We start from the raw sequence: 144,179 nt of genomic DNA on the forward strand, positions 1-144,179 counted from the left end.
TTGTAAATTTCGTTAAATTTGCTATATAAATAAGATGTTAAATAAATATTGAAGAATAAAGCGATTAGTCGAAATGTAGACCGCGGTATAGTAAATATACACTTAGTCGCTTGGCGATTGAATTCAGAATTAAAAGGATCTTCTTTGTTATATTCTAGAAGTTCCTCAACAATGAATGTCCTGAATAAAAATGCCTCCTAATTATTAGTAAAGTTAAAAAGAGAGGTTCATGGCATCGGTTCCTTTGCATTATATATACTTACCTTTTTATATTTCTACGCGTTTATTATGTTATATGTGTTTATATATATATATATATATATATATCTGGTTTGACTAAACCGTCATGAATGGAAATAAAAAGGTCGCGATGTTTCCTATCTATATAAAAAAAATGTTCGTGTGTATGTCCTTTATAGAATTGTGAACTACGCATTTGATCATCTGATGATCTTTAACGAAGTTGTTGTGCATGAACCAATGCAAGTTTCTAAGTTAGTGTGACCAATTTTAGACAGATGGCATCACAGTCATTCATATATTGCCGTAAATGTACATGCTGATTTTAATTGAAAACAGTGAACGAATAATGTCTTAGTTTCAAATATATTTTAGTTGGTGGTAACATACGCAGGTTACATACAGTTAATAATATAAACTTTGTTTAAAAAGTAAAATTAATAATTATTTTGTCGAGTCGTTTTGTGTTGATATTGTAACACGTGTAGAAATTTCTTTGATTAATAATTAATTACAAAATATGTTGTAATTAATTTTATAACAAGTAACATATATTACATATGATATTAAGTTATTTGCGTAAATTTTTATATTTAAATCACGATCACGATGTTACATAAATTTAAGTTTCACGGCGATAATTTAAAATAAAGTTTTAAGAAAGGCTTTAAACATCTAACCTGTGATTATTTTAACAGTTAAGAAAATTTTTTTTGCGTCTCACGTGCTAATATAAAGCCTTTGCCCGAAATTTCTCTACGAAATCGAAGAAGAGAATAGGAGATTCGTAAACGTACGAAAATAGTATATTGCCCAGCGGATGACCGCTGAAGCCTTCAGGTTCTGAAGTGCTTAGGGCGATATTCACACGGACAGACGTGCTAATGTCAATAGAAGACTTAGGTGCAAGTCGCTATTTCTATTGAAATCTATGTACATACATAAATCAGGAGGTTCATACAACAATTAAATGCAAAGGAGTTATGTATATTATTTTTACAATACAAAAACCTAAAATTTTGTATATACATCGAATGTTTCCTCTTCCTTACATGTATCACGTTCAATTTTATGCTTTCAAGTCGTAAAATGTTAACACTAGCTTCAACCGTATCACGTTCGTTTCCTATCGTTTCAACCGTATGGCAACGTATACCGTAGTGTGATGATATTTTATAAGTGTAAAAGCCTTAAACGACGGATGTACTTCATTTGTTAGCAAAAAGATTTATATATTTTTTATCGATTTTTTAATCATACTATATAAAGCAATCTTTATTTTTTTCCATTTGAGTACTACAGGCTAATAAATTCTGGTGGTGCAATTTATGCGGGGATAGATAGTATACATAAATATTATGTAACAATAAAAAACGTAACCTTAAGTTATTATTTCTGAAATCAATGATTTTAGCGCGAACCAAACATCAATGAAAACCAAATGAATATTTTCACCACTTTAATGTTCACATTAATAATCAAACATATATGTATAATAGTAAATTACAAGACTTTTCTAGATTTAGAATTATTCAGGTTTTATTTCTTTGTTATGTATAGAACAGCGAAATGACATATGTTACTTTTTATATGCGATATTTATAGGGATTTTTTAGCTTGAATCTATGGCGATGTATATGGTGGTAGATCGTGGTAAGAATTGGATCACATCACCATGCTTTATCACCCGGAGTCTTCAGATCTCTCCTTCTTGCAATACTATCAAAATACCCAAGCACTCATGTATGGTAGAAGGTATAGATATTCATTCGTTTTAGACAACAGTATGTAGTTTTAAAAACACTAATAACTTAGTTTTACAGTTTTATATAGCTTTACATTTATAATTTAAAATTTAAACGAATTGCTAAATGTGAAATTCGGGAAAGTCCCTTCTGATTATCATAATGATTTTTATATTTTCCTCAAGGCAAGTAAGAAGGTTCTCGTGACGAAAAACCGACAGGAAAAAAGTAAAAAAAAATCAGTTTCGTTTTTCCATCCAAAGTATAGAATTAATTAAAAAATATGTCACTACTACGCGAAACTTGTGAAAGTATCTACCCAATTTAGATATACATGGCGAAAATTTGCGGAAAAAAAATTGTTTTCCGTTTTCCATAGTAATTATAGAATTAAATAAAAAATTCGTCTCTAGCATTTAACGTCAATATAAACCCGAAAAGGAGTGTAGGGATTTTCTTTGATTATTATTATTATTTGTAAATATTATCTTGTGGTACACGAAAAAGAAGTAGTAATAATTACATTTAATTATTTTTTTGCTTTAGACAGTGAAAAGTTTGTCGGAGCGGTTGGTAAATGTAAATATCGGAACAATTAACCTATCGTCGCGTTGCTATCACTTGTCGATGTACGTATGTATGGGTGTAGTACTGAATGGGCTTCAGCGAAACCCGTACACAGGTGGCCTCACCGATAACGCGGACACCCGACACAACGCGGCTCCGTCCGTAAATCGAAGTGAAACAACTTGTTCTTGGCCGGGCCATTTTTTGCTGCGAGAGATTTGTTTGTCCACCGCCGAACGAGACTGTCTCGACGAAAACCCATAAACATGATCGGGCCGGGCCGACTGACGCCCTCTCCCCTCCACTTTTAAGGCGGAAGGCGGGGTAAGCGTCGAGAGGGGATCGAATGAGGTCAGCTATCTGTTATAGAAGGGCGTAGAGTCGTGTGTTGGATTGGTTTGTCGGAACGGGATACGCCTTTGAGGCGGAGCTAATTCGGCCCAGTCCTTCGTCGGAGGGGCGTAATGGGTCGGCCGCGCGCCAGTCTGTGTCCGGATTTGAGAGTGAGAAGGTGTCGTCCGTCCCGTAGGTGAGCGAGGCATGCGATGTGCGCCCGCGCATGGCCCGTAGAGCGCAGCGATGGCCCGGCCTCGCTCCAACTCTGTGATAAATCTTAAACATAATCACGTGTAAACAAACTCGTAGTCCATTAAGACTTCTAGAACACAGTGTTATTTGTGAAGCCGCCCATATGATCGTCCCAATGGCAGCATACGCACAATTCGGCTACACTTATCCGCCAGCTTCGCAGGTTTGTTGCCTTCACTTCCTCACCGATCACATAAACTATAAACGCACTCGTAGAACAACTAACAGACATTCAATTACAATAATTAAAATACTTCATGAACATCACTTCGAGACCAAATATAACCCCAACGCACTTATAAACACTAATCATAACACCCGTGTAAATTCAACTACTTAAAACTATAATATAATTCATTTATACTATTTTAAATCGTTTAAACTCATCGATCTTATAAAAAGTACATACAATACGATTACGTAACCTAAAAAAGATAGTTATTTTACATCAATAATTATATAAATTATAGGTTTAATTAAACTAAAAGTTACCTCATTACGTTGTCTAACATACAAGCCCGTCGCCGTGTACTTTATCTAAGAAAAAATGAATAAACACGCAAACTATTTTTTATATTAATTAAATATGATAATATACATTAAATTCAGATATCTTAGTCAGTTTTAATATAGTGAAATTACATAGTGCTATGTAATTATGTTAAATATGTCTATGTTAAAAATGCAGGCCTAAACGCCGCATCTACCGTTAATATGATAAATATATATTTAGATATATATTCATTAAATGATATATAATGCTTTACGGTATTATTTAATAATATATATAGATGATATAGTTTTTATTTAATATGTAACAAGAATTCTGTTACGAAGTAAAAGTTTTTTAAATTACTTTAACTACACTATATGGTATATAAATATATACTTCTCACTAAAGTTTATATTTGAAGTTATTAATTTAATTTAAATAATCAAAAATGATTGCCGTACATTTAATTATAATATAATTAATTTGAAGTTAATTAATTAATAGCGGTTTAATATGTGTAAATATATTCTGTAGAGTTTGAAAAAAGATTATGTTTATAATTAATTATATATAATACAATTATTTCAAATGTTATAAAATATATGTAAATATTTTAAATACAAGAAGTTAGTTAAGGATATATTAAGAAAGGTAATATATGCATAATACTTGTAACTTAAAAAATAATGGTCAAATAACTAATCAAAAATGAAGATTTGGTATCGAAAAATTTCACATAATACATTTTTTGTTTATTCATAATGAAATATGAAATATTAGATTTTATCGACAAGTTAAAACTTCAACAATAGTACACTGTGATAATTAATGTTAATATTAAATAAAAACTTTAAAATATTACAAGTTTTTTAGTAATTTGACGTTAAAAAATTAGTATGAAGTTATGAAATTTTAAATACAATATCATACTACATAGTGTTTTTGATAATAGAGATGAAATAATAAAAAGATTCATATAGGAAATTTAAGACAAAAATTGTATATTTAAAGTTATACACATGTGATTTTAAATAAAGAAAATACATTAAAGGAAGTAGAGAAAAAAATGTATACATAATTTTTAATTCAATCATATTAGAATTTTTAATATATGCAATTTGAATCACACATTGATTCTAATTAGAATCAAAATTTTACTTTTACAATAACTACAAAACAACGAATTTAAATTTCTTTTACAATTTAATATTAAGGTTTATACTTATGTTAATGCAGTATCTATAATTTCAACTGAAAAATGTAATGTAGGTTTAAATTTCATTTGAAAAGTGCAACTGTTGAGTTTCTTTACGGTTTTTCTCGGCTTTCCGAGTCGGTGGTAGCATACTACTTATAATGTTAAAATAATCGTTTCAAAAGTGCGTGTAAATGCGTACTTGAAAAAAGATACATTGAATTTGAAATATAAAAATAATGTATAAATCGGTTCTACTTTATAGAATTACTAATTCTTTAAATAAAAAATGTGTGTGACAAAAATACATAACTTTTTTTATTTTTAGCTGTAGCTATATATACATAACAGTATGTTCAGAAATCGAATCTGTAACGCGTAATAACGCAGTTTTTAAACTCAGTGAATTCAATGAGAAATACAAATAAATTTAACTATAGTTCTTAAATTTGAAATCTGTACATCAGTACCGTGGCAGCCAATATATGTGATAGATAATGGAATCAGGCGTTACCTTGCGGAAGTCCATCCTAAATAAGAAAAGGACCAATATTTAGCCACTTCCGCACATGCAGTGGTAGTCGTGCAACAAAGTGCACCGCCCGCCAGCCCGATAAATGCGTATGCGGCAAACAATGCTAATTACACAACTGTAAGGAAGTGGCTAAATATTGGTCCTATTCTTACAATATGTGTGATAGAGATAAAAATTAAAAAAAAAACACATCATCGAGTTAACGTAAACAAGTATTGAGATCTAGTCAATGTAACATCTAGAAAGATCGGTGGAGGTGAGAGAGAGAGAGAGATAAAAGTTCGAAATATCTCTATACCCTGGTGAAGAACTTATGCCTGACAAGGAAAAACATCAGCCCATTTCTGGAACGGGATACTTAAGAGTATAGAAAGAGAGTAGTATGGTTGGTTATGGCCAATGCATTGCAAAGAGATATATAACGTAGAAGATGATATAATTAAGTTTGCTGGATGCGGTGCAACAAGACTTGCAATGTAATGGTCAGAGATATCTATGGGGGGATATATCATAATATAACTATGGCAGGCGGGTAGGCGATTGCAGTGTAATATTGTGGTAAATAGAGGAAGCTGCTGTCTAATCTCTTGTAAACATATTTATGTGTAATGATCTAATATATAAAATTCTCGTGTCACGGTGTTCGAACTTGAACTTCTCCGAAACGGCTTGACCGATTTTTACCAAATTTTACATGCATATTCAGTATGTCTGAGAATCGGCTATTATCTATTTTCCATACCCCTAAGTGATAAGGTTGGTCCACCCCTAAATTTTATTTTTAATTTTTTAGACAATTTTTTTGGTTTTTATTTTATTATGAAACAGCATACAAAAATACATATAAAAACCTAAATTTTCACCCCTCTACGATCAACCCTTATCTTACATTTGTTAATTAAAAACTTTAATTTTTTTTTGCAAAACAACGTTTGCGGGATCAGCTAGTAATCCTATATAATTAACTGTGACTAATTTAAAATTGTATCACGAGAATTGAATCCGCGACCTGATGATCTTAGTCTTCTATCACTGAGCTAGCATTACCCACTTGCACAGTTACCGTCGGACCCGGTATTAGGTACGGTGAACGCGGTGATAAAGCGGTGTTCGAAGGTTCACTTTGATGATACTTTTTGGTGTAGAAACTTCACTGTTGTCTTGTGGTCAATAATATATTCCGCAAGTTTGAGGAGACATAGCAAAGATGGAGTTTATTGCAAGCCTTGTTTTAAGTTATTAAAAGGATCGACGGAAATGGCTTTTAGTGTTATTTTAGACTTGAATGCTTTCATATAAGAGAAATGTTATTTAAAGTAAATATATAGATTTAATACTTTTAAATATATTTTTAGTGAGCGCTTATAAATAAGCTATATCAAATAACTAGCATACAACAATATACGTTATAACAGTGTGATTATTTACGTGAAATATTTCTGGAGTTTTTTTACTTCTTTTCTCTTCTAAGTGGTGGTAGACAGACTATGGCAGCCGATCAAGTCAAGTTTCGCATCTGACTGCCGCTCTTAAGTTAGAATTCTAAACGCGTTTGGAAGTATAAACCGAGGTTCAGGTGGTCTTGCGTTAGTGATCTATCAGCTCAGCGGCCACTCAATAATATTGGGAGCCCCCTAGCTTACTTGAACGTGGTTTAGTATAGCACCTTCCGATATCCAATTCCTCAAGTCTCTTGAATCTATATTGCAATAAATCATGTAGAATCGATCGATTATATATTTAAATTAATAAATCATTAGTATTATATATCTGGGGTAACCATGCTATTTGATAATGAGAGACATTTTTCGAAAATTGAAATTTTTTTAAAAATCATATTTGATGAAATTATGTACACTAAAGTACATAATATATGTATTGATTGATATATATAATTGCACACGTATATGACAGCATTGCTAATAATAATTAAGATGCCGGTTAGTTAATTATGATCGGTGTTTTAGATTTCGCTGGTATGGTGGAATAATAATAATAATTATTCACACCAGTAATTTGTTTTGATTTCCCATTAGCTGGTATAAGTTGTATAAATATTGTGAACATTTTACAATCAATAGTAGCTAAAAATAGTTATTCAAAACCACACATGTTTCACGAGTTTCTCTCTGGTATATATTGGAATTATAAAAGAAATTATTGCATTGAATAGGTGGTAAAGGCTAGAGGTAAAGAATGAGACTAGCGTTAGTAAGTCGCGGATTCGATTCCCGTGACACGGTATTATGTTCACACTTGTGTATTAATTATATAGGATTGTCATTGATCAGAAAAAACTTTACATAGGATGAATAGCAGCGTCTGCGTATGATAAAACCACAATTCGATCGCCAGCAACCATATGTATCTTTGGATGCCTATGTCTAGGAGCGAGTGGTTTTCTTCACACATTATTAGTGGTCATTTTTTGTAAGATTTAAATTTGAAAATAAATCAATGTATAATAAAGAGAATATCTTGATCGCTTACTTGGATATATCAGTTGAAGAAGATTATGTTACTTCTAGCAAAAGTTTTTTATACATACATACCTTTTATGAATGTTTGGCTTCATTTATAATAATTATATATATATATATAATCCTTATCGCAAGGGTATATAGAATTACATAAAGAAAAATAAATTGTTTTCTATTTAATACTGGATGTACTCTTTACCGCCTACATAAGTTTCAAAAGCTATTAGCCTGTTTTTTTGACTTATTCCTGCCGCGGATCCTGGGCGGTAAGAACGTTACATATTTGGGCAAATAATTTTTTCAAATAAAATTTTTATTTTTCCTTCTCTTTCTATCTTAAACTCCTTTCGTGCTTTTCTTTAGTATTTCATCTGTGTCATATCATCTGCCGTTCATCGCCTTCCTTACCAAATCACCGGTAAATTTTAATATAACGATATTAAATAATTTTTATTTAATTTATTTACATTTATTTTTACTACTTTTTTAACAATTTTCTAACACCATATTTTCTTTCAAACAACATTTACTATCTGTTTGTCGGTTGCGGTGTAACCGAATTTTTTTTGCAGAATACGTATCCATATGATTAATTGATTAAGCTTTATTTATTGTTTTCATGTCTAAATGAGAAAAAACGATTATTTACTAAAATTAATTTACTGTATCAAGACTTAATTCTATCGTACGTACTTCATATGAGCGTTTGTTAGGAAAATTGAAATTGTTGCTATTTATTTAATTATTATCCTTCAATATGAATCTTGTTTTTGCTTTAACGTAAATGTAAAATCATATTTGTCGGAAAAAAAATGTGCTTGTCTTGCTTTGCACTTAGCGTCGGCGTTTAGACAAAATTAAACCAAAACATTTCGTGTTATTTTTTCGAGCTATGATAGCCTAGTGTTAAGAATTTAGACCTGCGATCATAGGTTGCGAGTTCGATTTCATCTCTGATTCCCATTATTTTGATATATAATACCATTAGCAGTGTTTTTATATATTTATTTATATAAAAGACATAAACACGTAGATAATTATATATGTACAAAGCTATATGTATAATTAAAATAAGAACCAATTGAGCAGTAATAACCATGCTATGGTCACGGGTTTGATTCTACAATCTTATATAATTCACACTTTATACGTTAATTATATAGGATTGTTACATCTTACAAAAAAGTTTCCACAGGATGGGCAGCTATGCAGCGATAGATATGTTTGGTTAAGGCCTATGTTTGGGCCTTGCACTGGTCTTCTTTAGGCTTTTAACTTGATGGACGTCATCGTGAGGACTCTTGACTCTAGCATCATGACTTACAACAGACCTCGGGCTAGATGACAGTGTCAAACATGCGGTGGTAGTGATATAATGTCACATGAACTCGTGCGTGTATTACACAAGACTCAAGATGCAATCGCAAGGTTCATTGACCTGGAGAATACGGCAACCAAGATATTGGCGTAAAACCAGAGGACGCCAATATGGAGTAAGGATGAGGAAGTGGTCACACGAACGGTAATGTTAAAATCTGGACATTTTTATGGCGTCGTAAATAATAATACAAGACACCAATTTAAGAGCCTATGATTAAGTAAATACATATAGAAGCGCGATAAAAAAAATTCTGAAATATTAAATGTAATTGTTAAATTTATTGTGAAAATAAAAAATGACATTACAAAAGTGAATGCTATAGATTATCGAAAAATAATTACATGAATAAATAAAGAAATGAATTGAATTGTTTATTGCAGTGGATATTGGAAGGGGGCGTATGGATTGAAATATATAATTTTTAAATGACCAAATACATATTATATATATTGTGTTAGCCTTAATAGTTTTCAATCCTATGCCGTCTAATATCAGAGACCTTTTATATACAGGAGAATAAATTATTCAGCGTCTTATGAAAAAAAATTCAATTTTCGTAATTTACAATTCACATATATTAATATTCACACTTTTTATTTGTTATCATTTTAATTTCAATTAGAATATTGAAGCATATGTAACAAAAATACGTAAATATCGTAACTTCTCATTGATATAGGTATATCATAAACGGTAGATGCGCCGTTTTTAGATCCCACTAGGTAGACCAACGACATAGACATTTCGCGCATCAATGTGTCAAGTTAGATACGCCGTTTACTATATTAAAGGTTACGGGCTTAATTGAATTTTAAAATACAAAAAATGAGACTCTATGTTTGGCACTAATCGGTGTAACATAACTCCTGAAGATGCCCCGTGGAGGGGTGAAACACGCGTTGAGTTGCGCTACCCGCATCAAGCAAACTTAATTATATCATCTATCCGCGTTATATATCTCTTTGCAATGCATTGGCGATATCCAACCATACTACTCTCTATCTAAACTCTTAGGTATCCAGTTCCAGAAATGGGCTGGTGTTTTTCCTTGTCAGGTATAAGTTCTTCACTACTAGAAATCAAGAAAATGTAAAATGAAAAGAGGATGAAAGAGTGGTAAAACAGAGCAAAAGGGAAAGAAAGCAGAATTGTTGTATAAAAGAACAGAATGAAAGATTATGTGAAGAATGAAAGAGAAGAGAATGAAAATAAAATAATTAAGTGAATAAATTAAATGCTAATAAAGTCCCTATCCCACCATAAATAGGGGGTACGAGAAAAAAAAAAGTTCTTTACTAGGGTATAGAGAGATTTCGTCGTTTTATTTCTCTCTCTCTTACCTCCACCGTAAACAAATTCTAAACAAATTTATTTCTAGATGTTACATTGATTTCTAGATCTTAATACTTGCTTACGTTAATTCGATGATGTGTTTTTTTTAATGTTTATCTCTATCAAATATATTGTAAGAAAGGGACCAATATTTAGCCGCTTCCTTACAGTTGTGTAATTCGCATTGTTTGCCGCATACGCATTGATCAGCGGGCTTGCGGGCGCTGCATTTTATTGCATGACTACCACTGCATGTGCGGAAGTGGCTAAATATTTGTCCTTTTCTTACTTAGGATGGACTTCCGCGAGGTAACGCTTGATTCCATTAAACAAAAAAGTATGTTTTTAGTTATTAATTAGTAATATATAACGACTCAGATATGACATCGAATAATATCTCTCAGTTTGGACGAAGTAATTTATCTTTTCGATCTTTATTTATACGTTCACAGTTCCTCGTTGAACTATGCACTAAATTCTACACGAACGAAATAAACCTACATACCTCAGTGGATTTGCGAGTTGAAGTGGTTTTGTTTACATGAAGCGCGTAGAACTAATCCAATAGCATATGCAACTCGCGATTCCTTCAGTACTTCCTCCAAGACATGAAAGATTTGGAGGAAGCTATAAGCGCAGGCTTCACTGCAACAGTCACTCCATCCAAAATACATCGGAACAAACCACGCGTGTGGATCGGTGATCAGACATAAATCCTTTAACAAAACGCTTTGTACAGCGAAGGCAATCCGAGGTAGGAACAGGATTCCACCTTCGATCATCGAGTAGTCCTCGCTTCCATCAAACTTACTGGCATTCACTATACTCATCACTCACAAATATACAGATTGGTACCTTAAAACCCGACGGGACAGACCGGCAGATGCTGAGCTCTTCTGGTTCTGAAGTGAATTACAAGGCGGACAAATGATATTGTTAAGGTTTTCGTATTCGCTGTATGAAGGTCGCTTTTAATAGGTTCTAATGAAAATCTATAGCGGAAACCTCTGGATGGTCTACAACTGAAACTATGATAAAATATTTGAAAAGAGAATCATGTAGGAAATTAAAATGGTCGAAATAAATATATTAATAACTTATTTTTTATAGCTGAATTTCTACATGAAAAAAAATGTTTTATGACGCCACATCGAAAACAATATATCCTCCACGGAGGTCACATTGTTGAATATAAAAAAAAATATTAAATTAAAAATGGAATACGGAAATAATTTAGTATTTTCGTCGAAACGAACCGAATTGACGATATCGAACGATTAAGATATAAAGATATATCTCTATCCGTCGCACAAGCGGGCCGCAACCATATCCGCCTAAGGGTAAGTACAAGTTCTAAGAAACCGGCGATAATTAGAGGTACAAGCTGTTAACTCAAGCGACAATTTTTTTTTCACGTATTGCGTGTTTCACTACATTATATCGCGACTAAATAATGTTTTACAAGAAACCTCACGGAGCTATAATAACAGTATTCCTACTAGAGGTGCATTACATACGTAAATGTTGTAAAAATGTTGTAGATTTATTATAACAACCGAGTTATTTATAATTGGATTCTTGTAAAAACAGACTTAGTTGTCTACACGATACCTCTATTATAAGATATCACGTGTTACGCTCTGGTGAACGTGTACAAACAATTTAACAACTTTGGGTTGTATCGAAGCACCAAGAAGTTCTGGACTCCATACGGCGATTAGCCAAGAGGATTATAACTTGCTTTGACCTTCAGAGCTTGGAGCATCAGCGAAAGCATATTATCGGTGTCTTATAAAAACTTTTTGAGAGTGTGCATCGAAATTACACCAAATAGTTCCCACATCTTTCTTCCATGGGACAATAAGGCACACGGATCGTCCGTATATGGTTGAAATTCCTTCTGCCCGTACTAAGCGTTTTGCTAATACTTTTATACGCCAAGGAGTGAAACAACCTACAGGCGTCATTATTTCCAGCTATAACTAAGAAGTCTCGGCTTCGAGTGCCGGTCTGGTGTTGAAATCACGGAGGAGTCAATAGCCTCCCTGTTAAGCGGAAAGTATACCAGGGAAGAATTCCTCTCTTATTGCAAAAGAATCACACAATATGCAATAGAAAGAAATAAAAGTTAGCCATAAACAACAAATAGAAACTAACAAGACAAGTTAAAAAAATAAAATAATATAAAACTGTGATATAGAATAGATAAAAATGTGATACAATAAAAATATAAATTAAGAAAATGTAAAATGAAAAGAGGATGAAAGAAAGGTAAACAGAGCAAAAGGGAAAGAAAGCAGAATTGTGACATAAAAGAATAGAATGAAAGAATATGTGAAGTATGAAAGTAGAGAATGAAAATAAAAAATAATTATGTGAATAAATAAAATTGCCCATAAAGTCCCTGTCCCACCAAAGGTAGGGTACGAGAGGCCCCCAATAGCGGGGGCCATAGTAAAAAAAAAACTAAGGAGTCTTCAAGACGGTAGTAAATAGGTTTATTTTAGGCAAGATCGCTTAATATTAGGCGAGACAGAGGTCAAATGCTTCGCTTATATAGAATAAAAATAAAAGAATTCTTCTGCAATGTCATTAAGTGGTTAGTGTATGAATTTGTGTCCCATATCCGTCTATATTTAGAGTGATTATAAATATTTAATTGGTAGAAATTAATGTATGTAGTTTTTAGGTAGGATAAATATTACAATTCTACCAAAACAATATCAAACATCGCAGAGTTTTAAATTCAATATAAAATAAGATTACTGTTTGTAATACAATAATTTGTTTTGTTAAAATTTATATTATTTAATCTTAAATCGTAACTGTGACATAAGTAAGATTTAATTATTATTAATAATCAATTAAGTAATGATCGGCCATCGTGGCGATGTTTGGAGGAGGTATAGGCCACCAGTGGACGCCCAGCATCTAAAAAGAAGAATCGTTGCTATAGAGGATCCGCTGATAGTAAATTTCTTAAATAAATAAAATACAGGATGATTGATTATACGAGTAATATCTTTAAATATGTGAATGTGCAGCTCATTTATCCTATCATCCTGTATAAAGTATTCACTATGAAATATATAACAATAATTTTTTTACTATGGCCTTATTGGTCATTGGTCAATTTAGTTGGGTGCCTATCCACTGGTCGAAGCTATCGGCCTCTCATTGGAAGATGTGCCACTGCCATTTAAGACGAGCAATTTTTAGACCTACGTCGGTGACTTTGTTTCTTCTGTGGATCTCGCCCTTCATATATGTATTAACATATATGAAGTGATATATTCTCGTGCTATCTCATATCTTTTAAAAAAGAATTTCGTTCCAAATTATTAAGTACATACAATGCAATTTAAACCATAATATAAATATATAAACAAACATAATATAAGTGTATAAACCATAGTCTTTGATCCCTGTTTAGTAATGTCTCTATTTTTATTTGTTTTTTCATTGTTTGACTATAAATCATTATATGTTCTCAGTGAGATAGTTATAAGGTAACAACTCTAACTAATTTTATATTTCTAAGCTTCTAAGTTTGTACTTTCTTACTGCCTTTTGTTACTGTCTATCTGCAATACAGTAAATAACAAACTAATTAAATAGCTCACTCAGACTTTAAGTTAAAAGTTAATAAGAAGATGCTTATATATATGTACTGCTATCATGTAAAGTTTTTTTAAATATATATATATGAAGTTCGATAATGGAAATTATTATTTCTATTGGCATGCGATCTTCATTTGCGAGACGCCTTGTTGGTCAGAATAGCCGTGAAATAAACCCCATGTTTTTATTATTTATTTTATTATAATATTTATATTTATTTTTTTATTTATTAACGCTCTTATATACACCATATACAGTAAATAGAGAAAAAAAGGAACATTTCATATAGTACAAGAGGGTTTTATCGCTCGAGGCATTCTCTACCAGACAACCTTTGGATGGAGATGAGAGACATGAAGGAGAGGGCAGTTTAAGGTGTACAAACAAATACATACATTACTATATATACATACATACAAAAATAATACTAATAATGATTTAATTTGAAAATAGAATTACAGATTGCTTCAATTAACATCAGTGTTTTCGAATATTTCTTGCAAAGGTTCTATATGGTAATACTATGTTAGTAGTATATGTGAACAAGGCAAGACAGGAGGCATGAGGCGGTTAGATTGTATTGAACTGTACCCTACAATTTTCCGACTAATTGAACGAAATCAATTGAGCATTCAATCCGAATGGAGGCGGTTAGAATTTTATAGCTTTTTGATATGCCAACGCCGTTTTAAATGAAACAAAGGCAAGCAAATTGCGACTGAACGGTAAACCTCTTTACTTTGCGTTGTTTATACGTTCCAAGTAATCTGGTTGCGGTTGTCAAGAAGTTAAAAACCGTGAATTACGATCAAAGTTCGCGAATTCGATTACTATCAGGCAAACACTGTTTGAATTATACAGGATGATCGGTTATTGATGTAAAATCTTTGTAAATACACTGTTAATTAATGTACAGATAACTACATATCATAATAAATTCTTGCTTACTATACATCTCTGCATAGTTTGTTCTGGAAAATTAATTGCGTATCGCATTTCCAAAGGAAAATTAATGTAGCATGTTTCAAAGATATATATATTTATAATATACTGAAATTTTTTAGTGCCAAAAGCTCATATTGAAGCTTTTACATCTGTAACTGATAATTTCGTAAAGATTAATAAAATAAAACATTATTGGCGACTCCTTTAATATGATCGACTATTAGTCGTATATACATATATATATATACATGTATATATAAGTAACAGCCCGAAACGAAGCTTGTCTAGTTTAAATATTATCTAGGGTGTCTTCTGTACTCTGGCCCCTCCTTTTGTGTGCTATTCCATGAAGCTGTCGTCAAAGCAATCGAAGAGCTTGAATGCTTTTTGTAGCCCTACCGAAACCGCTGTACCTCACCTTAGGTATGTTTGTAGTGAGACGGGGGAGGGGTATCGGCCGTTCCGTCAATCCACCGTCAACGCTCGCGGCGACGACACTCATGCTCCTGTCGCCTCCCGCCTCGCTGCACTTTACTAAGGCGCGGTACAGAAGTTTCGGTAGCGTTATTTAAAAGGATACTAACATTATAGCCTGAGCCGGTCTTTGTTACTAAATAAGAGATTTAGGCAAAGATATGTCATGAGTGAAATACAGATTAAATATTATCGGTAAGACATGGCAATTAAATTTAAGAAAAAAAAATTATATGAAATAGAAATCATTCGTCGTTCACTACCATATACGGATAGTAATTAATTCACTCGAAGCAACCCAAGCGAATACAAAAGGTATAAACTGTTTTACATTTACAATTACCGAAAGTGCCTTTTACGTTTGTACGCATTACTTCTTTATACTTGATTATTTTAATTGTGCTATTTGTTTTATCGTAATAAAAAACAAGTACTATATGATAATTTAATTGGTCGTTATAAATAGAGAAGTTGTCTTCAATACACTCTAGGATATGATTTCAATTATAAAGGAAGCCGGCATGTCTTTGAACAAAAACTCCTTAAGACGACACATGTAATACGAACAATTCTCCAATTTGCAATAGTCATAATAAATTAATTATGTCAATAAATGAAACGTGAGCAAGCTACCTATACAGATGTATATATTACCAATTTTTAAAACGATTATGTACAAAGCATTTGACCTGTCTCGCCTTATGTTAAGCGATGAAGTCTTTGATGAATTGAAGACTCAAACTTTTTCCATAACTCGGGTGTTCGCTCTATATATGTACACAATAACATGATATATATGTTATATATATATATATATGACCTCGGATTCGATTCCTCTGCCCTCAAACCAGTTTCCAGAAAGGCAACAGCGTCTTCTGTATACCACAATACCACACTGCGATCAACATGTCAAGTTTGGTGGTTATGATATATACATCCCTATATATATTTGGGATAGGCCTATGCCCTACAGTGGGCTTCTATGAGGCTGCAATGTCCACAAATGAATAAATAAACCAATCACACTGTTGTTCAATTCATTTTTTAAATGCGGCAGGCTAATAATTTCTGGCAGTACAGTTGCTGTTGGGATTAGAAAAAATTAAATTATAATTGATCCTTTAAATAAACCCTATCTGTTGATAATAGAAGACAAACATGGAATATATTTTAAAAATTTCATCACATGAAACTTAAAGGATTTTTGAATTATCTCCCATCGCTGTCCGAATCCAGGAACTACAATACAAGTGTATTAAGAATATTTTATTAAATTGATAATAAAAATATACCCGACTCAATTTTTAGGCTTTTAAAATCGTAGAAGTTAATATACACTAGTAAAAATTTTAGGATATTTAGGCATTTTAGATATGGCGTGGATAGGTTATTCACTAGGTTAAATAAGACATATAATCGTGGCGATTTTAGCGTATGTGTTGAATCGCCCATTTCAGCATTGGCGGAAAAGAAGAAGGTGTTTTTTTCTAGAATCTATTTCACTGTAAATAGTATAAAGTAGAAAATAATATGTGTAAATGGACGTATAGCAGCGATAGGTTATTCATTAGGTCAGACGACGTAGTTAAATTAGACATATAATCGTGGCGATTCTGGCGTATATGTTGAATCGCCCGTTTCAGCATTGGCGGAAAAGAAGAGGGGTTTTTTTTCTAGAATCTATTTCACTGTGAATAGTATAAAGTAGAAAATAATATGTGTAAATAGACGTAGAGCAGTGATAGGTTATTCATTAGGTCAGACGACGTAGTTAAATTAGACATATAATCGTGCCGATTTTAGGGTATATGTTGAATCGCCCGTTTCAGCATTGGCGGAAAAGAAGAAGGGTTTTTTTTTAGAATCTATTTCACTGTGAATAGTATAAAGTAGAAAATAATATGTGTAAATGGACGTATAGCAGCGAGACCATTCTGCGGTTCAATCTTCTCAATTATCCGACGTAAAGTGGGTCCCTTTATTTGAAAATCCGACGCGAGGTCACAGCGAAAGTTCATAAAAGCCTGCCCGGTGCGGTTTAATTGAGTCCTCGGACCTCATGATCCGCCCTCCAACCGTATCCAGCTAAATATTATTTACAAGGCAAACTCGAAGCCCGTCGTTTCGTGTACATTTTACCCCTTTTCAACTCGACTGAAATGTTTCGGTCGCATCTGACATAGGGGTACAGAAAATTTTCGGTTTTATAAAAAAATATGACTTCAGTATGCCTGAATTGATGAAGGGAATAAAAAGGGTACGCATATATTCAGCTGTGAACGTTCAGGAATGGAAATAAAATAATGAATCATTGTATATCTTTAAATGGTCACTGTAACTCTGCTTACTATTGAGGACTCATTTGATTTTGGAACAACGGCAGAAAAAATACGTTCATAAATAATAAAATATTATTTTTAAATTCAATACGTTGGCACTAATAACTTAATTATTGATGATATATCGATATTTTCATAATAAAAAAGTTTTAATTTAAACAATCACTATTTTGGTACTGAGACATTTATAAGTAAAAAAAGTTCCTAATCTAACGCTTTTCCGATATTATATAAATTTATATCCATTGAATTTAATTAATACGTAGTTTCTCATGCGTACTCTAATTCTCTTAATACTGTAAATATTGAATTGAAATTTTTATTATAAAATATGTAGAGTACAAAAAAAAACATTTCCGGTACCGAGACATCAGTTAATAAGACAAAGAAAATAAATTTTCGCTATCCAACGCTTAAGGGTATTAAATAAATTTCTTACAGCCGAACAAATAACGCAATGTATGTTACGTATTACTAAAACATCGACTCTCTCACGTTTCTAATTCATAGTTTTTACGACGTGATACGCGGACCGGTTGGTCTTGAGTGATTTTCTTATTTACTTCAATGCCCTATAAAATTTTATGATCTATTGTCGTTATAAATGTAATGTAAATAAACTCTCGGCTCGCGGAGGTGTCGGTGGTTTTTTGCGCTCGCAGCCCTGTGCGGTTGTTCCACCCCCCCCACTTCCCGCAACTTCCATCCGCTTCCCCCCGCTTCCCTCCGCTTCCAGCGATCGGTCGCGATGCAATTAATTTACAGCGATTATAGCGAATGCATTTACGGTCGTTATTAAACTTGTCGGCGATTTAAGATGGTACAAGTATTTCTAATTGCATAGTCGCGGCCAATTGCACTTTTGTTCGCTTAGTTTGCACCTTTATAGAGAGCTATTGGATTCGATTCGTCACCGATGGTATTCGATCGAAGCCCCCGTTCTCGCATTACGTATCCGTTCGACTTTACAGTCGGATATATCCGATGCGTCGCGTTAATAAACATCGGTACACGAGGCCCTGTGATATGTACATGGTAAGTGATTATTTCGTAGTACGAAGTGGCTAGGTGAATGTTGGAAGTGATAAATCATGCACTAGCAATGCATTGGGGATCTAACATTCGAATTATAGACGGAAACCGCCAGTTGCTAATTGAATCGTATCACTATTAATTGACATTGTGGCAGATAGTCAATTCCGTGACAAACCTGCGAATTGCATTTCAATGGAATAATTTAAACACTATACTTTTGTTACTCACAAAAGCGAAGGTGTGAATATAGCTCGAATAGTTTTTAATCGGTACGAAAGAGTTCGAAATGAGAGAAAGGTGACGAAATTAAATTAGTAACAAAACATTTACACAGATTTATTTCTTCTATTTGTATATGACAGGCCGATTTTTTCGTCTACTTGCGTGTAAAGTTTTAGATATGTTTAAAACGATTTTTATTAAGATATCATCAACACGATGTAATAAGAAGTCCCAAGGTCACGCCGAGGGCATTGGAGAGGGATATCCTCACTTTCGCTGCTAGATCGAATTAGAAATGAGGAGATCAGCAAAAAAACCAAGACCACCGGTAGAGCTTTATGTAACGGGGTATATAGCTCATGTATACGATAGCAGTTGGAGTCGAAAAGTTCCTGACTGAAGACCACAAACGACTACATAATAGTGGAACGACGACATAAAGTCACGGGACGTCGTTGGATTCAAGCAGCGAAGTACTTGACTACAGTGGGCGTCTATTTGCATAAAAATAAAGTGTACCATACATTAATTGATAGGAAACTGAATTATACAATCACTTCGTTAATACAATCATCCTGTATAAAAACAACGCTATATAAAAGATACAAAAATATTTTATAAAAGATAATAAAGATTAACTCTATACATTTATGTTATAAAATAATTCTAACTGACACCTCTCTATACAAACTGTATATGTCATTTGCAACGACGATCATACAATACGACCTAGTGTCAAATCTGGCATTTCTATTTGACACCCTTATCGGGCATTTTTTTTACTTACATACGTATAATATATTGTTTAATATCACGACAGTCATATTGGAAACAGGGTCGACAGGAAAGTGAATAAATTTTATTGATGCCTAATAATATTTGTATGTGTGTATGTGTGAGTGTCTCCTTTATCATTTAAAAGCTGAAACAGACTTTTTTGCCTACCAAGGAACAATAGCTTCGTGGAAACATGTAACGAAGCCAAGATATGTTTATTAAGCCACTATAATTGAACTAATCCAACTAACTTAACGTTATAAGTGCGATGTACATACTATATATATATAGCTGTAAGCTATAAACACTGCTTATGCATGTGTTATAAAATCTACATTCAATGTCGCCTTTGTAGAAATATTCTTCTGCTTCAGCCGATGGACGAATACTAAGGCATAGGTCTGACAGGTCCGGCGCTGTCCTTGTTCATCGACTTCCCGTTTTTTTTTATGGCCCCCGCTATTGGGAGCCTCTAGTACCCCCTATCTTGTGTGGGACAGGGACTATTGAACATTATTCAATTTTTTCACATATTTTTTTATTTTCATTATCGTCTTTCATACATCGTATGATCTTTCGTTCTTTTCATTCTTGCTACAATTCTTCTGTCTTTCCATTTCGCTCTGTAACGCCTTTTGTACATCCGTCATTACTCTTTTACATTTTTATTAGCTTTTATTTCTATCTATTGCTATACTTATTATTTTTCTACAGAGTAGAAGGAACTCTTCTTTGGTTTTTTCTTCTCTTATCAGGGAGGTTTTTGATTCCTCCCTGATTTTCACTTCGACTTCGACTTCCCGTTACCATAACTATGTCGTCGCTCCAACTCATAAATAGCTTTAAAGATAATAAGCTAAGCAATAAGCTAAAAGTAAATTTTGAATACGAACACAAACATTTACTTTCATCTATCTTGTTTTGTATTACATTATGAATGGTTAATTTATTGTTACGAATATTGTTATCGATTTCATCATAACAAACTTTTGCCGCAACTCGACACCGCTTGCGGTCACACGGGCCGGGGCAGAATGAGAAAGGACATCGCAGATACTTCAACTCGTTTGAGAATTAGATTTAGTAAAATCATTACAGTTTTGTTAATATATTCACCGTTATTATTCATAGATGTAAAATATTTATATTGGTGAATATATAGTTCGTTAACTGTCAATTAATTTATAGTATATTGACGGAGGTCGTGATTTCTATTCTTGCGATACAACCTTATATAGGCTGGGCCAAAAATTTTTGCAAATAGCAACACTTGAATTCTTCAAAATCGTGAGAGTAAAGGGCCAACGGCAAGACGGAGCACATCTCGACGATGTAATTTTTAAAAAATAAATTTTATTAAATGATAATTACGGTAAATAAATCATAAACAAAATAGCATTTGTACTTTTATTTCTACACATGTTTCAAAAGTGCAAAAATTTATGGCCCACCCTGTATTTAATTTACACTTTATGCTTTAATTATATATATAATTACCACTGCAAACAAGCAAGTTTCATAGGCGACAGCGTTTTTTGCGTACTATAACACTACTTTGCAATCGCTAGCCAAGCGTGGCGATTATCGTATATCGCCCTGTAAATATATTTGGAAGATGTCTATGACTTGCAGCGAGCGTCAATGGGCTGAAACGACCCGGTACAAAAATTAATGGTTTTTTAATAAATAAATAGCGTAAAAGAATGTATTCAAAATTATAATAAATGGAAACAAGTGCACTGCATACATCTTGGCCATCATGCAAGACGAAGGGGAGAGAAAATGCTTCCTCAGCTACTGCAGGAAGGTGGTGACAAATGCAATAGGTAAAAATAAAACACAGTAATAGATTCAAATAGACTTGAATATGAATAAAAACACTAAAACAAACTTATAAAAACAATAAAAAAACACTAAAATATAGAAATAAAATAGATAAAGTAGTACCAAAAATAGTGCAAGAAACAGAATAATACATGATGATAATTATAAAGAAAATACGTGTTAAATATTTGAACAATAAATGTAATGCTGCAAAATAAAATAGTAAGGAAACCTAGAATGTAGTGGTTGAGAATGGATGTATGGTTAATGGAATGAAAGAGAAAGACTGGGAAAATTGTAGAATGAAAGAAACAGTACGACAGATAAGATGATATATGAAAGAGAAGAATGATAATAATAAAAAATATGAATAAATTACTAGAAATAAAAAGTCCCTGTCCCACACGAGATAGGGGAACGAGAGGTCCACAACAGCGGAAACCATTAAAAAAAAAAAGTGCACTGCAAGTCATAGGTGTCTATTAAAGATCGTTACGTTGACCGTACTTACTCTGCTAGCATCGAAACCCCGCTATATCGTCAGATCCAACTGCCATCGGATGCACAAGCGATATGGTCTGACTATTCGTATTTGTTTACTGTCTGTTCCTTAAGACTGAACTGCCAGAATTCATTGTACAGTTTTATTCCAATGTAATACTCTAATTAATATTACATATTATAGATTGATATTAACACAGAGCTGTATGCTGTCAAATTCTAAATTGTACTTTTATTAGTAATTAAATATTCAATAACAAGTTTAGCTATAAATTTATTCGAAAAGTTTGTATGTATCTACTTAGAAGACTAAACATTTGTTTTTCTGCTTCTAGCAATCTTCAATTGTTTTTGAATGACACGATTTATTCGCAAAATGATTTTTCAGAAACTATTTTCAGTGTACTATACAAATGATTGGTTATATGTATATGTCATAAAATACCGCAGTGTCTAGAGATGTCTTTGACCAATGTGTGCTGCCAGATGACAATTAGATCTGAGACGCGGTATCTTTCGATTTGATTTTTAAGACTCTAGGTCAACCAGAGAGCAATGGAGAGGAATATGCTCGAAGTTTTGCTGCGAGGTTGAATGAGGAGATTCGCAAAGTGGCAATAGGCGAGTCACATCGCATTGGCAATCGATGGCTGACAAATTAACAAGTGGAGAGCACGATTCAGTTGATGCGGTATGGATAACTCCCTCACTAGGATAAAAGACTTAATTTTACTTGCGGAAATTCGCTAGATGTTGGTAGCACTATACGATCATTGTAGCGATCTTTGGGAAAGCTTATGCCTTTCAGTGTGTGTCTATCTCGATATAAATCGACACAAGAAACTAAGTCTCTGATCACATATTGACTTAGTCGTCAATATGCTGTAACACTTGTTTTAATAAAGCCCAACACAATATCATATCGTTCCAGTCGAAGAATGTCTACTGTTGTACATAAACCTCACCTATAACTCATTCTTCTTAGCTAATTTCTAACTATTAAAAGGAGTATTTGTGCAAAATTTCAAGTTTTTAAACCTTATAGTTTTAGAGATATCGTGATGAGTGAGCAAATAAATGTAAGTAGATATATAAAAAAATATTCCGAAATCTGTCTATATTTATCTCTCTCTGTGTTTGGCACTAATCGATGTAACATAACTCCTGTAGATGTCCCGTGGAGGGGTGAAACGCGTGTTGAGTGGTTTAACGGTGGCAGTTGTGTGATTCGCATTGTTTGCCGCATACGCATTTATCAGCGGGCTAGCGGGCGGTGTACTTTGTTGCACGACCACTGCATGTGCGGAAGTGGCTAAATATTGGTCCTTTTCTTACTTAGGATGGACTTCCGCAAGGTGACGCCTGATTCCATTAAATATCTATCTCTCTGTCTATCGTAAGGCTTTGTAAGTATTTTCAGAAAGGTTTTTTGAATGTCTGAAGGCGGCGTAACTCAGTAACTCTTCGAAAAGATATCTATCGTCGTAAATACGCAAGGTGGAATAAATGTTAGTTGTACACAGATAATTTCTGTCCACATCTCTAAAAGAATTATCGAGTAGCGTATATGTTAATTGTGTATTAGGTGTTTTAAGTCTGAGGTTAGTTGTGAGGATGGTAATTTTGGTTGCGATAGTTGGCTCGCATGCGTACCCCGCCCGCGGCCCGTGTTTCAAATTAAGTTCACGACTCCCGTTCGTCCAAAAAATCGAAGAGCGGCGTTTACTGACCAATCATTATAATGAGTGGTTATCGATGCATGCTCTTTCAAAGGACTAATATTTCGAACGCGATTATCGCCTAGCCCCTCCGGCAGTTCCGTGGTCTAACTCGGGCCTACCGTCCACACGATACGGCCGACTTATCTCCGTTGTTAGCATTTAAAATTTTTCGAAAATTCATATAATAACGTCTGATAGCGATCTAATTATTTTAATGTCCTCTTTAACATATGCCGTTGCGATCCAAATTGATGCCCGAGACGGGATAATGCCTTCGCTAATGTAATGGCCACTTTGTGATCGTACCGATATAAGTCGACACAGAAAACTTCGTCTCTTATCACATATTAACTCATTTGTCAATATAATAATATTTGATTTACCTATACGATACGACTACCATCATTGTTTCAATCTTACAATGCCCACTTCTGAACATAGAATCTATATAATTCTTAGCTGATTTATACTCAGTAAAATAAATATTCCTTTAAAAATTTAAGTCTCTAAATTCTACAGTTCCAGAGATATCATGATGAGTCAGTACCTACCTTAAAATATATTATGAATGTAAAGAAATAATTTCATAATTTTTTTCCCAGTAGAACACAATTTGAATTTAACAAATAATTTCATCCATATATCGAAGTTGTTTAATTAGTTCTAATTGTAAAATCAACAAAGAATGTCTAGGAACATAAATGTAAACAATGAATATATTTTAAATAATCATTTTTGCGTATTAGAGCGACTCACTGAATATACTTTTAATCCAAGTCAGCTGAAGTTGCACAGTAGTAGAGGACTAAGATATAGGTAGGCCCTGGATTCGATTCCCGGTGTACAATGTTATACACTATTGTTACTATTCACATACAAGTTTTCATAGCACGGACAGTAGCGTCCTCTGAGTACATAACACCACACTGCGATCGCCAATCCGCCATTGTTGGTCTTTTAAAGTTTAATTGGTAATGTTTTAAGAAATACTTGTAGCGCAAGTCCATTGCTTGCATCAATGGACATAATAATATGTAAAAGTTAAAATGAGGAGATCCGCAAAGTACCAGGGTCGAAGACATAGTTCAAAAAAATTCTCGTCCGAAATGGCAGTTAGCGGGGTTCATCGCTCGTGTAATCGAAGGCTGTTGGGGTCGAAAGGTTCTTGTGCGGCGAATACCCAGTAGACGCGGCATAGATAGGTTCCCTGCTTGATGGATCGACGACATAGATAGCCGCGGAAGTGGAGACGATCAGCGCGAGACCGATCATCTTGGCAAATTTTTGAAGGAGGCTTTGCAGCGGAATTCTACTGGCTGAAATAGAATATATAATAGAATATGATGATGAATTCGCTAAACATGTATTTCAATGTTATTATATATTTCAAATTAAATTTTCAATTGTTTCTCATCTTACTGCATAATAATTTTAGTACTGACACGACTCCATTGCTTTTGTAGTATATATATTTAAGTATATTTTTAGATGTGTACCGTATTACTTTCGTTCGGGATTGATGTCAGGGTAGCTAACGGGTGGATAGGTAGATATGACTAAAGTATACCCAACCGCCCGCGACCGTGGTCCGAATTTCATCAAATATTGACGTACGGTTGGAAACCCTCGGCCATTAGCCTTACCGTATCCATTGGACCTCCGGATTTACTAGACGCATACTAAATGAGACCCCGCCTTCCTCAATTACAGAGGGGAAATGACGACCACGCGATAGGTAAAAACTGTGCGGATTTCAATTGGACAATGACGCCGTGTGATATTTATTTTAATTTCTCTTTTTTACATTTATTTTCCTCATATCTGGAAATACGATATAGGAGTACCGGGAAGTAGTGTCGTTTCTTTCGACATATTTTACAGAAAAACCAATTGAATTTAACTGAAAATTTATATACTAGATAGGCAAAAGGTTGTTGACAACGAAGGTGAAATATATTGTTTATTATAAAAAAAAAATTATTAAAAATGTTGTCATGTGAATTTAACTGAAATAGCGACATTACTTTCCAATCTCCATAATATATAAATATATCTATTTTTCATCACGCGCTTTAAACAGATCATAGTGGGTATGTAGCATGGATTAACCCTTTCAGACCCTGCGTACACAAATGTACACATAAAATATAAAATTTTTTTTGGTATTTATTTCGCTACAAGTGCAATTGAGAACGCTTGTTTTCATATGTCCACACTATTAACTACAAAAATGTATACTATTAACGCCTTCTCTTAGCATTCTTTGTGACTTTTTCGACATGGTTTGATCAGTGGCTGACCGAAGTTGGAGCTAAGTGGGTAAGCTCGTCATCTTTATTTCTAAAAAGTAGGAAATTGTTAAATATACGCACTGCAAAAATATGAGTTGATGTGTTATATTCCCAAGGTCATAAGTAACATATAATTTGAGTTTATTATTCTATTTTTGTATCAATTATCACAATTTTTATATTTGTACACAAATGTACACATCAGGCGTAAACGATGTTTTTACGATTGCTGAAGTATTCTAGCTGTATTTGCAAAATCTATTTTGTATATGTTTGTAACTATATTATTATTGTGGTTGTTGTTGATGCTATATAAGATATATGTTATATGTTGAAATAAAATATTTTTTTTACATTTTCATAAAAAAAATCACCGATATATCACCGGACGCTTTGAAAGCCCTATTCGCTGGAACTCTTTCCGCAAAGATGCATTTTACAAAGTTCGACCAATATTTGATGCAGTTAGGAATCGATGTTTAGAGTTACCGCTTGAAAAAGAACTTTGTGTTGATGAGAAGAAATTGGATACGGAGCAGCTATTGTTCTTCATCTCACTAAGAGAATTGGAGAAAGCAAGGGCCACGAACTGTACTTTGACAACTACTTCTCGTCATATCATTTATTACAAATCATGAAACAAAAAGGCATTATGGCTGCATGCACAGCTCGTATAAATAGATTCTCCAACCCATCGCTACTAAGCGATAAAGAAATGAATAAAAAGCCTCGAGGATTTTCTAAAGAAGTAAGTAGTTTTGACGAAGATGTAACTGTGGTCAAGTGGCTGGATAATAAGATTACCCATATTGCTTCTAATTTTGTTGGTATTGGTGAAAAAGACTTAGTCAAAAGGTGGTGTAAGAAAGACAAGAAATTTATTGACGTTGAACGCCCCGAAGTGGTCAAGAAATACAATCACGCAATGGGGGGAGTTGACCTTTTAGATCAACGCATGAGCTACTACAGAACCTTCATAAAATCGAAAAAATGGACTCTTCGCATTATATTTCATGCTTCTGATTTAGCTGTAGTGCAGGCGTACCGAGAGTACCAAACTGACAATGCGTTGCTATACATACCAAATAATAAACAACTCACGTTGCTTCACTTTCGTCGTCACCTGGCTGAAAGTCTGGTGTTGAGGAATGAAATTGGTAAAAGAGGACGACCCAGTGGCAGTAGCTCAATACCGCAAATTATTCCAAGAAGACCAGGAGAGGTTTGCCCTGTAGCGGATATAGCAAGAGACGGTGTTGGGTATTTCCCTGCACACGATGAGGGACTTGAGACACGGTGCAAAATGGTTGGATGCAAGGGAAGAACCATTAAATGTATAAAATGCAAAGTTCACCTTTGCCTTACCAAAGATAAAAACTGTTTCTTAGCATTTCATACGTAAACTTATGAAACATGCTTTTTGAATGGGTCGAAGGACTTATATACCTATGTGCCAATTAGTTGCCTGTCACAAAGAAGAAATCTCTTTTGCTAATAATTATAAGAATTGTACTTAAGTTTTGTTAATTTTATATAATAATATATATAATTTTATAAATATTATAATAAAACATTGATAAACTAAACTTTTTATAATTCCAATGAAACCTCTTAAACAGTAGTCTGAGCATTACGTAGGACGGAAGTGCACATTTGTACACAAAAAGAAAAACTATTTTTTCTTATAAACCTGACAACCAGGATTTTTTTCATAATTTTTTCCTTAGCCTTTTTACTCTACTCTAGCTACAACTTTTTTTTTAGTTTCATTGGACGCAAAAAAAAATTCAGGTCTGAAAGGGTTAAGGTATGGCTTTGATACGTTTCTATTTGATGCGTCCATCGAAAAGTCTTCATCTGCTGCGATTCCACCCCTTTCTCTAACTTTACCCACTCCTCCTTTCAAAAACAATCTACTCTCTGGAACACGCTCCTCTTTCATATCAGGATGATCAGGAATAGTTGCGAAAACTGTTGCTTGAGAAGCTAACAGAATCAACTCGTTAACTGGCTTTTATTATTTATTATATTTATATAAATAGTATATATAGCTATTTAAATATATTTACTATTGAATATTTATCTTAGTGATTATTTTCTTTTATAATATATACTCGTTTCAATTGTTTTAATTTATCCCTGCACTGCCTAAACGTAACTGGTAAAGAATGCCTTTGGCAAAAGGTTTAAAGTTAGATTTTAACTTACTTAAGCTGCAGTATCTCAATAAGTCTTTCCATCTCTCTTTTAAGGTGACATGTCCGAAGTTAGCTTATTAAAGCTATAACAGATATTTAAAATTTAGAGTATGCTGCAAGATATCAAAGCCTCTGAGTAGGCTTTCATTTTTCGAATAACTTAACTGAATCATTTTTAAATTTAACAATACACGAATGATAAAAGAGTGCTTAATTTACAATATTACTATCATAAGTCGAAATATTTGACAATTAGACACATGGTATAAACAAAGCTTATCGTTTTATACGCAGTGAAATCGACTTACAACTCACACTCTGATTATGAGATATATATTTCTACACAACGTTTGTTTCCTACGTTTGAAAGCAAGTTTTATAATTCACACATGGACGATATGGCGAAATGTACACGCTACACCAAATTAACAATTTAAATATTATTCAGTTTACAATAAATACTTACTTCAATTAAATCGAATAACACGTTTGATTAATATACATAAGATCCAATAAACAACGCATTCTTTTTACACAGTTTACATTCATGAATATGCAACGTGCTTTTAAGGATACATGTAAAGATGCCTGCATAGAAACCTCCACGACCCTTGAAAGCCTTTTTATTTTTATTTATAGTCAAATAAGAGTCGAGTTAACTGAATAAACTCGTAAATAAATGACGCACGCGGCTTAATGGTTAATTTTATATTAGCTAAAAGGCAAACAACTAATTTAACTTAAAGGCTACACTAGGAATTCGATGTGGTTTTTAGTAACAAAATTGTTTTTAAGTGCTTTATCTATTGTTAATGGATATATACAAACAATTAGTTATTTACTGTACATATTAACATCATCCTCGTTTCAGCAACCTGATGTCCACGGCTGGGCGTAGACTGTAGAGCTTGCAATATGAGCGGTTGAAAGATGCCTATATCTAGCGTCTTCTGGACTTAGTTTCGTCCTACGCTGGGCTTACATATCTGTGTTCTCCATTTCAAAACTTTAAGGCTTCAGCAGGTAAAGAAGAAAGGTGAAATATATAACTTTATCTTTCGTCTTTTCATCTGATTGACGCCTGCATATACCTCCCCCAAACATCGGATATTACTTTATAAAGAATGATTGGAAATTGGTGTACATAATTTTTGCTGACATTCGCCCAAAGTCGTTTTAATAACAACATTTAAATTATTATTTACTATATGTATCAGCTAACATTCTACTGCCTCAAGGTAATTGACATGTCGCATTCCAATAGAAAAAATAAATTAGAATAACATATTTCAGATCGATCGCTTTATATAGGTTGAACTTCACCCTTTTTAAAATGTGTATAGCTTTAACCAATCAACCTGTATATGAAATTTAAAAACTCATATCTGTGTAACACTTGCGTTAGTGATGTAGTGAAAGATTTTTGTTCTACTTTTACAGCTATAGACAATCACCCTGTAGATTAGTGACTGAATTCTTTTTATAGCGACCAGTGATAGGTCAAACCGAGGTCCACTTGTGGGGTCCCCTGAACATAGTCACCATGGTTTCCCCGGGAGCCCTAAGCGCACTCTACGCGCTGCCACCTCGACCCTGTAGATTAGTGACTGAATTATTTTTATAGCGACAAGTGTTAGCTCAAGCCGAGGTCCACTTGTGGGGTCCCCTGAACATAGTCATCATGGTTTCCTCAGGAGCCCTAAGCGCACTCTACGCGCTGCCGCCTCGACCCTGTAGATTAGTAACTGAATTCTTTTTATAGCGACAAGTGACAGCTCAAGCCGAGGTCTCTTGTGGGGTCCCTTGATCATAGTCACCATGGTTTCCCCAGGAGCCCTAAGCGCACTCTACGCGCTGCCACCTCGACCCTGTAGATTAGTGACTGAATTCTTTTTATAGCGACGAGTGATAGCTCAAGCCGAGGTCCACTTGTGGGGTCCCCTGAACATAGTCACCATGGTTTCCCCGGGAGCCCCAAGCGCACTCTACGTGCTGCCACCTCGACCCTGTAGATTAGTGACTGAATTATTTTTATAGCGACGAGTGACAGCTCAAGCCGAGGTCCACTTGTGGGGTCCCTTGATCATAGTCACCATGGTTTCCCCGGGAGCCCTAAGCGCACTATACGCGCTGCCACCTCGACCCTGCAGATTGGTGACTGAATTTTTTTTATAGCGACGAGTGATAGCTCAAGCCGAGGTCCACTTGTGGGGTCCCTTGATCATAGTCACCATGGATTCCCCGAGAGTCTTAAGCGCACTTTGCACTTCGTACCCGAGGAATCTGCAAGTGCCATTTGAGCAGCAGTGGCAGAAAATTCTCTTTATAAGCAATATCAGTGACCCTTTCTCTGTATCGTATAAATAAACAAGTCCAAACATATTAATTCAGTGGAAATGTCTCCATGTTATGTTTACGCAAATCATCAATCGTTTCCCCTTTCTTTGCGAAACACTTTTCATTTGACAGATTGGACAAAATTACAGAAGGTAATTTTTTTTCCCTCCTCTGTTTAATTTGAGGGCATAGAGAGCGTAGGAGTACAGTGCGCTGCAAGTGTTTGCACTGTCGTACCGTGGACTCTCCCCAAGTAGTTTTTATTGGAGGTTGAGTTTACCCAAGCAGTCAAGCGCACTGGCCGGACCCTTTATACACACAGATACTATGATATTGCTTATATTTGATTTGATCAACCCTCAATATTGTATCTCTAGTTATTGCTGTACAAACTAGACTTGATTTAATTCTTTTCAATTGCTTGATTTGTGTGGAATTGTTAATTAATGATTAACAGATTAACGTAATTGTATTTTTATTATCTGTAGAGAAACCTCTTTCATAAATCAAAGAAAACTAGGTAAACATTACCACCATCAAATAAAAAACAAAATATTCCATATTCAAATAGGCAAGCACTTTTGAACAGTCAATCAACATAAAATGTCGGCATTGTTGTTCCTACAAGAAGCTACCACCGGCTCAAAAGGCAGTTCTGCAAAGAGCCGGAGAAATTCAACAGTTGCTCTTTACAAATATAGTTTTGTACTCGACAATAATTAGCTTCCTGAGTGAGCATCGACAACATTTAATTCCACACATTATTCTTGGATACAATAATATGCTTTTTACAATGATATATATTTACAAATATTGGTTTTAAATCTCTCCAGCGGGGTGTACGTTATGACATACACGATTTATATAACTTTTGAAGACGAAAACTAGGAGTATACAGCTTATGTTTATTCCTTGTATTAACAATAATTTTGCATGTTTTTGCGGACAAACATAACATTATATAGATTTTTCTTTAGTAAATGCATGGTGTGCTTAATGGAATAAATGCTATCGACTGATGTTTCTAATTAAATTTTAATTAGTTGATCTTTATTATTTTAATTAGTTGATATGTAACCGTTTTTTTATGTATATCAAAGAACAATGTGTCTTTGTGTTATATCATCATCTTCATCACCATTTTAGCTGTAAGATATCCATAAGTAGACCTCTTCCATAGATTTATAATAGGACCAGCTGGAAGCGGTCTGCGTTCAGCGACTCTGACGATGTTAGCAAGGTGTTTTGTTCGCCTTGAAGGTCCAAACGACCATCCGTACTTCGCACTCGTTTATTGACTGCCGCGTCAATATGTCTGGTCTAGATGGGTTACTTTTATTTGCGTAAAGTTACGAAAATATGGAGTAGGCTCCCATAGTCGACGAGTGCGTCGTATGGTTTGAAATCGAAGTACATTTTAATGCAGATATTAATTTCGACGTCAATACATAAGTAAAGAGATAATATACACTTTCGTATTTACAAACTCAATCTTATTAAATAGGATTGTGTAGATAGTGAGTAAAAATGGATACGTGTTGTTTGAAATAAATCGGTATATAATTACGTAAGTAGTACCGAGCTCGGCGCTAATTGGTACGTAATTGATGCCCTAACTAAAGAATCTCTATCCATGTTGTACACGGCAATTAGCTGTCGCGTGATATAAAAAAAAATAGTCACCGTGTCAGTGTGTAGGAATAAGGTGAAAATTAACAGGTGACCGTACAGTTCACCGCTTTCGTTCAACATACATTGCCGCGTGGCAGTGGAATTATTTTTTATAACGCAACAATTGAGATACATTCGTCGCGATGTATGTTTAACAGGCGATATTTCCATTTTAAATTCTCGCAATAGATTGTGGACTTTATACCAATGTGATAGGGTTGAGTATCCTTTGTTTCGATTGTTATAGGTGCATGTGCGAATAACATCGAAATCGCCTCTTTTAACACTTGAACATCGATGTACCGGGGGGCGTTGGGGGGTATAGGGGGAGGGGGAGTCGGAGGGCGTTATCGCCTGCGTTACTAATTACAGAGGAACACGCGCGCGACAGACAGAGTCGTTTGCCATCCGATGGCGGCATTCCCTTTGTAATTGTAGAACACGAGGTGCGAACGTCTGTTCGCTCCAATGCGCCGCTGACTCCGATTTCAGCTTGATTTTGCGCGTGTGAGGCGGCCCTTACCTTTGCAGCCCGACAATACTGTCAAAAGTTATTTGCCCTGTCGCAATTCTATTAAAAAAAATACATAAATAAAACCAAACATATTTTAGAGTCATCCAAAATTAATTTAACACCGCCATAATTACGTCGTTGTAATTTTTACTTCATGATACAAATATTATATTGATCGATTTATAAACACGCTCTTTTGTTTTTAATTATCCTCAAAAATATGTATAATTTTTATACATTGTTTAACCCTTTTCTTGATAATGTATCTGTAGAAGTACATCAGAATAAAAAAAAAATTAGTGGCGTCAATTTTGAACGCAAAGTAATCATTTGTATGTGAATGTTTAGGTAATTTCTTAATTTTCGAACGCTTGTTCAGTTTTTTTTGTTGGCATCCTTGGGTCTTAAAAGTCAAGTGGTATGAATATTAATGTAATATTAAAAAAAAATCTGCCAAGTTAAGGGTTAAAGGTAAATTTAATACGAGAATTGTCACCCGAATTACCGTAAATTCGACGGCTTTACTTTAATTCAAATCATTAGATATTGAGAAATAGTCAATTAAATTTAAATGTTCCAGTTAGCTTGCCTTGTACATTCATTGCTTATGTAACTATTCATATATTATGTTTACCAATGCATCAATGGAACGCACTCACCTTCAAAACGTCGATGCGAACATATTAAATGGAAATAACACGTTATCTACATCGAGTGGACGTAATCTGCCGGGATTATGACGTAGATGAATTGTAATATCAATACGTACCAACAGATAGTTGAAACCGTGTCGGTGTTGGTGTTAACGCAAACTTACATTCACAAGTGGTTACATTAGTCAAGCACCGGCGTGCAAACAATTCAGAACCCTAAGTACATATAAATAAGACATCTTTCTATTATCTCATACATCTCCGACACGTCAAATACCTGTTCAAAGCCGATGTTTTGTATGGAATAGCCGTAATAAAAAACTGGACAAATGAAATCGATTTTTTTTTATTTTAACACAGACTATAAAAGTTATCGACCAATGGTTTGAATTGACAGTGGAAATGCTACATGTCCTGGAGTTTAGACCATGGAGTACAACGTTGGTTCTGTTCGAAGTACATGCTGAGGTCTTTTTTTGGTATCGATGGTGACACCTTCTGGATGGACTCAAGATACACCCCTGGGGAAAGAACAGGGTTATGTTGAAATCCTACTAAAAACTCCTCGGTGGTCGTCTTCTAACTCGCAGCTAACCCTCAGTACTATTCCATGGAATATTCGAAAAAAGGTGTGCTTCCTCGGCATCCTCGCAACAATACGATACTTCTGCGACAACCTCAACGCTCGCGAATGCATTGCCCTTTTAGTTGCCTATTGATCAGTCTTGTTTGTATTGGACATGACGCCAACTTAGATCAGCTTGGCCAGACTAGATTTACCACGAGAACTCGGACCCCCAATTTTTTTTTTTTGGTTGCCTATTACAACAGGCAGGGTAAAGGAAACCTAGAATGTAGTGGTTGACGATGGATGTATGGCTAATGGAATGAAAGAGAAAGACTGGGAAAATTGTAGAATGAAAGAAACAGTACGACAGATAAGATGATACATGAAAGAGAAGAATGATAATAATAAAAAAATATGAATAAATTACTAGAATTAAAAAGTTCCTGTCCCACACGAGATAGGTTAACGAGAGGTCCCCAACAGCGGAGACCATAAAAAAAAGCAGGCAAGGTATACCTTACCCCTATTTTAGTGAACTCGGGTTAAAGGGTTGGTGTGATGTGCAATACTGTCTACTAGTAGGATCGGCCCTCTCCCTATATATATAGTTTATCCAACAGTGAAAGTCCTAAGGCTGTAGTGCTGGTTTACTTACGATTCGACCTCGTAGAGGAATCCTGAGTATAGCCTTCTCTATCGCTCGTTGAGTGATTGTAAGTTCGCCAATGAGGTGTTAAGTAAGTGACAACGTTTCTTTGCCGCAATTCATCACCGGTAACATAAGTTGGTCGTTCACCTTCTTTAATCGCTGAATGTTGGAAGAGGTATTCCTGAGGAACACTGGGATATAAACTTAAGACAAACTGACATCTTAAAGTTGAAAACTTGAACGTTTTATGTTTAAAACTCACCGCTTTCATGCCCCAAGGATTCGGTGTACAAACTTTATCTATAAATAATTATTCGTATTTGAAAATTTCTAACATCTCTTAATCGTCATTTATATTTTGAATTTCTTCTTTCTATATTTAATTGACTGTATAAACAAGCATTATATTTTCTTCTGTCAATAGATTGTGTATCTTTTTATAAGAATATACAATACGAAAAGAAATGAAAAACAAATGACGGTGTTATCGCTAAACGAGATTCCTTCCAGAATATTGAAGAACTTATTAAGGAAAAATTGCATTAGCGGTCAAGTAGATATATGTAGTTTTAAAAAGTCATTAAGTTTAATATGTATGCCTAAATCTGTCTTCAGCGGAACGGGAATAACAGGCGTTGATCCTTTGAAGTTTCTTCGGTCTGTTTAAAGAAAACAAGTTGGTGGACTTAAATGCTTTACCTTTAGTGGTTGAAGTGGGGTCGTGTGTGTTTAGTATTTTATGCTATTATTTCTAAGTCAACCTCGCTTCAATATTTGATCAAATCTTTTCCTCTCCACTGTCCCTTTATCTTTCACCGCTCACGCCGTGTTGGAGTAAATTCAATAATAACTATTTATGTACTTCAACTATATCAAAGGTACAGATCGAGTAGTATTATCTATATGTAATACTAGCATTTTTATTATATAATCTTTATTATACAATTACTAGCTGATCCCGCAAACGTTGATTTGCAAAAAAAATTAAAGTTTTTAATTAACAAATGTAAGATAAGGATTGATCGTAGAGGGGTAAAAATTTAGTTTTGTATGTATTTTTGTATGTTGTATCATAATAAAATAAAAACCAAAAAAATTGTCTAAAAAATTAAAAATTAAATTTAGGGGTGGACCACCCTTATCACTTAGGGGTATGGAAAATAGATAGTAGCCGATTCTCAGACATACTGAATACGCATGTAAAATTTGGTAAAAATCGGTCAAGCCGTTTCGGAGGAGTTCAAGTTCGAACACCGTGACACGAGAATTTTATATATTAGATACTTCATATTAAATTCTTTTATTGTCTTTATACCCGTCAAAACATTGTCTAGGATTCAATGTTTGACCACGAATAACTTTATTTATAATTTATTATCGACAAAACATTTGACCTCTGTCTTGTCTGTTAATAAATGTCGAGTTGCACGATGTTACATGCTTGCATTGTAACCTATTCGCTATTAAATTGACATTGTTATATATTTGTTTAATATCATTAATATCATCCACTGTCGTTAACAATAAACTCATGTTTACATTACAAGAAGTTTACAAGAAGATTGGAATTAATTAATACTAGAATCTAAGTTTCACTATAATGGTATCTTGCAATTTAAGGATTCCAACAACACACCCTGAATCTTCTTCATGGGCGACGACAGACTGCGCACATTATTCCTAGAATTCTGAAGAAAAGTTGTGCATATTGAAACAAAAGAAAACTAGACTTATAAATAGAAAAAAGGTTATGGATTGCAAAGTTCTAAAAAATTAATTAAGAATATATACTTTGGTTTAGGCATAGGGAAAAAGAATTAACGAGTGAGGTTTTTAGAAAAAAAGTAGTTACCAAGTAATAATAATAAAAATGTAAATAAATATAATGAGTCTGTGATAAAAAATAATCTGTGATAATTAATGTAAAAAACTGTGATCTAGGAATGTAGATGAAGGAAGGAGATGCGTGAAAGAAGATGCATGAAAGAAGATCTGCAAGTAAAGAATGACAAATCATATGAGGCTTCAAAAGAATTAATAAAAGATAATGTGTAGTCAAATATTGAAAAACCTACTTTACCCATAATTATAAAATCTTTGTCCCACACAACGCAGGTGAAAAGAGAAAGAAATAAAAATAAAACCCTTATCCAATAAAATTTTATAGTGTATATATCTTTAGTAGTGGTCGATTGGTTAAAAATAAACTTAATAAATTTACATGCACATGTTGTAATGTTAAAAAAAAAAAAAACTATATCTAACATGAAGAAATGTACAACCTTTAGAGATATTAAATGTATTCAAACATGGCAAGTATTTTACAAATACTGTATTTTTTTCACTGTACCGATATATTTATATTTCTTCAAATGCAAATGTATATCAATGAGACATTTTTCAACCAAGAATTTACACGCACAGATACACACAGTTTAATGTATAATTTGAAAATGTCATTTCAGCCCAAAAACTACCACTTTTAGACATAGGCCTTCCTCAAAGATATATTGGAGATATAGCATGATCACAATTCTTTGCAGGGCTTGTCAACCTCAGGTAAATAAACCTGCAAGCTTCTGTAACAATTATCATGTAAATTAATATATATTTTATAAAAAAAAAATAAAAACAATGAGATAGTTAATTACGTAAAATATGATGGATATGATTTCGTGTCGGCCTGTTTAAAATGAAGGCAATGTGACGATCTATTTTGGATAAATAGATCTTCACAGAAAATATTTAACATCGTAAATTGTCGTGATAAAATGCGGGAACTATTTGAATTGCATAATACGTCAACAGCGCATTAAACTGTGTCATCAATATCACTTTAATTCGTTTTGATGCGACACCGGGTCAAAACATTCGTAAATGTTTCAAAATGTTTTATTTCGTCTACTCTTCGATGTCCCTTTCAAAGTGGCGACGATGGTTTAATTGTCCACATTTGATGTTTGGATTTACGAATCAAAATATTTTTTTCTCTCCTTTATTAACTTCGTAAAAGTATTTTAATGGACGTTGACAAGTATGTAATGATCTAGAAAAGAGTTTGAACACAATTTCGATATCAAAAGTTTTTCGGCTTTGATCAAATGAATGGTTATTTCAACGCCTAATATACCTGATTTATATATACAGCGTGTTCTCTCGTTGACTCATTTATTACGATCGGGAAGTTGTAAAATCACTAATAATTTTCACTTGTTAAATATATTAAAAATCTTAACATTTTTAGACTTTCTATTTAATAGATTTATTTACCATTACATAGCGTCAATTCTTGTAGATATAAATATGTTATTTGTTAGTAAAGATATTCAAAGGCTATTATTTATTAAAATATATAATTAATTATTTTTTTCCATTGGAATGCAACTGATCGGTAACTTGGCAGTATATAAGTCTGCTGGGAAAGAAAAACAATAAGCGATTTTCTTCTTTCCTTACGATAGACGCCACTGCAAGGCATAGATCTGAAAAGGAAAGTTTCTTGAATGGAGACCTCTTGCAGTGGGCGACCTTCGACTGAAAACAAACAAAAGAAAATACCTTAGAATACGACAGATCAAGAACTTTTCTCTAAGATATATATTGAAGTTACGGCAACAGTGATTATGGATATATTGTTTTAACAATAAATAATTTCGAATGCGAGTGTCGATCGCGTGAAGAACCTAAAACGGCGCCGACGTCGCAATGCGTGCGCATATCGTAGATCCAAAGCGACGATAAGCTTTATGCTGAAATGATTTCACCTATAAATCAAATTTTATCACTCTTTCCACTTCGACGTGGGGTGGTTGGAGACAAAAGTTTTGACTATGCAAATATTGCATGCTACGGTTTGACGTTCCTCGGTACAATAACATTGTACATTCGTTATGAGCTTAATTTCAAATTTATCAATTGTTTATCGTGCCCGCGACACTTAAATAATGGTTTCATTTTCCGAAATATCTAAATGGCTTTTTATCATGAAGTTTTTTTCCTACTTTTGTTTTCGATAAGGAAAGCGTTAGTTTGATTGTGTTTCAGTCTTATAATTAGATATATGTATTGAATTAAAGCTATTTTTTGGGGAAATAATATAAAGGATGATTTACATTTTTTCTGTTTATATGCGACATGCTAATTAATTTTGACAGTACAAAATATAGACAGAAATTAATGAATTTTGAAAACGTTTTTTTATTACATATATTGATTTTATTTTCAGCTGATAGAAGCCCACTGCAAGGCCTATGTCTGACCCATAAATCGCCACTATGACCAGCGACTTCCAGCCACCTTAAATATGCCGTCGTTCCATCTAGTGGGTGGTGTACCCACACCACGTCTACCAGCTTGTGGTAGCAACTTGATAACCTCTATATATTATCATGAAATTATTAATTTCTTTACCTTTTTAATAATTGCCAGTTACATATATAACCAATAACCTGTATAAAGGTTTTAATTAGTTACTTGTCTTTACTCAGTTTGTCGTCTTGATTAAGTATGTTTGACTTATTTGACAGGAGCCCCAAATTTGTCCCGACGAGAATAGACAGCGAAGTTAGATAGATATTTTTAATTCAGTAAATTTAATAGTTGTTAGTTATCAAGCTATATCTATAATGGAATTTTGGTAGAATAAATATAATCGATGAAATTGAAATCGACAAACAATCAAATTAAGTAAGAAAAGGACCAATTTTCAGCCACTTCCTCACATGCAGTGGTAGTCGTGCAACAAAGTGCACCGCCCGCCAGTCCGCTGATAAATGCGTATGCAGCAAACAATGCGAATCACACAACCGGCACTGCCAAATTACTTAACACGTGTCAAACCAAGACTCTGTGTTTGGCACTAATCGGTGTAACATAACTCCTGAAGATGCCCCGTAGAGAGGTGAAACACGACTACCACTGCATGTGCGGAAGTGGCTAAATATTGGTCCTTTTCTTACTTAGGATGGACTTCCGCGAGGTAACGCCTAATTCCATTAAACAATCAAATGTAACGGAATATATATATAAAAGAGAACATGACATCGGTAAAGCGGACCCATAACTTGACGCACAATAAAATGTCGCAGACAATACATACGGGTAGAAAGGGGGAAAAAAAAATAGCATTAAATTCTCACGCCACGCCTCAGAGCTTTTGGTTTAAGATAAGCTTATAGTTCGCGTGATGTTACTCAAGCGTGTTCATTTTGGAACGCTAGTTGACCTTTAAGGGCTATGTTTCTTATAAATTCCCATGTCACGGTTGAATCTATACACAACTACAAAGTTAGTGAATCTCCAATTCGAAATTCAAAATTTGTCACGCCTCTGCGATGCAATAATATCTGCGAATTATTTCCTGATAAAATAAAACTAGATTTTTATTACCTGAAGAATTAGCATACGACGACACGGGAATTTATTGTAGTTGAAATAGCAGTAAGGCACACTCTTCCCGTACGTTACCAAGAACGCACTAACTATTAAATCGGTGCTCGGGTTGCCAGATAAGCAGCTCTTATGTTATCCAGGTATATTACTGGAGTTGTTCACACGCTCACATCCCGATTCCCTTCGCGAGATCTAACTTAACCTACACATAGGAGGCAGGCATTATCTAGCACAGGGATGAACAACCCGCGGCCCGTGGGCCGCATGTGGCCTTCGAGGCATGTAATTTTTTTAAAAAAAAAAGAAGCAAGGCTTAAAGGATAACAAAGTGTCTCATTAGTTTTGAATATCTTAAATAAAAACATATACCAGGTTTATAACATGTTTTGAACCTTGTACATATACTTTATTTTCTTCATGGCCCCTTGTTTTTGAAACTGCGGCCCTCCGAGCAAAAAAGGTTGCTCATCCCTGATCTAGCATATACCTATTACTGAGAAGGCTGTAACACCGAGTTGCGGTAACTCGTCGGTCGTCAACCAGCTATCTACCACTAACAGCCTATATAAAAATTAGTTTTTTAAGGATATTACAATATAAATTATTGATTAAATCACCCTGTATACTGTACCAGGGATGTTTATTAATGTATGTACTGCTCAAGTCTTTATATTTGAATATTCTTTGCTTGGTTGTACACAGTTGGAAATGAAAAAAATGCTGTCAGTTCTATCAATTTCGACTCCTTTTTAGCGTATTATGAAAATTTAACTCTATTTGTAAAAGATTGCTCTAATCTAGACAAGTTTAGAACTTCCGTAAGTTTATTTAAAGATGAAGGGTATCCAGTTGATATTGATCTTATTATACTTTCAATTCAGGCTCTTCTGGTTTTGTTATATTGTATAAATGATCACATGAAACCCATTTGAGTTTGTTGGGAACTCTCAGATCACTACGTGTTTTAACATTATAGCTTTTATTTTAAGGATGCCATTATAAAGGATCTAAGTTTGATTCTAGTTTCAATTATTTAATTTTCATGACATTCACAATTTGTTACCACAATACTCAGGAGCTAGTAATATGTATAAGATAAATAGTATTCTATATCGAACTTATAATGTTAAGTTAAATCTAAGTTAAGGCTATCGGAGTTTCGCTTGGAGTTGAAGCAGAAATGAGATCCGCAAAAGAACAAAGATCACCGACGTAGCTCAAAGAATAGCTTTTCTGAAGCGACAGCAATCAGAAAGCGGGGCATATCGCTAGTGCAGGTTCCAGGTCTCTTCTAGGAGGACTGACGATATAGTTAAGTAACTGGATGCAAGCAGCGCAGAACTAGTTCCAGAACTAGATCTCTGGCTGAAAAGAAGAATACTACTGAACACTTAGATCTAAATAGTTTTTACAAATGCCGCACACTTGAAAATTGTACTCAACACACCCGGGTAACAAGTAACCTGAACAGTAGACTGTAAATATAAAGAAAGCATTACGTTCGACCCTTACCAAAGAAGCATATTGTCAAGTCGCCTTATCGATGCATCGATGTATACGACGTCAGGAGAATAGCTCGCCTGGTACCCTTTGCCCATTGAAAAATATCCCCGTTGGGAATTGATCAGGAGGTACGAAAGACCTCAATAATTCACTCGATAGTTGATATTATACGGAGGGTGTACGAGTAAACATTTATTGAATCGTATTAAATATTACTTGTTGGTTTTTCTTTCCAGTGATTTAGTGATTAAGTTGCTAAATCACTCGATGTAAACGTTTTTCATTTCGGATATCTGTTAATTGTTTATAAATCGATCTTCTTCATTTTCCACTAACTTCATTTGACGTATAGATAGAGACAGAAGAATCTAATTTGATAGCCTACCTCTTAAAATTGTAAATTTCAAATTTTTCCAGATCTGTAAACTCAAAAACTAACTTAGTTTTCTTGATGATAACTTTCACAAATTTTCTTAAAATCTTAGGGTAATTCATTTCCTACTCGTTTTATAGTATATAGTAGTAATTAATACTAAATTTCGTTCTTGTTTATACTCCAATTTTTGAAAAGTTAGGGATATATCTTCTAATACAAAATTCTTCAATAAAGTTTCTTTGTGTTCCATAGTTAATTGTGTAAACAAAACTAATGTTATATATATAATCTTTACTAATATCAATCCTTCTATCCATGTGGATTTTACAAACTTGTCAAAAAGTTTCAGGGCTTAAACCATTGTGAATATTATTATAAGAACCTGTGTTTCCAGTGTTGATATACGCAAAATCGTTGACGGTAAAAGACAGGCCGGAAACATAACTTTAACTTTAATGCCTGTATTCTTTGAATCGACTCTGGTTCCACAATGGTGAAGCGCTGGGAATATACAACAGAGAAGACGGCTTGTAGTAACTCCTGCTGTGGAAACTGGTGTATAGATATGAGACTTAATTGCATGGTACATACCACTCTGTGGTCAAAAAGATAACTAACTCCAACTTATAAACTTTTTTAAGTAGTCTAGATTCAGTTTGAATGTATACAAGATAATCTTCCTTTAGGTAGGTGGTGTTAAGGCAAGTCCCCGGATCTCTTAAGCATTTACTAGAGCTCCGTTATGTTGTGCCGAATACCGTTGAAAAGTTTAGTTCATGAAACCGTTGTGTATTGCTGTCCTTTCTGGGCCCCCTTTTTTTGACCTCCGAATCTAAAGATCAGTCTTCGGGAGTTAATTGTACTTCTCCCGAATGTTATCAACGTCGCATTCTGTGAAATGAAGCAATGTGTACCCAATAATAAAAGATTGTAAATGAAATCCATACTGTTTGTAATGTCTGCACGAATATACCTTTTATGGAGTATTTTCTTTTGCCAGCTGTTGGTCGGCGGCAGCGGCAACGGCGGCGCAGCCACCTCCCCAGACGGGGGGTCCAGCTCGGCGCCCCCGCTGTCTCCTGGGGGGTCAGGGGTCGCGGGGGGTGCGCTGTCTCCTGGCGCCGGGAGCCACGCCAGCACGCCGGCTGCCTCGTGCTGCGATACACCGCGCCCCATCATCACCGACCCGGTGTCGGGGCAGACGGTCTGCTCCTGCCAGTATGACGGTGCCCGCCTCGCCCTCACATCCTACCCGCGCCTCTCAAGCGCCGCCGTCGGCGTATACGGCACGCCCTACCCCTCGTCAGACCAGAACCCTTACCCCAGCATCGGCGTCGACAGCTCCGCGTTCTACTCGCCGCTGGTATGTACCTCACGCTCACCTCTCTCCCACTCTTGGAAATTATTCATTAAATCATTTATTATTTCACTAATTCATCTTCAATGAGAATTACGATCAGTTATGAGGGTTTCAACACAAGTAGGATTATCATTTAAAAATCAATTACACTGTGTTGATATCTCAGGAACATTTCGAATTGACTACATTGTTAACACTTCAAGCTTTTACGTCGATAAATAATAACAATTCTCGTGTTTCCTGCGCCCAATAAATCCGTAGCGAAGTGTACTCGTTGTCACAGAGTTATGGATCGAATTGTTTTCAGCTTGCACTAAGTTTCTACGTTTCCGTTTCGAGCCAAAGCAGAACAAATGCGACTGCAAATTGGTACCGATAGGTCGCTTGGCGTGTCCGTGCGCGAGTTTAGCGCTCCCCGGCGCGGTCCGTCCGGACGTGTGTGCCAGAGGCGAACCGGTCCTTGCGCGCTCAGCCAGAAAACCTCCGACGCCTCGCGAGCCCGGCTCGCCTGTCACGAAACATTAATATTTAAACTCGGAATATGAATTCAAAAGTCGACCGCCATTATCACCGTAATTACGTTTCATCTCACTCACATCCTTCAGGCCTGAACACTGCCTTTTATAAGGCACCCCAACAGGCATTTTCTTTCGAGGCGTTTATCGAAATTCACTTAATGTAGCTGCTGTGGTTTGTACACAAATAGCAGCGGTTTAACACCTCGTCCGGCACAGAGGCGGACAAATGAGCGACCGAACCCTAATCCTTATAAGGGATCAAAGGAGAATCTCGAACCATCATACTGTATTAACGACATTTACCGCATATTCTTATTTTTTTTTTATAGTCACGCCTTTATTGCGCTACTGCAACAGGCCTTTATCAATTAATTATTATTGTTTATACGGATTTTATTATGATTTCATAATGGTATACCTGTACCTTAAGTAAAACATATTATAAATTAATTGTTTTACAAGTTAAAAAGTAATACAATGCAAGTGTTTGTTTGACAGTACAAAGACCAATAAATTATTTACTCTTACAGTATTTATCTAATGACACTTATATAATAATTTAAGTAACTATAAATATTTCTCTACCCTCTAGTAAAGGCAGTCATTTCGTAACAACATTACAGCTAAGTCATAGTTCAACCTCTGATCAGTCTTAATTAATTTTACGCCTAAGTGTTCTTCGCAATATATATTGTGACACTGTGCCGTTTTCACTTTCAAGACCCCTTTCTGACCTCCGAATATTAAACTAATAACTTTCAATAGCTATGAATACTTAGACAATAATATATATAACTTAAATTACTTAAATACATAATCGTATTTTCTATTAAGGATATCACTAAGTGAAGGCTTTCTAAATCAGGAAGTGTTTGAAATCGTTTCTATTAAATTGAGTATATCTGGTCTTTATGATATAAAAAGGTGTTTGTGTACTAATATATAAATAAAAAAATATTTAAAATCTAATTCATTTTGATCGTTTAAATGTCAAACATGCGGGGACATATCGAATCTTATAAGCCCGAGAAATCCCTTAAACGGATGAACCGTTTCTTTCGTGTGTATAATCTTCGGATTTAGACGTGTCGAATATTTTCACGTGTATTTATTGGATCACTTGTACGTTTTATTCTTGTTCCGTGTGTTCCGTTTATTATTTGTTCCGATGAATCAGCTTCGTTGCGTTCGGTGTCAGCGGTTGCATTAAAATTACGTTTATACTGATCTTTATCTGTCATTGTATGTAACGAGGTAGGTACCCACGGGTGAACTGTGATGTGTATGTTTAATAACAGGTGTTGTATGTTCGTATAAGAGCACATAGCACACATAGCACACGACGCATCGAGCCGGTTCCGTGCGAGCGACAATTTAGCGAACAATGACGAACCATAACCACAAATGCACTTCTGTCTCTGAATTCATAAGTCTTCACCGCTTGCCATTCGAAAATATACTTTGTATGTAAAAAATAAAGTTTACTTTTGAACAACATTCTGCGGGTTAAAAATATTCAACTGCCATTTTAGTAAGCGTTGCCTTACCCCGGTGGCGCCGTGTATTTGAACCTACAGTGCACACAGCGCCATCTATTATCAATTGTATGCTTTAATCAATATAAATGCACGTTTTATTATATTCAATTGCAAAATTTTCAATATCGTTTTGACGTTAATAACACCTTTTTTTTCTTAAACATCAAAGAGACAGTTTGGATGATTTATACGCGAATGTTTGCTTACATCGTTTTCAACTCGAATTTTAATAGCTTTTGACATTCGTTATTCGTTGTCGCCAGACAAATTGTTAGTTATTACACGGTGTTTGAAAAAATGTTGCAATGTTCGAGTGTATTGATTATATAAAATGAATTGATTCTAGCGAAAAGATACGTTGAACCAGCTGATCCGACAGTCGTTGAGCATTTTTTGTTGATTGATCGATTAGAATCTTAATGAACAAAAAAATCCAATACAATGTTCATGTAATGCTTTTACACACAATAGAAGTAACGATTTACTCCAATTTAGTAGTACACATAATTAGCCATGAGAAAAACATGTATTTTCAAGATTGATGCTACAAAGACTTATTGACAGCTCTCTCGATTAATAAGTCAAAAATATATCGACACCGCAATGGCATGTCGCAGTGGAAGATCTGTTTTTACTATGAGGAACTTCTACAAGGTTTTGTAAAACTTATAAAAATAGATAGATAGTTTTAGTGTGAGAAACAGAAATAGAGATTTCAGTTTGTACTGACTCATCACGATATCTCTAAAACCATACAGCATAGAGGCTTGAAATATAGAGACAATATTTATTTTATAAAGTAAATATCAGCTAAGAAAGTATTTTATAAAATTATACCCGCAAGGGGGCAGAGAAGGCTTTTGTAAAAATTGCATATTTTTATACTAGCTCATATAGATATAAAAATTGTCCTGAATATATTTTTATATAACAAATTACAAAGAATTGATTTAAAGAAATGACATTCATGAAGGCAGTGCGAAACGCGCGAAACAACGGCGGAAAGTTAGTTTAAGATATCATTTAAACATGTTGTGTGCAATAAGAAATACAGCGATTATGTGAATACATTTTTTATTACATGAATGTGAAAATAATGTGTATCTTACATTGTTATGTATTTGGTAAGAATATTTCAAGCAGGTTACTAATTAAAAAAATAAAAATATACTACACTGTTTTTAGAAAGTGAGCGGGAGTTGAAATTGAAAAAAAAAAAACTTTTAACGCCAAACTCAACGGGTAGAGTAACACTAGTTATATATATATTGATATAGCGAACATAATCTAGAATGTCCTCCAATTTAACAAAAAGAAATTACAAAATCGAACATCAAAGGATAGCGGCATCGGAACGTAATTTATACAAATTGGTCAAACATAACCTAATAATGAAACGTCAATTTTGACAGACTTAGTCACCTAATGTGTATTACATTAAGATAGAAGATGATAAGTAAGTTAATCTATATAAATGTTACAACGATTTTACTGTTTATGTAAAAGGCGTGTAAAAACATGATACGCTTAATTTTTTTTATCTTTTTAACAATTAAAATTTATATACGGCTAAGCGCAGTTTGATTCCATTGCGGTGTATTGGAGCGCGTGCGCTGGTACGGTGTAAAATCTTTCGGCGCGTCCATTGCGTGTTGAGGACGCATTTGTCGTTCGTTTATTGCGAACGGAAGTCTCTGAACTCTCGCCTGCTTAACAAGCAATGGATGGACTAACGGCCACGTCCGGAATTAAACTTCGCTAAAGCTCGGGGGAGTGTTTCAGTAAGTGATTTTGTTTGTTTGTCGCATTATCCCGATGTAATATTGTACGCTGTTTTATACTAGATTAATATATAAATATTATATTTGAGTAATTTCACAAATTATTAATCGAAAAATATTTTATAGATATTAATCTTGACAATGCAGAATTATAAGTCGATGGTTTTACACGCAATAAAGTGCTTTAGAGCTATACATAAATGCTTAATTGTTTCAGCGGTCTGGTTTGAAGCGACCAACATTTAACTTCTTTCGACTTTATTAAGATAATAATATCGTTATTTAATTACAAATTTACTAGCATTTTTGAACGTCGATTACTTTAACATTATTAGTAGTAAGCTAGAACCGATTCGAAATGCTGATCTGCTAGGAAGAGCCGGCCAGAAACTCAACAGTTGCTTCTTTTAAATGATTCTTCTTCTTAACTTCTTTTAAATAAATTTTTAATTCTTTTAAATTTAAGAATAAATGAGTCAACAAATCAAGTTTCACATATTTCGATCAACTAAAAAAACTAAAAACTGTTTAATGTTATAATAAGATTTATTTAATATTATACTAAAAGCTAAGAAAAAGCTCAAAGATATCTTAGACATAAAAGCTCAGTTTTTTAAAATTATAAACAGACGGTTATGTTACATATAAATATATATATTCTAACAAGTTTATATCACTTGTTCTATACGTGCAAAAAATTTTAATTTGTAAAAACCAATACTGTTTGTCTTGTATTTAAAACATACCGAAACTTACATTGGCAGGGTATGTTATTAAGTCTTTAAAATGTGTCACGAAAATTGTTTATCTAGGGACTTTTGAAGTCATTATAATAATTCCACCATCTAACAGATGTTATAATGTACACATAGCTACCCCAAGAAATATAAATTAGTAAGTAGTACCGCTAATGAGCTGTTTGAGAGTTATTCATTTTTATAGTTCACGTATAACTTTGAATTAATAGCACCGGAGTCCCGTAATAAACGACGGAGTTGGTTATAAAACTAAGTTACTCAAGCCATAGTTCTTGATGCATGAATATTAAAATCGTGAATTATAACGGGGTTGTGGAATTATTTTTGATTACCTATAAAGCCTCAATCATTAGATTATGAACGAACGGTGCTATTTGTACAGTAACTGGAATTTACTTTAAATAAATGACTATTTAATATGAATTAAGTATAGTGTGTTTAGGTGGACCATCGATATAAGGTTGCTGGAAGTGGCATATAGGCAGTTGACCTCTGTATACATATATATATAGTTTTATTTTTTAACATACACCTAAAGGCTTTTATGGAAAATACGTTAATTTCTCTGTTTTGAACAAAAAAAGCGTTTTCCTTTTTCTACAATTTTTTTCATTAATTCTCTAAATAAGAATCTTCCTCGTTTTAAAGAAAATATTAAAAAATATTAGTCGAATTAAAGACGCCGTGTTTTAGTTTTATTTATGTAAACAATAAATAAATAATTAAAAACATTCAGATTAAAATTTAAATTTCGAAACAGTCAAAATATATGCTATTTGTAATAGATAATACTGATATTGTTTTATTGTCGATATGAAAGTGCTTGTAAAAGTTTATTTGCATATAGAACACTTTGATTTTGAAATAGAAATAACATTGACAGCAAATACTAAATTTTAGTTTTTAATCACTCAAATTCACATATACAAATTTATTGATATATACAGGGTGATTAGTGACAGCTTTAAAAAGTGAACGTATAGCTTTCTCAGCTTTTAAACTTTTACACCTACTCCTTATCACCCTATATCATCACTATTATTTTTTTATTTGAATGCGACGGGCCAATAATTTTACGACACAAAGTAAATATATGTTATACGAATTTTTAGAACATTTTTTCTGACAATGTAATCATAACTTTATTAATTATACAGGGTGTATATATTAATTGATATCAAGTAAGATACAAATTTACCCATGTATAATAAATATTATTTAAACATCAAAAAGTATACATAATACGGTTTAAATCATTTCTAATGATATCTATTATTCGATCCGAACACGGTGAAAGATTCAAAGAAGGAAATCGGGCGTTGAAAGTGATAAAAGGCATCATTAAGAAACAAAATCATTGACGTCTCATTCCAAACGCCGGCGGGTACTAAGGTTGGCCGTTCCATTATCGCGACTAAATTAAAAGTTTCGATAAGAAATCAAGCCGAGCGCCCTCTACTATAAAAACGTAACAAAATGCCAATTTAAATATATCACTAATCTTGAGTTGAACGGGAGTAAGTTTAGAAAAAGTAGAGTAGAAATTCAATTAGAGGGAGTCTCGCGCACGAAAAATAAAAGTCGAGCGAAATCGAGCGAATTGAGAATAGCCATTAAGGTGTTAATGAGGGTCTTATTAAGCCGTCCGCTCCCGGTGGGTGGTCTGACTGTACAACTCCTCGTTTTGTACAGTCAACGCCGCGGTTCCAACTCGATCTAATTATCAATTTTATATCGGATATAACAATGCCGACGGTTACAGACAAGCGACGCTAATATAAAACGTAACAGCTACCTTTTATTTTTCTCATTCATAACTTGTAGCCGCGTTTATCGTTACGAAAATCTGTGTTCGTAACATGAACAACTTTGTTAAATAAATCAGGCTTTTTTTTAGTTATCATTATTTTTCATATAGTCACTTCTCCTGATGGTAATTGAACTGATTGAATAAATATAATTTAAATTTATATTTATACACAGTATAAATAGAACTATATTTTTACATTATACTACCAGGTACGGAACAGTTGATTTTGTCTAGAAAAGGTTTTATGTTTAAAAATTTTTGTCAATAAACACCATACTTTTTCGATAGCTAATTATTATTAAAATCATAATTGATTCTTGACGCTGCAGAATGTATCTTTGTCTATCTTCTTGAATTTAATAGGTATCTATCGTAATCAAACAATATATAATAAAAAACAAATACATACGAAAGAAATACATTTCTGATGTTTCAGTGTAATTCGTTTAAAGTCATACTCTTGGGTTTGAATACAATATACTGTAAATGATTTTGGTACCGTGATTTGAAATTGGTATGTTTAACAATGCATCGGAATTTCTTTAAATTCTATCAGATATTCATTTTAAAGTTAAATATTTTGCATGCATATGGACAATAAGTTTAACTAAAAACCCTGGTCGCTGGCTATCCTATGAACTCTAAGAATTTTTGAGTTTAACTTAAGTTATTAAGTGAATTAACAACCACTGGTACCTAAAGGTTCTGCAGGAAATCCACAAACTAGTAAACACAAGCAGGACATTTTTATTTATTTATATTCTTGTATGGAAACCTCTACACTGAAACGGCGACAACCTTTTACTACCATATTCAAATTTTTTTTTCTTAAAATAATATTTACTTATACAAATTGCTTAAATCTAGCTTATGATTATTTTATATGGATCTTAGTTTTAATATTATAATTATGAATGCGTACCATCTATTATAGGTACGAAAAGCTTGTTTAACTTTTTTTTTACACTTTTATATCTAATTAAATTTTTTAATTTGTTTACTTCTAATTGGCGCAGAACGTTAAACAAGTAAGACAGATGACTTAGTTAATGTTCTTTTGGAAATCAATGAGGGAGACATATGTTCAGCATTGGAAATTCTGCGACTGAGATGATGGGAAAGTTTTTAATAACTTTATTAAACATTCAATTAAAAAAATAATCAAATACTCTTTTCATTGCATAAAATCGAATAAATTATTCGAAATAAATTTAAAAAAATAGGTGTCCTTTTAAAAGCGTATACCTACAGTAACGTCACGATTTTGTTTCATATACATTAGTTAAATATACCTTTATACATATGTAATAGTTTTGTAGAAATTTAAGCCGTTATTTTATCATTATTTAAAAATATATTAAATTATTAATATATAATTAATAATGTAATTGAGCAAATTATTTTCAGGATATATTATCACTTTAATATAGTTTAATATTTAATACTTTATGTGTGAACTTAAATTTACTATAAGATGATTAATAAACATTACATGGGAGTATATTGTTAAACCGTATACAGATGCCCAAAAATGAGTCGACGTTTCAGTTTCAGACGCCCAATGCTATAGATCTCCCCCAAGAATATCTATGGGGGATATATCGTAACCATAATCGCCACGCTTAGCAGGCGTGTTGGCGATCAGAGTGTGGTATTATAAATACGCAGAGAACGCTGCTGTACATCCTCTGGAAACTTATATATGCACATATTGTGAATTATAAAGTAGCATCTCCGGAATCGAACCCGCGATCCAGCTAGACTACCACTGCTCAAGATTTTTAAGTATTGAACTTATATATAATGTAATTTTAGACGTATATTGTTTTGACTGTTAATATACATACTATGTTCATGTTTTGAATCAACAAATAATTAATATATATGATAATGGAATGACCAGGTTTAATCGACCTTGTTTTCATAGTAAGCATTAGTATTCGTCATAAAGGTGATGATTGCAAAAACTCAATATTCCATGGCTTCAATGTACGTAGATGATGTAGAGCAATGTAGAGCCTGGTACAGTGCTCATAAATGCATTGGAAGTATATGAAGACCTCCAAGTCCAATGGTTGAAACGCTGATGATGAAACCACATATTAAAATGTACTATCTATTACAATTATAATAAGCATGACACATGTATCATTTACAATTAGAAATGATTTAAAACAAAGTTCGGAGGGTGCCAGGTCGTGCACATCTGGTATACACCATTGTAAGTTATTTAGAGTGCCATCGTCGAACTGTACGAGATTGTGTTTAATTAATTTTATATTTTTACTCCTTATTACCCCCTTAGACGGTTGGGGTCGTGAGTGTATTTACTCTCCGCTGTATGAACCTTCTAATACCAGGCCGCCATCCGTCTTTCGCCAATTAATTAACCGGTTGCGACCTTGCTCTGAGTAATGATCAGGTTTATTTTATTTCCTTTCTAATTAGTTGCAACAGGGAAAAGGAGGGAAGAATTTTAAAATGGAAATCTAAGATCTAAAATGAACCTTAAGACGTCTGTATAAAGTATACAGTTGAACAAATAACACGCCAGTTGGTTACCTAATTTCTGTTAACCATTTAAACCGATGTGACACGTTCGGAAAGCTTAAGAGGTTTATTTAAATAAGGATCGGATACGTTCAGTTCGAGATTATGGCGCAGATAATGTTTACGTAGCGTAGTTTAATATTTTTAGTATTTGGTCGGCGTAAATAATGGCGCTTTCGTTGAAATGTTCGTTGCACTTTGTTTAAGTTATTTAACTGTAGCTTCGTGGACATTATTTGTTTGTCATCGACATACAATTCATTTTGAATTAATTGCATCATTGTCTTCGATATTATTCATTTATAATGTGTTTGCTCGTCACCGCCACATGTATATATATGACATATAATTATTTTTTGTTTTTATTTACTTATTACATATAACTTGATAAACGTACTTTATTTTTTACGAGAAAAATAGAGGGAAAATATGTTATTCAGCTAGGAATAAAATAAAGACTTGTGGTCGGGACCGCCGCCTTTATTGTTTGACAATCTTTCATATACATATATATATATATATACATATATATGTATATACATGTTTATATACTTCCAAGACGATATTATCTATATCGCTAGTCATACATTGGGCTTGCTGTGGTCTTCACTTTAAAACCTCAAGGTCCCAGTGCATAACTTTTCGGCGCGTGTCCAATATGCCGCTGCCACTTTAATATTCCAATCCACTGGACTATATTCCAACCTTGAAAACCATGTTTGAGTGTCATATATCAGCTAGTAATATTTATATATATATATATATATATAGCTGAACCCGCAAACGTTGTTTTGCAAAAAATAATGTTTTTAATTTACAATTAAAAATAAGGGTTAATCGTAGAGAGGTGAAAATTTAGGGTTGTATGTATTTTTATATGTCGTATCATAAAAAAATAAAAACAAAAAATTTCGTCAAAAAAATAAAAAAAAAATTTTAAGGTTGAACAACCCTTATCACTCAGGGGTATGAAAAATAGATAGTAGCCGATTCTCAGACCTACTGAATACGCATATAAAATTTGGTTAAAATAGGTCAAGCCGTTTCAGACGAGTTCAAGTTCGAACACCGTGACACGAGAATTTTATATATTAGATATTTATAATTTTTAGCAGACATAAAGGATTGAACCAAAAAAATTGCTACAATTATTAAATCTGCTCACGTATATTTAATTGATTAACTTGATTATTTTAACAGAAATGTACTAATATTATTACTCAATATTACATCGTAGCGGTAGAACTAAAATACAAAACACAAAAACAAGATACAAATAAAACCATTGCGTTAAGTTCGACTGCTTAAAGGCTGCTAGCTGCTTTTTGACATATTTAATATTAGCATAATGCTCAACTATATTTTATCGAGAAGCTATTTATATCCATCACGCAAAGGGCATCGAAACAATTCGTATACAATTATTCTTAACATTTCATTGGTATATTGTAATGATTAAATAACTTTTATATCACTTTATATCGAGTGAATTTTTTAATTACTTTAAGGGGTAAAAACTAAATACCTAGACAAATAAAAATATGACAGAGAATACCAAAATTAAAATAGAGAAAAAAAAATGTCAAAAAAGTTATATACGAAGTAGAGCAAAGAAATAAGAATAAAGAGATATTGTAAGATAGTGAGGTGATGTATGAAAGGAAGAAAAGAATGAATAGACGTATGAAATAAATTCTGATGTACGAAAGAGGAGCATTGACCAAAAGTAATAACTAAAGAAAAATATCAAATTAAGAAATAAACTCCCTTTCTCTTTCAAGATAGGGGTGACAGATCAGATCAGACAGATCTCTATCGATGGTAACCTCTAAAAAAACCTGCCTACCTGCATGTACTGTCGTATACATAATGTATTACAATGAACGTATAATCACGCTATATCACGTGTTGTATTAAAATATAAAACTTAATTTTCATTTACTTTTTTCACCGTATCAGGTGATGAATCCTATTGCATGGTAAACCTCCCATAGTGATCGCTATCATCTCCCGTGGTTTTATATATGTCGGAATACCAAGTAGAATGGCTTATCCGTCACGTCTACTAGGTTCTGGTCTCCATTTGGAAACCTTTTCACCATTTTAGTTTATAAATATTGTTAACAATACTGACAGAAACATGTTTAACTTACTTTTTCTATTGAACGTCGACAAGTCATTAAGTTTTAACTGAATGAAGTGAAGACTCATATATCTCATAAATTTAGATCTTAACTAAGTGTAAACAAGTTTCAAGTGTCAAATTAGCATATAGTAAACAAACTAAATTGTTACGTACCACATACCATTAAGAAAAGCAACGGAGTATATTATGTGACAAAATTAAATGGTTTTCTTGACCCAAAGACGCCTGGAATACGCTTAGACGCCAAAGGCGCGAAGATGTCTATGGGAGGATATACTATATTTACCATGCAGGTGAGTTGTAGATCGCAGTTTGGTTTTATGGTACGTAAAACATGTCTTTATGAGCAGTGGAAATCAAAAATTGAATCCTCAACTCTACCGCTCGGCTACCAGTGATTGAACATACAAAATTAAGTAACATGATATCATAATTAATAAAAAAAAAACTACATAGATATATCACAGTTTTAATGCAGTAAAAAATTGTAAGCAGTTTATAAGAGTGTCCATTTTTGCTAACAAGCGGTATATATATATACTAGCTGATCCCGCAAACGTTGTTTTGCAAAAAAAAAAAATAAAGTTTCTAATTAACAAATGTAAGATAAGGGTTGATCGTAGAGGGGTGAAAATTTAGGTTTGTATGTATTTTTGTATGCTGTATCATAATAAAATAAAAACCAAAAAAAAATTGTCTAAAAAATTAAAAATAAAATTTAGGGGTGGACCACCCTTATCACTTAGGGGTATGGAAAATAGATAGTAGCCGATTCTCAGACATACTGAATACGCATGTAAAATTTGGTAAAAATCGGTCAAGCCGTTTCGGAGGAGTTCAAGTTCGAACACCGTGACACGAGAATTTTATATATTAGATTGATCACCATGAATGATTTGCCCCTTAACATTTAATATTTTTTATATGTAATTAACTATATAAACCAACGAATTGACAATAACTTCGATGCGTTGATTCGCATCGCATCGCTTCGTATCGAGACGAAACGCTTCGACCGCGGGCCGGTGCTCCAGCTATGTATCAAACGTGGGTGGGCTTATCGTTAGGTACATCGATTTGACATAAATGCGTTATACTTAGATTATGTGACAACTGATAGATGTAAGGCACCGCCTCGACGTGATTGACAGTGTGTTTGCACAGCGATATGCTCACACTCCCGACCCGTTATCACCTGGTCGAGTCAGCGGTGCGGTTCTCTTTACGTTCAGACGCCTCCGGTTGGTTTTGTATTGTGGACAGCAAACATTCTATCGCTCTAATCGCTCCGCAAATACACTCCCGTCGGCTTTAATGAACGGGCAAACGCATTTCCCCGTTTCTCCCCTGTTATAAATTACACTCGAAGCCATAAATCACAACCACGGTTGGGATAAATGATTTTACTATTGTCCGAAACGACTGTCTGACCACCGATTGCGGTAGCCCTGGTCACCAGCGAGATGAAGCTGCGGTTGTGTCGGACGTCTATTCGCAATAAATCTCAATTAAGACACGCCGGTGCGATCATAAGTTGCTCACCAACGATTTGTACGTTCCACGTTTAGTTTTATAACACATGCTGTCCCGACATACTATGTACAACTGTCAGAAGTTGTTAAAATGTAACATACACAGCGATAAATTTATACACGCTGATTGGAAATTAGTGTAGCTTTGAAACTCATTTGCTCTCAATTAATCCAAAAATCAATTGAAATAATAAATAACATAACGATAATATAGTATGATAAATGTTTATAAAATTTACATTACGGTATACTAAAATTTATCAATATATACTATCCTTATTTTGGCCTTTTTTTTTTGATAGGACTCATAGATTTGACACAGATTGCGTTCTAGCCTAAGATCTCTTTTAAATTAGCAAATCCCGGGGGTTCCCGGATGAGCTTCAACTCGGGCTGTTACATGTTACTATTTACAGGATTAGGAGGCCGTTGAGTTCTTAGATCTCTTTGGTGAACGTTCCTCGAACGACCTCGGCCTGGTTTATCATTCAATAGTACCCATTTATCATTCTGACATAAGGGCACCTGATAGGGTGGAAGTATACTATCTGACCCAACAGATTTTGTACTGCCAGTGTTGGCTGCATTCGAATAAAAAAAAATGTAACATATTTCAGAGTGATTATTTAATTTGTAGTTTAAATATGGAATGAATAAATTGATACTGTGATCAGCAACCAATCGACGCAATTATTAAAGTATTTAAATTTGCATCGTCAATAAACAAACTGTCAAACGCGCAAAATTCAAAGTCAATTGTCATACGCCCTGTTTAAAAATTCTTCTGCCTAATTTACAAATTTACTTCATTAAAACCTTTAATATAGCGTGAGGAAACTTATAAAAAAGATGAATGTAATCGGTAAAGTTATTCTCAATTTATAGCTTGACAAAAGGAAGTATGAATTAATTTTTATATACAAGAAATTTCCACCAATGACTCATCACTATATCTCTGGAATTACAAGGCTTAGAGTTTTGAAATCAGGTAGCAATACTTCTGTTAAGAAAGAATTTTAAGACACCCTCACTCCTAGTATAGGTTTAGAGGGCGTTCATAAATAATGTATATTTTTAAATTGTAATTCTTATAAGTAAAATTGACCATGATTTAGTTAATTACAAACGAAAGTATGTATCATCGTCAACATATCAGCCTATAGATGCCCACTGTAGGGCGTAGTCCTTACCAAAAACCAAAAAGACCAGTGTTGCAATGCCCGCGTGCAGCGACATAAGGATGTTGTCTGAGTGGCCACAACGGCCATAAGTCGTATGAGCTATATACCTAGTGCTCACTTTTGACGAACAATTCTTCATGCTGGTGGTCTTGGTTCTTCTATGGATCGTCTTATTATATATAAGTGCTAAATCCTAACATATCTCTGCTGCAGCAATGTCGGGAAAAATAAAATTACTCCTTTTTCCACGTTATCCATGTCTCTTTACCATTTAATGGAATCAGGCGTTACCTCGCGGAAGTCCATCCTTAGTAAGAAAAGGACCAATATTTAGCCACTTCCGCACATGCAGTGGTAGTCGTGCAACAAAGTGCACCGCCCGCCAGCCTGATAAATGCGTATGCGGCAAACAATGCGAATCACACAACCGCCACAGCCAAATACTCAACACGTGTTTCACTCCACGGGGCATCTTCAGGAGTTATGTTACACCGATTAGTGCCAAACACAGAAGCACTTTATTGCACGACTACCACTGCATGTGCGGAATTGGCTAAATGTTGGTACTTTTCTTCTTTATCATTTAAAGTCACCATAGCCTTACGAGTATATGTATTATAAATACTCGCAAATTGTATCGGTTTGTATATCAAAGTACAATTCGTGTCTCGTCCGAACAGATTGTAACCGATAATATGTTAGTATGTTAACGCGAGACTATCTTAAACTGAAAATCAAGTTATTTGCAAATAGCTCTCTGAATCTCCACAACCAATCTTACACAGAGTAACCGGAAATAAGAAATTTTAACGACGTAACACTTTAGATTTATCGCTTCGACGTGGTAACTAAGCTAGTTCTTGATCCTTGCTAACTTAAAGTTAGTTATCTGATCTCTGGCCCTCATTCAATCGCATAGAATCTTTAAATGCAAATACGATCGAAGAAGGAGATTAATATAGGCTTTACCATCTTCATTACGTCAATTGATGGGCACCCACAACAAGGCAGGAAGAACAACTCTGCAGGAAGTCGATCTCAGGGGAAGGCTTTTCCCTGAGATCGACTTCCTGCAGAGCCTACCCGTGCCGCGTCTACCGGCTTGTCGCAATTTCAGAACCTTAAGAGTAATTCTTAAACCTACTTCGGTTACCACGGTTTTTTTGCGGATAAAATTTCTGATTAAATCTCTCAAAGCTCCAGACATAGCCCTATCTATGTCTTAGACCGGAGACTTGACACACACGACCGGAGACCGAAGACCGTGCCGGCGACATGTTTAAAATAAACAATCATACATTTACTTAGGCGATTTTCGCCCATTAATGAGCCAAAGGTGCCTATTCCGATCGTTATCGTCACCGGAAGTTACGAAAAAGAAACAAAAAAAAAACCCGTGATCCAGTCCGGCCGCCACGCATTAGCGGAGTAAAAAAACAAGGTGTCGATTAAACCCAAGATAGTTGTTATTTGAAAGCGTTATTATTAAATTCTAATTTGTATATCGGGTACTGAGCGACTTTTTTTTTTAAATTGTATATAATTAACATATGTTAAAAGCGAATTTATTACTGGCCGCGTTTTTGATGGTTAATAATCTGCATTAATACGTTGCTTATATTAACATAATACGCGCGTCATTTTGTTTATTTATTTTAGTATTTTATATTACATTGGTTAAACGCAAGACTGGTTATTTTGGAGATATATAGGCGGGAGTCTTAGGCCTTGCACTGAGAGCCATTCGGTTCATATGATGAAAAACGACACGTTGACGTATTTCTTTCTCCGTCATCATCTTCATTCAAACCTACGTTGTCCACTGCTGGGCATACGTCTCCCATACACTTTGTGGGTGGACATCCTAGTTTGGCTGTTGGGGTTGAATGGACCTCAAGTGGCGTCCACGAGCTGAAGGAAATAATCATGGTCGCGGGCAGTCGTATGATCTCGATCTTTAAGGAAAGCTTCTGCCTTGCAATAGGCATCTAAACACTACATTTTATACATCTATTAATTTACTTTACACATACATATATATATACTCTATATTATACATTATAAGAAATTACGTAGATTTTTATCTATATTTGTTTGCTGACTACATTTATGAAACAAAGTTTATTTCAAATCGCATTAACGGTAATAAATAGATTTTAAATAGTAATAAAAATTCTTAAACAGCAGTTGATTCAATAAAAAAATATAAATATTCAATGACAAATTAATGAACAAAGATAATATCCCATCGATTAAATATAAATGGAATTTCTATAAGCAACCCCACAAGAACACTGTAACACTAATTGCGGTGTATTTAAACCACCAATTAAGTAATAACATGTGTGTGTGTATATCGTATATAGTGTAGTTAATTGCTAGGTACACATCTTGACGGACGTCATTGTGTTGTGTTTAATAGATGACGAGTTATATTTTTTAAACGTTTGAAATTTCCACCTGGTTGAAGATAAACGAACGAATTTGAACTTTGTTTGTTGGAACGAAATGTACACGCGTTATTAAGAGGTCCGTGTTTTAAATTTTGATTTGTTATCATTTTTAAATTACGCCGGAGTGTTTATGAATACGTTATTAAGAACTTGTTGAAATTATTACGTTTTGAAAACTTCGCATAGTTTGTCTTGAAGATAATATTTTTTGTAATTCTTCTAAAGTAAAAATATATTTAAGATATATATATTGAAAAGTCCTGAAATAGTTAGACATAAACTTTTACCATAGAATTTCACAGAACCCGTTGGAAGTATCTGTGCAAATATTGTTTTACTATAGTAAATACATATTAAAACTAAATAGTTTATCATTATATATATCAATATACATAAAAATTAATGTCTATATGTCGTTTATGGGATCGTACACTATGCATGATCATGTGATGATCTATAGCAAATGGAGATTTCGAAGTTAGGTCAACCAATTTTCGACAGATGGCGCCGCTGTCATATAAATACATTTTATATATGTGAATTGAAAATATTTCTTTCCTTTAAATTTATTTTAGTTGGTGGTACGAACGCAACTAGTAGAAATATATATTTATACATGAATGTGTGTTTGTCTGTTTATCTGTACTTGATAGATTTAAAAACAAATCGCCGAGAAAATTACTAAATTATTAGGTACATCCTCGGGAAGGTTTATGAAAAATTGTTTTTTACTCATTTTATAATTTGAGGTATGTAAACTGTTTTTGTTTAGATTTTTAATTAAATGCAAAACACAGCAACGGTTGAACGGCTACACCTTGTATTAAGTAGATTTTAAGCAGATTAATTTTAAAAGGTTCCGTACAGCCTGTCTACGATGTCCACAATTATGGTAAATACGTCCAATTCTGGACATAGGGGTCTAGTAATTGACGTTGATGACTTTGCCATACCGTGAGCTCATTCAACGTAGATTGGATCTAAAGTAATAATTAAAAAGTTTAAAGTTAACTCGAAATAACTAATCAATGTTTGTCCATCATTTCAGTTCTTCCCTAGATCATGTACGACACTTGAAATTGTCATGTAATACGACAATAATTAGTATTTTTATTTAAATGAAAATCTTGTTAGGTCTAGTTATATCTGGTTAAATCGGTCAAAGAGAAGTAGAGTATGGTAGTAGTACTAGATTCTATAATCCAATCAAATCAAAATTCCAATTACGAATAAAATTAGGGATACAGAGATCGTCTATTCAAATCTGTAAAGTCTATCGGATTAAACTGTTCAAAAGATGACGAAAAAAAAAAAACACAGAAAGGCCATCAACAATGAACGCGTAAAAAAAAATCCACAAACGTTACGAAACGGCAGAATTTAACGCCGATTATAATATTATGACACTGACGATGCTCATTCGCAGGACCACCGCGTCGCGGCCCCGGCGGAATTAATGGCACGTCAAAAGCACAAAGCCAACGATGAAGACGTCAGCCGATGCACAGTGCATTGTAGTTGGAAAATGTAGCAGTGTCGCTTTGTAACGGACCGTTTTTTTTTTATATCTCTCTCCGCGAGTTATTGTAGCAACCCGGACAGATGTCAGGGGCAGGGAATCCGCGACAAAGGCGCCCCGGGGGTGCTTTATACCCCTGCTCCTCTCCACCCCCCCATTATCTCCGACACCTCCAACACTCGCGCCAGTATCAAAACACGTATAATTTATTCACTCCATTCACAATTGTAAAGTAATAGTTATTGCTCTAAATGGTTTTTAATGTTCACGTTTTATGAGTAATTTATACCGCGTGTCCTTTTCAGCTGCTATTTCCTACCCTACTTCGATAACTATTACTTGAACTTATATGCTCTCTATAAATTACAATTCGAATAAATAGCCATGTAGATTATGTTAATAGTAACAATTTTTTTGCTACAAAAGAGAGCTGTTCGATACTGTCCTACATAAAGGTTTAATTAGTAAAATATTATGACATTGTATAGTCAACATAAAACTTTGAAGTGCGATTGTGCAAATACGGATCCATATGTTCTTTGGAAATATCACACGTGATCAGGACTCAATTGTACGTTTGGTGGTGCAAGGTAAAGTCGAAGGCAAGACCATTGTTAAACAAATGATATAAATAAATAAACGTATAACAGTAGAACTATGGAGGGAAGGCGAAGGAAGTGAGGCGTTGTATCGAAGTAAAGTATAAAAAGGAATGAAAGACTGAGTAGCACGAAAGATGAGAGTGAAATTAAAAGTAAAAAAAGTATTGTAAAAAACAGAGGCATTAAAAATAGATGTACAGACATCATCAAAACTGTCACTGATAAATCATAACATGAGTCCACAAATGAGAAGTGGAAATTCAAGAAGTTCATTAAAATTAAACATAAATTTTTTTTTATAATAAAGCTTGGGAATGAATTGTTTTACTATTGTACGATATTATATCCATATTGTAAAAGTGATCACAAAAATCCTTATGAGTTTGTTGCACTCTCAAATCAAGTTGAGTTTAGGATCTTCGTGGCTTTAAGTTGTAAGATGACGTTATGGGGGAGTTCAATCTTACTCCAGTTTCTACCTAATAAGGCTTATTAGAAGTGATCACTGATATAGCCACCATACCAGCTGATATAGGTTCACTTTATAGCATCAGTAAATCAGCCGTTCAATTTTTATTTAATTTCGCAATTAAACTCCGAGCATAGCCTTTTCTATAGCACTCTAAGAGTGTGTCAAATAATGGCGTCATAAGCAACGTACACTGGTTAAAAACCCACGTCTTCATATATTGCTGTATTTTAATGATGTTTGTGTGTAAATGAATAAATATTATTATTTAGTTAATGAGTGCTTTCGATGCGGATAGGTGCGAAGTGGATGGGAGCTTTTAATTATTATAGCATCACGTCGAGAGTAGTTTTCGTCCGAGCGCCGCTCCGACCGCATCAATCACGGTGGCTCAATAATTGATCGCTCCACGCGGCCTCCCCCTGCCTAATTACCTCTCCCTCCCTATGCGCACGCCTCATTAAAGACCGTCTGTTGTTTGTTCTCCTAATTAAAGTCGAGCTTTATCAGGCCCGGGACCCCGTTTAATTGATATCATTGAAAGCGTTTACGATCATTGAATTACGGCCCGGATGGGTTACCGGCGGGCGCGGTCATTAAGCGACCGCACAGTGTCTACGGAGCCTCAGTCGAGTTGTTTAATCCCGGTTTATTGTTTATTTATTTATGGTCCCCGCTCGAGATAGGTCCCCGGATCAGGCCCCATCGGAACGCAATGTGTTCGGAACGATATATCTCTATCCATTACAAGTTTATTCATTTACAATATGAATTATTTATATTGGTCACTGGTGTAAAGTCGAAGAATATTATCAAAATAATCTAGAACCTGATTAAGCCTTCCTATAAGAGCTTCCTTCATCTTAAAGCTTTAAGAGTACAAAGCGCGAGGTGATTTAATATGTCATATAGGAAGAGTCGGATTTAATAGTAAACTGACAGCAATTTTTTATGCACTAACAAATATATAAATATCTTAACGAATCCACATATTAGCAAAGCACACACACACATTAACAACTTACAACTTTACAATATTACTTGAAAAAAGTTGTAATTTTTAAATGATTTTTGATGTACCTTTTAAATTGCATGATTTCTCTGAGATATGGGAGATTAAGTAATATTTATTTCTAGTGTAAAACTTATATAAAACGATATTTTTATTTCACTTATTATTACTTTTATATACACAAAGATTTTTTTATGAATAGTTAACATATTTCGGCTAAAATGATGAAACGTTTTATTTTCTCTACTATAGTGTCTAGGTATATATAGATTGCGTGAATAACTCTATTCAGTGTAAACGGAGCGTGTATTTTGTTTTTCACGATACCAGATAGGTATGCGCGTTAATTTTCGAACGCTCGACTTCGCGTGTCGACACCTTTTAGAAGTTCGAATTAGTCATGAAGCACGATCAGACGCGTTCGACATAATTCCGCACAGCAGAGAGTCTGTCGATAATAAATCGCAGCCTTCGCGGTCGCGAGTCGCGTGGAAAATAACCAATTCCACTTAAATCACAACCTAGCGCTCCTCTGATACCCGTGAAATTGCCGTAACGAAATAAATGTTAAATAAAACGTAAAATAAAATTATTGCGCCTCCACAAACAAATAATTGGAACGGGAGCGAACCTCCGCGGGGTCGCTGTTGCTCGTTTTATGGCTTATTTGGGGGAAAAGCTTTATTGAGTTTAGCCACGTTGTCACAATACGAGCGAATATGAATCTTATGGTTTAGAAATTATGTAACAAATTCCATAGTTGCATGGCGCTTTCGTCTCCGCTACGAGGCATGAAGCGACTTTTTCGTTTGTATACGCTCTTTATCCACTTAGAGTCGTTCTTTTTTCCAACTGGCTACAATTCACTTGCGGATTTGGCCGGTCGTGCTGAATATTGTTATTATTTTATAGCATGAATAAATTTCATGTTATTTTTCTTTGCCCCTTAGACGTAAAGTACAAACACGGAACACTCGAAACACGACGGAAACAATTCAATGAACGTATAAAAACTTTCTACATTAAAATTTAACTTATGGAACAATTTCACGTGACCAAAAAAAAATGGAGCAGATGTGATCTGAGGTAGACATTGCGAAGGTCACCAAACCTACTACCCCGCGGTGTTACAGCTGCCAAGATAACACTGCCAACCGTCCACCACCTTTCATACTAATTTATAATTCACGAGACACCTTTATTTAAAACAACATAAAGTCTACTTTCCACTGGCATTTGTCGTATCAGTGAAAACATCGCAAACTAAAGGTATGCGACACCTTTTTAGTGTTTATTCCGCCATCTATCTGTGACTTCGCGTTTTATAATTTAACCGTTCAAATAGAAAGCTATTAACTCACGCGGTTTTATTCAATTTATTATAAGTAAAAATAAAAATTCCAGTATAACTTAATTTAATAAAACCAAGAAATTTTAAGTATGATACAATATAAATAAACCTTTGATTCAACAACTATTTGAGTTGATTAAAAATTCTATATCTCATTTATATTATCAACTATAGCATTAAACATCTGTCTCGCCTGAAATTACCGATTACGAAATCTATGATACTACATGCTTACCTAGAATAAACCTATTTACTTGACTTGAAGACTCCCAAGTTATAGTTAGATGGAAACAACGATGTAGGTTGTTCTAAACCTTTTCTGTTCGTACTATAAAAGAATTCAAAACGCTTAGTGTTAGTTAAAGGTATTACAACAGTGTATGGATGTCGTGAATCCGTGCGTCTTGTTGTTCAACAGAAGAAAGAAGATTATGGAATTAATTTATTTAACTCCAACGCTAGATGCGAGCAGCTCAGGGCCGATCATTGTTGCTACCTTTGAGGGAGGCCTTCGACTTGCAGTGTGTATCTGTTGGTTGAAAAGAGGAAGAAGCGTTTTATTATCATACATAACCAACATATGTATCATACCTCTCAAACTCATCTCAGAAACCCAGCAAAATATTAAAGAAAAGTAAAGAAATATATATTTTTAATTAACACTGAAATAGACTGGAGGTAAACATGTAATTTACAAAATTATTTTAAGTCATTGTAAAATGATGAACTTAGTCGATCAAGTCAAGTTGTAAGTAAAAAAAAAATATTTCTTTTGAGATACAATTATAATATTCAATTGATATTGATATATATATATATATATTTTCAGCAGTGGATGTTATGTTTTTAATAATGATTATGACAAGATTAATGACTTAGGTCTATATTTATTTACTTTTATATACAACTAGCTGATCCCGCAAACGTTGTTTTGCAAAAAAAAAAAATGATATTTTAATTTACAAATAAAAAATAAGGGTTGATCGTAGAGGAGTGAAAATTTATGGTTGTATGTATTCTTGTATGCTGTATCATAAAAAAATAAAAACAAAAAAATTCGTTAAAAAAATAAAAAAAAATTTTTAAGTGTGAACAACCTTTATCACTTAGGGGTATAGAAAATAGATAGTAGCCGATTCTCAGACCTACTGAATACGCATATTAAATTTGGTAAAAATCAGTAAAGCCGTTTCAGAGGAGTTCAAGTTCGAAAACCGTGACACGAGAATTTTATATATTACTCGCAGATATTAAAAAGAAGTACATAGATATTTTTGATTATATTTAACTGTATGCCTGTAAAGATTCGAGCGGTTCACTTGCACCGCGTGCCTTAAACGGACGTTGTGAAGTACGGTGAGTCGTTCAAACTTGCGTTAGTGTCATAAATATTTATACATTGCACTTGGCTTGCAACACCATCATTACCCGTATGGTTTATGAAGCAGAAAATGGTGTAGCTGAACACGATCCCGAAGGCGGTACGGGAGCCAGTAGGGGTTGATGGAGAGTCAATTTGGCGCCTCGAGCGGTGCCGGGGCGCCAAGCTAGCGGACGTGCAACTTTATGAAGCGTCAAATAAGTTATAGTCAGTTTAATGCAATGAAATAAACGCGGCGTATTCGCGGCGTATTCGCTCCTGGCTTTTTTTTTTCGTCCTTCCTGCGCTTTCGTTTCGAGGGTCCGTAGTAGCTCCTTGTTTATGAATCTGACGGCGCGTGTGAATAACGTTAATAGTGGAGGATAAAAGGGGGAGGGCCCTCTGCTACTGTTTATATTTATTTTGGGGTCGACGTAATGAGTCTATCTGGCGCGTTGACTCGCGAACTCTGCGGAGAATTGATTAAAATGTTGTTAGATCCAGTCTCGCGGAAGGTGGGGAGTGAATTGGGCCGGTAAATATTTTTAAGGGTTAACAAATTCGCTTTATCGCATAGTTAAATCTGTATTAATGTTATAAAAGTTGCGTCGTGGCCCACGCTAATAGGTCTTAAAAACAAACAAAGGAGAACTCTTAACGGCTTCGTTGTTGGAGTAGTTAAAACCGAAAAAAAAAATAAAGAATAATTCCGGACTAATTAGTGAAACCGAAATCGGCTATAAACTCTTTTTATTGATGGCGCTTCGTGAGTCCGTAAAATGAAGAATTACAATTTTATGTAAAGGTTTTTATGGGCTCGGCCGGTCATCCGACGATAAGCCCGTAGACTATTCCAAAGAAGACATCCGTTTGTGCAAATAAACGCATCTTTTTTTTTTGTCTGACGGATCTTACAATAATATATACATATATGTATATATACTATTAACTTATTTCTTCTCACTTTTACTCAATTAATTTTGTCGTGATAGTAGTAGAAAGAAGTAGAAGTATCTTTTTATTTCGTTCTTTAACGAATAAAGTGTGAATTATAAAAAATTAGTCGGGCTACCATTGCTGAAACAATTGATTATTGTCAAATGATTCATATATAAAAACCAGATATACATTCGTTAATAAGAAAGAAATAAGCCGAATCGGTGAAGCTATTTTCGAGTTTGAACTTGAACAACATATTTAGCTTTTTAATTATATTTATGAAAACTTTAAAACAGTGAATATTAACTTATTCGCTGTCTATGTAAAATTTATCCGAAAATCAATGGTTCTCTAAATGATAAATAACTTACCGATTTTGTAGTTAGAAAAACCGGTATAAAAGTCTAGATTACTACGTATTAAAATGATTTATTGTTTACCATGTGTCTATAGTATATTTTAGCGTAATATACGGGGTGATTAAAACAAATAATTATATGATTTTTATTACGTTACGGTAAAGTGACTTGAATAGTGTTGGATTTAAAACATTTCTAACAGCTAAAACTTATTGATTGTGTTTAAGCAGAGTTTGTATAGCGGCAATCAGTATAGTCATTAGAGTGCGGATGCCACGTGTCGACACCCCAGCTGAGGGGTCGCGTCCATCGTTCATGGTTAGAGGTCGACCATCTCCGGACCTCGGCGGGAAATGTGCAATTTTTATCGCTGCCACACAAAAGAGTTGTGCGAGAGAATTTGTCACTGGATTCGGTAGGGCGAGCCGCTTAGATGGATACTAACGAATCCGCAACCGTATTTGGACGTTTCATTTTTCAACGTACGCCGGCTGATTTATTTTCATCAATACAGGGGGAGGTAATTCAAAATGACCAACAGACATGTGGTACTGTAAAATAACCAATTATTTTACGAAATACATTTCATAGTATTAATATGAATAGTTTTAAAATTATGTATGTGATATTATGCTATTAGCTGATTTAGGCTTTATGCAGATTCATCGATATTTACAGGAAAATCTAAAAAAATTACGCCGTCTGATTTATTTTCATCAATACATGGGGAGGTAATTCAAAATGACCAACGCACATGTGTCTGTAAAATGACCAATTATTTTACGAAACACATTTTATCGTATTAATATAAATAGTTTTATAATTATGTATGTGACATTATGCTGTTAGCTGATTTAGGCTTTATGCAGTTTTATCGATATTGAAAGAAAAGTTCGCGAGTAAAAAAAATACGTTGGGTGATCGAATTTCAGTTACATCAGAGACGTAAGAAGAGGTACTATACCCTTTATATATAGTGTAGTGAATAAGGACCACTCGGAGGTTGTGCTGAAAGCCTTCACTTACACGTGGCTTTGGTGAAAGCAGCCGCCAGTGTCGTGAATATTAGTATAATGCGAGTTCGACATAGTGTCCTACGGGTGTTTGATATGTGGTTTAAAATGATAGTGTAACTTATACTCCTTTGGAGGTGTAATAAGCGTTTCAATAATACATTTCTTTTCAGCCCGAGAATATAACCCAAGTCTGTTTAAAATCACTGTGAACAAGCACTTAGTCTGCGTGCTTCATCTTTGATCAAAAAATTGCTTTTCAACAAGCGAATTTGTGGTCAAACGCGGAATATGAAAACGAGTAAAAAAATACGTTACGGCTGACTAATATATATTTCATCATATTGTGATTTTATTATTATATTTTATGATTATTATAAATATTCACCTAAAAGTCCTAGTAAATTTTTTAATTATAATTTAAGTTAAATTCGTTAAGTTCAGTAATAAAAGTGTAATAGATATACAGTTTTATTGGGCTAAATTAAAAACAATATTTAAATGATGTTACTCGAAGAATTGCTTATACGAAGTGGCAGTAGGTATGGCACATCGCTCGTGCAAACGGTAGTCGCGGGGTCAGGTCCCGTACTAGGACCGAAGCCATATATAAGGTTGTTGGATGTGTGCAGGTCAGAACTGGTATGGTGTGATCTTTTGGGGGAGGCCTAGGCCCTGCAGTGGGTATCTATCTCCTGAAAAAGAAGATATTTCTGTATTTTAAAATAGAAATAAACTTATTTTAGTCTTTCGTGTGCTAGAAGAGCACATAGCAGTGCATTCGGAACCTTCATAGCATAATTTGTACGATGGATCTATAATCATCGTTTCAACTATAAGTTACTCACTAGTAGACTAGATATAGGCTTTTCCTATAAATATCGAATAGGACTAGTTGGAAGCGTTGCATATAAATTTCTCTGACATAAAAAAGGTTTCTTTCCACCTTGATAAAAAAACGTATAGATAACATACGTTTATTCAACAGTGAAACTTTTAATAGAACTATAATTGATTGTCAACTTATTACTTATTTTTGACTCTACATTACTTCGTAAAATGTTATTGTTGTGAAGAAGAAACAGAAATAAACTACACGAGAACAAATATATTAATTAAGTTTATCAATACAGATGCATACGCATTCGCTACACTTTCCCTAACTGAATACACGATAAACGTAAACCATGACACCGAATAATGGTATGTCATTTTTATAACGTTTAAAGTCATATTTAAAACAATTTACGAACGCTTACGTAATAGCCCTCCCATAAAAATAAGTATACAAAAGTTTCGGAAACGCAAACGAAGTAACGCGCACGGAACCGAAGAGAAATCACCTCAACAATAGGCCCGTCGACTATTCTATTCACTTAAAAACCGAGAGGGGGACAAATAAGCCCGCCACCTATACAGTTATCGCATTACGTAACATACATCGCTCCGTATGTATCATAATGCATTTCATTTTATTATCGAGCGAGTAAGGGTCGTCGAAGTCATTTACACTTTTAATTTAGTTGCTCCTAATGTATGCGAATAACTTAGTAAAGAGGGTCGACAGCCCTCTTGCACTCGCTAGCTTACAGTTAAACAACTATTACATTGGGGCCCTGTAGGCTTTAATAGTTCTCCCCTCTGTATCCATACATTATGCAAATGCTCCAGTGATATGTCAGCCAGTACACTTGGGACTTTTATTGTTGCCCGCGTGTTTATGCCCTTTTATTAAGTCGGCTTTAATTAAATTTAAGCCGCTGTATTTGTTGGGCCGATTGACTGAGTGGTTTAATACGTTGTGATTTATATCATCTCGCACTTGTGTTTTGTGAATGTAATCCTTTTGTTTAAGTAACTCCGGGCGTCTTTATCTTAGGCGCTTTTGCGTTTAGCAATAAATACATCTTGATTTAATTTAATATAGAAAGTTAAATATTTATAAACAATAAGTATACTTAGAAACTGTTCACTGACCTGTTAACTAAACAAGCTCATTAAAAATTTATTGAAGTGACGCACACGAGATACATTTGAGATAAGACAGAATTTTAAACTCGTCTTGTCGACCTATCTCAGGAAGTGACTAGCTTTTGTTCGCACACTACAGTCACCGTCTTATGTGTGTGAGTGGTGAGACGGTCCACAGTACGACAGACAAGACGCACACGGGATATTTCAGAACAGATAGTTTGACATTGAATAACACAAGCTAAATAAAACTTGTGCACACGCTATGCTACCGCCTGAGGTATATGGCGGAGACGAGTATTGTATTGACGCACATGAGATATTAAAAACAGACGGCTTTACTTTTGTACACTTTTCCGCTCACATGCCTCAATGAGACTAACACCTGTGCGTACATTAAAGTCACTACCTGAGATATATGGCGTTGAGACGAGAAGGATGAGATTGACGCACACGAGATATTAAAGAACAGACGGCTTGACTTTGGTACACTCACCGTTCTGTCGCTGACATACCTCAAAGCGACTAGCACTTGTTGATGACGCACTTGAGATATTGAGGTAGTGACGTCTTAATACAATATTTATAGCCTAAATATTAAACGTAAGTTGGTATATTAGTACTCTAAAACTTTTCGACCAATTTGGCAATATATTTTTTTCTTATTTACGTTAAACCACCAGGAATATGGAGGAGGGAAAAGATGGAAGAACTAAAAGGAAAATAGTAAAAGAAATACTATTATATTATTATCTCATAAACAAACAGAGTGAATTAAAACACATCTCCATAGCTGTCAAATTGGACGTCAATCAAAAGAGTGACGTGTTAAGATTATATTATTCTTTGTTATGTCTTCAAGTTGATTGTAGTAATAAGAAAGTTCGAGAAACGCCTTGACCGCCGCTGACCACATGCGATCTTGTAATCCCATTGTCTTCGGACAGCGTGTTAGCAGCGAATTAAATTCTAATCGAATCTCAAAACAATTTGAGAGTGACTCATCGGTTTTGTGTTTCAGAGCAACCCGTACGGTTTGAAGGAGGGCGGCGGTGAAATGTCCGCGTGGACCTCAGCGGGGCTGCAACCCTCCGGCGGTTACTACCCCTATGACCCCACTCTCGCCGCCTACGGGTAAGTCCCCAGGGTCCTAAAGGCCCGAGGTCTAGCTTGCGTCACTTTAGATAAAGCCCGCGCCGTACACGGATTACCATAACACCGCCCTATCGGGATTTATCTCACTGTGGATGGCAATGCGAAAGGCTCATGTTTGTTTTGCAAATCGCAATGAATTTTATTATTAATGTATTTACGTGTATGCTAGCTGTTTGGCCGTTTCTGGCATCCTTTTGTACGAAGCTACATCACTTGTATTGGTTATTTAGACAGATCATAAACATAAACATCGATATTTTACTGAAAATTTTAATATCGATATTAACATCTAATTTACGATTCACAAACGTCAGATAGAATTTTAAACAGCTATCTATATTTTTAATAAATATCATTAGTTAAAATATATAATTTTTAATTCATTATTAATAGCACAGGAGAATACCGTCTCGGACCTTCTCAACTTCGTTCGATATTTAGCTTTTTTTAAATTATTTAAAATTATAAAGAATATTTTCAATTTATGATAGAAGATTGTATAAGAAACATATATTAAATAATATAGTTACAAATAGACTTAAACTGTAACAAAGAGGAATCTTAGGTGTGAAGAGTACATGCATTTAAGTTCGTTGTTAATTACATTACGATAACATCTGTTGTAGTCTAGGTAGTATAAATTAATTTATTTCGAATTTAGATCAACGACTTTAATTATTTTTAGAATATTAAAATTGAATGTATCCTTACATTACCAATGACGGCCTCCTACGGGACCTTAACATGGAACCTATCCAAATTCTTGACAATATAGAAATAGTTCTAATATTAAAACTCTCTAACAAAAAAAAATATAACAAAGTGACTTCCCCTTAAATAAAAACAATACCAAAAGTGTTAATGAACACACTCTATATTGCCTTATTGCAAATTAAGTTAAATCTGAAATACTTATTAGCTTATATGCTAGATTTTAATTTCTGTTAAAAGTCTTATGAAAAGTCGTCTTAGTTTCAGGCCATAGACACCCACTGTAAAACAGGCCGCCCCAGAGATATCTATATCAGGATGTAATGCAATCGCCACGCTTAGCAGGCGGGTTGGCGATCGCATTGTTGTATACACAGAGCACGCTGCTGCCTTTTCCCTAAAAACTTGTTTGTGAGCAGTGGCAATACTATATAATTAATGCACAAAGTTTGAATTATATAAGTTTGTATCCCGGAAATCGACCTGCAACCTACGATCGCAAGTTTCATTATTCTATCACTGAGTTACCACTGCTCAAGTAGATACACCATAAAATTAAAAAAGTAAACAATTTACTTTCAACTTTCAAGTTACTGTTAAGAAATTACTGTAACAAGTTACTTAAATGGTAATTGTGAAGCTAGTTACTCCATTCGAACACATCTAACAAAATTCAACAGTATAAAGTTATATATTTTTGGATTAAGTAGATTAATTAAGTTAATAACATACCAACTTAAGCAAATGATCACCGTTAAGTCTGCTATCAGATTTTGAACATTATCTGCTTATATCTATGAAATTATATAACCAGAGGAACATACTGGTTTATATTACATATGACAACAAAAATTGTATTATAAAACCATTGATACTTTATCGTTGTTGAGTAGGAAACGTATTAATATAGTTTTTAATTTTGAAAATGGAATAAGGAAAATTATAATACATTCACACTTTTAATATTTAATCTTCAGTTGCATTTGCATTTTCTCTGTAAAAGTAGGTGCTGTTAGTTCTAAGGCTTTTACAATTTCATCTGAACTAAGTTCACGGAGCGTAAGAGTGCGTAAACTTAAAAGTCTTCAGTTAAAAACTTATGTAATGCAAATTTCGAATAAGTTCTTAAATTATTTTACTTAATACGACGTTCAAGTTCCTTCATCAAAGCTTTCTATATAGTGGAGAATTTAATAAATATCTTATTTAATAACAATTTATCACCGCAATTGTTTTTGCAGTAGAACATCAAATGCTGAAACACAGGCCTCCACAAATGTTTTCCCAAAAGACGATTTTTTTCATTTAAGAGACCAATGTGTATCCTTATAAAAATGACACCTGCCCCTTGACCTGTTGTCCAGGGTAGATAGAATTATATACATAAGTTTTTGAATTATCCAATATTTTAACATCATGAGTAAGCTATCACCTGCTCGAAATGATCTGATGAGAAGAGCCGACCAGAAAATCAACGGTTACTCTTTTAAATGAAATTTAACAATTATCATTTATATATTGTGATATCATGTAAATAAGTAAACAAACCAAGTGTACGTATTGATCAAGTAAAAACTCTTGAAGCCTTGAACCCTGGGTCTCATAGGCAAGAGAGCAAGAGAGGGAGTTTCAGTGCGAGATGGAATTAGGAGATCCGCTTAAGAAGAGATCAGAGGTAGTTCGAAGAATTGATCGTCTGAAATGGCAGTGGGGGGAGCCTATCGCTCTTTCAATCAATTGCTCTTTGGGGCCGAAAGGTTCTAGGGTGGCGACCACGGGCTGGTAGACGCGGCGTAAATACGCCTCTCATTAGGTAGATCGAAGACATAATTAAAGTCGCGGGAAGTATCTGTGTGTGACCTCCACAATTCATATGTTAGTGATATTGATATATTCTCGTGCTCTCTCGTATCTTTTAAAAAACAATTTCGTTCCAAATTACCGAGTACATACAAGGCAATTTAAACCATAATATAAATAGATAAACAACCATAATATAGATGTATAAACCGTAGTCTTTAATCCCTGTCTAGTAATGTTTTTATTTTTATTTGTTTTTTCATTGTTTGACTATAAATCATTATGTGTTCTCAGTGAGATAGTTATAAGGTAACAACTGTAATTAATTTTATATTTCTAAGCTTCTAAGTTTGTACTTTCTTACTGCATTTTGTTACTGTCTATCTCCTATAAAGTAAATAAATAAATACGAGCAGTACAGGACCATGGTACCTATCTTTGGTGGATGCATGAAAAGAAGACTTTTAATATTTCAAAAATTTCTCCTTAAAACAAAATAAGCTACCTCTCGGTGGTAAATACCGCAGTATCCGTGATATTTGTGAAAGGACATTACATAACTTATATAGAAAGTTATCCCCTGAAACTGAAAAAAAAACTACTTTAATTTAAAAATGTCACCGATGGGTTTTTGACCGACTTCCTAATCGATGTAGATATATTGCCTCCCGAAAACGAAATGAAAGTCAAAATGTTACTTCATCGCTGCTGAAATATTGCATGATAATATTCAATTATGCTCTCATGTTGTACTTCTTTAATATAATATGTATAGGCATAATTAGGTATTTATATAAAGTACAAGGAGCTGTTTCCAGAGAACTTGCTCACGAAGGTGACCTATGTTTGGTAGTACATGTTGTACAAATAGCCGCATTCCCATTCCTGTATTCGTTTTGTCTCATCCCCGGTCGCGATGAAGTTTATAAGCGCGACAGAGACAACTGCCTTTACCATTTTCGAACCGAACGCTTATTAAATTCACGCTTTTTTTTTCTTTCTCTCCGAAAACACGAACTCGTCGCAAGTTACGTACATGTCATAACATTGCATTATATGGATGCGTCAATTAAACTCAACTCTAGCGGCGCACATATATATTACCCGGCCCATTAATCACGCTGGAATCGGCCCCGAAATAAAAACAAATCATGAAGACATCAAAGCACAGTTATGCTGACGATTCGACGCGCCCCGGCTTAATATATGGCTAACGGTGCGTTATAATCTAAAAATAATTAAACTCGACATTAGTTTTTATGCGTAAAAAAGATCGGCCTCCGTCCCCGGACGGGAACAAAAATACACCGTGATATATTGCGACGTCGAATTACAATTGTTCAGTCTACGGTCGCATCGATCCACCGCTACCTCACCGGTTATTTATTACACGAACGCCCGCACACGATAGCAAAACGGAGAATACTAAATTGTAATTAGCAAAAACATTCAATACACACAAGCTCGAATCGACGATGTGAAGTGACAAAAAAAAAATAACACGAGAGCCTCTCGTAAATCGCGGTATAAACGGACGCGGGATAACAAGAACGGCGAATGCGAGCCGCGCTTGTAGGCGGTCTGAGCACCGCTGGCGTATTATACGGAACGGCCCGTAATCAGCCACGCCCGCCCGCGCCCAGACGAAAAATCCAGGGCCGCTCCCCTCGCGGATCGCAGAAAACGTACAAAAATTAAACTTGAGAGGGTGCACTTGTAACGCACCATTGAGATCAAAATACGCAGGAAATTACGGCGCTAGGGTCGCTCGGCGCCAGATTATTCTTGCCAACGATTTGGGACGTTACGTTTCAAATGAGCCCAAACATGGCGCGTCGGAGCGCTGCGTTCGTTTCAACTTGAATTTAATTCAACAGTTTGAACGCTACGACGATAAATCTTGTCGATTAACACGGCGCTAGATCGGCTAAAGCCTAGGTAATTAATGTCACTGCATAATTATGGATTAGTTCACATCGCATAGCATATATACGCATATATATATAGGTGTAATTGTCTCTTACCAATTATGTATCAAGCGATATCGCCCGATTCTAATTCGTAACAACGGACACCCTCGGTGGGTGGTTGTTTATGTACGGCGGATATATAACCCACCTCGGGTTCAGTGCACAGGGGTGGGAGTGAAGCCACAATTCCCCCAAGCGGTCGGATCGTAAACCTCCGATGCCGCGAATCGAATGCACGGTTTCAAACACGTAGCCCTAGATTTCGCCTCCCGTCCAACCGCAGACCCGTCTTCCAATACAGCCTCTCTGGCGTAATTTTCACGCCAATAATAATTTATACACTCACAAACACAGCTATATACACATATGTTTTTACAAATATTACACTTAAACTTTTAATCGTGAATTGCTAGTTCCATAATTATATAAAAAAATAATAAATATGAAGTATTTCAAAGGGATCACTTTTACAGATTTATATATAAATACTAGCTGTTCCCGCAAAAGTTGTTTTCCAAAAAAAAAATAGGGTTTTAATTAACAAAAAAAATAAGGGTTGATCGTAGAGGGGTGAAAATTTAAGGTTGTATGTATTTTTGTATGTTGTATCATAAAAAAATAAAAACAAAAAATTTTGCCAAAAAATTAAAAAAATTTTTTTTAGGGTGAACAACCTTTATCACTTAGGGGTGTGGAAAATAGATAGTAGCCGATTCTCAGATCTACTGAATACGCATATAAAATTTGGTAAAAATCAGTCGAGCCGTTTCAGAGGAGTTCAAGTTCGAACACCGTGACACGAGAATTTTATATATTAGATATATAATTATCAATGACTTTATATATTATCGTTATAGACGTCTGTGTTGTTAAAAGAGAGAAAGAGAGTGCTGTGGTTTGATAGTAATGCCATGTCTCCTGCTCTATTAAAACCTATCATGTAACATCCGGGAAATATAACTCCTTTTTAACGTGAGAGTGGATAGGTACATACTGACTTTGCTTGCTTTTTACGACCACATCTTCGCTTTAATTCAGACAGATTGGTGGTCAAAGGCTATATAAAAATCACTAGTGTTTTTTTTTTATAAATAGTCTTAAAGTGACTTTTTATATATCGCTGCGGGGTGCAATCAGAAATATAGAGATCTGAAAAAGAATTGAGAAATTCTCGCATGAGTGGGCTGGGTACATCGCTAGTGAAACCGATAGCCGTTGGGTGGTTTTCGAGTGATGACCATAAGCCGGTTCACGAGGCGAGGATACGCCACTACTAGATGGACGGACGATATAGTTAAAGTCTTTGGAAGTCTCGTTTAAAATACCGCAATGTTTGAAGACGAATGTCTTTCACCAATTTATGTTGCCGGTGATGAAATACGGATTTGAAACATGGTCTCTTACGTTCCTAAGAAGAGAGTAAAGAAAAGGTCTCATGATAAGGCTCCAAGTCGCCCGGAGAGCAATAGAGCTACGCTCGGAGTATCGCAGCGACATCGAAGAAGAAGGCTTGTCTGAAATGGCCGTTGGGGTCAAAAGATCTCAAGTGACGACCACGTTCCATACCTGTCATTATATCACTTGCAGTTGACGTCTATCGGTTAATATGTTGACAATTTTCGTACATATATTAGTCGTATAAATAAAGCAGTCTTTTGGTTTTATTTATTTACATAAACTAAACTAAATTAGAAACATTCAGTTTAAGTTTTAACACGGTCATGTTATATGAAACGATGAATTTAAATTGCGAAAATGTCAAAATATATGTTATTCGTAATAGATAATACTGACATTTTTTATTGACGATACGAAAGTGTTTATAAAAGTCTATTTAAATATAGAACATGTAGATTTTGAAATAAAAATAACATTTGACAGCGAATACTAAATTTACAGTGAATTTTTGTGAAAAAATTCATATGCATTTAGCATATTTTTCGATATACCATCTCTGTTATCTTAAACATAAAATAGCAAAAATAAAGATAAAATTCGTTTATTCAATATCGGAACTTTTAACAGAACTCTTATTCATTATTAACATATTATTTATTTATTTTATGATCTATATTTTATTTTTTAGTCTACTCTGCTTCGCAAGGTGTTATAGTTGTTGAGAAGAAACAATAATAAACTCAGAAACAGATTTATACATATACACTTAATCAGATATAGTCTAAATGAAATAAAAATATTCAAGAGACATCTCTACCAAGGATTCTTATCATTTAAATATTCGTTGATTAAAGAATGAGCCTTTTCCGTCAATTTATTTTTAAAATGCGTTTTTAATTTTGTTAATGGTGGTCTAATAATACGGCATTTTATTAAAAAATCTGATTAATTAATTTAATTAGATTAATATATTTGTCAACGCGAAATAGCTTAACATTAATTATGAAATACAAAAAAATATTTCATTTTAACGAAATATAAACACTATGAAAAGATATATGTATGACAGAGAATAAGATATATGTATGAAAGGATATATGTATGACATTAGTACCGGTATTGCTAATTACATAAATGAATACGACGTATTGAATTTTGAATTTTTAAAAAAAGATCATTAATTCATTCGGCATTTGATTTGGCACGTGAAACCGTTCGTTAAATATAATGACTTTTACAAATAATATCGGTTTTAACTGCTGCAGCACTGTATGATAAAGACAAACACTTTTAAATTGAACCAGGACGCAGGTCTTACTGCCGTGCCAAATCAATTGCCGGTTCTTCATTTCGTCATTTCGTTCAAAAGACGCCCACTCCAAGGCTTAGGCCTGCAATGATATCTATCTATTTACCATAATCGCCGCGCATGGTAGGAAACTTGTTTGTCTGCAGCAGTGGAAAACATATATAAACCCATGCACAAAGTGTGATTTAAATATTGTACTCCGGTAATCGAATCCGCGAACTACTACCGCAAGTTTCAGTCCTCTACCGCTGGACCTACCAATGCCGGGTTTTATATATATTTTAATATCTTAATAGTTGAGTAAATATAGTAAAGGTATTTTCGGAATACATTTCTGACGAAAATAAGTAACAAAGCATTATTTTCTATATAATTAGGGACTTCTGTTATACAAATATTGATAAAATTCAAAGATACAAAACGACTTTACAAGGTCGTATACCTTGTAAAGTCGATTTAGGATACCGGATCCAGGCCGCTTCCATCTGGTAATATTGGAAGTATATAGCGGCTTATGTCGAGCCGTGAATGGGAGGTTCTACAGCTGAATTGATAAATATTTATCATTGAAATTAAACGTTGGCGATATATCAACTCGGTATTTTTACTATGTAGTGCTGATCACACAAAACACACCACGTAGTTAAGAAGTGTGATCTTAAGATTCGTTAGATAGAAACATTTCTTTCTTAAATAGATATTTGAATGCTAATTTTTTTTTTATTTTATTACTCGATACGTACAAAAGTTCTGAAATCTTTAGTGAAGTTTGAAAATAGAAATAACGATTTTAACATTTAACTATTGTTAGATTTTTAGTACTAATGATTTCACCGGACAGATTTTCTGTTTTGGCTTATAGTCACTCATGAGAATATTTCCGACCCAACGGCCAGTTCAGACAAGTAATTTTTCAGGAAACACTGTTGACCTTAGTTTTTCTTCGAATCTCCGCTAATAATAAATTCTAACCTCAAAACGAGCTGACAATTCGCATTTTTAATTTTTTTTTCATGAGAAAAGAAAATATTTAATGGAATCAGGCGTCACCTTGCGGAAGTCTATCCTAAGTAAGAAAAGGACCAATATTTAGCCACTTCCGCACATGCAGTGTGTACGGTTGTGTAATTCGCATTGTTTGCCGCATACGCATTTATCAGCGGGCTCGCGGGCGGTGCACTTTGTTGCATGACTACCACTGCATGTGCGGAAGTGGCTTAATATTCGTCCTTTTCTTACTGAGAAAAGAAAAGAAAACGGTAAAGATGTAATGTCGTTACCAAATAAAATAACACCGTGATAATAAAATCGATATAAAAACTAAATAAATCGATGGCACGTTTAAACTAACTGTTGTTAAAAAAAATATCTAAAATCACGTACCTGGGTCAAAATAAATCATTTGATAATATAAAGAAAATGATTTCCAAAATAAATTGATTATAACTCGTTTCTGTCCACATAAATTAATGATTCAATATCTAATGATGGAGCGTGTATATAAAAATATTATAATGAGTTATTCATTAATATATTTCTTGCGTTAGCCTATTCATATATTAAATGTTCGTCCTCTTCTATCGCGGAGTTCTAATTTTATTTATAATAACATAAAACACCTAACTCATAAACATAACACGTCATAACTTCGCCGCGTAAGAGGGAATGTATGTTACATGTGAAATTATTAAAGCCGCTATTAAAATAACGCATGGAGTTTTTTATACTTGTGTATAATCGAATGCAGGAAATGTCAAAGGGAATTAATCCGGCCATTTGTTGAAAGCGCACATGAGTTACACACACATCCAACTCTCTTATGCGTTCCAAAATTAACAAGTCGACTTTGTATTTCCGTTTCTAATAGATAATTCCGTACGTAGGTGTTTTTTTTTTAAACTTGGGGTGCAATAATTAACTCTGGTGGAACTCAATTTCAGAAGCAATTAGGTGTTTCTTATAACTAAACGAATCTTAATTATTTACGACGTCTTAAAATATTTAGATCGTTTATATAAGTTGATTGAATGTATTCAGTTCGGGGGGAAAATAGGGCAATGGTCGGAGTTTCGCTGCGAGATCGAATCCGAAGTTCTACAGAAGTACTAAGATCACAGAAGTGGCTAAGAGTATTACTTATGAAGTAGCACTAGGCGGGGTGCAACGAAGGCCGTTGGAGCCGAAAGTTTCCCAAGTGGCCATCACGAGCCAGCCCTTGCAGTGGACATCCATCGTCTGAAAAGAAGTTCGTACAGAATCATACAGATTAAGATTTTATGTCAAAGGTTTGATGCCAGCCACCATCTTATATGATTCACGCTTTGTGCATTATATATAAGAATGCAATTGTTGACAAAGAAGTTTCAAGAGGATTAGCAGCACCGTCCTCTGTGTGGCACGATACCACACTGCCATCGCCAATTACAAAGCATGGCGATTATAGTATATCCCCTATATATGCCTTTGGGGAGGTTCTATGTCTTGCAGTGAATAGACACTCACTTGACACGACTTGAAACGACGAAACGGAGTTCAGAAAATTTATAAGCAGTTGCTTACGAAAATTTTAATTTTATACATTAATTATAAATGTTTCTAAATCACTATTCTTTGTTATTATAATACAATTTGTCAGATATAATCAATAATTCATTCTTTTTCCTATGACATAAATCTGTCAAAGCTAAGCAGGACTTTTGTATATATTTTAATAATGTTTTAATTACTATTAAAAGTTCGTTAGTTCGGATACAACACGGAATTAATTATAATAAAACTAATTATACCGCATCTGTCTTAATTAGTAGCGTATATATATTGAGTGTTTGTGTAAATTAGAATTTTATTTATGTATTAATCCGTTGCATTTTATCACTGATAGATTATTTCTGAATACAAGAATAACACAATTTTTTTTTCTTTGATAATTATAAAATGGTCGCTGCCGTGTTTTACATATACGATCTTTTTTGTCGATAGGCATTTTCTAATTTCATATAAGTATAATTGAACATGACAAATAAAACATTTTAAATAAATATATTTTTATTTAATATATCTGTTGCATAATACCACCGGCCATTTTGACGACAAACAACAGACCGAAGTGGCTTTTTGGTGACAATAATTCGGTTCAGCCATCCTTATCAATTAAATCGTAATAAGTTCACTCTTATACAGAGGGCTCTCCCAAAAATTTCTAATAGGATCAGATTTTTGGTTTCGGAGGAGGGAATTTTCAGGATGTTGAAGATATCCTGCCTCTGCTGGTAGGACAGGACTATGTCTGATGTGACGGACCTCGTGCTTTGCTATATTAGATAGCCAGCCCCGAGGTATGAATCTACGCTACTCTTGAAACCTTCGAGATGCTATCACGAAGGTACTAGACCACGTCGATACATCGTCCGCTTATGAGTCGCACAAGCTAGTGGGAGTTAGGGCTCCAAACACCAGCGCCTCTGAACACGGGAACACTGACGGCGTCGTCTCCGAGCGAGATCTGTCCTCGGGCGATCCCGTCAAGCCGCCTTCTAGATCATGACGATCTACGACCTATAATTAAAACTAACTAACCTAACCTAACCCTGTGGCGAAGGATAGGCGTCGATGCGTAAATGTAATGTAAATAAATGATGAAAGAGAGAGAGAGAGAGGGTGAAATAGGAGTTTGTGAAGAAAAATCATTTTTAAAAATATCCCTGTTTCAAAAATAAGACGGAGGAACGACAGGCCCCCAATAACGAGGGTATATAATAAAAATGTTTAATTCATTATAAAATAATTAAATAAAGTGATACCATGGTTAGAATTTCATTTTAAGTGTATATTTATTTCTTAAATAAATATTTAAAATCAATTTGTTCTCATTGGGTTCGTGTGTGCGTGTGTATATAAAATTAAAAAGGTATACAATCTACAAAATCTGTATATAATGAAATACCAATTAGAGTATTTATTTATCAATTTGTGTATTTCGTATACATTGTGTCAATTAATGACTTTGTTCACACCTACATGATACAATGATGTACATCTTCATATAAAGCAGCACTCACTCGGAGGGTGCTTGCGTAAATGGACCTCCTTAATTAATTACGCGACTTATAAAATAAGCATGGCATTAAGTGCTTTCAGCGCAAGATTATACAACGTTACGGTCGACGTAACAAAAGCGGAATGAAGCTATATTTTGTCGCAACATTCACCGCAGTAGAATTCGATGCTATTTTCGAGTATGTTCCATGCGATGTTTTCATTTAGAGCGCCATATCTCTCTGTCTTTATGCATTTAGAAAAACGTCTACTTATTTTGTACAATATAAATAGACGCATATTATCCATATATATTTCTATTTAACTAACTGACCCCGAAATATCATGTCTTAGATGTGAATAGTCAATTATAACCTCAAAATGAATTTTAAAATGACATAAATATTTTTTGAAACGTTTTATGTTTCTGTGGAATGTTTTAATTTTTTTTACGTTAAAAATAATAAATTTAGACGTTAAACGACCGGACTATATTTGTTTATAGATTTTAGCTGTCTCAGAAAATTACTAGGGTATATATAATAATACCTTAATGTATTTAAAAATAAGTCATGTAGTAAGTGCGGTGAACGACGACGGAATTTAAAAATAACATATTACTTATTAATATAACTTAAACATTAAAATTTTATATGAATTAATTGTAAAAATAAAACTAAAAAACAAAATCAATATCTAAATACTAAGTACGTGGTAATTGATAAATTGTCGATCGCAAAGAATAAAAAATAATTGAAGGAAGGTGAAAATTTAGAGTCGTAAATAAATTTTAATGCAAAATCTAATAAAATTAAGAACATTTTTTTTAGAAATGTAAAATAATTTGTTTTGAGTAGATTTCCTTATCACTTAGGGATTTAAAATATAGTTCATAGCCGACTAACAAACCCACTGAATATACATATGAAATTTCATAAAAATCGGAGAGCCGTTTAAAAAAAAATACAACTAATACGTTAATATGAGAATTATAAATATATAGGTATATTAATTGAAACATTTATTGTGACATGTAACAATAATGACCAAAAGAAAATTTTTTAAATCTGTTTATAATGCTTACTGTGTATTTAAAGATATCAAACAGGCCATACATAATCCAATATTAACTTATTTAATAAAACGGTGTAAAAATTTATTCAAAACACAATAACCAATGTTGAAAAGTGTGTCAAAAAATAAAAGTATTCATATTTGACAGTAGTCTAGTAATTTATTTTGTCAATTGATAAAAAAATTAATACATAATTTTCCTAACTAGGAAAAAACATTATTTTGTTTTTTCCTTCAAATATTTTAAACAGCGGTTATTGACGTGCCTTGTGTTCTTTTTCGAGGTTTTATCAATCTATAACAAAGATAAAAGTATTCATATTTAATAGTAGTCAAGTAATTTATTTTGCCAATTGATAAAATTAATACATAATTTTCCTAACTAGGAAAAAACATTATTTTGTTTTTTCCTTCTAATATTTTCTACAGGAGTTATTGATATGCCCCTGACAAAACTAAACAAACTATTCACTGTACCTTGGACAAGAAAGTAAGAGACTTAAGAAAAAGAGAGACGATATATGTACACATATTGTCTCTCTTTCATATCACCGAGAGTCGTTGCTATATTTGAAAACTATGTGAAATCATTGCAAGGTAGACAGGCGATATAGCGCTCAACAGTGAAGACGCAACAATAAACGCAATGCTAATCGTTCTCCTACTAAGTAGACAGTCCAGTATAGTCGAAACAAAACATGTCTAGATAAGCCACTTCCAATCTGTCTAATCGAAAAACTACAGAGCAGGGCTATGTCCAGTAGTTAACATTCTTCGGCTAAAAGAAAAACCACCATGGTTCAGTAAAACCTTAAATGAGTAAATAACCTAACAATACCTTTTTTTTAATTGTATAATTCTTTAGCATAATATATCATTAATTTAATTGATACATTTATTTCGTATTTGACGAATAAAACACATTTAATTTTTGTTATATTACACACACAAGCATATATATGTATATTAGAATCAATAAACAGGCGCCATTGTATAGACGGTTGCAGTATTGTAGTTACCGTGTTAAATCGCTGGTTCAAATTCCGGGGTAAAGTCTAATATATAATTCACACTTTGTGCATTAATTAAATAGAATTGCTAATACTCACAAATAAATTTTCAAAGGATAGGCAGCAGTGTTCTCTGCATATAATACCAATTGCAATCGCCAACCCGCCCGCCCTGCGTGGTGATTTTGGTATAAACCCCCTTTGGGGGAAGCCTATACCTTACAATGGGTGCCCATAGGCTAAAACGACGACAACGGAAAGATCAAAACAGAATACAACCTTACATTTTTAATGAACAACATAATCACGTTTAACAATATAAATTTAGTAAGTGATGATATAATTTTAAAAAACGCGTAAAATTAAAAATTATTTTTGGCAGTTGTAGCAATGGTTCGTTTCTCTTGATACGATCTTACATAATTCACACTTGCATTAATTATATAGGATTGCCCACTGCTCACATACAAGATTATAGAGGATAGGCAGCAGTTTCCTCTGAGAATTGTGCAAGCGTGGTAATGCCTTGTAGTGGGTGTCTATGGGCTGAAACGACACGGCGAAACCAATATTACAGTGTTGTTTCACCTTAAAATATACATTATTAGGACGATAATCAAAAAGGGCTTTGTTTAAGTCGCTCAGAAGACAATATTAACTATTGTTAAATAAATATATGTATGTTTAACCAACAAAACCCGTGATGCTTTTTGTAGGTATAAATTTATAAAATTATATCGTTAAATACGTTCTTAGCTGCTATCTACATAGTTCAAAGAATATTTCTACTAAGTTTTAAGGCTATAAGCTTTATAGTTACAGAGATATCGTGATGAGTGACATAGGTGGTAATCTCATATATACGTGGTGATTGATTATAGGAGTGAAACCTTTAAATGGATGAACGTTTAGTCGATTTGCTGTAAATTAATATACAGTACACGCTTTCCAGATTTTAATGATTTATGAAATGTTTAACGAAATCATGAAATAAAAAATTTCGATAGCTTTATATGAAAATGTTTATTTATTGGACCGTCGCATTGTAATTGAAAAAATAAAAATTAATGTATCGCTTTATATCGAGTGGTTGCAAGTAGATGTAAAAGATATACATTCACAACTTTAAAAATTATATATAACCATAAATCATACATGTGAAAGAGGGTTTTTTTTATTTTTTAAAGTATGTGTATGTAACCATCTCCAAGGTTTTTAAATGTAACTAAACACCTTGTGTATATTTAAATGAAAGTACGGTTAATCTAATATATAAAATTCTCGTGTCACGGTGTTCGAACTTGAACTCCTCCGAAACGGCTTGACCGATTTTTACCAAATTTTACATGCGTATTCAGTATATCTGAGAATCGGCTACTATCTATTTTCCATACCCCTAAGTGATAAGGGTGGTCCACCTTTAAATTTTATTTTTAATTTTAAGACAATTTTTTTGGTTTTTATTTTATTATGATACAGCATACAAAAATACATACAAACCTAAATTTTCACCCTTCTACGATCAACCCTTATCGTACATTTGTTAATTAAAAACTAATTATTTTTGCAAAACAACGTTTGCGGGATCAGCTAGTGTATATATATGAAGGAAATACAAAAAGAAAACTCGAGTACAAGTTATGTATAAGAATAAAAAATGGGGAAAGGTGTGGATACAATCGGAGATCGTATGAAACCGCAAGCACGGTACGACGCCGATGTCCAACTTGTAATACCGGTGTGGTCCGGCAAGATGGCGTCGGAATCGATCGTACCAAAACGCCCACGACACCACGTCACCACGCCTGCGCTGCACCGCCCTGCACTCTTGCAGTCGTCTAGTGCCGACTTATACAGCCTTCGCGACGAATATCGATTCCCCAGCGCATTTATCATTTTCATTCGATGTTAAATCTTCATTCGAAATCGATTAACATTTCGATGTTCCACTCAATTGTTTTCGTTTAACAAAAACAAAAATGTACTTTAACAAGAAAAATGAAATATTTGCTGATCGATTTTTTTTTATCACTCGATTATTCGATGTCGAACCTTCATACGAAATCGATTTACATTTCGATGTTTCTCTCGATTATTTTTATGACTCCAATAATAATGAAGAATTAGCACATATATTTAAAGCTCTCCGTTTTATTAATAACAATTTTTAACAATAAAAACCTTTACTGATTAAATACACGTTGATAATGGATCAACGATTGCTTTTATAATAATTATAAAATAAGTGTCTAGTACTAACAGTGGTTTAAACGTTTTTAACAATAAAAAATTAATATTTTTCACGTTTTTAAGACTTATTCTTACAAGAATTCAAACATTTAAACGTGTACTAGTAAAACGTTATGTTTTCAGTGAAACAAAATATAAATAAAACCTACATAATTAAGATAAACAAGGACTACGGCTTAGTCAATATAATAACTAGAAATAAATTCATAGAAAATTTGCATCCGGAGGATTTAAGAGCGAGAAGTATAACATCGTCTCTCTATAACTTACTGAAAAATTTATACTCGTCAAGAGCAAACATTAAGTCATTTACCGACTTTCAAACTTGGTTAAGCCGACGCTAACAAAGACACCTCCTGAAACGTGGTTGTCATACAACACCTGGACATATAATACGATGAATCCGTTATTCATAGTTTTTTTTTGGTCTGTACTGCCACTGCTGCCCATTTGCAAATTCCACAGGTGGAAGGGCAAAGAGAGCGCCTCTTAAGGCAGCGTAGCTAGAGAACTGTTAGGAGAACCTCGGTTTGGACCACATACTAATAATACAAATATTTTAACGGATGGAGTGGCCGTCGATCGTTTAAATCGCCCACATAGTAAATCCATAGAATGCCGAGAAGCTATGTCTTGTTCTAAAACAATTAAAATGGAATACATTTTAAATAAAAAAAAACATTCTAATATTTTGTACGACATCACTGTCTGTATTCAAAAAAAAAAATAAAAAAAAATTACATATTACTCGATTTTATATAACTTTAATAAAAACTATAACAATATAATATAACACAGAGTAGAAAAATAATTTTATTTAAAAGTTGTTACTTTACAAACACCGCTATTATCCCGACGGTCATTGCGCAGGAACGCCCTCAAGTTTATCATTTTTAAAACAGAAATACAGTGATATTAAATATATTTAAAAAGTTACATATATACAATAACTTCTAAACTTTCGAAATATCAAAACGGGCATATACATAGCTAAAATAATGATGGTCCATTTATATGTACAAAAATTAACTTTGATCAAAACTCTAACCAGAATATACACTTGATTATTTAACTATATTTTTTATAAATCATTTATCTAATACAAAATAATCGATGTATAAAATATTATTTTATTTTATTTATTATATTTCATAGACGTTTTTATTTTAATTAACAATATAAAATACGTTAAAATGCACACAAAAATGCTTACATGAAAGTATACGACATCAAAAGTTATTTTAAATTTATAAATATTGTTTAAATGTAAACATAAATAGATAAAATAACTTTAATAACTTTATAAGTCTAATACTGTCTACATAATATGTACTTAGAAATAGGTATATATAAAAATGTATTCATTAATAAGACATTTTAATATTTAAAAATACATTTGGTTTTTTATATGGAGTTATTTGGTTAAATCGGTACCTTTAACGTTCCACGTCGAGCGGTGTGGGAGAAATTGAAAGACATTTCTCGAGTCGTAAACTTCAAAGGGCGTTCCGTGTGCCGCAATTTTCGTGAGCATCTCCCGATGCGGGTTTTTTAGCTGCGCCTACGGTTTTGTCTATTTATTGGACAACTCCCGGCAACTGTGGCCCTGCCTTTGTCGTGTCGCCGAATCAGGTACAAGAGGAAACTTTTCGCCACAATTACTCCCGAAATGAGCATTCAAATGGTACGGAGGGACTTAAAAACCGTATCGTGTTTTATATTCGAAGCGCTCTCGTGAAATCTATTGCGTGCAATAAAACGTCTATCATTCACGTACACGGAACCTAGTTTATTGTTCGGCGTTAAACGAATTGACACATAGCGTTTATGCGTTCCATTGCTTTGACAGTAGACACTATGAGTATTTGTTGCTGGTATATACGAAGCTTCGATATTGTCATATTCGGCCCAAATATAATAATTACTGCCTCGACTGTTATATAATGAAAAATAAATAACATAATTTACAGTTTAAACGTCTTTTTGTGATTAAATTTTCATTTGACTGCTTTATTTACTTACTAGATTTTTTTTGATGGTTAAATATTTGTCAGCTAGGTACAGATGTTTTAATATATTCTATGGTTTATTGTGTAACATTACAAGAACTTGTCTGGTGACTTACTGAAAATATAAATTATTTAAAATAAGTTAAATAAGCTGACAAATTTTCCAGTTTTTCCGTTACATTTGATGATTATTTTAGAATATAGAAAAATCAATTTTGAACTAAATTTTGCGTGACATAGTCCATGGAGCGTCCGAATAATTTATATTTTTGATATTATAAACAATTGTAGCTTATGTTTTGAGATCAGTAACTTTTATTTTTTCATGATTTTCCCTCTCTAAAATGAAATAGGTATATTCTAGTAAATAATATTCCGATTGCATATGTTCAAATTGCAGAAACATTACAAGGCTAAACAACATAGTTAAATTAAAATATAAATGAAAATATTTTGTACTATTATTTTTCATAAGAAACATAGACATATGATAGTTTTAAAATTAATATAAAATATTTTAATAACTGACGTTTGTGTTTCGAATATTAGTTCCGAAAGTAATATAGATTTTATTTGAACACACCCTTAGTTAGTTTTGGTATGACACAAAGTATGGAAAAGTATTTTCCGTGTTCCATGCTATAGACGTGGCTTCGACAAAAGTGTGATATTTTGATAAAGCGTACAGGTCGGAAGCGTATATCTTATCCCATTAGGTATATGTATAAACGTACCTTTGTCGACAGATATGGAGCCGGGTACGATTTGGCAGCGCGAAGAAAGAATGCGACTAGGGAGTCAACAGCGACGTTGAAGGCCTGGTTGAACGAACACAAGAAGAATCCGTATCCAACAAAAGGGGAGAAGATCATGCTGGCGATAATAACAAAGATGACTCTGACACAAGTTTCGACGTGGTTCGCGAACGCGCGTCGACGCCTAAAGAAAGAGAACAAGATGACGTGGGAGCCTAAAAATAAGACAGACGAAGATGACGACACCATGCTATCAGACGAGGAGAAGGAAAAAGAAGAACAGGACAATAAGATAAAACCCCACAAAGGTTCGTTGATCTCATTACTAAATCCAACCGCCTTCAGACGACTGAATGCGGTTGGTATGTTGTTTTACATCTGCGTAAATGCCATTACTATGCGAAATGTTACTGTTTGTTGAGATGTACCGTGTACGACGTGAATTGCTTATGCGAATTCCTTATCATCCACTATTTGCGCGCGTTATTCCCGTGTCCGAGTTGTGCCGGTGTTGTTAAACGTTTTCAATTGCTTTAATTTTGTCGGTGTATAAATCGAGTGAATTGGCGTAGCTCGGTGTGAGGTCGGAGGGGGGGAATGGGGGAGAAATGGGCGAGGTAAAGAGGGGGGAGGTTGGTCTCAGGCGTGTAACTGTGCGTAACCGCTCGTCGCACCCGGATTTCCTATTCGTAGTAAAGTGGGCGGCGCCGGGGGCCGAATTTCATATAGCGCCTCTTTCTTTAGAGGTCACAAGGGGGCTAGGAACGTCTTCACGCCAGAGGATTTGTACATTTGTCACGCGGGGATGCACTATGTAAGTATTGTTCTAGAAGTTTATATCTTTTTGTAATTCGGCATCGAGTCGTGTGGTTCTCTGTTGCAGTGTGAAATAGATTTATGGATGTCAGAAAAATGTATTCGCAATAAAACGCAGTCGTGGGAGGTCGGTGCGCGCCGGCCGTCGAGAACGTATAAATTATAAGTGGGTATTGTTGCAATAAACACGGTCTATGGCACGAGTGTTTTCGAAGTCAGCGGGGCTGATGGGAGTGCGAGGGCGTCACGCCTAACGCGCTGCGACTGCCGACAAACAAAACTCAGTATTGTCGATGAGTGTACTTAATTCGCGGTCTCAAGGACCGTCGGCCGAGGCCATTAAATAGGAAGAATACGGTAACCCGGAGCGTGGCGGCCCGTTCATAAATTCACTGGAAGTGTCCTCGGTTAAAAAAGGATAACATGAATTTGTCCTTACGTTCACAATAAACAGGTTTTTTATATCGGCGTCAACAGGTTATATAAACAGTTTTATATGCAACAAGTCAGCTCATGTATCGGGTTTAAAATCTGAATAAATTTTATTATGAAATATTACTAATTTTCAACGGGTTATATAGTGGTTTATTTTTTATTTTTATCCTTTCATATTCATGGATAATTAACAATAATCCATAGCTATCGAAAAAAAAAATATTTTGAATCGAATATTTCCAATGATCCTATGTAGATCGTATCAACAACAATTAGGAATTGGTTTTAGGTACAATGAAAAATCTTTGACATACGTTTAGCTATGACCTTGTAGTATAAAACCCTTATAAGAACTGTAAATCTAAGAGCTCACTAAAAATAACATACTATATATTTATTAACGCCTCAATTTCTGTTATTTAAAAACATACCATCTTCACCGTAGATGTCGGTTTGTAAACTACAAAAGATGAAAGATTTGCCGGAGTTTCTTACAAAACATCTTGTTCCAACGCTAATGCTTAGAGATATGGTAAACCAAGCAATAGCTATACATTATTTCGAGATTCTTCTACCGAATTGTAAATGTTTTGAGTGGCAGCTAAAGCATTAGGGCAATACAAGTATTAGAGAACCTTTCTTTCAAGCGATCTAGAAGTTCAGTGATCTTTTTATCAAGCATTAGAGTTAATAGCAGCGAAGCCTTCAATCTTCTGTTTCAAAAATGAGGTTTAAGTTAAACCTAACGTTCTACCTGACTACCACAAATGCTTATAATTTGTAGGATAGAACAATAGAGACTAACAGACGTCAAAAAGAAAAAAAACAATTCAGACACTAAATTTGTTTGTCATTTCATATAGATACTTTTAATAATGGCACGAATTTTGGAACCCCAAAAATAAGTTAGAAATAGTATTAAAAATTTTGCTTGAGTAGTAATAAACATAATAAATTGCTTTTTATTATGTTTTTGACCAGAATCTTGCTGCTGCCCATATTGCATTTGAAGATTCCGCGTGTTTGAAATGGCAGAGCATAGAGTACACATAGCCAACGACCTCTTTTAAAGTAACAATACCCGACAGCCCTGGAAGGAGCTTTGGTTCCAGCAGCTATATACTAAAATTTTATCAGATTTGTCGGCTGTTGAGATCTTAGATCGCTTAGGTGAACGCGCCATTTAGTGACCGAGTTGAGAGGACACAAAGCATTCAGACACATATGTCGCTGAGAGAGTCGAACCTCGGCTTGATTAGCTGCTGTTACCATTGGCTAATATCACCACTATCACTTCGGAAAGCGATGGTTGTAGTGGCGGATGAAACTCCAGCAACGTTTCTATCCAATATGGTCGGAGATTCATCATCTATCCATGCATCCCCTGTGATATAACATGCGACATCGTTTCCGACGACCCTGGTTTCTTATCGAATGACGAATAAATTTCTTTGACTACTATGTTAAGTACTACGTTAGGTCTTTAGCTGTATTTACCCGTAAGTGAAAATTGTGTAAAAAAAAAAATAAAACGCTGTCGTGCCTCGCAGCTGGGAGAAGAAAGATCCGTATCAAATAGCGGCAACCCTCTCCCAACTGTCAGCGTTTAGTTAAAGTGAAAGGTAAACACTGTAAAAAAAAATACCAGCGATACAAATTAGAATTAATAAAAAAAAAACTATGTTAAGTAAGTTTATTAAAAGTAGCACAAATAAAAACCTATTATCTCTTTCTAAGCCTAGGATGCGTTTGAAAATCACGAAGCTTTTTTTAATTTGAACTGTGGTATTAATCTCACTCATTCTAATACTAGTGTAACAAGATTCATCAATATGGCGAATACGGCAAATGACGCACAGACTGGCGCACAACCAGAGGATGGTAATATGGAGTAGGCATAAGGAAGTGGAGGCACCAATCGTAATTTTATAAACTAATCATTTTTCGGGCGTCGATAAAATATAAACAAATATTTTAAGAGACTTAATAAACATAGTAATATGCAAAAAAGAATACGCAAAGATTAAATGTGATAGTTTAAAACAAAGGCGCGGACGCTAAAGTATGGATACAGATTATATTTAAAAAATATCAGTTTTCATGATAGACCCCCATTGGAAATCTTTTGACATACGCTTTCAAAAGATTTCCAATGGGGGTCTATTATGAAAACTGATATTTTTTTTTAATATAATCTGTACGCTATGAGCCGAAATATACAGAGTTTGTTGTGGACTGTTCTGTTATCTTTGGATGTATATATCGACTTTAATTTGAAGAAAATGATTTGAGTAATAGAGTATCACTTTTAGGTAGTGAAAAATATTGTCGAAAATTTGACATTAATTGTGTCTAAAAATCGAGTAAATTTTAAAACATTTCAAAACATAAAGAGAACAATATTTAATGTCACTTCTAGTGGGTAGGTATCAATGTTAAACATCCCCATTCTTTGGCGACAAAAAAGGCGCAAGAAAGCGCCCTCTAACGGAAAATACGGGATTAGGAGCATGCACTCCCTCGGCTACTTCCGCAATCGGCACTCACTGAGGGTGGCAACCCTGTGGAGTGAAGTAAAAAGTTTTTTTTTTAAACTAACCATCCCTTTTTATATCTGCGCTGTCAAACAAATATCTACAATACTCACATCGAAGCCCTTAACGTATATTCATAATAATTTTATAACTATTCGATATTTAAAAAAAATCTTTAAACTTTGAATCTAGAACGTCCAACCAAAACAAGGTGGACAAATGACTTTGTTAACGCAAGACAAGGCTGAACCCTGTCTTCTTCCCACCGATTTTATTAAAAATCTATGAAGAAAACTTCATGTTCAACGGTGGACGACCTAAAAATTAAACTCCAAAAATAATTTTATTTAATGTAAATTTAGAATTGACACGGGCGATATTTAACACGTATACCTCAACTAATAAAGTTCGTAACTTTTATTTTCGTGTATGTATCTCTGCTAATAAAATCGAATATCAAAACAACTTATGATATCTAATTTAAACGGCTAAATGATAATTATATCGATACACATATAAATTTATTTATTATATTTTTTTTAAATTCCTTTCATCATTTTTTAATGTTCGACGAAATGTCGGGAATAGGTTGATATATTTAAATACATGAAAGATGTTTCACTCGTAGGTGATCAGAAGTAAACGCCCTCCAAAGCCCCAAAAAGATCACATGAAAGTGGCCTGTATTCACCGTCTTTCTATAAGCAATAAAAGTCCAATAGAGCAGTCGTAACCCACTAAGATTGAGATATTCGATCGTTACTCTCTTATATAATTCACACTTTGTGCATTAATTATTTACGCCATACACCGAACACATAAAAATTAAAAAAAAAATGTAAACTTTTTCTACACTAAAAAATTAAATGCGCAATATATCTATATATTTATACGTGTAATATAATTTTGTATATATTTACACTTATCCGTAAACCCATAACAGATTAGTACGAAAGTTTATGTCAATATAAAAATTATCTTCAAGGAATCTCTGTTCGTAAAGCCGTATATTTTAATTATTTATAATTATTTTCTTTTACACTTGACATTTTTATATATATTTTTAATTGGTCTACATTAAAGTATATTTTATTATATTTTTGGTTTTTATGTCCATTGAAAAATATTATTTACTTTTAACTTAATTAACTGAACTTTTAACATGAGACATATCGATCGTCGACTATTTTTAATATATTTCGTTTTTGATTCTATGTTTCGCAATGTATTATAGTTGTGGATGAGAAGCAGAAAGATACTGCAGAACATTACATCTTTTATAAACGTTTAATAATACATATTTATGAATGTACAATTTGTCAGAAACAGCCTAGACAATTAAACGACACTATTGCCAATAATTCCTGTTATATAAATAAATATTCGCTAATTGAATAATACGCCTTTTCCGTCACTTTAAATTTTGATACACGAAACCTAGCGTATCTTAATCTAAAAGTATTACGTAAAAAATAGTAAGCAAATATAAACACATCTCTGCTACATTTTCTATATTTTAAATAAAGAGTGTTTAAAATTTATTAAAAAATACTGTGTTGTATTTGACAATTAATGTCAAAAACACATAAACATTGTAAATTTTCTCACCCCTGTAATTAGTAATAAAAATGGTTCCCCGCACATAATTCGACTCATAACATATCATGCGTCCGCCACACGGCTATTAATTCACCATAAACATTGTATTACATTGCGCGTTATGCGATTTCTCAAACTGAAGCGTCGATGTAAGCGACATGTAATATATCATTCTAAGTAACGTCAAACAAAGCCAGTGTAAAAGCTTTCTCACGCGGCCCCCGTCGCCTTCGGCAAACAAACGCGCAGAGCTTTCCCGGGCTAAGCTCCTCATGAATAAAAGCCAGCATTCGGACCCTAGCAATAAATGTTAATTTCACTCGAAGCGCAAACAAAATATTAATCCTGCATGCGTTAATGGAAACAAGTGCGCGAGTAAGTTATACGAGTGTTTCGGAGGAGTAATAAATAGGAGTGACCTCCTGTGCACGCCGCGACGGATGCGGGAGGCACTAGGAGGGCTCGCCCCTCGAGGACGCGTTTTATTATGCGCCCCCGGCTTTAGTGACTAAAGGGAAAAACCACTCTGCCCGTAGCGGACTGCGTTCCGTTCCACGGCCCTGCAACGTCGTACGCAGATGGGATAAATTTTTGCATATGCATAATACAAGTATATATGCAGGCCGATTGGTCACAAGTGTGAAAGTTTTAACACGTTCACTGCGGGCCCAATTTTGAAGAACTTTCAGCTGGTGCGGCTGAGGTCGAATCAGCCTCAAGCTGAACTTCCTAGTAGTGCGGTTGAGGCCTTTTCTGCCTCATGTTTCAATCATTTTTTTACAATATTGAGTCAATGCTTCGCAGACATAAAGAAAGCTATATTTGTCTTCGTCATATCTCATACGGTTGAGTGTAAACAGCCGCCGCACTAAAGAGAAAACACGAGTTTTACGCGCCGCACCAGTGCAAAGTCTACCATGAGGCTGAATCGGCCTCAAGCCGCAGTGAACGTGTTAAACGAGTCAATGCATATCTCATTAGCTGTCAATTAGTTACACATCATCCAAAAATATAGCAAAAATGAAGCTTTATCCAAATACGAATCACTACATATTAAATGTTATTATTGTTCACTATTTATCTTTGCGTACATTTATTGTAAGAAATTATACGCCTATCCAAACTGAAATGAAAAATTTAATTAATATTTCATATTTTACAGTGTTCACTTTATACAGGGTGTTAAATAATTAAAGCTTTTTCACTTGTAACCAATTACACTAATACAAATATATATATAGAAAATTTTAAAATTCGAAATTTCTTCATGAAACCGTTTACTCTTTTTTAAACAAAAATTTGAAAATACTATAAACTATATAGTACTAAATAAATTAAAAAATAGCATTAAAAAAATTAATCTACTTTGTAAATGATAGTTTACACTTTTACAAGGAAGCGATTAGTGTTAGCTCAGTGGTAAATGACTGACTTGGGATCGCAGGTTTGATTCCCGAGATACAATCTCATATAGTTTAAATTTTGTGCATTAATTATATAGGATGGCATATATACATATTTAACTTTTTTAATAGATTCATCGTTTAGCCTATAGTACGACGTACTATAAGGCATAGATCTCCCCCAAAGATACTAAGGGGGTACATACTATAATCTCCACGGAGATAGTTTGTTAGTTGTGTAGTATTATGATACTCAGAGGACGCTGCTGCCAATATTCTGAAACTTATTTGTGAGTACTGGCAATCCTATATAATTAATGCACAAACGTGTAAATTATATAAAATTGTATCCTGGGAATTGAACCCGCGACTTGCGATCCCAATTCAGTCCTATACCTGTGGACTACCACTGCTCAATAGATTTTCTTTACTTTGTTAAGTTCTGTTATTTCGTATGTAATTCACTCTACCAGACGGGGTATGCTCTGGGCTTGTTTATATTAAAGTCATTTATCTAGTTACTCTTATGATAACACGTTTAATGGCATGCAGGTATAATGTTATTTAAAAATATTTTGTTATACAATACTATATGCTATATAATTAATAAACACGTTAATATCAGAAAACAATTTATACACAAATAATATTAAAATAAAAAAAAATCGTAAAGAAAATTAATCATATTAAACATTAAAAGTCCGTTTTCAATTACAAAAACATTGAAAGCGTCAAAAATCCAGTTAATATATGCATCGCGATAAGTTAAAGAAATTAAGCTGCCGAATATGGGGCCATTATGGCGTTCAACTCTCTTATCTCCGGCATTGCGGCGTTTTATTAGATTAATACAATGAAAATTAAAACAATTTGCCGGGTAAATATCTCCGCGCCGAGTATCGGTGGAGTTCCCGGTTATCCGGAGGGCAACGCGGGTAACCCCTCATAAAAGCTAGCAGCAGTCAGCATTAAATGGAATAAAGAGAATGAAGTCGCCTCGCACAAGCCCCCTTCGCGGACACTTCCCCCTTCACCCCCGCAACGGCCTCCGAATTTCATTACTCCCCCTCCGAAACCGACTTTACAACGCGAAAATGGCATTATGATAATACTCATAGACTTATAAAATTTTGCGGAATAAACACTCTTTTTTTTTCATATTTTTATTTTTTTTTGTAATTGCGTCATAACGATTCTATGAACAACCAGCTTAAGTCCATTGATGTAACGGCTACGAATTTTTTTTTTATATTCCAGCCTACAGATTCGTCTGTGAAAAATTTGAAGGGATTTAAGATTATGAGAGCTCGGTTTATGATATGCTTTTTTATTTATGATGAATTTAAGAAAGTGTTAATGTTTTATAATTTACCGTATAATAAATAATCTATTTGTTTAAAGAGGGCCAAGCGAAAATAGGGAAAAACAAGGCGGAGAGGTTGACCATTAATTGTGTGGGTCGCGTACCTCGGAGGGAAGGCCGCGGGCGCCCGGGAAATGCGAAATAAATGCTCGGCTTAAATGCGAAAGGGATCGGAGAGCCGAGGGCGCTCCCCAAAGTGGTATTTTCACTTCGCTAATCGGATAACCACTTAACGAATGGGTCACCGCACGACAAACGTATTTTCACACGGCTTTCCCGAAGGGTGCGCGAGATTTCGCCTCTCTAACTGCCCAAAACTTACGTCCGCGGTGTAACGGTCACCGGGCTTATGCGACTTTATTGTCGATATCGGCGTCGTCGAACACTAAGTATAATGTGTCGCGTGATCTTTACAGATGAGGAGCGGAAGGGAGACGAGCTGCTGCAGGGAATGCACCACCAGCTGCTCGGCTACGGGATCAAGGAGGAGTCCAAGCGCGCCACTTCTGACTGCGGGGTGCCGATTCCAGCATCTAAGCCGAAGATATGGTCGCTGGCGGACACGGCTGCGTGCAAGACGCCTCCTCCGGCGGCACAGCCCTGGCCGCAGCACTCGTACGCGGGAGCGGAGCGCCCGGCGCCAACGGACGGTGCCAACGGCTTTGCCCTGCCGGCCACGGCAGCTGCGAGTCCTGCTGGTGGCTACGGCCGCTACGGGGGCTTTCCCGGCGGTCAATACGGCCAGCATCCTTGCGTGCACCCAGCGGCCTTCCCTGACGTCCAAACAGACACACCGCCGCAAACACCACCGAATATGAAAGTGCCGAGCGTCGCAAACCCTCTCGGCAGCGGGGGATCCGGCTACTGTTTCCCCAGGCACCAGCAGTCGCCGCAGCGCGATCCCTACCACCACCCACACAACCCTCATCACGCCAACAACCATCAGCCCAACCAGCCGCACCACAATGAGGGATCGGCCGCCTTTAAGCCTTTCTACAAAAGGTTAATATCATCTTATATATCACTATCATTTCAGCTTTAAAACCTCCAACATTTTAATTTATATCACACGATTTCACTTGCGTTTATTATTTCCTTCCTTTCATTATCATCACCATTTCAGTCTTAAAACTTTCACTCCACCTGATATTTCAAATAGGAACGGTTGGTAGCAGCCTTGATGGCCAATTCACAGCACAGTAACCTTGAAATCGCAACTCACGAGTATAGTGTGATTTTTTTATCTCTTCGTTCGTCGTATTGCAACTGAGTTAAAGATTCAAATTGATGACGCTGCTCCCCCGGGAACCTAGTAAATGGATGATCGCAGTGAAGATAGCTAGGAAGCCATATAGCCGCGGCATGAGTGTCATGTCGGTAATTGAAAACAATGGAGTGGGGTTGGAGCAGATCACTATCTTACGTCATTTATCAGTGTCAAAGTTCACACACCTACGCATGTGATCTGCCGGAATTACAATTACGTCTATATTTTGCAACAACATTACGTTTTTATGTTTTATAAATAACACACACACACACGTTTATTGGTTAAAAATTCAACGGCTTGTAAAATTATTAATAATGCAACGAGAGTAAGAAATATAGTTTTCATAATTCGTATATTACTCTCTGTCCCTCCGGACTTTGGACATTGGCTTGTTGTGTTCTATTAAAAAAAAAATAACGTAACATTTTGCAGTGATCACATTCACAAATCAAAGATTTTTATGTGATTAATGAGCCCTACAATCGTCCCTTTAAATATTTATATCTATTACCAATCACCCTGTATAAAACGAGCATGTTTTACAGCGTATATTGCGTTATCAGTTATAAAACAGATTTTTTTAAAATCGTAATTTTATTATGGCGCAAAACAACGAATATAAATGTTTATATTAAATTCAAATGTTTTTACGATCGAAATAATTACGGTTTAATTAACTTAATACGTATAACGTTTGTGTGTATAGTTATACGGGAAGAAGTGGTTCAGAGAGCGAAGTCGAATTTTATTCATCCTTTGTAAGGGTCATTTAGAGGCATTTTTCTAAGAGTCCTCGAAGGATTTCTTAGAAGTTGCGGTGGCATTCGAGTCTTGGTTACAATAAATCGAACCGCGAACTTCGCCGCACAGGAAGGTTTTGCGAAGAATTCTGTTTTAACCAAACGCTCACAAATTCACATCTATAAACTTTTTATATTATTTTTGTTTTCACGCCTTTTTGTCCCTCGGATTCCTTGACGCGAATATAACTCCTTATCGCGGCATTCCTTTAAAGGACCTCGAAAAAAAAAGGACTTAATCGAACGGGCGATCCTTGTTTTGCGCTTAAGTAACATACCTTCGCCGTTTTTATTCGACCAAATAATATCGCTACTAAAACGGACCGTCATTCCATTGTACAATTTATTTCCATTTGATGGCGTTAATGATTATTTGTTTATTTGGTCGGATTAAGAAACTGAAATAATGATGCTTAGCCAAATATATCGTTAGCGCAGCCCCGTAATAAATATTAATGAATGCGGACGGTTATTTCTTGAATAAACAATTTCATTTCGATTATATAAACATAATCCGCGGAGGGGAATTAATGAAATTTCTAAATGAAAGAAATTAAATTGAAAAAATACGAATAATGACATTATTTTTTTTATATTATCTAGCTGAATCATATTACTTATACTTGTAATTATACAAAATTTATTATAAAAAAATGTGAAAAAAAAATCGAGCTGAAATAATGATGCATATAAATAATTATTATTAAATTGGTAAAATTAGTAAATAGTAGTTTGAGATGCATGATAATATTGAAAGATAATATTTAAGACAAAAACTCCTTGGGGATGTAATAATAGAGATAACAGAAATGAAATTGAAAAAATAAGGATAATGATAGAAATTTATTTATTCAATTGTGCTGACTCATAACTTGTAGTTAACAGATAACGAACGTAACAAAGCAAGCCAATTCCGTTTGTAAGGTGCTTCTATTCCTAATTCCGTTCACAAGGACGCATTTGAATAATACGAAAGGAGAATTGTTAAGACAAAAACTCTAATTTATGAATGCACAATGAGTATTGTTCGTTGCGGGGCGGCGAGGGCGTTCGGGAGCGCTTGGTCCTTCGAGTCAGATAACGCGCAAGCATGCGTGGGCGCAGGCTCAATGGAGCCCCTTCATTCACAACACTGGCCCCGGCATTAAAGCCGCTTTACTTTTTTTTTCAACACCCTAATCTTTCCTCTTATCTGTTGATCCTCGGGTCGTTCCCTGTTTCATTCAGTCGCAAGTCGGGCGACTTCTTTTTTCACCGACGCCGTACGAAGCTTAGTTGTCCGCGCGCTCCGATTTTTATTTCTTTCACATTTCGGTTTTCCGGTTCGGGCGAATCGTTAATAAATTCTCAGATAATGATACGGAACGTTTCGTCACCTCATCTCGATTGCTTTGGATTTTTTTATATCTTTTTTCGGCCGTTATGTGTGAACGCCGAGGAGGGCTGGTACCGGCGGCTGTGAGATAGAATCGGCTGGGCCATCGATTCGACCCTTCTTTTTTTAGATAATTTAAATACCGCTATTCTTTATAGAGGATACTTTTATTTTCGAATACGCAGCCTTCGAAATACTCTGCGCCATACACGCTAAACAAATTTAATTCTTAACTTAAAGTTAATTCTTACACAGAGACTCATTAACAATTTCTACTCTTTCATGGCTATTTTTATTGCGCAAAAATTTATTAGAATCTTTCGTTGAATCGTTAATAACATTAAATTTTCTTTATACATATATAACGTCATTCATTTGACCAACCATAGTCGTATATAATCTGGATTCAAAATAATTAATACTAATTGAATTACAAAAGTTGTACTTTTGAATTAACATAGTGCTTATATAAAGAAAAATGAATATCACAGTAGATAGTAGACCTTGAACACCTGTAGTATCGTGATATGCGCCAGTAAAGCCTCCCTCAAAAACCTGCGATTTCCCGCGATCTTAACTAAGTCGTCAGTCAAGCTAGGGAGTGGGTGCGATACCTGGTTCATGGTCGCCAATTGAGAACCTTTTGGATCCCAACGACCTGACAATGTCACTTCATACGTACAGTTCTCAAGCTACGTTGACCAATTCTTCTGTGGAACTCCTTCAATATTTGGGGAATATTCACAAAAGTAAAGTTGTAAATTGATTTTAATTTTGCTCGATTTTTAAAGTTTTCTTTTATTGTTTCAGGTAAAGCTCGTGTAATCAGGGCGGAAGCATTCGCCAGCCCCTACGGACTAACGAATTTTCACTGTGACAAAAGTGTTTTTGTTCCTCTGTAAGATCTAACTCCGGATACTGTTATCGTGGAAAAACTTTTTGCAGAGTTAATGAATTTATTTGTAAAGATGATGTAAATTTTTATTAATTTCAATAGATAATAATATTCGATCGGTATTATTTTATATTATTTGGAACGCCGTTGAATGGAAATCTTATTATTTTTAAATATATTATTGTACAAAATATTTCGTTAACTTGTACTTAAAATTTTTGTTTCAAGCGATTTTTATCGAGGGATGCCCTTGATAATTAAAGATCATTGTATGAAATCGACTTTGCTCAGTATTTTTATAGATTTAAGAATTATATGGAATTATAATCCGAAACTATTTATAATTAATAGATACCAACACGAATGCGCGAAATGGTACGCGGATGAAGAGAAATTAGTTGTTGGATTTTAGTAAATTATAGTAAATAACCGATTCCGTAATGGGATGTTATAATTTTAAGATAATAAAAATGTTTTTTTTTTCCATTACTGTTCTGTTCTTCCAATCTTTGTTTTTGACGACGAAAATCGCTCGGCATGTTCGACGAGTGAATGATTTCGTTAGATATAAGTGTACAACATAGGCATGTAAATCACTAAGTTTCACACACACACACACACACAACACTGAAGTAGAATCGAGTAGTTACACAAATATGTTTATTTATATTAACAGAATCGCCACATCTATTGTTGTTGCTGTACATATGGTTTTGTAGAGATTTTTTTTTTCTATTTTTAATTTCACATATGTACAAAGTATAATTCGCAATGTTAAAATATATAAAAATAAACTTCGAATTGAAAATGATAACGAGAATAAAATTTATAAATATTGTTTTTAAAAGTATTATTAGAATCTGTAAATAATATATATTCGTAATAATGCGTTTCATTATCAACAGTTCGTTTTGAACGTTTCATTATTGGGTACACGTGATTATGTACTATCAAAAGATGTATTACATTCGAGTATTATATAAATATCGGATCGTCATTTAGTATTGAACTAAACCTGTTTTGCACTTGAACCAGAGGCAGTACCTAATAACGTCACTATATATATACGGATGTAATATGTTATTAAAACATGTGTAATAATAGATTTTTTTATAATAATTTATTTTGAATGCCTTTGTCGTGAGTTGCAGTTTGAAATTTTGTGAATTCCCTCCCTTCATCCCTCGCAATGCAATATTTCAGAGGCTGGTCTACAAAATTGAAAGATTGAATTGATACGAAGTGACCAAATCGAATACATTCGCTTAATAAGAAATTTTCTATATAGATATTTAAAGAATATGTACCTATTAATTATTATTATGAGTAAAATTATGTAACGATTGTAATTAAATCTTTATTTGGAATTCATATATTTCATTTATCTCACCTTCATTATTAAATATTTTAAATTAATACAATTTTTTTTTTACTTTCCACTTTCGATCATTTTTAGAGATATTTTAAACGTCGTGCGAAGGATTGTAGCTGTCATTTGCATGCTAGACTTTATGATATATCTACTGCAAAGAATAGGCTTCACCCAAAGATATCTGTAGCATACCTTAATCACCACGAATTGGCGATCGCAGTGCGGTATTACAGTACGCAGAGAACGATGCTGTTCATCTTCTAGAAGCTTGTTCGAGAACAATGAAAATCTTATATAATTAACGCACAAATTGTGGAGCATATACGATTGTATTCCAGAAATCGAACTCGCTACCTAAGATCCAAAATATCAGACTACTATCGCTATGCTACCACATAAGCATTCGGTAATAAATGATATCATTCGTGTCGAAAATTCCAGAAGAACACAACTATATAAAACATACAGTCGAAAAGAGTAACGTGGGTTCCAAAGGCGCCTAGGTCATTGAGCCACAACCAACATAGTGGAGTATTTATTTACGTAATAATTTTTATATGTGCTTAGTTCGGTACTGATATCAATTGAATATTAAATTGCAAATTATTTAATACAAAAGATATTACTTAACAAAGTTGTATACATTGGATTTGATAAGAAAAACTTTATTAAAATCAAAAGAGAAATAAAAACCGTTGAGTTATAATTAAAACGAGCAGTAAATAAGCATTTAAATCACCATAATCCGAATAATAGTAGTTATAAAATGTTGAGGAGGCCGATAATGGCTGCCGACTCTGGAATATTCGACGGGGGTCCCTCCCTTCGTCTCTTAACTCTTAAACAATGTTAAAACGCTAATAAAAGACCCACTCTTTTTTTCTCTCTAAACTTTTCAGATACGGAACCCCTTATACTTCGAGCTTCAATTTAAAATTAATTAAAAGGTAAGTATAATTAATGGCTTCCTTTATACTTTAAAATAAACAAGTTTAAGCTCTATCTAGACGGTAAATGATAACTGAAGGAATCCTGACTTTTGAATGTAATATGTGCGATAGACACGTTTAAATGTCTAATTGAAATTATATGTAATGTAGTAAATATTACATATTTAACTAAATATTTTAGTATTACATATGTTCAGGCGCAAAATGTTAGGTTATCCACACTATCTAGTTTAAATGTGGTCACAACGAAACACAATTGACCACTAAATTTTACGTCGTTATTTATGACAGAGATGGCTTGCTTTCTTTCTTTCTCTCTTTCTTTTCAGCCGATGAATGTCGACTGGAAGGTATAGGTGTTCGCCACGATGATCGGTCAAGCACTGATCACCTCCAGCGACATTCCGCATCTTTAACTATGTGGACAATCCACTAGCGTGGTCGTAATTCTAGAATCTTCTAGAATCTTTCGGCTTCGGCAGACATCGAGCGGTATGCCGCAACTGGGCAGGCGATCTTGGTCCTTTCGCGGATCTCATTTATATTTCGAACTCGCAGCGAATATGACGATATAGATAATAATAATATAATATTAGAGACGACTATGTTACTTTAATTATAAAAAAATTGACTATAATATTGAAGTCATATTGACATATTTTGATTTGCAAAATTTGTAATATGTGTAAAAAAATGATAGCGTTGCATATTATGTTAATAAATAGAGACGACTATGTTTCGTTTCTTAAAATTATAATAGATTTAACATTTATTTTGTCATTGTTTACTATTAAAAAGTTACAATATTTTAAAAAAAATTGTGTAACTGGCCACAGAATTTATTGTTGTTCAGATATCACCAATTCCATATTTAAAAATTTGAGATTATTGGAATAAATTAAAAAAAGTCTGCATTAGTAAATGTAACTGGCCACTGAGTGTCGTTGTTTTAACAAAATTAAAAGAAAAATAATGTTTCAAGTTATATATTTTTTTTAAATATTTGGCGTTCGTAGATAAGAATTGATCCGTTCCCACTTTCATATTACGTATTGTATTGTATTAACCCAGCAATATTCTCATTGTTGGGACTCTGGACCCCCACAGAGAGGGAACGGTTCGTAATCCACGAGGGCCCTGTGCGAATTGATATATATCATTTGTATTAGGTGTTAACATTACTGAATTAATAATAACCATTCAACTATATTTTTACTTTAATAATACAATTAAATGATAGCTTTATTCTTATTTATAAATACATAGTAAATAGATATTGCAGATAGATTGTTTTTAGGTTTAAAATCCTCCATAATAGTTTCGAAAATAATAATTAACTTAATTACAAAATAGCAAGACTTTTTTTTTTAAATTAGAATTAATACGTATTGAAATTAATGATTGTTTACTATCATTGAAATACGTATATTTTAAATCATTTATAACTATATAAATTCGAATAAAGAACTATTGTGGTTTATTTCAATTTGTAATTAAAAAAAATCGTCAATTTTAATTGTGGAGTCTAATAAAGTTTTTTATTTAATAAGACATTTAAAGACACATTATTGATCTAACGTTTCCTATTAAACCGCGATGTAATAATTCTAAATGTCAATTTCTTTTTGACGTTTGACGTTACGAAAAAAAAATTGCAATTTTTTTTAACAGATCATCGGTATCGATAATAACAAATGCGGTTTTTTTTTCTGTTAGCATTTGCTTCACCGAGTTTGAGCGTAAAAAGGAACATGTATATTAAATTAAAATATACTTTTCTTTTTTTTTTTTTTGCGAAACACGTCTGTATCGAAGTGCATCTGTCACTTATGTCACGAGGTGGTGGTTTTAATGTTTCTTTCAACTCCCTCCGTAGGGTTGGCGTTACATCGTGAGGGGATATAAATACGGAGAATTAACGAATATGCCACGCACTCGGAGTCGATATGAAACGATTAAAAGCCGACAAAATTATTCGCAATCTGCTATATTAATTTTTTTTTGGTATTCCATATTAAACAACTCTTATTCGTTGGTTATATTAACTATATAAACGATTTTCAACAATAAGCACTAGAAGTAACAGCAAGTCGGTCACATGACCATTTTTTTATGACCCCCGCTATTAAAGGCCTCTCGTAGCCCTAATTAGTTCAGGGATTAGGATCAGGGTCTTTATTTACAAATAAGTTTTTCAGATTTTTCATCTTAATCCTTCACTCACTGTCATACTTCTCAATTTCTTTTATTCTTACCTTATTTCCATCATAGTATCTTTCATTTTGTTCTGTCATTCCTTCTTGCTTTCATTGCCTTTCTTCCATCATCTTATTACTCTTAGGTGGCTACCTGGTTTTCTTTGGGTTGTGCTTTTTTAATACATTACTACGCTTCTTATTCTATTTTACCTATTAATAATTGACTAGTTATTTTATGTGCAGTTTATTAGGTACCAACTTATCTATACTGTTTTGTTTCTATTAACAGTGTCACTCACCCGCCCTACGAGCAAACGATAGGAATGATGGGCGAAAATTGTCATCGCCCATCATTACACATGACCATTGAGACCTTACGGTTGACGTCATTCCATAAGAAGGAGAGATCATGCATCATCAGAAGAATGCAAGCTGTTCGAAATTAATGGGAGATGCCTGTGTCCTGGAATAGACATTATACGGCTGACATTATAATGAATGATGAGTTAAAAGTGAAAAGTTGAATTAAACTAGTCGTATAAAATAATTTGAGTAATAAACACAAGTGCTTCTTCTTCTACGGTTACTTTCCACGAACTTAACTATGTCGACGATTCACATTGGGGGAGGGGGATGAGAGGGGGGAGGGGAGGGGGAGGGGGGAGGGGGAGGTGGTACCCACGCTGCGTCTGCCAGGCTCGTGGTCGTCACACAGAAACCTCTAGGTCCCAACAGCCATTGGTTTCACGCAATGGCTGTTGGGACCGCGATGCACCAAACACAAGTTAAATTCTAATAAATGAAACGATAGAAAGTGATGATATGAACAAATCCCGACTAGATATAACACAACTACGACATTAGCTAATCAAGCCCGTCGCCGTATCAATTGAACGAGCAATAAAACATCCACACCATATAAAAACGACCATAAACATTGACAATACAAATAGTGGCTAATAACCCAAGTCCAATCAAACCGCACGCGGCAACGGCCTATAGTTATACGTCCACCTTTATATAGATTAGAGTCTGCCGATGATTGCCGCAATAAAACTGTTTGCCGGTTTCATGGCATTTAATTAGAACCGAAGTAAACTTCATGACGTCGTTATTGCATATACAATACACACTATAATTGTTATAGTACGACCAATAAACTGCGTGTGCCAAAAACTAAGTTCATCGTTCACATAATTTAAGCCGTGTGACTGTCACTTAGACATGGATCTCTTCCACGATTTCCATTAGGACCTGTTGAAAGCAGCCTGCATTTTACGTCTTCCGTTGAGATCGCCAATCTGTGGTATCCACTTTAAAACCTCGCAAATCCTGTTGGCTATGTGAATATTCTTTCGTTTTTTTACGAACTTTCTCAGTCCTAATTCGTTTACGTAGAAAAATCCCAAGCACAGCCCTGTTCGTTTTGTTGACATATACAAACTATATGCTATATCATGATATGTTAGATTTCATATTGCATTATCAGATAAACATAATAATTAGTTAAAATTAACAATTATTGTATCAAACAAAGGTAACGACATAGGACACGGAATGCAGTTCAAAATCCTTGTACTATATTAATAAACGAAATTTATCTAATATACTTCATCATAAAGAATAGCTTCTAAATAGGAATCAAGGATATTAAAGAAGGGAGCATGGAGGTCACCGACTTGACACGGTATGAAAGAGGACCATCAGAAAGAAGAAACCTATTAAAGAAGGAACCTTCAAAATCAAGAGCTACAGAAGACAAAACATAGGCAACAGCGTAACGACGTCTGCTTCCCCCAACACCACCCGGAGGGGCAATGGAATAGCATACCCGAGTCACACAATACAGTCTGTGACGTCCAAATGGCATACTAGAATGGGCAGAACATTGGAATATTTTAAATTTTAGCTAGCTCCAAAACTGACGAAGCTGTAATATCCCCATAAGGCAAATTCTGTAAACATGTAACGAAGACTAGAGAGAGAAACAATCCTTTTAATACATTTCTTATAATTTCAAATTCAATAACATCTTTTTAATATTTATTAGTTTATTCGCCACATATGTCAACGGGTGACAAATGTGCGACGACGAATCTGGTCGGAACTTATTGTTTTAAGCTTCCATCAATAGATGGCGTGATATGTCGTGTACTCGATATACTCCGCATTTTCATTTTCGTTGCTATTTGCGTATTGTTTTATGAAATCATTATATTTCTATTTTTATTTTTTGTTACGAAATGGATCAATTTTACTTTCATCTATACGAGCGATTTGGCGAAATTATCGTAGTATACCTTGGAATGAGATCGACTCTCCGAAAGTGCACTATCAAGTCTCAATTAGAGAACTTTTCGAGGAAGTTATTTTTGAAATATTTCTCTAATCATAAACTTTAATCTGTCCACAATTTAAGTGATATATTATCAATTTATACTTTTTAGTTTAAAAGGGTAGTAAAGTACATTTATTCGTTCAGTTCAGCCAATAGACCACTGCAAAACAGGTCCCCCCAAAGATCACCACAAAAACCGGCTGCATAGGTAACAGCGTCTTTCAAAACTACGAACGTATGTATACCTCTCTTTCGCACTTCTCACACAAAACTCTTGATTGGTTGAATATGTTATAAAGTCGGTACTATCATTCGTTAATGTAGTTTTAAGGTTTGGTATAAATAAAGGGTCTTGGCAAAAAAATTCAAACAAATTAACATTGTCGGGAATAAAGCCTACCACCTCCTTTGCCCTACAAGCAAGCTGTTCTTCCAAGACAAACTTCTCCTTTACAAGACCTGCTTGACACCTGTGTTCTCTTACGCAAGTGTTGTCTTCGTCCATCTGCAGACGTTGTAGAACCGCTTCACCCGGCTAACATCAATCGACTTGCACAATATCTACAACCCTAAGATCGTTCAAGAATTCTTCCAGGCCTGCCCAAAAACATATTTTGAGGAGGCATTTTCTCGCCCTATCTCCCTTAAAGCGAACGCTACGTTCTACTCGGACTTCCTTCAGAAACCTCGTAAAACGTCCTAAAGACGTCTTTACGTATGACAGGGTTTCCACAGTCCGGTCATATCACACCACATGCTTAAGACACTCTTAACCCTGCAAGCGCTAACTCTTCTTCGTCAACAGGCATTCCACTGACGCTCGCTCACTGCACGAAAAAACGGGTAAGATGCTCTAAAATATCACACTCCCCCCGACTGTTAGGTAATCGCCGCCACGAACGGCAAGGTCGATCCGAGGTAGGATCAGTATCCTTTCTTAGATTGCCGAGTGGTCCACGCTGCTCTCCAATCTGCACTTTACATTAACAGGACCTGATCCTCGTGTACCTCATATGCAGGATTTGTAACACTTCAGTTTTTTTAGTATAGTTCATAAAGCCTTCCGCTCCGTTAACTCTTGACCGAAGAAACTGTAAAAGCCTTACGGCTAACAACACTAGCATCTCATGAAATAATACAATACAATAAAATTTAGTCTGTTGCTTCGAGTTTTCCTTTTAAATACAAAAGAACGTTCTAGATTTCAATGATTTATTTACCGGGAAAATGCGGTCTACCGAGGACTTCTGATTGAACCACTATTCTCTCAAATTTTCAACCACTTTACTCTTTCCTGTTCAGGGGATCTCAATCGGAAAGAGAAACATATCCATTTAAGGACGATCGTTCGCCAAAAGGGCGATAGAAAGAAATAAAGCAAACAGAATATAAAAAGATAAATAGATTAAAAATGTAAATAGAAACAAAACTGTGATAGAAAATAATTATAGAATAAGTAACAATGTAAAATAAAAATACAAATCGAAAAATGTAAAAAGAAAAAGGGAAGAATGATAGACGAACAGAGCAAAAGGGTAAGAAAGTAGAAATGTAGCATGAAAGATAGAAAACGGACCGAAAGAGAATGTGAAGAATGAAAGAAGAGAGAGAAAACAAAAGATAATGTGAAAAAATTAAATGCTAGTAAAGTCCCTATCCCACCACAAATAGGGGTACGAGAGGCCCCCAATAGCGGGGGTCATTAAAGAAAAGGACGATCGTAAAGCCTGTCGACCTCTTGATCCATAGCCATCCACTCCATCGTCGACAATATACCTTCACGCTGTAAACTGGTCATCCGAAGACTTCAATAAGGTGGAAGAACATCATATGTTGCGCTTGGATATCGGTAGTCTTCAATTCAAAACCTTAAAGCCATTTATAATAAAAAAATGTCGAATAGCAAAAAATCCCCATACATATTGGATCGACATAGATAATATAACATCGTTATATATCAATGGTAAACAGTACCCCGTGAACCAATAAAGTATTCAGTGCAAACAATGTAGATTTTGTTTTATCGTATACCACGATTGGATATAACTCACAATTCACAAATCCCATACGTGTAACATTAAAGTGGGTTGAGTCGGAACGCGCGCGTTTACTTTTGGGACTCGTTTAAATATTTCAGCGTCTTCTTCGGTTACCCGCGAGCGAGATGTGTCCACTTTACGTTATACGGGACCGCGGATCGGGGGTTCACCGATTGGCTGATAAATATTTTGAAATTCGAACGCTCGATCATTTTGTTTCGCGCCAACTATTCACGGTTTCGGTTGCCGCCTTGGGGAATAACCGTTAGAGTAAAACAGATCGTCCTTTTTCAATATAGTCTTAAATAAACTATTCATCTCGCCCTCGGACAACTGCTCTAATCATTCATTCATTCATTCATATTGAATAATTTATAGTGATCACTCATAAACCTCAAGTGAATGCTAGAGGTTAATTATATAAAATAGTATCAAAATAAAGTCTATAATAATGTCATTACAAATTTAAAATAAAGTTTTTATTCCATCTGATTCGAGAAAAGTCTACAATAAACTGTCGGTTGTTTGGTTTGTTTTCACATTCACGTATATACAGCGTGATTGCATTTGTGTAAAAGTTTTAAAGATAAATGTACAGCTAACTAATCAGCAAAAACTTTATGACATTCGTTATATATTTTTTTTAAATTGAAATACGACAAGAGACTAAACTATTGGCAGTAAAAACCACAAAGTATATACATAAGTAAAAATTAACTAATTTAAATATGTAGTAATTATTATTTTACCATAGATCTTTGGGTCGTGTGTACTATATAATAAAATTAGCTATATATTCAATCCTTTAAAGCTTTTGTATCTAACAGATTATCTTGTACAATATTATTATTGTCACATTTCCAGAAGTTTCCAGATGGCAACAATGTCTACTACTTACGTAATACCACAATGCGATCGCCAACCCGCCTGTGATCTTGGCGATTATGCTATATTCCCTCGTAGATAAGTCCCTGGGCTTATTTTTAATGGCCCCCAATATTGGGGGCCTTTCGTTCCACCTATCTTTTGTGGGACAGGGACTTTTTTATTTTCTTTCTCTTCATGTATACTTCTTAAGATCTTTCATTCAGTTTTCTTACACATTTCTCCTTTCGCTCTGTGATCTTTCATTCCTCACATACACATTACATTTTATATATTTATTTCTGTTTGTTTACATTAATATCACATTTTATCACATTTACATTTCATGTTATCTATTTACATTTATATTATTTTCTTTACTTTTAAGTCCGTGGGCTTAAAAGAGTAGAGAAAGGTATGATGTGATCAAATGTAGCTGTCAAATATTTTTTTTTATTTCGTTCAAGTGCAAGTTATAAATTACTATTCGTTATCTACCATCACAGATAATTTATGACGTAACAAGTTAAAACGCTTAAACACAAAGGTGCGTATAACTAAGTCGGTCCTCACCTGCGTCGTGCCAAGGTGTCGAATCTAATCACTCCAGATTTCCGATCGGCGAAATTTATTCATACCGGCCCTAACATTTATCACGGCGGCCTATCTCGGTAGTTTTTCGCATGCGAGGCGACACTAGAACCGCTTTTTCGATTTTATTTTATTTCTTTTTAATAAAAAAAATTACAAAATTATTTTTTAATTACATCTTTTGAATTGGCTGATTTATATTGTCATTTCCCTATGATTTATATAAAAAATCAATATCTTTATTTTTTAAATAAAATTATCATTCTTCATTCCAGCCGTAGAATGCCCTCAACTGGACATAGGCCTTACTCATATATTTCCAATAAGACTTACTTATTACCCTTACCCAGGAAAACCTTACAGGTCCCTGTGGCTACCCATTCTGCACGTTATATTGGCCACCCAATGCCACATCAATTCGCTAATCTCCTGGACTACGTCAATTCCTTTTGTTTGTCGACAGCTCCTCTCATTCCTGGTTCGATCTTGAGCAAAAAATCCACGATCACATTGTGTCTATGTTACCTTACGTATGAGGTTAATAAAAATATTTATTTCAAAATATCAACATATATTATGACTTTTTTTTTTCATTTATTAAAGTAGGAGAACAGATAGTTGGTGGGTTACATTTGCTGAGAATTATAAGTAGTGGTAGCCAAGCGTTAAAAGACTGTGATTTGCGATCGTTCAATTCTCGAAATGCAATTTTATATAATTTACACTTTGTGCATTATATAGGATTGCTATTGCTCATTAACAAGCTTCCAGGGGATGAGCAGCAGCGTTTTCTGTGTGCCAAACGTGGCGATCATGGTATTCCCTCCCAAAGACACCTTCGTGGCTTTGTGATATTCATCAGAACTATATATAAAGCAAGACACACACTTAAACATGGAGTATTGAACACGAAATAAAAAATAATTAAAATTGTAATAAATTAGGTAAACAAAAAATTACATATTCGATTATTGAATAACTTTGTTTGTGATAAAATCACTTATTTCTCAATTACACTAATATAATTCTTTTGAATTTATCCATGCTTCTTTCAATGTACAAAAACTATATTTTACAAGTCAAATTTATACGTTAGAACCATACGACGATTAAATTTTAATAGAGTTAACGGTTGTTGTAAATAATGTTAAACTCTATACGGAATTTACTCATTTACGGAATCAAAAAATTAAACTGTATAACATTTAAATTCGATAATTAAAAATTGTAAATTCATTCATTAATGTCAAACTATAGATGCCCACTGCTGGGCACGGGCCTCCCTAAAAAATTGCTATTGGCCCAGCGCTGACCAGCGGTTATCGTCCGAACGATATGTCTCATTGCCACTTCAGATAATATATATATATATATATATATATATATATATATATATATATATATATATATATATATATATATATATATATATATATATAGGTATGGTTCTTTTTCGTTTCTCTTTATTTCTTGATTCGATCTCGCCGCAAAACTTGTAGTGTGTACTCGGATTATTATTATCCTTCCTGTACCCGCGCTCGGTGTAACCGACCGAAACCTTAAAATCCATAATTTTGATTTTTTGGGAAAACCTATTGGAAACATATATTGTATTTAAAGTTAGGGATATGTTTAATAAATTAAACCATTTTTTTTCAAATATTTTCATTTATTATTGTTGCACAGTCTTCAGAAAAAGCCATTGAAAAACATTAGTTATTCTTACAAACTAAGATAAAATGTACCAAAATTAAAATTCTTCTTCAACATAATATTAATAAATAATTAAGAGGACTATAATTACAGAGTTTATTATTAGTAAATGATTACACGTAATATCATTAGTGTATTATTAAATGTGTTATTTAAATTGTCTTAAAATTGATTTTCGAAACGTAAAAGTATTTATTGCAAAATAAATCGTATAACAAAGACAGACATCTTGATAAGATTTATTACACGTACGGTTGTGAATTCGGCGGCAAAATTTTATCACGCCTCGGAGGGAACGTTTTGGAGCGCGTGCACCTTGCCGAAGATAATAAATCAAACTATTGCGTAATGCCGCCTATATATGCATAGAGATCATCCCCGGAATTTATTATCTGTTTCTTATAAAATTTGGCGCGAATTATGACATACCGGAAATGTTTAGCGCGATTCAAAAGCGTTTCACGGGCGTTCGTTTTTTAAACGTTTGGTTTTTTTTTATTGCATATTTACATAAGTCGTTAGCGACCTTATTAGATATGTTTTTTTTATAAATAAATATTTCGTAAATACTAATTGAGTGTAAATGTAAATTATTTGCTAATACTTAACAGGTTTTACGGCATGTTATTAAATAAGTTTGCTTAAGTCGTGTATTATATCGAAAAGTTTGGTACTTATTTCTTTTTTTTTTGTTTTGAACGGACACAGGTCTTTTCAAATTTGGAACCAATTATTAAATTTTAGATTGTATGAAAATAATCATTAGTTTTGATAACCTAGTTAAAGAAGAATGAAACAAGACGTAATATTAGTGATATTTGTTTAGCGAACATCGAAAACGACTCGATTGACTGTTCAGGTTTAATTTAAAAATACTATGAACTAATCAAAATAACCTAAGAAAACAACCACCCCTACACGCACCAACTGCATCTACAAAAATAACGATTTACCATTACACTTGGAAATTTATCTATTTAACACTAGCGAACATCAAATTAGAAATACCTTAAGTAGGGAATATTTTGGTGATGATGGAAGATAGGCAATAGGTGCGACAATATAGCTTGGCGTGGTTCATTCGTTTTGTTGTGTTTTTTTTCTTCTCTGTTTTTTCGCTAATGTTATCATATAAGTGGAAGCTTTAATTAGGAATTGTCACAAGCAATTGTCGTATCATAAAATTTTGTTATTAGTCTGTGAGCTTTCTGTAAAAAGCAAATAAGAATAAATAAGATAAGGTGAATATAATTATTTTTTTGTATTTTTTTGTATTTTTTTCAGCTGGTGGACGCCCACTGCAAGATATTGGTCTGCCTTAAAGATCGTCAAGATGACCCGTCTTGCACTGCATGCACTATCGATATCACTGACGTTGCACAAAGAATCTCTCGTTAAAAAGAGTCAATGAGCAGGTCAACATCGCTAATGCAACCGATGGCTTTTGGTTCCGAAGTGACGACCACAACCCGGAAGACACGGCATAGACAGCACCCTCATCAAATGCACCGACAGTATAGTCCAGTTATTGGATGCGAGCAGTGCAAGGCCAGATGCCGTGGCATTCTTTTGAGGACGCCTTTGCCTTGTAGTGGACATCTATCAGCTGAAAAGAAATAAATTTCCACTTAGGTACCGACTCATCACGATATCTCTGTAACCATAAAGTTTAAAGACCTGATATTCAGTAAAAATATTTCTTTTTTCAAGTAAAAGTTAGCTAAGAACGGTTTTGAAATTTAACCTAGAAAGAGATAAATAACAAGAAAAAGCATAGCTGTGGTTTCGTCAATCCAGGTCTGCCTGTTCAATACCGAAACTTAAACTCGCTTATTTTCTACTTTGTATCATTTATGATGATCACCTAGACATAATAAATCGTTATTAAGTCTTGCATTGCGTGATATAGAAAATCTGTTTTTATTAAAAAGATCAATTTGTAAATTTATTATTCTTAATTTTTTTAATCGTTTATTTTATATATATAGCTTTTAACAGTGTAATGTTTGTAGAGGTAGATTATAAATAATATAAAATATAGATAAAAAGAGCAATATGTAATTCGATAAAAAAAAATCGCGAAACGTAATTTAAAAAGCCGATAAGGGAACAAGACATCCGGTTCAGCATTTCCGAATCAAGATTCGAACCATTAATATTTCATCCGGATTCAAATATAGAACTTTGGAATACTTCCACGGGCCTCCGAGATCAATGAGTGAAATTCCTTCACGGCCCCCGGTCCAGGATTGCTGTCGAGTTTGAACTTCTCTAAATGAATTCTCCGGTTGACGCTGTGATTCCGTTTATAGGAGTTTCCAACAAGTATTTTGCCTTTCGATTTATACAAGCAATTAATTTATACGAAGCTAATGTGGAATGCATGATTGCATGATTAAGATATTCATATATCTGTGATGTCTTCTGTAGTAGAGATCTTTATAATTTCATTATCAACACTTCAGACGCCATCTAGACATTTGCGACGAATATCTGTTTACCGATTTGATTAATGATTGATGAATATATTTTTATTCGGTATAATATCTTCTTTTCAGCCTATGGACTCTCACAGCCTTCCCCAAAAATCGCCACAAAGTCTGCTCTTGCGCAGCGCGCATACGACATCCTGAGACTTTACTTTCCCATATAGTGGAGAACATACTCACACAGCATTTACCAGCACGTGGTCGCCACACAAAGAGCAACCATTTCATACAAAAATATTGTGAAATCTACTAATTAAAAAAAATAGTCCAGATCATCCAGGAGTTTTGCTGCATCTGTTCTAGAATTAAATTTAATTTACCATCCTCCATTGTCAAGTTACTTTTTTTTTGCCGAACTGATTCTCAAACCGGATGAATAATAATTCTTTACATATCAATTATAATTTGCATTAAAAAAAAAACTAATCAGCAATTCAAATTTATATTTCGAATATATCTTCACAAACAAAGCTACCGAACGAAACATAAAGCCGTTATCCGCAATTCTCATTTTAAAATCACACTACCACACTTGTTGATTGCATGTTTTTAATTTTTTTATGGTGCCATTAAAATATAAATGAAGTTGTTAACTGTTATATATTTAATTATAACTTATGTATAATACACCATCAACCATCGAGTGCCAACCACGAGGCCTATGGATTACTGGTTTACAATAGTCGTTTATCGCTCCATGAACACTTCTCAGCATCTCTAAACACTTTCACTTCTTGTCATCACTTTTTCAGTCGCCGCTTAGCTAAGCTGATGATGTATAATTGATGATAGCACTTTCTCACCGATTTTTGAATTTCGCAAGTGTAATAAAATAGTTTACTTACAAATTTATTTAGAATATTCAAAATTATTCGGTAAACAATCGTAAACAAAAATAATCGAAGACCCGTATATCAACTCTCCCTGTTCAAGAAGTTTTAAAATCGAACTTCTTGTAAAATTTTACGTTGATATTCGCCGTCGTATTTCTACTTTTGTAGCTGTAAAGTAGACATTAAGTCCCTCTGTGCTATAACAGTCTGAAACCTTCTCGAAAGGTCTCACAAACTTCCTAAAAGCATGCCACATCTTATTTTACTAGCATACCTTTATTGTACGAAGTAGCTAGCTTCTTGAATTGATCGTAGGTATCGGACTTGATTTTTCGCGGCATGTACATGGAAAATTTCAAAAATAGATGGGAAAAATAAACAGCTGTTTGCGTTTTAGGTTATACAGTCTACCACACAAAGCGGACAGATATATATATATATATATATATATATATATATATATATATATATATATATATAAATCTAAAGCAGACAGATGTCCAGCTGTGGTCAAAGCTGGGATTATGATAATGATGTGCAACATATTAAATCGCCGCGTCTGCCATTTCAGCCCATAGACGCCCACAGAAATATGTCTCCTTAAAGATATCTATGGGGGAAATACCATAATCACCACGCTTTGCAGACAGGTTGTCGAACTCTGTATATTATAGTACATAGTGGACGCTGATACCCATCTCTAGTAACATGTTTGATAGTAGTGAAAATTCTATTTAATTAATTCACAATGTGTGAATAATAAAAAGATTGTATCGCAGGCTGAATTTAACAAAATTCTATTCGCAAAGGTATCGAGTGAGCGTTTATTGAAAACAATGCATTTGTTATTATGTATTTACCGCTCTTTTCTGAATTTTTTTTTCGTTTTATTAAAAACAACCAGGATTATATTTTGTAAAATTACATACAGAAAAGTCAAGTCAATATATATTGATCGAATATCTGTCTTATACATAAACAGATATAAACAACGCCGGTCAACATCGCACCAAACGTTCGTTCAAATTAAGATGCGAAAAAAAATGTATATGCAAACGAGAGCCGGCAGTGTCAGTGTGTCTGTACAATCCCGACGATGCTATCTCTCCATGCATTCGCTCCAAACACCACCGAAACCCGCATGACTCCGGTCGTGGAACACGAAAACGGCGCCGAGTTCATGTTCCACCGTCCATAAAACGTAAGCGCAACATCCGATTTAATTTACACATTAACAAAAACGGACATGCTCATATAAAAGCGCATAAATCGGTACCCCGCAAGCAATGTATAACTTCGTTATACATTGCGTCGAATGTATGTCGATTACGCGAATACTTTTCTATATTAGTAACACTTTTATACACAACTGTACGAATTTTAAATAATCTTACGTGTTATTTTAAATTATTTTGATTTATTAATAATTGTTTTGGTGTGTATATATATATACATAAATATGTGTGTGTTTGTGTGTATATATATATTAGATATCTACCATTAGATATCTATTTATGTCAAGTCACGACGAAGGTTTTTATTTTAATTTTAAAAAATATATTTTTTTATTACATCAACATTCTATATTCATTCAATATTCATTCAATCATTCATTCATTCTATATTCATTTAATCAATTTTAAATAATCTTACGTGTTATTTTAAATAATTTTGATTTATTAATAATTGTTTTGGTGTGTATATATATATATACATAAATATGTGTGTGTTTGTATATATATATAAATATATATATAAATATACCGAAACGTCTCAATTTAATTTTCTATTAGATATCTATTCATGTCAAGACACGACGAAGGTTTTTATTTTAATTTTTTTTAAATACTTTTTTATAAAATAAACAAACTATGCATATTAAAAAAAAACATATGTTCCTTATTGGAAGCAGATTGTCAAATTGGTACAACGTGACAATTCAATGCAATAAATTGATTATATATATATATATATATATATATATATATATATATATGCGTATTTAGATTATAAATTACTTGTTATTTATTTGATTTTTAATGTGAGCGAGAGGTCAATGACATTTGACCGTACAAAGTCTGTGGTGGAAGCAGGGAAATGAATAAATTTCGCGATATAAGATTCGGAGATTAGCAGATGTCAACGGGCGCTTCGAGCATCGCTTCCCCCGGGTCTAAGCCGCCGTCCTTGGCTGGGAGCACGCGCTTCTAATCCGTTTCCTCTCCACACATAAACCTATCTAATTGATAATAAAAGAGACGTTCGGAGGCGTGCGGTCACATAACATCGACTCGCCTAATTGATTTTTACGAGCGCCGATACTCTACACGACTTTAAATATCAACTAATCACAATTATTTGCACTTTACTAATACACATCGACATTACACGACTAAATAACTAACATTTTAAAGTACAATACAACTTTATTTGTCTTTTGTATTTTTAGCATTTTTATACAGAATGTTTGCATATATTTACAATCGATTTATAGTTGTAAATAGTTAATTTGTGAGTAAATATATTTAACACTTTTATGCCTATTTAAAAATCATCACTCTGAAATATGTTACATCGATTTGTTTTTTCTATAGTAATACAACAGGCTATTAACATGCTGCAGTATAGCTGCAGGGACATATAGTAAATAATAATTAATTTTAATATGCAGTAACATGAATTCTGTAAACATTCTACTTCACTTATTGATTTTCACTGTATTTATAACATAATTTGAATATATGTAATTATTTTTCTTGTTAATAAATTAATTGAGTAGTGGTATACCAGTGGTAGAGAACTAAGATTTGCGTTCGTAAGACGTGGGTTCAATACAGTCTTATATAATTGATGCTTTGTGCTTTAGTTATATAGGATTACCACTACACAAATAACTTTACAAAGGAAGAGTAGCAGCGTCCTCTGTGTAACTTAAGCAAGGCTATTATGGTAAATCCTTCCATAGATATACTTTGATAGACTTATCCCTTGTAGGGGGTGTGAAACGACTGAAATTAATTGATATTAAACTTAAATAGTTTCATTAACATATAACAAAATAAGTTGATTTAAAATTTGAATTAAATATATACTTTTTTGTTTTGGCCCCCGCTATTAGAGGCCTCTCGTAACCTAATTTGTTGGGATCAGGGTCTTTGTTTACAAATAAGTTTTTCAAATTTTTATCTTTATTCTTCACTCAATTTCATACTTCTCAATTTCTTTTGTTCTTACCTTATTTACATTACAATATCTTTGATTTTGTTCTTTCATTCATTCTTGCTTTCGTCGCCTTCCTTCCATCATCTTATTACTCTTAGTTGGCTAGGTACATTTCTTTTATTCTTCATTTTATTACTTATTAAATATATACTGATCACAACGTACTTGTAAGGATTATTTTTTTATAGTGTAACCAAGTAGGCGCCAGTATATATGAGGTTAAAATTTTTGATCAATAAAAAAAAATATTTATGGCATTTCAGTTCTAGAAACAATTGAATAATATCTACACAATACTTTTGTTAATTCATTGCGTTATTGCAAATGTAGAAATACTAATGTCGCTTTCAATATATCTTGTTACTACTAGTCGATAGCTTTATACTGTATCAAATGATTCAATGAATGCTTCGAGAATGCAAAGAAACATTAAATGTCTAACGAAAACATAATGACCAGACATATCTATGAGTCATCCTCTAATACAAAATTCATACATTAGTCATGTTGTGACCACAAAAGGCACCCTCGGACGAAGTTAGAGATCCAACTTTTATTCTATTTCGGACTCTTAATATCTCTGACAATGTGATTTTTTTTTTTAACACAAAACGTCTTATTTCTCTAGCGAAGTTGAATTTGTTGGGACTCGGTGAACGTGTACAACATAATGTTATTATAATTTATGTCATACTAGGCAGGTGAAGATATACCGATGGCGTGGTACGTTTTATTAAGCGTGTTTGCTAAGTCGATTTTTGTTTGCTTGTTGTACTTTTTTTCCGTCGCCCGAGCGCGAGGCATCTATCACGCAGCGAGCGGGCGATGGTTGCGCCAAGTCTTTATTAATCCCGAAGGTTTCCGGACGCGTAGGGCGTCTCTTTCGCACCGCTAATGACGTCTCACTTGCCACTTACGATATTGTTTTCAACCAAAAACCATATGTTACAAACTTAATTTACCTACCGTCTGCTTCTCTGATAACTTAGTCGAATCTTAACGACGGAATAAGTGAGGCGATTACGACTGACACGTCATTAAATTATTTTAAGTATTTGTATCGGAAACTAGATTAAAGACACGATCATATCAAATGATTGGTTACGGATTTAATATAGTATTAATTCCATGACAACATTTTTTGAACTTTGTTGACTGGTCCTGGGAAATAAATGGAGTAGTAAAAGCCTTCGTAAAATAAAGGCATAATTCCAGCAGTGGGCGACATGATGATGATGATAATGTCGATGAACATGATTACACAGGAGAACAAGGTGGAAAATGCCACCATCGCATCCCAAATGACAGATAAAGAACAACGCCTTAAATACCTAAATTTTTGCAGGAAAGTTGTCAAGGAGGTTATATATATAAATATAAAGATTAGATAAAAAAATATAAGGTGGTGGTAACTTGTAAAATAAATATTAAAAATAAGTAACAGGAATAGGAATTATGAAATTGTAAAATAAATGATATCAAGGAATGAGGCGAAGGAGTAAAGGCGATGCGTGTATGAATAGTGAATGAATGAATGATTACAAAAGAAGATGTGATGAATGAAATAGAATTTAGCAATAGAGATTGTGATAAGAGATGAGAATGAAAATAAAACAGTTACAATGAAATTATTATTGCTATATAAAGTCCCTGTCCCAAATAGGAGGATTGAGAGGTTCGTAATAACTGGGTTCTTTTTAAAAAAAAAAGACACAGGCAAAGACGAAGGCCTAGGTAACAGCGGACATATCAACCGGGTATATTTTCCAGACATACATTGGATGAACCAATTCACTTAAGAGAAAAAGGCCGTTCGCCCGTCAAGAGGACATATTTATGAATTTTACTATCTATAAAGTGCACAGATAAAAAATAATATACACATATATCAGTGATAAAGAGACGCATACAGATAAAATATTATGATAACAAGTAGCGAAGACATTTTATTTTAATTAATACTCTACTGTCGCGATTCAAGTCGAAACAGAAAAAATATAGCCTATTTTTTCTGCGCATACAGTCCTATTAGTAGAAAATAGTTTAAAACACATTTTTTTTATTGGAATCAATTAAGTTTAGTCAAGGAGATATCGTTTCTTTTGAAAGACATCTATGGGGGATTTACCGTAATCACAATCCTTTGCAGGCGAGTTTGAATTTATAGTTTGGCATTATGGTACGCATTGGACCTAGCTGCCCATACTCTGGATGTTAAGGCTCTTGTTTGTGAGCAATGGAAATTCTGTGTAATTAATGCACAAAGTTTGAATTATGTAAGATTGTATCCCGAGAATCCAACACGTGACCTTCGATCTCTGACAAGGAGATGTATTCTATACAAATAAAATTGAACCGCCAAACGTGCAAGTGTCGGTAAAACACGAGAACGGCGTCGTTAATTTGGTTAATTCTTTTTTCAGTTTTATTTTAGTCACGATGTAGGTTTGTTATAGAGAGAAAAAAAAATTAAAATATAGCACGAGTCACTTAGAGAAAAATGGGAAGGTCTGCTCGGACATTCGCTGCGAGATCAATTCATAAATGACGAGATCCGCAGAAGAACCAGAATCATTGAAGTAGCTCGAAGAATTGCACGTCTGTAGTGGAAGTGAGTGGAGCACGTCGATTACCGTTGGGGCTGCAAGGTTCTTGAGAGCAGGAGTCGGTAGACGCGATCTTTGGGCGCGGCCTATACCTTGGGCGGCCATCGGTTGAAAATAAGAAGAATATCCTTCTAAGAAAGTCCATGTGCCATACAAAAAACGTTTTATTAGGTTAAATACGCTGTATATATATATATATATATATATATATATATATATACTAGCTGATCCCGCAAACGTTGTTTTGCAAGAAAAATTAAAGTTTTTAATTAACAAATGTAAGATAAGAGTTGATCGTAGAGGGGTGAAAATTTAGGTTTGTATGTATTTTTGTATGCTGTATCATAATAAAATAAAAACCAAAAAAAAAATGGTCTAAAAAATTAAATTTAAAATTTAGGGGTGGACCACCCACCACTTAGGGGTATGGAAAATAGATAGTAGGCGATTCTCAGACATACTGAATACGCATATAAAATTTAGTAAAAATCGGTCAAGCCGTTTCGGAGGAGTTCAAGTTCGAACACCGTGACACGAGAATTTTATATATTAGATATAGATTGGTTTATCGTACAGTGCTGCTACAGCCTTGTACTTATGATAGGCAAATAACATATAACACTTAAAATGCACACCAAGATACTAGACACATATTATAATGCTAACTTCTATAAAACCACAAAGAACGTGTAAAAGTTATTAAACTTTGAATTTACATCAATATTATATTCTATATTAGTACAACCAACTAAAAATTAATGTCGACAATAGAAAACGTGAATAACGAATTAAAACCATCCACGAAAACGACACTCGGATGAACGAGCAATATGAAATATGTCTAATACGTATAACCAAATAAAGACAAAGCGAACACAAAATAAAATTTACGACATCTAAATATGAGAAACATTCGTGCAAAACGTAAGAGACTGGTCGTACATTAAAAACGTCAGGCGAAGAGGCCGCCTCAATAAAAGCACTTTGTGTAAACTCAACATATACAGAGACAATCCAAAGGACATTTGTTTCCATGAATAATATGTTAATGCGTTATTATGTGGAGCACTTTGTACTCGCCCGTCCCTGTTTAGTACGCTTGTGGTACAATTAAAATAAACACAATATGACTTGAAGTTTCCGGTGTTGAAACTTGATGTTTTTTTAACACAAGTGTACTTTAAGTGATAAACTTTTTTAATTAAATTACATTGTTTACAAATAAACGAAAATTTAAAAATAGAACCATCTTTAAGTTATGTCATATCGTTAAGTCTTGTTGGTGCTACAATCACACCAGTCTTTAAAATAAATAACTTATTTTACTTACACTTTTTTTTTATTTACTAGCTCTGTGCCCGTGACTTTGTCTGCATAGAATTTAGCAAAGCAAAAATATATCTAGTTAATTTAACTTTTTAATTTCATTTGAATTTTTTCTTCCAGAATAAAATTAGTCTAGTTGTCATTAAAATAATACGTCAATAATAAATTTCATTATTCACGCAAATGACTGATGTTGTATAAAACGTACTAGTCAAATGATATCCTTTTTAAACGGCTTATTTAGTTCGACCCGTACGGAATTTGTTTATTTGGGTCAAAATTAGAAATTGAAGATTAAGCACTTTCCCGTTGTCAGATTGATCTGAAATTTAGTACACACATTTAATTTAGATGACAATACAATATAATAAAATCAATAACATTATAAATCTAAGATGGCCGCCGATACAAAATGGCGGATTACATATTTTTCCTTAACCCCCTCAATTTGGGTATCAAATGAAAGGGCTACACTAGTAAAACACGATGATTATGTCAAAATTTAAAATTCAAGATGGATGCCGTTCGAATACGGCGGACTAGGTACATATTTTTCCACCACCATCACAATATGGGTATCAAAAAACCGTTTAACTTAAAAGTTTTTTAAATGTATTTATTACATGGAGGAATTTTCTTCGCAGTCTACAACGATTTTCCTTCATCATTGCTATATGATGTGTACACGGGAATTATTTCACAAAAGTTTCGTCTGCGACAGACGTCACGCGGCTCCGTTCCGACTGGAACAAGTCTATCCTTCCCTTCTAAGTAACTTTGTAGCATCTCCACTTAATGAGAGCAACGGACTCCTCTGAGTACATATTCCGAAATCCTAGGGTCTAAACAAGCGAGTTCTCACATGCTTAGACCCATATCTACCCCCCACAATAGATCTGGTCTTAGGATCCGCTGCCGACTATAATTCGGCCGCGATAGAATCTTTCACTACGCGACTCCTTCACTGCGAAATCAGGAACAGATATTTCAATTTTTGCAACATATTGCTTCTGGTATTTCCATAGTCCTGAACCAGCCCGATACTTACGGTTAACTTATGTATCAGCTCTAAGCTTTGCCTTGGGTGAAGAGGAAGATAGGTAGGTTATATATACGACGGACTGCTGACAAAATTGACATGAAAAGAGAAGTCTGATTGGCCAAAGGCAGCAAGTAATATTGAAGAACACAGAAGAGGTCATCAATCGAAGTTGGACGCTTATCCCGAATGTTTTTGGAATTACGACTATTTAAATCGATTAATAAATAATTTAATTATCATATTTACTTCAACCAACTATAGATAAACAGTTTTAACGAGTAAGAAATAACTTCAATGATGTAGAATTTTGGTTTTACTTACTTTTATACGTGTTAAACAACCGTTCTCGGAGCTATAGAAGACTTGTAACTGACATTCGACTATGCTTTTATTATATTTGGTAACAACTTTTACATTTATTAGCCGGCTGTTCCGCATAAGGAGGACTTGGATTCGACTCCGAATGTAGTTACGTAAAAAATAGGTAAAAAAGATTAGCATGGACAGTATCGAAAGAAGAGGAAAGTTACATCACATGTAAAATAATAGAAGAGTAAATAAAAAAGTATGTGACTTAGAGGAATACGGGAGTTTCTCGATGCCCCCTCCATCGGGGAACTCCCGTTATTAAAAAAAGTCACCGGCATTAAAAAAAACAAGTGATTATTTGAATCTTTCTTATCATTTTATTGATACTGTAGGACTATTGATAAATTTTTGGCAGCGCATTTATTAGGATGATGTAAATATGTATAGATAATGAAAAAATGTCTTTACTATTTATACATTAACTGTATATTTTGTAACGGCCTTCTTTATTAGGGACCTCTTGTTCCTTATTGTCCTCCCCTATCTTGTTTAAGGACAAGGCATTTACAATTTTTTAATGAATTGTTTCACGTCTTATGATCATTCATTAAGTATTTCTGCATAATTCAAAAAACCTTCCACCTTCATCCATAGTTTGTTTTTACTTTTTCATCACTTCACCTCTCAATTATCACAGGTTTCGGATTTCTCATTTGAACATATTGCTACAGTTTTTTTTTTTAATTTTATATTTTATATACATTGCTTCAACTTTGCTTACCTTGCTTACCAACCTTAAATTTTTATAGTTTTATAGTTTTCTTATACCTACATATGTTACAAAACGTGCGATTTAAATCAGTGTGATATTTCTATTTATTCTTGTATTATATTTATAATTTATTATAATTACATATGTTATATATATATGCATATATGTATATTTTTATGTATGTTTTGCACACGGTAACTACCCATTATTTATACTTCTACCGTTACCATACTATGTAAGAGATTGCCTCGTGTGGTAAGAACGCCCTTTGTACTTTTTGTTTATTATTATGTAACTATTTAAATGTATCCTAGCGTGTATAACAAAGGGTTTTAAAAAAGGAACACTTATGTCGATTATAAGGTACGTACGATAAGGTAATAGAAGTAATATTTATCGCTTTATGAGTAAGCGATTGAAATGATAGAAAAAAGAGCATCGCCAATTCGGCACAAGTGGCGCCCAGACCCCGGACGGGCTATGGGCGCCCGCAGGAGCGCTGATCGCGTCCCAAGAGCTTTACAGATTTTAATTTTCCTTTTGTCTTTATGGATCACGAATATTTTGTGTACGCAAACCCCATGGGGCTCGGACCGCCCGCGGCGGCTTCCTTCCTACATCGTCTCTCAACAAAAACTGATGTAATAAAAATGCAGGACAAACAAAAACTTCAAACGTTGGGTGACAAGTGGGTTTTGTTTTACAGTGTACGATGATCTTTTCGTGTTGTTTATGAACTTTACCTAGATGATGACTATGCGCCTTCGGTACATCACCGGCTGGTAAGTGAACAGGAGTAATGTAACGATGCTCTTAAAAATTGTAATAAAAATAAAAAAAAGAAAACATTAGAAAATAAGTAAAATAATTAGAAACTTAATTGTAACAGAGCCGTCGGTGGGGGGTTTTAATCAGTAAAAGTCTGACACTGCCTGGGCCCTCCATTCCCAGGCGTCCAATGAGGATTCCCCCCCCCCCGTCTAGAAATTGTAATTTAGTAAATAAAGGCTCTGACTATGTTAGAGGAAAATTTTGTAAAATAAAAAAAAAATAACTCGTACAACAATTTTTTTTGGCAAATTTAATAAAAACTAACTACTAAAATTAATGATCATTGTTAATTACAATGAAACTTCCAATATTAACTCATTTTATTGTAAAATAAGTTATTGTTATACAACCAGTGCTTAAATTAACTTGCTTGAATTTAAACTGCCTTCGTCTAGCGAATTCATGCAACCTTATTTATGCCGACTATAAATATTTACCGGGTCATTCTATTGAATATATTTATGTATCTATAAATATATGCGAAGCTTAATTAATTAGCCTATATAATCAATATAGTTGTATAAAAATATCTTATTCAGTTATAGGGAAACAAATTTTTCAAGGCTTTGTTGTCTGAGTTTGTCCTCCAAGTCGCCTGTGGTTGAAGATGGCAGGTAGATTCAATTGGTATCTATTCACTCTGAACCCTGGGGGGACAATGCTAGAACTCTACTAATTTTTATTGGTATATGGTAAATAAATATTACTAATTATAACAAATCAATATCACTAAAATAAAATATAATACTGTGTTAAAAAAGTAAGGTGAATTTGTTTATAAGATGTAAATTATTTATTTATTCTTATAAATCAATTTCATCACCTTCAACGTAATCCCCGTCCGGCAAAACGAACTTTTGCCAAAGCTTTCTCCACAGTCCTCGAAAAAACCGGAAGTTTTTTTTCCGGCAGAGCCTTCAAAAACTTGCCATTCGGTTTATATCTCCTCAGTAATGTAAAACGACATATTCGCATTGGTTTTATAAGATTGCTGAATAGACATAAGTAGCACGGAGCTATATCAGGCGATTACTATGGTTATGGAAGGATATGAGTCGAGTATTTGTCATGACATCTATCAATGAGACTTGTCGCGTTTATGACATAAAACATCCTACGAAATGGTTTTGGCTGAGTCATTTGATGTTCAAAAAGACACTTGAAAAATGTTAAAGACAGTCCTACCAATCTAAAAATCACTTATTGCTCGAAAATTTTCTGTAATACATTTCAATTCAAACAATATTTCGTGCCTTAGATTCGCGAGTGACTAAGCTGTAAGAGCTTACCAGGTTAACAGTATCGACTTCAAACAAAAATCAGAGACAAATCACATACATTTATGGTTCCATTATGGTCTTAAATATTTAATGGAATCAGGCGTTACCTTACGGAAGTCCATCCTAAGTAAGAGAAGGACCGATATTTAGCCACTTCCGCACATGCATTGGTAGTCGTGCAATAAAATGCATGCCCGCCAGCCCGCTGATAAATGCGTATGCGGAAAACAATGCGAATCACACAACCGCCACCGCAAAATTACTCAACACGTGTATCACCCATCCACGGGGCATCTTCAGGAGTAATGTTACACCGATTAGTGTCAAACACAGAGTCCACACCAGTCCACAATTCAGTCCACATGACTCTTTGTTGCACGACTACCACTGCATGTGCGGAAGTGGCTAAATATTGGTCATTTTCTTACTTATCCATTATGGTCATTTATTAATGAAAATATTAATATTTATTCGTGTTAAAAATGTTAACTAGCTTAGTCACGGGTCAAAAATTAAATGCCAACTTGTACCACGTGTGAAAGGTCTTGTTCGTGATTTTGTTTAAGATAAACCTAACAGACATCCCATTGTTATTTACGGAGCTTTTTTTTTACGATGAGGTGAACATGTCAGTAAAGGTATAAATAAATCAAGTGACTATAAATTTGTTTAAAAAAACAATTTTTTTTTAACACAACGGTTGAATGTATATAGCTTATTTACTGTCAATTAAACTATATACAAAACCTAACCCAAAATCAATGGTTTCGAAATAATAAATAAATTAATGTAAATATACTAAAAATTGTGTTTTTTTTATCTGTTAAGTATATATAAAATAATTTGTTCATTTACTAGCTGTAACTTACGATGGGTAACATGAGAATGCTCTAGGTCGATCAGAGAGTAATTGTAAGGATTATGCTCGAAGTTTCGCTGCGAGGTCAAACAAGAAATGAGGAGACCGCAGAAGAACCAAGATCACCGATGTAATTCTAAGAACTGCTGGCAGTGCGGGGCACAAATGATGGCAGTTGGGGCCGAAATATTCTAGAATGGTTGGCCACACACCATAGACGCGACGTAGGTATTCTCCAAACTGGACTGACGACATAGTTCAGGCCGAAAGAAATCGCTGGATGCGCGCAGCTTTCTTTTATGGCCCCCGCTATTTGGATCCTCTCGTACCCCCTATCTTGTGTGGGACAGGGACTATTGAACATTATTTATTTTTTTCACATATTTTTTTTATTTTCATTATCGTCTTTCATACATCGTATGATCTCTCGTTCTTTTCATTCTTGCCACAATTCTTTTGTCTTTCCCTTTCGCTCTGTAACGACTTTCATACATCCCTCATTACTCTTTTACATTTTTATTATTTTATTTCTATATAGTTCGTCAACTACACTACATAATTTTACTATTATAATTTTAATATCTCTGTACATAATAAATTATCATGTATAGAGTAAATGAGAGTAAATGTAAATTAATTAACTATATATACATATATACATATATATAATATTCGTGTACATGTTTTATATAATATTTTTGACAATATACCTTACATTAACAAATACCGAATGAGCTGTATATTCACCCTTTTAAACCTATTACATTTTTTCCAATCCGCATTATAAGTACATTGTATTTTGTCATACACATTTTAAAATATTGTTGTCGGAACACATTTCAAATCTCTATTAGTTGACTAGTACAAGAGATCGGATCATATATAAAAACGTTTCTCACACTGAACTGTACACTGAACTATGAAGAATACGTTTACAAGTAAAAAATATAAAAATGTAATCAGTATTTTCCAAGTAATCGAAATTTAATTTGTTTTTTATACAAATCCTAAAGGTCATATATGCAATTGATATGGCTTTGCTTCGAGATCGAGTCGGAAGTAAGATGGGGAGAAGAACCAAAGTAATCGACGTAGCTCGAGGAATTGTTCGTCTGAAATGGTAACCATATGGTTGGGGTCGAAAAATTTTCAAGTGGCAACTATTCAGTAGGCGCGGCATGAATGGGTACCACACTAGATGGACCAACGATATTGGTGGTAGGAACTCGATGGATACAGGAAGAGTAGCGCCTAGCTTGAATATTCAATTTTGAGGCCAAAAATATTTGCTACATTAATAGTCTATTCAGTTCTTTAATGGCCGTTTATTGATAACCAACCATCATCTTACGCGATAAGACCTCATTCTTCTGTTTTTTTAATTTAAATAAATACATAAATAAAAGATTCAGATCGAATAGTTTTTGACACCTCCAATCAAAACAACTCGATCAGATACCTTCCCTAATATTGTTGTATTAAAATTTATCATACAGAAAATATTCGGATGAAAATGTACAAGTTGACAACATGTGTAACTGCTATCTATGCGAAGGCATCGGAAGCCCCGCGGCGTCGCTCGCCCCGGCAATGCCATTGACCGTGACCCAATGTTCAGGGATAAATCAAGTGAATACATAAAAAAAAACGGACAGAGAGAGAAAAAAAATACAAGAAGCGCAAACAGAGACCGATGTGGTATAAACAAAATTCATGGAAATTTGAACCGAAATGAGAATACAGATTGCCGGTGGTCCGCGAGCAACCATCGTTACCTCGGCGATTTCGAAATTGAAACAATTGAAAGGAACCATATTTAAATATCCTTAACATATAACATTAACTGCTAGTGACGGAACGCAAAATCATGCGGAAGATCTTGGTACCAGCGAGAAATCAAAACAAATCTTGGAGGCTCCGAAAGAATGCCGAAATTGAGACTTTAGTAGCACAGCCAAATATCATTGGCGAATATAAAGCTCAACGAATCAGTTTCCTTGGTCACTTGGAGCGAATGGGATCGGATCGGAGCGTGAAGGTAGCGTGCCTGAAAAAACTGAGAAGTCGAAGACCAGTGGGTAGACCCAGGTATCGCTGGATCGATCGCGTTGAGGCAGACTTGCGCGAATTGAATGTCAACCAATGGCAGACGATGGCGCAAGATAGAGGAAAGTGGAAGTCTTTCGTTTTGGAGGCCAAGACCCACTTTGGGTCACTGAGCCAGCGGAGTAAGTAAGTATTGTACAAAGATATATTAAGTTATTATTAGTCATGATAGATACAAAAGCAATTAGGCTTTACACAATATGGTAAAAAGCAGGTGAAGGAAGTTGTTTAAAATGTACAGTTAGGTTAGGTTAGTCAACATTAAATATAGAGAATATATATTAATATAGAGGAAAGTCGAAGTCTCTCGCTTCGGAGACCAAGACCCACTTTAGGTCACTGAGCCAGCGGAGTAAGTAAGTAAGTATGTAATAACGTTCATAACGAAAAAAAAGATAAAACATCATGTTTCTTAAGAGAGCTTGTACTTCATAAAAGTTTAATTGGTTATAATTATAAAAGCCTTATAATGGTTAACGTGTAGTTTATTTACTGTCAATTAATATATCGTAAAACATATACAAAAACAATAGCTTCTTATATTATGGTCTTGGATACGTATATGTAAAAACTATAGATTTTACCAGACCAATGAGGTTTACATTCATCCCTTTAAAGATTTTACACCTATAAACAATCATCCTGTAGGTTTATTATAATTAAGAAACATCAGAGTTTTTGCCACGCGAAGTATATTAGATACATAAAAATTGATTTAATTCGTAATTCATTATGTATAATTGTTAAATGTAAAATAATCATTTTTAGGGTTTTTAAAGATAAGTACCTAATCTGTCTTATAATATGGAAGACGTTGGTTGAAGCTCTTGCGATGCTCGCATCTAATAACTTCCTTCTGACTCCACTAGGCAGACATGGTGCATCTAGTGGCAGGATTAACTGCACCATGCAACTTTCTGGCCCCAACGGCTATCGACTACACATATACTATTTGATGTGTTTTATGCAGCTAGCCAATTTAAGTTTTGTGCAGCTTAATTGAAATTGAGCTAAAAATATACTCTTACCAATTGTATTTTTTTTTTTTTTTTCATACTCGTACCCCCCTATCTGGTGTGGGACAGGGACTTTTTGTTTTAATTTATTTAGTTTTTCACAATCTTTTTTATTTTCTTACTCTTCATTTATACATCTTAAGATCTTTCATTCGGTTTTCTTCCACACTTCTTCTTTCATTCTCTTTCGCTCTGTGACCTTTCATTCCTCTCTCGTTACACATTAACATTTTGTAATTTTATTTCTGTTTATTTACTTTGTTATTTCGCTTAACATTAATATCACATTATATCACATATCTCATTAACATTTCTTATTTTCTATTTACATTTGTATTAATTTTCTTTAACTTTTATTTTTGTTAATTACTTTTATAATTATTTCTTTGCAGTATGAGAGGAAGTCGTCTTTGGTGTCTTTTTCGCTTATCAGGGAGGCTATGGTTTCCTCCCTGATTTTTACGCCAGACCGACACTCGAATTCGAGCCGGAGTCTACCAATTGTATTCCATTATATTAACTCGGTGGTCGGGAGGGACACAGGCTTCTCCTATCTTCACTTGAATGTGAGCGTGGTTGCACAAGCGATCGTTAGTTGATGTTGGTATAAAATTCCGTATTCTATACTGTACTGATCTGGGACTCTTCAGGAGTGGAGACCAAGAATTGGAGAACTCAGAGTAGTATATCCGCCCATTAGGTGAACATACGGTCTTGTTTAACATCGGAGGAAAATAGATGTAAATCAGTCATATTGGAAATGAATGGCGTGGGGAGATCTTTGTCCAAAAGACGTCTTACGGCTGAACTGAACGAAATTCTTGCAGTGTTATCTGAAGTACAACATACATCAAATAATAAGAATGAATATATTATACTTTTATATATTTAAATTGACAAGTTAAAGTTATTATAAATTGTATAAACTCATTAAGAAATCGTAAAATTAACTTTTAAATAAATTAATGTTTAAGAAATCATGTCGTTTCGCAGCCAGGCTTGCGATCGTCAAAACACTAGGGAGGGCTGTAAATATATTTATGAATTTTCGCTTAATGCGCAACAAATTAAATTCTCCCACGATCCTTTATAGGAGACATTACTGGGCCCCAATAGCGAACGATTCATAAAACACAGCGCCTTTTGATATGAAAATTCAACTAATCCGCTGCACGCTCCTAGCAACCGCTCGTTTGTTTACTTCACTTCGCCCACTATTTTGACTTACGAACATTTCATTTTCATAAAATTAATAATTCACTCCGCGTGCTGTACTAAATAAATTACGATACAAAATGATTGATTGAGACTGGTAATGTGTAATTATCTTTGGATACCGCGGTGGAATGGCATGAATTTGTGGAATGCGTGTATTGAGCCATATTGGTTGTTGTCTATTGATTTATGGCTGCGACAAGAGTGCGTGGGCGAATGCGAGGTTCCTGCTGAGTCAAACATTGTCCGATTAGCTCGGGTATTAATTCAAAAGGTGTCCTTTTTTCATGTTTCTTAATGTTTTTTTTTTTCAGCCATGGATCAATGCTGTCCCCCAATAACAACTTTATCAGGTTTATAAAAGTCAAAACCAATGGTTTTTAGCTTAAACTCTTTGACAAAGATCCTTCTAGAAATATATTTACTTTTTTGTGTTATAATAGATATTACTAAATGTATACCTAAAAACGAATTTATAATACACATTAATAAATGTTTTTAGATACAATAAATAGTGTGTTAATTTATTTATTTACTTTATTGGAGATAGACAGTAACAAAAGGCAGTAAGAAAGTACAAACTTATAAGATTAGAAATATAAAATTAGTTACAGTTGTTACCTTATAACTATCTCACTGAGAACATATAATTATTTATAGTCAAACAATGAAAAAACAAATAAAAATAAAAACATTACTAAACAGGAATCAAAGACTATGGTTTATATATTTATATTATGGTTTAAATTGCATTGTATGTACTCAATAATTTCGAACGATAACATAACATAAAATAATATTTTCAAAATTCGAATTACAACATATTAAAATATATATTTGTTTACTAACTGTACCTGCAGATATTGTACTACCAAACTTTATTGGCCTGGTGTATTCCAATAAAAAAATTCATGTAACATATTTCAGAGTGACCACTTTACATAGTCAAATAGACGTAATACCTTTTAAGCTTTTTCCTGTCGATTGTATATAAAATTATTTAAAGCTCTCACCAATGCCCATATAGCATATATATCGATGCGGAACAATAATTAATTTTTCCTTCTCGCATTGTATTCGCTGCACAAAGTTAATACCAAAATATATTATATTTAGGATATTATATTTATTATCGATCTTCCAAATCAGCTACCGGATTGTTACCAGTAACAATAATCGATTTCGTATCGAGTTCATATTTATTTTATCAATTTTATAAAATCATCGAACACATAATAGCTTCATACAAATGTCTACATTCTCAAAATACAGATATGTTGTTAATGTTTTTGATAATAAACCTTATCGCGTTGGTTTAGGGTTTATAATCGTGTTATGGGTAATCATCAAACCGTATTTATGCTGTTCGTTAGTCACATCGTTATGAACGGCATGATAACAGAGGAGGGGTCGGTTTATTCTTTAAAAGGGGTGTTATTAAGACTCATTTAAATGGCAAACAGTAATAAACAACGAAATTGATGTATCCTCTTTGATGTATTCTAAATGATATTGCTTCGAATACTTTTAATCTCGTCTTATTCATTTATTTATATTATATCAATTTAAATTAATTGTTACACGTGGCACTGACCAGACTAGGAACACAGAACGGTAACCATACCACTTGGTCACTCGAGGCTTAAGGTTGTTGATTAAGAGAACCTAGCGTACGACAATTGTTGTACGACAAATGTTCCAATCAATTGTAACAGACGAGTTTGTTAAAGAAGTTTTTGATGCTGACCGCTTCCAACTTCTTGTTGGAAAATCATTGGAAGTTTTACGACTGAAAGCACTCCTTGATTTGACACTTGATATCGTTCGCACAGTATTTCTAAAGTAAAGCGACACTGTGAGAATTACAAATTTAAAACACACAAATACTATGTATATTGTACCATATAAATCATCGCAGATCTCGGGGATTCCCCGGAGACGTGCTTTGTGAATTATGACGTCATCACTTCAGATGTACACGAAGGAAAATATCGGAGAGAAATCGACAAATCCTCGGGATTATAAGTCCGAGAGACATGTGACATCTGCCAATTTGCACTGGCCTCGGTGGACTTGGTCCCTGCTTTGTTAGAAAAGATTTAAGTTAGTATGTGTGCGGTGAGACGGAGATGGCGCGAACGACAAGACGCACATGATATATTTTAGAAGCCTTTTAGCCTGAAATTTAGCTACCCCCCCTTCCCCGACATGTCGCTTGCATATATTTGAAGGTGTCTAAAACTATTGTCACTGCCTATAGTTTGTGAGCAGTAAGATGGAGGATAGCGTGATTAACAAAACGCACACGAGATATTTGAAGCTTTAATCTCCATCTCCATCTCCACTGTTCACCCCAGGAGGTAACTAGCACACGTGATCACTGTTATCTCTGTCTGAGGTGTGTAAGCTGACGGGGAGGGTATATTCACAAGACGTACAAGAGATATTTAAAAACAGATAGCTTGAACTATGTCTATATCTAGCATCTTACACCTCAGAGGTGATCAGCAATTATGGACACACTGTAATCACAGACAGACGTAGTTGAGTGATTACACGAGGTCAGCGCATTGGCAAGAAGCACACGAGATATTTAAAAATTTAAAAACCACTGTATTAATTATTATTTAGGTATGCTTTAAACGCAAAGTGTATTTTTTTCTTCGCCTATTGCGTGCTCCGCAGTATCGAGGTGGACGCGGTTTTGGTCCAACTCTTCACGGGACACGGCGGTTCTCCCAGTACCTTCATCGGTTGTAGCTCAAGGAGGACCCCTCGTGCTTCTGTGAACCGGGCGTGGACCAGACCGTGGTCCACCTGGTAGCCCACTGTCCAGCATTCGGAGGACTCCGGGTTGACTCCGAATGCCGGTTAGACAGTAAGGTTCGCGAGGACTCTATGTCCTGACTGAGTCAGGAAGCCTGACTGAGGAAGCTAGACCAACGTTCCTAAAAATGTGCAGAACGATTACGGAAAACGTAATAAAAATAAAAAAGAGTTGGGTTAAAAAAAAATTGTAGAAATAGGCAATTAAATAAAATAATACATATATAAAAATGTATACCTAGAATAGATCAAAAATGAGGTATAGAATAAAAACAAAGAAATTGTAATAGTCAAGGTATGAGGAGAAGAAAGAATGATATCGAATAAAAGGAAAAATGGATATGAAAGGGAAAGAAAGAAGAATTGGAAAAATAAAGAAAATATACGAATGAAAGATCATAGGAGCAGCAATAGAAGAGTGCGAAAAATATTAAATAAAAACAAAGTCACTGTCCCACAATATATTTCTTTTAAAATAATTATTTTAAAAATGTAATAGTTAAAATTACATATGATATTATTCTTATTTATTCTATATTTGATTCCAAATTTAAACAGTGGGAATTAAAAAAATGTACAAGTAACACGTTAGGTGTGAATGTAACTTAACATAAGGCGTAGAATTAAAGAGAGATGGAGCTATTATTAATTCTGTTAATGAGAGATGGAGAACGCGGTCTGATCATGTTTGGTCTAGTCAACATGACCTTGTATCGCGCCACAATCGATGATGTATCGGGAGGTCCGTATCACAATTATGATAGATTTAAATATCTGGAAGTGCCACAGAATAAAAATTTACATATTATTTTTTTTTGTTAAGTTCCAGTGGCCAAGGGCTTTCAATGTTAAATAATTTGTTCATGACCAATTATATATATCGTTATAAAGTTTCAATTAAAAGAGAATTAAACGCATACTCGATAACGCTGAACAGATAAATAATTATTTTATTGTATACAATTGTTAACCCATAATAGCCTGATTTACGAAAGTGATTTTTTTAATATTACTGTGTTTGCTTGAGAGTATAGATGAGGGGAAAAATAGATTTTTTTTTAATTTCGTTGGAAAGAATATTATACAACAGTAAAATATGTACAGCCAACCTACAAAAAAAAAACTAATAGTAATGTGGTTTAAAAGATTGGTATCAAAATTGAAACTCTAGGCTATTAAGGGTTAATTCATAATCAAATATTTGAGCAGTGGTTAGGGGTCGATTCCCAGGATATAATCGTATCTTCTTCCTTTCAGCTGATAGATGCCCACTGAAAGGCATAGGTCTCAAAGATCGCCAGGATGTCTGGTCCTGGGCTGCCCGAATCAAGCGATTTCCCGCGACCTGAACTATGTCGTCGGTCTACCTTGGGGGGGGGGGGTCCACGCACGCAGCGTCTACCAGCTTGTGATCGCCACTTGATAGCTTTTCGGCCCCATCGGCCATAGGTTGCATGAGTATAATCGCATAGGATTAGTGAATTAGTTATATAGGATTTACACGAGCAACTTTCAAGAGGTTGGGCATCATAATACCACACTATGATCGACAACCCACCTGCCAAGCGTGATGATTATGGTATATCAACGTAGATATCTTTTACGAAAGCCTGTGGCTTCAAATATTAGTTACACAGTGGGCAGTCGACATGGCACACGGAACATATGCCCTCGGACCGACAACCGAAGCAGACACATCCAGCTAACGGTTGACATAGGACTTTCTTAAGGTTTTAAATGCAAGCCTTTTCCTACCAGTCCTATTGGAAATATATAGGGTGACCTATATATATAACAGTGGACACATGTCAAAGAGTGTATTAAAAAATGAAGGTAATTAAAATTTCGACCCGTTACGAAACTATCTTTAAGTAAATAATTCAATTGACTCCTTTCAACACATTCCATAATAAATAATCCACACGATATACTCATTTTGATGGCTGTATAATTTTTTAATAAATATTATAATACATCTGGCGCCTATCTACATGTAACACAAGTGTAATAAAAGGTGATTTAACAACCTATTTTATATAAAAACACGACTATTTTACCAACTAATGATAAACACTTAAAATACACGGCTATTAAATTAAAAACGAAAGTTTAGAATAGATCATCAATACAAATAACTTAAATTGGAGCGTATGTTTGTAATATGCATATATCGAAATTACATTTATTTGTCTGTTTGTTACGTTTGCTGAAACGGCTGTACTACTTTACGGCTGTATTACTTATCTGTTGTAATGGGTTACTTAGGTAAATATCATTATATAAAAAATTTAAACAAAAATAAAACTAAAAAAACTATTTTATTTTGTTAATTTCAAGACGGAGGAAGTCACAGCTAGTATAAAATAAAAAATTGAAAGTAGACCAGGGAAAAAGAAGTACATATCACTTTATTTTTCTTTAGAAGAATTATTATCAAACATAATAAAAGCGTACTCTAGACTATTCTAGTAATTATAGATCCGTTATAAATTTCATGTTGATGTCCTTGATTATGCCAGTCATCGATCATTAGATCTTGCAAACTATTGATGCTTAAAGGTATATCTAGAATTTTGTTCACTCTATCATTGCATTTTGATATTTAACGTATTTAGTATACAGTTGATTTAACAATGATCACAATTTGAAATACGGATTCTGTAACGTATTCTTTCTCAGTACAGCATGGTGAGGATGGAATCCCAAATGGTGTTCTGACATGAAACTGGAGTCTTCACTTAGTTCTGATATAGCAACAAACATGATAGAGACAGCTGATTGATGGAGTCAGAAAGAGTATACTCTCAACAGTGAAGAAAATTAAGAGAGAGAGAGAGAGAAAGAGACAGATTCATATGATGCTACATCTTCGTTAACTAAAATTAATGTTATAACTTGTTGATACGATTTATTCTATATTGTAGCAAATGTCCCATAAATAAACGTCAATACGAAATCTTATGTCAGGATCAACAGAGGCTAAGTCCAGAAAATTAATTAAAAAATATATTTCTTCTGTTTTAAAAGTTTTATTATTTGTTGAAAACAATAATTGCGAAAACATGTTTTGACAAAATGTGCTATTTTACGTGTAGTTTAACATTGTTGAACAGGAAATATGAAAGGAAATTATAGAAGTAAAGATTAGTAGACATAGTAATAGTATAACATAGAATGTATCAAAATAATTTATCTTTTGAATTTTGTTTTAACCAATATCATACCTATCACTCGATTTCAGCATTACGTTGATTTATGGGACAAAAATCGTCGTTTTTGTAAGTCAAATAAATAATACACATTTATTTAAATGTGACAGATAACGGTGTTATAAAAATGTCAACCTAATGCCATTACAATTTGATGAAAGGAATATCAATTGTTTTAATGTTTTTTAAATAATATATTTAGCCCATACATCGTAAAGCGCCTACGTCTGAACTTACCGCAACAATAAAACGCAACAAGCAACTCCGACATGTTTACAGAAGGCGCTGTATTCGCTTTAAGGGAGCATAAAGCGAAATTTATTCTAAGTTCCCCACATTCGCTACGGTCGGTTGGTTTATCACTCAATCAATTTGAATTGTTTTGAATATTATTCAAATTTTATAATTCAGACTATAAACATCGAGTTTAGTATTTTATTAAGTTCGGATGAGATATTACTTCCTTTTAGCGGTTAAATATATTGAGTACGGGACGTCCCTTATACTGGTACGGATGGCGTCGTTTTGGTCTTTTTTTTTTCGGCTGGTATGCGAAACGATGGACACAATCGAATGATAAAGGTTCACACGCTAGAACAAAAGCCTGTGGCGGGAATGAAATAGTTTAATTGTTTATAGCCTTCAATTGTTCTTCCGAGCGATTTTATCCTAAAATTTACACTAGATTTAAATAATTCTAAATTAGACAAAATATTTAGGATTTTTTTTAGGATATATATGTAGAACTTTTAGAGTTGTTACAACATCATAATCATTTCAACTATAGAACGTCAATTGTATGGTCATAAAATTTTTAAACAGATCGGTAACAGCATGCAACAAACTTTAACAAAGTCATTTGTTTGCATTGTAACCTTCACTATACAATGGACATGTGCCACGTGTCGACCACTTCTAGATGCTATGTGGCCTGTTCACTGCCACTTCGAGTTTTTAATCCGCTATGCTATTTTCCGTCTATGGATCTTCTTTGTTCCTGTAATGATCGAGTAGTAAACCGCATACTATAAAGCATTCGAAGCAGACTTTAGTTTTTAAATACTTTTTTTTATTCCACAGACATTACACATTAGACTTTGTTTTTACAATTACCTTTGATATTACCGATTTTTTTCTTCGTGTTTTTAAGTGTCAATATTTTTTTTACTAGTTTAAATCTTAGGTTTTTAAATCATTGGTGTATTGTTTGTTTTTCACGGCGCCTTAACAATTGTGCAGTTGAAAAAGGAAACATTGCCAATCTATTAGAAAAGATAAAATGTAAAGTAATTAAAAGCAACAAATCCTATTCGGGTAAAAATAGAATAGGAAAACAAATATGTGATGTAGAATTTAACAAAGCAAAAAGAAGAATGTAAATATAAAATTTGGAATGTGAAATATATTAATAAACAGTAGATGACTAAAAAATAAAAAAATGTATAAGTACTTCTCTGGAAGTGAAGGCGAAGTAAGGAAGATGGCGTAAGAAAGAAAAATAAAGTCCGAAAAAGAATGAAAGAGAATGAAAATAACAAAAGAAAGATGTGTAGAAGATAAAGTGAAAGATAAGAGATGAGAATAAAAATAAAAAAGTCTGTTAAATATTTATTGAGAACTTATTACCCTTGCGTATCTAAGACAGGACAGGGAGCCAAAAGAGAAAGAAATATACAATGTTCAGTTTTTAACATAACGGTCCATTCAAACACTCCCTCGAGTCTACTCCAAATTTCTACTCTTCTTTCTTACCCTTCTTTCAGGTTCTATGCCAGAATCTGTGCAGCGGTTGCCGTTTTCGCCACGTCGATGAATCTTGCGATCGCATCTTCTGTCCGTGTTATATACACGCATGAGTTCGTGTGACGTGATATCGCTACCACATGATGGACAATGTTATACAGCCTGAGAGGCTTCATCTTTAGATAATGAGGGATATTGGAAGTGATGTTTCTTTGCTCGAACGGTGCCCAGTTGATTTGGATTCGACGTTTGACCTAGATTTCGTAGATAGTTTACAGTAATCGAATGCGTTCAAAAAAATCTGGCTAAGTTTTGTACCTATAACAGATATCGATTAGTGATATGCTTTTTTAATGTACTACTTAAAATTTATTTTTAGCTGATTTCTACTCGTCAAAAGGAATATTTGGAATAAATTTAAAATGTCTAAGTTTTATGTTTACAGAAATGTCGATAAGTAAGTACATAGGTCCCATCCATCTTATACTCGTACAAATAAAGACAGTATATGAGATACATATATACTAGTTTGGTTTCTAAATTACTAAACATACTCATATTCCTGATATCCACAAAAACTGTATTGTAAGTGTCAATCCGTCACAGAAAAAATATTTTACGTAAATATATGTCATGATCAATGTTAACTGTCGTGTTCGGATATAAACTAACACAGTAATAACAAACAGAAAGGGAAATATGTTGGGTAGATTGTGAGATGAAAATAAAAACTGTAATTTACGATTTCATCCTAAATAAAAAAAAACTGACTTCTTCCCCTTCAATATATTGATATCTCACTTGCCAGATACGGTGTGACATGAATCATTTATTGTAAAAGAATTTCGCAACAGGACGGTTTTAAATGGGATCTCACCGAAGATGGGTCAACCTCCCGGGTGGTTATGACTTCGCATTCCCGCTAATGTAAGAATAGACATTCATTTCACGGAACCGGTATTGATATCGGACAGATTTGTAAGCAAACATCTTAATGTTTACTAATGAAACATTCGGACTAGCAATGATTGATGCGTTTGCGCAGCATTCGCATTGTATCCCTACGCACACAACAAAGGTTACGTATACGTATACATATAAATCCCTATGTGTGATGTAAGACTTTTCGTTGTGTGAGTTAGTGCTATCGATGTGTGAGTGAGACGTTGCCTGGAGTCCCGTGGCGACCTCGTTGGTGGCTCCTCTATTGTGTCCGGCCTCATTTTGCGAAATGTTTTTCGATGCGACATTTTTTTTTTTTCACCCAACGTCACGTTCTCGAGTGGTCCGCACAATTTCATGCGAGTTTTAACGATTTATTACATTTGTTACGGCCGATTAGTTTTATTATGATAGAAATTTATGTTATTTTGATTGATTTAAAATTAATTGAGGACCACCCGATTTTTGTGTTAACACGTTCACTGCGGGCCCAATTTTGAAGAACTTTCAGCTGACGTCGAATCAGCCTCAAGCTGAACTTCTTAGTAGTACGGTTGAGGCCTTTTCTGCCTCATGTTTCAATCATTTTTTTTACAATATTGAGTCAATGCTTCGCAGACATAAAGAAAGCTATATTTGTCTTTGTCATATCTCATACGGTTGAGTGTAAACAGCCGTCGCACTAGAGAGAAAACACGAGTTTTACGCGCCGCACCAGTGCAAAGTCTACCATGAGGCTGAATCGGCCTCAAGACGCAGTGAACGTGTTAACAGAGTCTGTCCGCTGAGTTTGTACTGGGCGCTTCTTGTTTTTCTCGCCATGATGACCTGTCTTGCGCTGTCCATATCTAGGTTTCAACTGCCTCCGACTTTAACTATATCGTTGGTGTACCTAGAGAACCTTTCAGCTCCAACCTTCTGCCATTTCAGACGCGCCATACTTCGAGCTACCTCGGTGATCATTTAATTTAGACTATTAAATCTTATGGAGATAAGTTTGAACGAATTTCATATTTAAAGTATTTCATATATAAAGATAAAAAAGTAAAATTAATAATTTCTAAAAGAAACACTAGAAATAAATATAAATAAATTAAGTAGAAATATTTCAATACTGTTTATTCACCTGTGAAT

The 144,179-nt window shown here is 34.2% G+C and overlaps 1 protein-coding gene across 1 annotated transcript; it reads left to right on the plus strand.

The window, feature by feature from the left end:
* Positions 1-3,049: 3,049 nt before the first annotated feature.
* On the plus strand, positions 3,050-103,715 carry LOC137923156 (homeobox protein caupolican-like). Its single transcript, XM_068766705.1, has 6 exons — positions 3,050-3,303; positions 43,167-43,529; positions 71,410-71,522; positions 89,856-90,172; positions 98,431-99,016; positions 102,270-103,715. The coding sequence occupies exons 1-6, from the start codon at positions 3,244-3,246 to the stop codon at positions 102,271-102,273; spliced, it is 1,443 nt and encodes a 480-aa protein (XP_068622806.1). The 5' UTR covers positions 3,050-3,243; the 3' UTR covers positions 102,274-103,715.
* Positions 103,716-144,179: the final 40,464 nt, after the last annotated feature.

Source organism: Battus philenor, unplaced genomic scaffold (assembly GCF_028537555.1).
Source record: "Battus philenor isolate CCGP_79_NKW_IND1 unplaced genomic scaffold, ilBatPhil1.0.hap1 SCAF_1, whole genome shotgun sequence".
Classification (NCBI taxonomy): domain Eukaryota; kingdom Metazoa; phylum Arthropoda; class Insecta; order Lepidoptera; family Papilionidae; genus Battus; species Battus philenor.

Coding starts and splice junctions, on each gene's coding strand:
- LOC137923156 (XM_068766705.1), top strand. CDS start 3,244: ATGATCGTCCCAATGGCAGCATACGCACAATTCGGCTACACTTATCCG. Junction 3,304..43,166: donor CTTATCCGCCAGCTTCGCAG/GTTTGTTGCCTT, acceptor TTCTTTTGCCAG/CTGTTGGTCGGCGGCAGCGG. Junction 90,173..98,430: donor TAAGATAAAACCCCACAAAG/GTTCGTTGATCT, acceptor TGATCTTTACAG/ATGAGGAGCGGAAGGGAGAC.